The sequence below is a fragment of the Carcharodon carcharias genome, chromosome 18 (genome assembly GCF_017639515.1).
Source record: "Carcharodon carcharias isolate sCarCar2 chromosome 18, sCarCar2.pri, whole genome shotgun sequence".
Lineage (NCBI taxonomy): Eukaryota > Metazoa > Chordata > Chondrichthyes > Lamniformes > Lamnidae > Carcharodon > Carcharodon carcharias.
Window position 1 is genome coordinate 107,499,734 of NC_054484.1, and position 141,927 is coordinate 107,641,660.

A 141,927-nucleotide genomic window follows, 5' to 3' on the forward strand; every position below is an offset into this window, starting at 1 on the left:
CCGGAGACACAGGACAAAAGAGCACGAGGTGAGTGAAGGAGACACAGGATAAAAGAGGGCGAGGACAGCGGAGACACAGGGTAAAAAAGCTTCAGGAGAGCGGAGACACAGGATAAAAGAGGGTGAGGAGTCCGGAGACACAGGATATAAGAGCGCGAGAGAGTGGTGGAGAAACAGGATTAAAGAGCGAGAGGAATGCAGAGACACAGGATAAAAGAGCGCGATAGACTGGTGGAGAGACAGGAAGAAAGAGCGCGAGGAGAGCGGTGGAGACACAGGATAAAAGAGCGTGAGGAGAGAGGAGACACAGGATAAAAGAGCACCTGGAGAGCGGAGACACAGGATAAAGGAGCGTGAGGAGAGCGGAGACACAGGATAAAAGAGCGTGAGGAGAGCAGAGACACAGGATAAAAGAGCACATGGAGAGCGGAGACACAGGTTAAAGGAGCGTGAGGAGAGTGGAGACACAGGATAAATGAGCGCGAGGAGAGCAGAGACACAGGATAAAAGAGTGCGAGGTGAGCAGAGACACAGGATAAATGAGCATGAGGAGAGCGGAGACACAGGATAAAAGAGCGTGTGGAGAGTGGCGGAGACAAAGGATAAAAGAGCGCGAGGAGAGCGGAGACATAGGATGAAAGAGCGTGAGGAGAGCGGATACACAGGATAAAAGAGCGTGAGGAGAGCAGAGACACAGGATAAAAGAGCGCGATAAGAGCGGCAGAGACACAGGATAAAAGAGCACGAGGAGAGCGCAGACACAGAATTATTCAAGACCGTGAGGAGAGCAGAGACACAAGATAAAAGAGCGTGAGTAGAGCGGAGACACAGGATAAAAGAGCATGAGGAGAGCAGCGGAGACACAGGATAAAAGAGCACGAGGAGAGCGGAGACACAGGATAAAAGAGCGCCAGGAGAGCGACGGAGACACAGGATAAAAGAGCGCGAGGAGATTTCCAGGGAGCAGTGTCAGGGGGCAGAGCTCCCGGGTGCTGAGTATAAAAACCTGACCTCGGGGATTCGCTGTCCTCGGGTTTTAAAAAAAAGTTAAAAGTAGCGTCACGGTAAATCTGTGACCTGATTGGCTGGTAGAGAATCTACACTGAATTTGAAACTAAAGCATTGTTAAACTAATTATACCAAATAAATTAATCACTTAATTAATAAGTAGATAGTATCCAGACCAGAATCAGGGGATTACTGTTCTTAGAATTTAGCATTTATAGTAGAAATCCAGCCCTAGGGAACGTATAGTTAATAAGGAGTCAATCAGCAGTTATTAGATTTAAATTAATTTATTAAATAGTTCTAGAAATGGCAGTTGCTGGAGTGAAGTGCTTCACCTGTGGGATGTGGGAAATCTGTGATGCTTCAAGTGTCCTGGACAACTACATCTGCAGGAAGTGTACCCAATTGCAGCTCCCCACAGACCACATGGATCGGTTGGAGCAGCAATTGGTGCACTTAGGAGCATTCAGGTGGTGGAAAGCGTCATTAACAGGAGTTTTGGAGACGTGGTCACACCCAAGGTACAGACAGAAAGATGGGTGACCGCTAGAAGGGGCAGGCAGTCAGTGCAGAAATCCCCTGTGGCTGCCCCCATCTCTAACAGGTATACCGTTTTGGATACTGTTGGGGGGAATAGCCTATCAGGGGTAAACAACAGCAGTAGCCAGAGCAGTGGCACCACGGCTGGCTCTGTTTTTCAGCGGGGGGGGGTCAAAGCACAGAAGAGCAATTGTCAAAGGGGACTCTATAGTCAGGAGCTCAGATAGGCGCTTCTGTGGTCGTGAAAGAGACACCAGGATGGTATGTTGCCTCCCTGGTACCAGGGTCCAGGATGTCTCTGATCGGGTACGGGACATTCTGAAGGGGAAGGGAGAACAGCCAGAGGTCATGGTACACATTACTACTAACGACATAGGCAGGAAGAGTGATGAGGTCCTGCAGCGGGATTTCAGGGAGTTAGGCAGAAAGTTAAAAAACTGGACCTCTAGGGTTGTAATCTCAGGATTACTCCCTGTGCCACGTGCCAGTGAGGCTAGAAAAAGGAAGATAGTGCAGCTGAACACGTGGCTGAACTGACGGTGTAGGAGGGAGGGTTTCCAATATCTGGATCATTGGGATCTCTTCCGGGTCAGGTATGACCTGTACAAGAAGGACGGGTTGCACCTAAACTGGAGGGTCACCAATATCCTTGCTGCGAGGTTTACTAGTGTCACTCGGGAGGGTTTAAACTAGAATGGCAGGGGGATGGGAACCAGAGCAATAGGTCAGCAGGTGAAATAAATGACTGGGAACCAGTGAATATGGCCAGTAGGACTAAGAGGAAGGGCAGGCAGGGAGAAATTACTGAACACAGTGGGACTGGGGGGTCTGAAATGCATTTGTTTCAATGCGAGAAGTATAACAGGCAAGGCAGATGAGCTTAGAGCTTGGATTAGTACTTGGGACTATGATGTTATTGCTATTACAGAGACTTGGTTGAAGGATGAACAGGATTGGCAGATAAACATTCCAGGAATTAGATGTTTCAGGCAGGATAGAGAGGGATGTAGAAGAGGTGGGGGAGTCGCACTGCTGGTTAAGGGGAATATCACAGCTGTATGACAGGAGGACACCTCGGTGGGCTCATGCAGCGAGGGAATATGGGTGGGGCTCCGGAATAGGAAGGGTGCAGTCACAATGTTGGGGGTTTACTATAGACCTCCCAATTACCGGTGGGAGATTGAGGAACAGTTATGTAGGCAGATTTTGGAATGATGTAAAAGCAATAGGGTTGTTGTGGTGGGTGATTTTAACTTTCCCTATATTGACTGGGAATCACTTAGTGCTAGGAGTTTGGATGGTGCAGAATTTGTAAGGTGCATCCAGGAGGGCTTCCTGAGAAAATATGTAGATAGTCCAACTAGGGGAGGGGCAATACTGGACCTGGTATTAGGGAATGAACCTGGCCAAGTGGTAGAAGTTTCAGTAGGGGAGCATTTCGGGAAAAGTGACCATAATTCAGTAAGTTTCAAGGTACTGGTGGATAAGGATAACAGGAGTCCTCGGGTTAAGGTGCTTAATTGGGGGAAGGCTAATTATAACAATATTAGGCAGGAACTAAGGAATCTAGACTGGAGGCGCATGTTTGAGGGCAAATTAACAACTGACATGTGGGGGGCTTTCAAACGTCAGTTGAAAAGAATTCAGGATCGGCATGTTCCTGCTAGGATGAAGGATAAGCATGGCAAGTTTCAGGAACCTTGGATAACGAAGGATATTGTGAGATTAGTCAAAAAGAAAAGGGAAGCATTCATAAGGTCTAGAAGGCTGGGAACAGATGAATCCTGTGGAGAATATAAAGAAAGTAGGAAGAAACTTAAGCAAGGAGTCAGGAGGGCTAAAAGGGGTCATGAAAAGTCACTGGCAACCAGGGTTAAGGAAAATCCCAAGGCCTTTTATACATTTGTAAAAAGCAAGAGGGTAGCCAGGGAAAGGGTAGGCCCACTCAGGGACAGAGGTGGGAATCTGTGTGTGGAGCCAGAAGAAATGGGAGAGATACTAAATGAATACTTCTCATCAGTATTCACCAAAGAGAAGGACTTAGCGGTTGATTTGTCTAGGGAAGAGTGTGTAGATTGCCTGGATCATGTTGAGATTAAAAAAGAAGAGGTGTTAGGCGTCTTGAAGAATATTAAGGTGGATAAGTCCCCAGGGCCAGATGGGATCTACCCCAGAGTACTGAGGGAGGCAAGGGAGGAGATTGCTGGGGCCTTGACAGAAATCTTTGTATCCTCACTGGCTATGGGTGAGGTCCCAGGGGACTGGAGAATGGTCAATGTTGTTCCATCGTTTAAGAAGGGTAGCAGGGATAATCCAGGAAATTACAGGTCGGTGAGTCTTACGTCAGTGGTAGGGAAATTATTGGAGAAGATTCTTCGTGACAGGATTTACTACCATTTGGAAGTAAATGGATGTATTAGTGAGAGGCAGCATGGTTTTGTAAAGGGGAGGTCGTGTCTCACTAACTTGATCGAGTTTTTCGAGGAAGTGACAAAGATGATCGACGATGGAAGGGCAGTGGATGTTATCTACATGGATTTCAGTAAGGCCTTTGACAAGGCCCCTCATGGCAGACTGGTACAGAAGGTAAAGTCGCACGAGATCTGTGGTGAGCTGGCAAGATGAATATAGAATTGGCTTGGTCATAGAAGACAGAGGGTGGCAGTGGAAGGGTGCTTTTCTGAATGGAGAGCTGTGACTAGTGGAGTTCCACAGGGATCAGTGCTGGAACCTTTGCTTTTTGTAGTATACGTAAATGATTTGGAGGAAAATGTAACTGGGCTAATTAGTAAGTTTGCAGACGACAAGAAGATTGGAGGAGTTGCAGATAGTGAAGAGGATTGTCAAAGGATACAACAGGATAAAGATTGGTTGGAGACTTGGGCGGAGAAATGGCAGATGGAGTTTAATCTGGACAAATGCTAGGTAATGCATTTTGGAAGGTCTAATACAGGCAGGAATTATACAGTTAATGGCAGAACCCTTAAGTGCATTGATGGGCAGAGGGATCTGTGTGTACAGGTCCACAGGTCACTGAAAGTGGCAACGCAGGTGGATAAGGTAGTCAGGAAGGTATATGGCATGCTTGCCTTCATTGGCAGGGGTATTGAGTATAAAAGCTGGGAAGTCATGCTGCAGCTGTATAGAACCTTGGTTAGACCACACTTGGAATATTGCATGCAATTCTGGTCACCACATTACCAGAAGGATATGGAGGCATTGGTGAGGGTGCAGAGGAGGTTTACCAGGATGCTGCCTGGTCTGGAGGTTATTAGCTATGAGGAGAGGTTGGAGAAACTCGGTTTGTTCTCACTAGAGCGACAGAGATTGAGGGGCAACTTGATAGAAGTTTACAAAATTATGAGTGGCATGGACAGAGTAGATAGTCAGAAGCTTTTTCCCAGGGTGGAAGATTCAATTACTAGGGGACATAGATTTAAGGTGAGAGGAGAAAACTATAGAGGAGATGTGCAGGGCAAGTTTTTTACGCAGAGGGTAGTGAGTGTCTGGAATTCGCTGCCAGAGGAGGTGGTGGAAGCAGGTACGATAGTGGTATTTGAGAGGCAGCTTGACAAATACATAAAATGGGAATAGAGGGATACGGACCCCGGAAGTGCAAAATGTTTTAGTTGACGGGCAATATGATCGGCGCAGGCTTGGAGGGCCGAAGGGCCTGTTCTTGTGCTGTACTTTTCTTTGTTCTTTGTTCTTCGAGATAACTGCAAACTCTTTCTTTTTTTGCCAGAACTGTTTGCCTGAAATAGGATCCGTTGAGAAGGATTATCTGTTTGAGATCTGCTTTTCATTGACAATAGCATCAACTGAGAAAGAACCTTGGCATTTTTTTCAATGCAACAAAATATTTGTTACATCTGCACCATAGTTTACACCCTCCTCATTCATTCGACATTAATCAGACAAGCCATATAATAGGTTGCAATTCCATCTGTCTCAATGCCTTTCTGAGAATGGTTGAAGGTTCTTCCCAGGATCAAATGCAAGGATGAAAGCAGTTTTATATTTTGGTGATAAGCTAAAGGAGTACTCTCCTTAACTGACCTTCTGGCTCTGCTCCTCTTCAGGCTACCCAATGGCTTCTACCTGGAGCCTGTTGCATTCATTATAAACCAATTTCCCGTTTGGGACACAAACCAGGCATCAGATCTCTTATTAGCTTGTCCAAGGGATCTAGCAGCTGCTTTAGGTAGCTGCTAGGGACACCTGTACAGTGATCCTGGTGATCTTACTGAATGGCAGCTTTAGTCCAGACATAGACCTCCAGAATCACGCTGAGAAGGAGTAAGAAGTGCTTTGCTCACCTTTCTGCGACAGCTCTAGGTTGTGACAAAATGTTTTCCTTCATACTGCAAAATTCTTAGGCCTGCGAGTAAAGGGATTCATCTGCCCCCCCCCGCCCCACCCCCGAGTACAAACCAAGGCCCAAGTATGATTTGTGCCAGAATGGAAGTGATTTCAAGGACAAAGGATCCAGCCTATGCCAATGTGTCACATCGGGGAATTAGTCTCCCAATGGGCAAGCAGCTGCCAACGCAATTTCGATGAAGTTTTTGATAAAGTTGTGAATAATCCAGTTTGGTCAAAGCTATCAATGTGATGGGGGATACTCAATTGTCTTGGTGAAAGTTGTTACCTTGAGTCATTTCCAGGCAAATTAATGGCCAGGATTTTACCCATGACAGGCAGGTTGGGCGGGGGTGGGGGCGGGGGGCAGGTGCGGAGCCAATCACGGCCCGCGATCAGCTCCGCGCCGCCATTTTACACGGGTCAGGCCAATTAAGGCCCGCCTAATGTAAATCGCGGCTCCTAAGATCAGCGGGAAGGGGTGGGCGGTGGTGGGAGTCCAAGGACCACCGGGTCCAATGGTGACCCGGCAGCCTATTCAAACACGGTGCAGGCAGCCTCCCAAAGGCTGTCACCGAGGTCGCACAGGAGGATGTCCGACAGCGCCCTCGGAGAGCAGGCCAGGCGGGAGGGCAGGTCGGCAGGGCACTGTGCCCCGAATCTCCTCCTGGAGGAGGTGTCAGCACACCGTGACATCCTTGCACCAAGGGACAGGAGGAGGAGGCCCCCACCCCCAACATGATGAAACGTGCCTGGGAGGAGGTGGCAGAAGGGGTCAGCTCCTATGATGTGGTGAGACGCCCCTGGGTGCAGTGCCCAGTTTAATGACCTCTTGCGATCGGGAAGGGTGAGTACTGTGTTGTCATGGGTCACTTAGCACAACAGTTAGATTGGCCCCCCCCAAATTCCGAATTTTGTTTTTGTATTCATTCATTCATGGGATGCGGCCTTCGCTGGGTGGACCAGCATTTATTGACCATCCCTAGTTGCCCCTGAGAGGGTGGTGCTGAGCTGCCTTCTGTATCCACTGCACGAGGTGCAGGTACACCCACAGTGCTGTTTTGGGGCGAGCTGCAGGATCTGGACCTAGGCACAGTGGTAGTGCACCGAAACATGTCAAAGTCAGGATGCTGAGTGACTTGGAGGCGAACTTCCAGGTGGAGGTGTTCCCATCGATCTGCTGCCCTTGTCCTTCAAGGTGGTAGTGCTCGTGTGTTTGGAAGGTCTTAGAGTGTGAGTGGTAAATGTGACAGAGGCAGCATCTGGTCAAGGGGGTCGGTCCTGGCTGCTTGGAGTGAGTGTCTGGTGGCTCCAGGGTCATGAATCGGATGAGCTCTTTGAGGTATTCCTCAGGTGGGGTTGGTCAGGCTGCAATGGAAATGCAGGTACAGGGTGGACTAATCAATGCTCCTCTCTCCTGTCAGGAGAAGACAGCAGAGAGGCTGCAGACTGGGGGAGTGCAGGCCCATCTCCTCATACTGACCAGGTACGAGCAGGAGGCTCTCGAGCTGGAGAGGCACCATGTGCCCAGGTCAAGCGGCCGTGGTGAGGTTGGGGTGCCACAGGGAGGTAAGGGTGATGTGCACTGAGGTCTGTCAGTGCAAACATCCCACTGTTGACTGTATATTGATTTCAGCCTCCCACATGAGACTCCCATGGATAATGGAAGGAAGAGCACATCCTGATCTGGGTGCCAGGCTTGCACATTAACAGTGTAATGACTTCAACTAATCAAATGTCCCTGATCTTCCTTTCAGCCTCTCCGGAGCACGACCGGACTCAGGGGGCAGAGGGACCACCGCTGACCCCTGAGGGCCCAGAAGATATAAACACACCAGTCTCACACTATCTCAGCCAGGCAGGCACAGCGCAGGTACCAGCATCTCGGTGGGAATAAGATCATCGGTTAGTGTCTCGGTGCACAGCGGTGAGGGCACTTCACACTCGCTTGAGGTGCAGGCGGAGACTGAGAGAGCCCAGAGCGCTGGCAGTTGGAGGACTACAGGGGACCAGGAACATGCTCAGTCGGTGGCTGATGATGGGCCTCTGGAGTCGGCCCTGAGGCAGCAGATGCTGGAAGTCCAGCAGGGTGTGCGGGAGCATCTGGCAGAGATACATGAGGGAATGCCTGCCATGGTCTCCATTGTGGAGGAGTCTGTGTGGAGCACGAGCACTGCAATGACCCTCATGCCTGAGTGCACTGCCTCCTCCATTGAGAGGGTGGTGACTCTCGTGGAGAGGCTCCTCCAGGAGAACAATCGGGGCCTCCTGGGGTTGTGGTCAGCCCTGCAAGCCCTCAGAGCGGCATTGACCTCAGCTGGTCAGTGTCAGTATGGGAGATGGATTAGGCACCCAGTATCCCAGCTAGGTGCCCATCCATCAATGGTGAGCAGGGAAGTCCAAAGCAACCTCACATTGGCGCATGAGCTGCCTGTCGTCTCTGTGAGCCCCTCTCAGGACGCTCTGGATGAGGGCAGCAGCTCCTCCGCCCCTCTGCCAGTGGCTGTGGCATCTGATGAGGCTGCAGTGAATGGGGAGGTGCCAGCCATGCCATTGGCCACTCCCTCCCAGGTGGGGTCAGCACAGACTCCACAGGCCAGAGGACACCCACCAGGGTCATCAAGGCCAACAGGACAGCAGAGTGAGCAGCCTGTCTCCAATGCCGGTGCCAGCGAGGGGGGAGCACCTAGACATAGCACCCGAAAACGTAAATGTAAATCACTTTAGGCACAACACGGGCTTATCACTGGAGGTTTTCTATTGCCCCCATTTCAGTTGTTTCTCATTAGGTTTGCTGCTCAACACCTTTTAACATACTTTGATTTCTGTACGCAAGTATGCAATCATTAAATGTTTTGGTTCTCAGCAAGCCTCTGGGTGCTTCATTCATTCTACAGGTGCAGAGTAACCCACGATGTTATGAGTGACTTGTTTGTCATTGAGCTTTATGGAAAAGGCACATCGTGCAAGTTGTTCACCAGGCAAATGTTCCTGTCAGGTATCAAATATGGAGCCTGCAGCCCCATCATGTGTTGGTGGTCCATCTGTGGTGGGCTAGCTGAAGGATCATTAGGTCAAAGCCTCCCGAGTGTCCCTGTCTCCCTGGCGGTTGCCCAGGTCAGTGTCTATCCCTCAGCATTTTCCTGATGGTGCTCATCCTCGGACTCACTACTGGACTTATCGTATACAGCCAAAGCATCTGTGTCTACATCTTCTTCCTCCACTATGTCCCCCCTTTTCACCGCAAGATTGTGGAGTGTGCAGCATCTACCACTATCACTGAGACACGATCTGGGCGGTACTGGAGTACACCCCCTGAGCGGTCCAGGCATCGGAAGTGCATCTTGAGAAGACCGATGGCTCTCTCCACCACAGCCCTTGTGGAGCCATAATTCCTATTGTACCACTGCTCAGCTTCTGTTCTTGGCTGGGGGAGAGGGGTCATGAGCCACCTTCTGAGGGGATAGCCCTTGTCACCCAGCAGCCATCCATCCAGCCGGGCTGGAGCACTGAAGAGCCCCGGCACCTGGGAGTGTCTGAGGATGTAGGCGTCATGGGAGCTGCCTGGGTATCTTGCACAGACTTGTAGAATCAGCATCCTGTGGTCACACACTATCTGCACATTCATGGAGTGGAAGCCCTTCCTGTTGATGAAGGCACCGGGCTCACCTGCTGGAGCCTTGATGGCCACATGTGTACAGTCTATAGCACCCTGGACACGGGGGAAGCCAGCAATGGCCACGAAGCCTCTGGCTCGCTCTGTCTGACTGGCCTGGTCCCAGCGGAAGTGGATGAAGGTCAATGCCCATCTGAACAGAGCATCTGTCACCAGCTTGACACAAGTGTGGACAACTGACTGGGAGACTCCACAAAAAAACACCCACTGACCCCTAGAAAGAGCTGGAGGCGTCCACCCACACAGCTGGAGCTAATCTCAGGGCCGATTGTCTGACAGATGGAGGTCACTGTCTCCCCTGAGAGACGGAGCCTCCTTCAGCACTGAACCTCAGACATATTGAGGTAGCTGTTTCGCCGCCTGTAAACCCTGGCAGCAGGATAGTGGCATCTTCTGCGGCTCCTTCTGCCTCGGACTTCTTGTTGGCCCTGCGCCCCTTGTGCCTGCACCTGTCCTCCCACAGGTGGCTCCCCTGGAGGCTGAATATGGATTCCTGGCCTCCTCCCCTTTCTGGCCCTCTCTTCCTACTCAGAAGAAGTGCCTCCAGTGGAGAGCACAATCCCCATTCCCAGGGTAAGGGAAGGCTGTCTGATATCTGGAAGGCCCCAAGTGGTATGAATCCTCCAGAGTCCTGAACTGAAGCCTGTTCTTTCTGTCAAAGCAGCTCTGAAGAGAATTGACGTTGTCCTGTTCACATAAGCAAGTAGCAGCAAGTTTAAAAACTAAAGTTATAACTAATCGCTTAAGCGAGCCCACTCACTCTTCTTATCCTGCCTGTGGGTGAGGTTTTTAAAAATGTGGCCTACCCACCTGCCCGTTGTGCTCGTGCGATGTATTGAAGATCGCACGGGCTGCGAAAAATCGTTGTCAATTGCTGCCTCAAGGGCCTTAACTGGCCCGTTAATTAATGGTGGGTGCACCTCAGAACTCATAGCACCCGTCCTCCAAAATATCGCGATGGCGCGTGGTGACATCAGGACACACGCCTGATGTCATCACGTGTCATTTTACATGTAGGCGTGTCAGGCCCATCCCCCGCACAACGAGCTGAAAATTCTGGCCAATGTTACCAAAAGAGCATTATGTTAGACGTTACTTATTTTATGCCAAAATCAGAGCTTGGATCAGGTCATCAACTGAGGGTTTCTATGTGTAAGCACTGAAGTTTAAAATACCCCATTGATTCACTTGTTGTCAACACTGTAACAAAATGCGATAAAGTGGCGCAGATGTTACACACTTCCTTGAATGATGAGGAATTGGTAAAGGCCACCAAACTCTGGTTATAACCTTATCGTTCTGCTTTACAAATGCGTTTGAGAGATTTGAAAACTATGGGCTTGTCAAACCGAAACCTTTGCAAGAGCTTTGTAATCCTTTTTTTTGTGTAATCTTCAATTCCCATGCAAAAATTTAAATGCTGAAAAATAATCTTGCACAAATGTCAACATGATGAATGGCTTTTCATGTACATAATAGAGCAAATAAATAAAGAATACAGTAAGCAGTCCCTGGGGGAAAAATCAGTTCGATTACAAAATGCTCAGTACTTTACAGACAACCCTAAAATATAGGAAGTCTGACCATTGTATAAATCACAGAATATTAAATAACCTAAGGATAGAAACTTCAATGTCTAAAGATAGATTGTTCACTAAATACCTTATGACAAAATAAAGAGAATCTGCACCAGATGGTTACTGTCAGACAATTCCCATCTCTGATGCTCCTCTGGGTGTTTTAATTTCATTATATATTACATTTCCTCAGAAGGCACATTAGCAAATGAAGGCATTATTAATGCCTTGGCCTCTAGCAGTTTGATCAAGCCATTTTACCAATAGGAAACTGAGAAATCAATAGGAAGCAGAATCCTTGCCATATATTTGAAAGCACTGTCTGCAAAATTAAGCTATTAATGTTTAATACTCCAGATTAACATTGTCATAGAAGTTTTCAATTTTCACTGCTGTGATTCAGTTTGCTTGGATAACATTAGATTAAGTTTTGCATACATTCAACCCAGTACTATCCAAACAACATGAAGTTCTGGTGAATTATTTTAATTTCTTGAATTTGATACAGCAATTTAATACATTGGGTTGAATGTGTTTATGTTTTTTCCATGTCTGCCGAATTAAGGAAAGAGGGGAGATTTTGTATATTACATTCAGAGAGGTAAAACAAATGACGAGACATACTCTATATATCAGATTTCTTTTTGTAGAACTCTGAAGTGCATAAAGGCAACCAAGTGGTTATGAATAATTGGAAATGTTACTTAAGCATAGAGAACAAAGTATAATGGAAACTTGACAAAGCCATGACTAGAAATGTTAGACTTGAAACATAATGGAATTCCCATCTACTGTATTAAATGATTAAGTAGCAATATTTGTGCCCCAGACCTTGTAATAATTTATTCTCGATGAAGGATCATCATCAATCTGAAACACAATTCTGATTCTCTCCACAGATGCTGCCTGACCTGCTGAGTATTTCCAGGACTTTCTGTTTTCACTTGCTTAAGATTAAATTTGGATAGTTTCCTGTAAGGCAAAATAATAGCAGAAGTTTTCATACATGAGGAGGAGTTAAGTACTCAGCATGGAGAACAGAGCTTCATCCGAAGCATTGGTCTGTCATCAGCGGGTGCGCAGAACCCTGGACTGAATGTCAAATGGAACATTCACACATATACAGGATGCTATTAGTTATAGATTAGTCCTGTTATTCACTCAACCTCAGCACCACCAATGTTCACAAACTTGTTCACACTTTATTGATTTTGCCCTTTTGGTTTTGACTATTGCAATTCACAGGACTGGCTAGAAAAGCAGATATTTTTCTCTTTCTTTCGATCGCTTCTAATCTTGTGAACTGAATGGAGTTAAATGGTGGAGGAAAAGCAATCAAAATATTTTCCAAAAAAATCATGTTTTGATAATGTTAGAATTACTTTATTAGAATAATGTTGGAAATTGAATTTCTATTGCAGTTAGTTGTTTTGTGTTTTGATGCTCCATGTGAAAAGATATGTGTGTGGTCTCCTATCCAATGGAACCATCCACAAACAGGACCGAGGACCACCTCAGGGCAGCTCTCCCCCGACTGCTCTCATTTCCTTGTGGGGTAGACCTGCCCTCTCCATAATTCCTCTCCCATGACACAGCCACTATCTGGAACTTGAGCTCTGCAAAATCATTGGCAAGAATTGCATTCCACACTCGATTGCACTGTGTCAAACACCATTTCCGAACGGCATTTTTTTAAAATGGATGTTTAATCTCTTCACCACTCCTGACATGAGTCATAATCCAAACAAGAATGTATATTGTGTTAGTGTGTATGCAGCCTTATACGCTCAATGGTTGTGCTTAACACAGTTTCATAAAGTATTTTTGTTTATCTTATTTCTGCCATTGATTTAACTCTACCCTCTTCTCATCTTTTGTTCCACTTTGTTGGTGTGATTCCAACCTAATTACAGCTGAGTGAGTGTGTCAACTTGCTTTTGAAGCTATACTCTAATCTGTTTACTGTAGGACTACTTGAGTTCAGCACAGGAACCAGACATTTCCTTGCTGGTTTGAAGAGACATTCATACTTGCCCTCGTTTATTGAATTAAAATGTCTAGGTTCTCTTACAGTTTATTGTCCACACTGTAGACTTCTCCTGCTAATGTGTACCATTTAGCTTTGGAGGAAAGAAACATCCCTGTTAGACTTGTAGCAATCAACTGAAGGCCTTTGATTATGCCCATGGGTTTTCTCAACTCAATTTTCACAGCTTAAGGTCGTGGCATATGCTGTCCATCCCAGCTGTCAACAGTGTACAGCATCCCTTCGCTGGCCAATTCAGTGACCAACGCAGTGGAAGTCCTGCACCCTCTTCCTATCTAGCTCATTTCTCAGCATTGATCAGAACCCAAAGATGCCCATATGTGAAATGGAAATGTCACAATGGTGTATTACAGGTAGCTGTTTTTTTTTAAGATGTGACAAGCAGAATCAAGAGATCTAGTCTATAGTAGGCCTGAGGTGGGGTTGTCCAATGGTAGCACTGGATAACAAAAATGGAAAAGTCTTGCAATCTGTAGCACTGATGTTGCTCACCTCAGTTGGTAGAAAACATTACCCAAACATTAAAATATGACCACTTCCCTCATTTAAAGTAATCTTTTTCTCTCTGTCTCAATTTCTGGTGATAGACTGTCCACCAATATTCATGACAAGCCTACCGACTCCCATAGCTACCTCGACTACAGATCCTCACACCCCGCTTCCTGTAAGGACTCCATCCCATTCTCTCAGTTCCTTCACCTCTGTCGCATCTGTTCTGATGATGTCACTTTTCAAAACAGTGCTTTTGACATGTCTTCCTTCTTCCTTAACCGGGGTTTTCCACCCACGGTCGTTGACAGGGCCCTCAACCGTGTCCGGCCCATCTCCCGCGCATCCGCCCTCACGCCTTCTCCTCCCTCCCAGAACCATGATAGGATCCCCCTTGTCCTCACTTATCACCCCACCAGCCTCCACATTCAAAGGATCATCCTCCGCCATTTCCTCCAACTCCAGCATGATGCCACCACCAAACACATCTTCCCTTCACCCCCCCTGTCAGCATTCCATTGGGATCATTCCCTCCGGGACACCCTGGTCCACTCCTCCATCACCCCTACTCCTCAACCCCCTCCTACAGCACCTCCCCATGCAACTGCAGAATGTGCAACACCTGCCCCTTTACTTCCCCTCTCCTCACCATCCAAGGGCCCAAACACTCCTTTCAAGCGGAGCAGCATTTCACATGCACTTCCCTCAGTTTAGTCTACTGCATTCTCTGCTCCCAATGCGGTTTCCTCTACATTGGAGAGACCAAACGTAAACTGGGTGACCGCTTTGCAGAACACCTTCGGTCTGTCTGCAAGAATGACCCAGACCTCCCTGTCGCTTGTCATTTTAACACTCCACCCTGCTCTCTTGCCCACATGTCTGTCCTTGGCCTGCTGCATTGTTCCAGTGAAGCTCAACGCAAACTGGAGGAACAGCACCTCATCTTCCGACTAGGCACTTTACAGCCTTCCGGACTTAACATTGAGTTTAACAACTTCATATCATGAACTCTGTCCTCCATCCTCACCCCTTTTTGATCCTCTTTTTTCAAATATTTATATTTTAATTGTTATATGTATATTTTTTTCCCACCTATTTTTATTATTATTATGTTTCAAACTTATTTTGATTCGTTGTTTTATCCCCACCTTTTGGCCTATTTTGATCCTTCTCCCACACCGTCCCCTCCCCCACCCCACTCCCACTAGGCGCATCAGTCACTGGCTCATCCTGCTTTCTACTCTTAATGTCACCATTAGCACCTCCTTTAGCCAGGATCACCACCATTAACAGCCCTTTGACCTTTTGTTTAAAGACATCTTTTGTCAATCTCTCCTTTACCTCCACCTATCACTGGCCTTCTATCCAGCTTCATCTATCCCACCCTCCTTATACAGTATATATTTCACCACATTTTTACTTCTCTTTAGTTCTGAAGAAGAGTCATACGGACTCGAAACGTTAACTCTGTCTTTCTCTCCACAGATGCTGTCAGCCCTGCTGAGTTTTTCCAGCAATTTTCGTATTTGTTTCAGATTTCCAGCATCCGCAGTATTTTGCTTTTATCTTTTTCTCCGGTGGTTTAAAGCTACAATTAAAGGATAACATAGTACTTGTCCACTTATTGTAGCAGCACTTTCTTTCAGAGTGATCTCTCTTCAGAGAGTTTTCAAACATAAAGAGACATTGGTATCAAGTATTGTGGTAAGGAAGCCTGTTCTAGTTAAAAAAAGCTTCCAACCTTTATCTTTCAAAGCAAGAAAGTAATTCAAAACAGCTTTTCATCCCAGAATTAGAGAATTATTACCCTTTATACTTACAGTGTATTGTAGCTATTTATAGTGGATTGACAACAGTTTATGCATTAAGCACTGGTGACATGAAAAGTGGTGTAAAACATACTGGGCCGAATCTTTCCCTTGTTGGCAGGGACATGCCTGCTCCAAATGGGGGTAAAATAATGCGCGATGATGTCAGGTGAGCGTCCTGATGTCATTGTGCACTGTCGAGATATTACGATCGACAGGCGTGCGCAAGAGGTGACAGCGCGCCCGCTGACTATTAAGAGGCCTATTAAGGCCCTTAATCAATTAATTAAGTCAAATTATTCGCTGCCTGTTCAACACTCGGTTGGCAAATAGGCCAAGCAGCCTTTGCAATTTTTGCGAAACCCCATCCACAGACGGGATGAGATTTCAACCAAATGATTTAAAAAATAGAAACTTTGAAAATTCATTTTTAACTTGACCCCTGCTCATGTGACAGAGTCACGTGAGGGGGGGACCTGTTTTCCTTATTTTTCAACTCTTCATTTTGTGACGTTAAAATTCTTCAGCCCCCTGTGCCTTTAGGGAGCTTTCCCTGAGTGTACCCTGCCCACCGCGGCATGCACACACTTCAGCGCTGGCGCTCCGCCTGCCCCCACCCCGGCAGTGCTGAGGCTCTGAACATGCCAGTTCATGGCCAGTCAGCATGAGATCCAGGTCGGGGCCCGATCGCAGGCAGCGGTTGGTTTCACAGTCACTCCCGACGAGGTAAAACTCCTGCCCACTGTTCTGTTCAGCTTTCTGCATTGTGTGATAAGCAGAGATCAGGAATTTGAGAAACAGAAAGTGATTTAACGTGCCTACTTCAATGCTTGGTCAGGGTTTTACTTTGCTCTTTTTGTTACATTTTCAATCACTCCTTTCTCATCCAAATCCCAGTTAAGGTGAATGACAAAAGAGTTGATCTGGAAACTGTGCTACTCTTGAGTAGGAGCAATTAAGATGGAATTTTCCTCAATTTGGGTCCCGTAAGGAATGTCTAACCTCCACATAATAGTATGGCTGAGATCGGGTACTTGCACAATATAGGGAATTGTGAAATCACAAAAACATGCCTTCTTCACTGATGTACTTTTGAGACATAAAACAGGGTAAAGCATACCAATTTAGCATGTCCCAATCATTGTCCAACCTGCACAGGCCTTGGCCCCACTGCTAAACTCAGAGGCCCATTTTATAGAATTCTTGGATGTTAACATGTTAATTTTTTTTTATTCGTTCACAGGATGTGGGCTTCGCTGGCTGGGCCAGCATTTATTGCCCATCCCTAGTTGCCCTTGAGGTGGTGGTGGTGAGCTGCTTTCTTGAACTGCTGCAGTCCATGTGGTGTAGGTACACCCACAGTGCTGTTAGGGAGAGTTCCAGGATTTTGACCCAGAGACTGTGAAGGAACGGTGATATATTTCCAAGTCAGGATGGTGAGTGACTTGGAGGGGAACCTCCAGGTGGTGGTGTTCCCATCTACCTGCTGCCCTTGTCCTTCTAGATGGTAGTGGTCGTGGGTTTGTAAGGTGCTGCCTATGGAGGTGAATTCCTGCAGTGCATCTGTAGCATCTGATGGTACATGCTGCTACTACTGTGCACCGGTGGTGGGGGGGAGTGAATGTTTGTGGATGTGGTGCCAATCAAGTGAGCTGCTTTGTCCTGAATGATGTCCAGCTTCTTCAGTGTTGTAAGATAGTGGGGGATTCAATAATGGTAATGCCATTCAACATCAAGGGGTGATGGTTAGATTCTCTCTTGTTGGAGATGGTCGTTGCCTGACACTTGTGTGGGGAGAATGTTACTTGCCCCTTGTCAGCCCAAGCCTGGATATTGTCCAGGTCTTGCTGCATTTGGACATGGGCTGCTTCAGTATCTGAGGAGTCATGAATGATGCTGAATATTGTGCAATCATCAGCGAACATCCCCACTTCTGACTTTATGATGGAAGGAAGGTCATTGATGAAGCAGCTGAAGATGGTTGGGCCGAGGACACTAACCCTGAGGGACTCCTGCAATGATGTCCTGGAGCTGAGGTGACTGACCTCCGACAACCACAACCATCTTCCTTTGTGCTAGGTATGACTCCAAACAGCAGAGAGTTTTCCCCTGATTCCCATTGACTCCAGTTTTGCTCGGGCTCCTTGATGCCACACTCGGTCAAATACTGCCTTGATGTCAAGGGCAGTTACTCTCACCTCACCTTGGGAGTTCAGCTTTTTTGCCCATGTTTGAACTAAGGCTGTTATGAGGTCAGGAGCTGAGTGGCCCTGGCAGAACACAAACTGGGCGTCAGTGAGCAGGTTATTGTGAAGGAAGTACCACTTGATAGCACTGTTGATGACCCCTTTCATTATTTTACTGATGATCGAGAGGGCTTAATTGACCGAGTTAGATTTGTCCTGTTTTTTGTGTACAGGACATACCTGGGCAATTTTCCACATAGCTGGGTAGATGCCAGTGTTGTAGCTGTACTGGAACAGCTTGGCTAGGGGCATGGCAAGTTCTGGAGCACAAGTCTTCAGTGCTATTGCTGGAATATTGTCAGGGCCCATAGACTTTGCAGTATTCAGTACCTTCAGCCGTTTCTTGATGTCATGTGGAGTGAATTGAATTAGCTGAAGACTGGCATCTATGATGCTGGGGACTTCCGGAGAAGGCCGAGATGGATCATCCACTCGGCACTTCTGGCTGAAGATTGTTGTAAACGCTTCAGCCTTATCTTTTGCACTGATGTGCTGGGCTCCCCCATCATTGAGGATGGGGATATTTGTGGAGCCACCTCCTCCAGTGAGTTGTCTCATTGTCCACCACCATTCACGACTGCAAAGCTTGGATCTGATCCATTGGTTGTGGGATCACTTAGTTCTGACTATCACTTGCTGCTCCTGCTGTTTGGCACACAAGTAGTCCTGTGTTGTAGCTTCACCAGGTTGACACCTCATTTTTAGGTATGCCTGGTGCTGCTCCTGACATGCCCTCCTGCACTCTTCATTGAATCAGGGTTGATGGTAATGGTAGAGTGGGAGATATGCTGGGCCATGAGGTTACAAAATGTGTTCAAGTACAATTCTGCTGCTGCTGATGGCCCACAGCACCTCATGGGTGCCCAGTCTTGAGTTGCTAGATCTGTTTGAAATCTATCCCATTTAGTACAGTGGTAGTGCCACACTACACGATGGAGAGTATCCTCAATATGAAGGCTGGAATTCGTCTCCACAATGACTGTGCGGTGGTCACTCCTACCGATACTGTCATGGACAGATGCATCTGTGGCAGGCAGGTTGGTGAGGATGAGGTCGAGTATGTTTTTCCCTCACCATCTGCCGCAGACCCAGTCCAGCAGCTATGTCCTTTAGGACTCAGCCAGCTCGGTCAGTAGTGGTGCTACCGAGGCACTCTTGGTGATGGACATTGAAGTCCCCCATCCAGAGTACATTCTGTGCCCTTGCCACCCTCAGTGCTTCCTCCAAGTGGTGTTCAACATGGAGCAGCACTGATTCATCAGCTGATGGGGTGGAGAGGGTGGTACATGGTAATCAGCAGGATTCATTGCCCTTGTTTGTCCTGATGCTATTAGACTTCATGGGGTCCAGAGTCAATGTTGAGGATTCCCAGGGCAGCTCCCTCCTGACTTTATACCACAATGCTACCATATCTGCCCTGCTGGTGGGACAGGACATAACCAGGGATGGTGATGGTGGAGTCTGGGACATTAACCATATTGGCATGATTCCATGAGTGTGACTGTCAGGTTGTTGCTTGGTTAGCCTGTGAAACAGCTGTCCCAATCTTGGCACAAGCTCCCAGATGTTAGTAAGGAGGACTTTGTAGGGTCAACAGTTTGCTGTTATCATTCATTTATTTTTGTGTCATTTCAGAGGAGTCAACCACTGTGGGTCTGGAGTCACATGTAGTAGGCCAGGCAAGATTTCCCCCTAAAGGGGTATTAGTGAACGATTGTTTTTACAACAATCAACAATGGTTTCATGGTCATGATTGGACTTTTAATTGCCTTATCTTTTGCACTGATGCGCTGGGCTCCTCCATCATTAGCGATGGGATTATTTGTGGAGCCTCCTCCCCCTCCAGTGAGTTTTTATTGGATTCAAATTCCACCATCTGCCAAGCCCCAGAGCATTACCCCGAGTCTCTGGATTACTAGTCCAGTGACAATACCACTGTGCCATCACCTCCCCTTGTTAATGAGGGAACTAAAACCTGTTGAAGATTCCCACTACAAGTTTTGGCTGTCATCCGGCCTTCTCAGGATTCTTCAGTGTCCCCTGCTGCTGAAAATTAAAGATATTTTTAAAACCTTCCTGACGAGCCAAGAGAAGGTAAAAAGCCTCCACCTGACTCGACAGCCCTGACAACAGGCACCATCAGCCCAGCCCTCAGTGTTAAATGTGGCACAAGATCCAATCACTGTACAACCTCTGGCATCTCAGACAGAACACACACAGCCCAGTCCAAAAATGGGCCAGGAGTAATTTTTAATCCTTCATCTTGCCAAATGTCTGAAAAATGAAACTTGGGGCCCACTGTCCCCTTCAGGAAATGAGGTCTTAGCCAGGCCTGAGATCCACTGCTCCCCCACCCAAACCCCTTGACCCCCCCCACCCAACCCCCTTAACCTCCCCACCCAACCCCCTCGACCCCCCCCACCCAACCCCCTCGACCAACCCCCCTCCCAACGCCCTCGAACCCCCCACCCAAACCCCTCGATCCCCCCACCCCATTCAACCCCCTCGACCGCCCCCCCAACCCCCTCAACCCCCTGCCATCACCAAACTTTGATTAACTTAATGAATTTTTGATGCTTTTGCTCAATTCCTTCAACTCCCTGTCAACAAAACAACAGGAAGTCTGTTAGCACCAACAAAAATGTTTTCTGCAGGGTAATGCGAAGCAGATAGCATCTCAGAAGTTACAACAGGAGAAAACCAACTGGGTCCTTGGAAATGCATCAGTATTTTCAAACATGGTGGAGGAGAGCTTACATAAAACATTGAAAACTGCTATTCCAAGCTGAAATTGCCTGAGGGGATTATTGTATTGTTGGAAGTGCCATCCTTCAGGCAATAGCTTAATTTAAGGTTCTGTCTACTTATTCAGGTGGCCTCAAAGATCCCATGGGATGTCCCCAAAATATCTTGCCTACCATTCCTTGCTCAGCAAAATTAACTGATTGCTCATTTAGTTCTGGAGGCTTGTTAGGTGCAAAAATAACTTGTACATTTACTTACACAGGACTTTCACCATAATTCAGTGTGTGTGAAGCGCTCGGGGAGATGATACAGTTGTATATTAACGACAACCTTACTTTTAAACAGCTAATAACATACTCTAAAATTATCGTTACTGCCAGGAGAAATGTTGATACAGCACAACTGAAGAAGAGGCACAGTGATCCAAATGTGGAATCTCAGCTGTGGCTCAATTGGTAGCAGCTTCAACTTGGAACTGCAAGGTTCCAGGTTTAAGCCCCACCCTAAGGCTTGGGCACAACAATCAAAGCTGAGACAGAAACAAAGATAGCTGGAGAAAGAGTCTGTGGAATGCATGCCCACAGGTCCTTGAAGGTGGAAGGACAGGTGGTCAAGAAAGCATATGGAATGCTTTCCTTTATTGGGTGAGGCATTGAATATAAAAGCAGGGGTGTAATGCTGGGAATGTATAAAATGCTGGTTAGGTCACAGCTGGAATTTTGTGTCCAGTTCTGGTCACCACATTACAGGACAGACATATTTGCTCTGGAGAGAGTACAGAGGAGATTTACAAGAATGTTGCCAGGGCTTGAAAATTGCAGCTATGAGGAGAGATTGGATAGGCTAGGGTTGTTTTCCTTAGAACAGAGGAGGCTAAGGGGTGACCTAATTGAGGTGTACAAAATGATGAGGGGCCTAGATAGGATAGACAGGAAAAACTTGTTTCCCCTAGCTGAGGGGTCAATTACTGGGGGGCACAGATTTAAGGTGATTGGTAGAGGGATTAGAGGGGACATGAGGAAATTTTTTTTTCACCCAGAGGGTGGTGGGCATCTGGAATTCACTGTCTAAGTTGATGGTTGAGGCTGAAACGCTCAACTCATTTAAAAGTTACGTTGGTCTATAACTGAAGTGCTTTAACCCGCAGGACTACAGACCAGGTGCTGGAAAGTGGAGCTAAAATGAGCAGCTAGTTTCTTTTTTCTCTTTTTGGCCAGCGCAGACACGATGGGCTGAATGGCCTCTTTCTGCACCGTAACTTTTCTATGGTTTTATGTGAAAACCATTGGATATTTGACACGATTTTTATTATTCCAATGTGGGGAAAGCAATGTACATTAGCTGTAATAAAAGCAGAAATTGCTGGAAACGTTCATCAGGTGACAGCATCTGTGGAGGTAAAGACAAAGTTAACAGGCAGAATTTTCCACTTTTCAGACTAAACGCGGAGGCTGGTTAGATCGGTGGGGCCCACCCAGCTGCTCGGAATGATGGGAACTCGTGCCCGATTCCCCGCTTGGAAGCCGATTTATTGTGCACAGGTTAGCATCGGACCAAATCACCTGGCGGGTCGGGAGCTGATTCGTCTGCTTCACCATCAGCTGGAAGGGCTGAATGGTCCAGGCGCCATATTTAAACGCATGCATCTCACTCTCTCCTGCCCACCTGTCTCCAGGACACCCACAGAGATGCTGTCAAACCAGAAGAAGGCGGCTGCAAGCCTCAAGAAAAAGGCAGCATCCCGCTTCATCCACCAGGCCCATCAAGGCCTAGATCAGAGGAGCTCGGGCACACACAGGGATGTCCTGTATCACAGGGCTGGCTCCAGGAAGCACACCAGCCTCACCTGTCCGGCATGGGGGACCATCACAGGGTGGCTGGCTACCACGGCCGATTTGCCACCCAGTGCAGGAATAGGATGAATGATCTTATCCCCTCCGCCCTAGGGGAAGTCATCCTTCAGCTCTCTCCAATATCAAACTCTCTGTTATGATGCAGCAGATGATGTGTGCCAGGTAGGTCAAATCCACAAGGATCTAAACTTGATCATGTGGTCATAATGGTTTTGCGATTTGTGTATTTTATTTCGAAATGTGTGCCCTGAATTCAGAAGTAATAAGTGTACCATGATTTCAGAGATTTTTAGGAAACTAAATTAGACATTTATTAACAACAGAAAAGATTTCAAGCACATACTTAGGTTTGCAAATTACTACTGTAATAACTCCTAAAACCCCTAATTAATCAGTCTTCCAGTTACAACCCTGTTAAGGCAACGGTAAAAAGATAGATTTAAACAGATCCAGGCAAGTCAACACAATACCCTGGACAATAGAATTCAAAGTGGCTTTTCCCAGCTTCGGTTTCTGTAGACAGCAGCCTTAATGCGCAAACACTGGAGGCTTTTCACACTTTTGGCAGATCTTACAAAGCCTTCCCTGACACATAACCTCACTCCTCTTTACGTTTCTCCCTTTTAATGCAAATTCCATTGTTCCCTTATGTCTTTGGAACTTTACCTTTCTCATAATATAAATCTATTCATGGTGCTAATATTGTAAGTAACCTTTGGGAAAAGTAAACACACTGCTTGGCCTAGCTTCTCTGGCTAGGTGTAAACATCTGATCATCTCTTTGAAATTCAAACTGCCCTGATTTATCGAAAAATGCAAATTCTCCTCACCTCACATTCTAAAACTTCAGCCTGTTTATGTATTTAGCATTTCAAACCCAGCTTCCTTTAATGAGTCAAAGCCTCCAGACCAGCTGTCTCCAATTCAATTAAATCCCACACATAACTGCATGTGCGCACACACACACACACATACACGCACACACACAGACACTATCAAAACCCCACGATTAACCACAATTTACAATGAATCACAATCATATTATGAGAATGATTACATTTTTGTCACACCCCCCTCCTTACTAGAAAATGAACCGTCATGCTATATATATATGTGTTTATATACATAATATATATATATTATATATATACACACACAAATCCTCGGTAACAACAGAAGTCATTTCAGTCCAGTGTCCAGTTTTTAAATGTTCAATTTTCCCTTTGAGCTTTAAATTCTCGACAATGCATCTGCAGTTAGATTTTCTTATCCAGCCCCATGTATAATCTGTAGAGTAAATGGGAGCAGTAATAAACTCCACGGGCAGAATTTTCACATCTGCGTGCGGGTGCAGTGTGGGCCCCACACGCTGACGCGTTAAGTGACGTGCGGTGATGTCGGGCATGCGTCCCTTTGTCACCGCTCATCATTCCGATCTTCCGTTCGGCGGGTGCTTGCCTGAATCGGCTGTGCACCCGCTAAACTGTCAAAGGCCTGTTAAGGTCATTAATAAACCAATTGAACTAATCGACAGGGCTGCCCGTCCAATCTTAAGGTTGGCGGGGGGCAGGTGAAGAGCCCAAGCGGCCTTCACATTTTTCATGAAATCTCATTCACCGGCGAGGTGAGGGTTCATGAAGGTTTTATTAAATCAATAAATATTTTTTACGCATTTCATAAACATGTCCCAGCTCATGTGACACTGTCACATGAGGGGACATGGCAAAGTAATTTCAACCTTTCTTTATTTTAAAGTTTCAGATCGAACATAATGTCCCTGAGGCAGCTCCGTTCCTCAGGGAGGTTTCTCTACTCTATCGCGTGAAGGCGTGAAAGAGCACAGGCCCTGACTCTCCCTCCTCCCCACGCCCGCACAGGTAGCGTTGAGCGCTACCGGGCACACGTCACGCTGGGCAGGCCTTAATTGGCCCACCCACATAAAATGGCAGCACACAGACGATTGCACGTGGCAATCAGCTCCGTGACTGCCTGCGCCAGTTCCTGACCAGTCCACCCGACAGGCAGAAGATTCTGCCACATCTGACTAGCCTTGCACTTCGGTCTGGAAATTTGTCCAGAAACTTTAAAGGATTGCGGTCTCCTGGAGAATTGTTTGCAATGTAAACCTAGAAATGCTGCAACGCTAACACCAGACCCAGAGTCTCCTTTTCAATCACTGAATATCTTCTCTTTTGTACATTCAACTGCCATGAAAAATACCCTATCGGTTTCTCAATTCCAGTTTCATCTCCTTGTAATAGTGTGGCCCCAATGCCTATATCGTCAATGGCCAACTTAAATTGCTTGGCATAATTGGGCACTGACCAAAACTGGTGTCATAGTCAGTACAGTTTTTAAACTATCGAATGCCTCCTGACACTCCAGTGTCCATTGAAACTTTTTGTTCTTTTTAATAGTTCAGTCACTGGAGCAACCATGCGGCTAAAATTTGGTACATTTTGCGGTAAAACCCACTCATGCCCAGAAATCTCAAAACTTCTCATTTTGTTGTAGGCGCTGGGAAATCCACAATAGCTTTGACTTTCACATCCCTTGGAGTCACCTTACCATATCTAATGGCATGGCCTAGATAAGTAACTCGTCCTTTCGCAAATTCACTTTTAGCCAAGTTCATCACCAAATTAACTCCTTGTATTTGACTGAATAATTCTTTCAGATGCTGTAAGTGCTCCTCCCATGTTTGAGTGAAAACTATTAAGTCGTCCATATAAACAGCACAATTGCTCAGTTCTGTAATTACTTTGTTTGTCAGTCTTTGAAATGTTGCAGGTTCATTTTTCATACCAAATGGCATAACTTTAAACTAATATAGTCCATCTGGTGTCACAAAAGTCAATATCTCCTTTGCTCTCTCCAATAATGGTATTTGCCAATATCCTCTCAGCAAGTCAATCTTTGTGATAAAATCTGATTGTCCGACTTTCTCAATGCAATCTTCCAACCGTGGTATAGGATATGAATCTGTCTTTGTCACTGTGTTCATCTTTCGATAGTCCACACCCAGTCTTACTGTGTTCCATTCGGTTTCAGCACCAGCACAACAGGCGAACTCCAGGTTAATGCAACTAGACTCAATGATGTCATTTTGAATTCTGTACTTGTGATAACTTTGCTGGATTTAATCTATAAGGATGTTGCCTTATCAAAGATGAAACTACTACACTCACATCACGTGTAGGTAAATTTGCCCTCCCCAGTTCATTCCCACAAATAGCTTTGTGTGACTGCAATAGCTTCTCCAAATCACTTTGGCACTTGTCTGGAAGGTAACTCAATATTTCATTTAAATGTTCAAGTTACGCCTCATTATCCAATTTGATTAGAGGAAAATCAATTTCAGAATCCTTCATTTCTACCCCTTTCTCCTTATCTACCACCATTAATACCTCCTTTTGGTCCTCTTTACAGTCAAAGTACTTTTTAAGCACATTTACATGATACACCTTATGCTTCTTTCTTCTATCTAGAGTATTTATTAAATAATTCACTTCATTCCGTTTTTTTTTCGATCCTGTAAGGCCCACTAAATCTTGCCTTTAATGAGTCACCCAGTACTGGTAACAGAACTAACACTTTTTCCCCAGCACAAAACTACAAGCCAAGGCTCTCCTAACTGCCTTTCACTTTGCTGTGGTATCTTTAAGTGATTCCTACCTAACACACATGCTCTGTCCATTCTTTCTCTGAAGTTTGATAAATAATCCAGGAAAGTAGTTTCTGAATTTTGATCCATCAATTCCACATGAATCATAAGACCATAAAATGTAGGAGCAGAAGTAGGCCATTCAGCCCATCGAGTCTGCTCCACCATTCATGAGATCATGGCTGATCTGATAATCCTCAAGTCCACTTTCCTGCCTTTTCCCCATAGCCATTGATTCCTTTACTGATTAAAAATCTGTTTATCTCAGCCTTGAGTATGCTTAACGACCCAACCTCTACTGCCCTCTGCGATAAAGAATTCCACAGATACACTACCCTCTGAGAGAAGAAATTCCTCCTCATCTCTGTCTTAAATGGATGACCCATTACTCTGAGATTATGCCCTCTGGTCCTAGACTCCTTTCCCACAAGGGGAAACAACCTCTCAGCATCTTCCCTGCCCCTCCCACCCCCCCCCCCCCCATGAATATTATATGTTTCAATAAGGTCACTTCTCATTCTTCTAAACTCCAAGCTCTATCAGGCCTGACCTACTCAACCTCTCTCCATGAGAAAATCCCTCCATACTCAATATCAGCCTAGTGAACCTTCTCTGGACTGCCCCCAATGCCAGTAAATCTTTTCTTAGATAAGGGCATCAAAACTGTTCACAGTAATCTAGATGTGGCCATCTAGTGCCTTGTATAGTTTTAGCAAAACTTCCCTATTTTTATACTCCATTCCCTTTGAAATAAAAGCCAACATTCCATTTACCTGCCCTATTATCTGCTGAACTTGTATGTTAGCTTTTTGTGACTCATGCACAAGGATGCCCAAATCCCTGTGCTGAAGCTTTCTGCAGTCTTTCTCCACTTAAATAATATTCAGCTTCTCTATTTTTCCTGCCAAAGTGCATAACCTCACATTTTCCCACATTATATTTAATCTGCCAAATGTTTTCCCACTCTCTTAACCTGTCTCTATCCCTCTGTAGACTCTTTGTGTCATCCTCACCACTTGCCTTCCCACCTATTTTTGTGTCATCTGCAAACTTGGCGATTGTACATTCATTTCCCTCATCCAAGCCATTTATATATATTGTAAATAATTGTGGCCCCAGCACTGATCCCTGTGGCACTCCACTAGTTACAGGTTGGCATCCCTAAAATGCCACCCCCACCCTCCCCCCCCCCCCAGCCCGCCACCACCACTCCCCCGCTTATCCCAACTCTCTGTCTTCTATTAGTTAGCCAAGCCTCTATCCATGCTAATATACAACCTCCACGGCCATGGACTCTTATTAACTAGCCTTATGTGCAGTACCTTATCAAATGCCTTTTAGAAATCTAAATACATTGCTTCTACTGGCTCCCCTTTACCTATCCAACTTGTTACCTCCTACAAGAATTCTAACAAATCTGTCAAGCATGATTTCCCTTTCATGAAGCCATGTTGACTCTGCTTGATTATATTATGTATTTCTAAATGTTCTGAGATTACCTCCTTTATCATAGACACTAACATTTTCCTAATGACAGATGTTAAGCTAACTGGCCTATAGTTACCTGTTTTTTGTCTCCCTCCCTTTTTGAATAAGGGTGTTACATTGACAGTTTTCCAATCTTCCGAGACTTTTCCAGAATCTAACGATTCTTGGAAAATTACTACCAGTACATCCACTGTCTGTGTAGCTACTTCCTTTAATATCCCATCAGGTCCAGGGGGCTTATCGGCCTTTAGGCGCAATAGTTTCCCCAGTACTTTTTCTCTAGTGATAATTATTGTATTTATTTCCTCCCCCATCCCCCTTTTGCTCCTTGATTAGTTAGTATTTCTGGAATGTTGTTAGTGTCTTCTACCGTGAAGACTGATGCAAAGTATTTATTCAACACCTGTGCCATTTCCTGGTTCCCCATTATTATTTCCCCAGCTTCATTCTCTAAGGGGGCCTTTGTTCACTTCCTTTTTATACATTTAAAGAAGCTGTTACTGTCCTTTCTTATATTACTTGCTAGTTTACCCTCAAAGTTGATATTTTGCCTCTATTTTTTTTTGTTGGTTTAAAAACTTTCCCAATCCTTTGGCTTACTACTAATTTTTGCCACATTGTATGTTTTTTCTTTCAATTTGATACTATCCTTAACTTCCTTGATTAAACGTGATTGGTTTATCCCCCTCCTAGAATCCTTCTTCCCCACTGGGATATATCTTGTTGTGAGTCGTGAACTGTTCTGTTAAACGTCTGTCATTGTTCATCAACTATCTTCTCTGCTAAACTCCTTTCCCAGTCTACTCCAGCCAAATCTGTCCTCATTCCATTGTAATTACCCTTATTTAAGTTTACCACAGTTGTTTCTGACCCAAGTTTCTCACTCTCAAACTGAATTCTACCATGTTATGGTCACTGTTTCCTAGGGGATCTTTTACTCTGAGACCATTTACTAAACCTGCCTCATTACACATTACCAGATCCAAAATAGCCTGATCCCTGTTTGGATTCACAACATATTGTTCTAAGAAACTGTCCCAAATACACTCAATGGCCAGAATTTAACCTTTGGCGTGTGGGCACGTAACCAATATGCCAGAACGTAATATGACATGCAATGCGCGATATTTTATTCACCGTACGCGTGCCACAGTCGGCTGCACATCTACCGATTATTGAAAGGCCTATTTAAGCCATTAAGGACTTAATTTATGCTGCTGGTCCAACTAACGGTTGAAGGGCAGGTGAAAAGGCCAAGCAGCCTTTACATTTTTTAGAAACCTCATCCACGAGCAGGATGAGGTTTCCTAAAACTATTACGACTTAAAAAAACTTTTGAAATTAAAAACATGTCCCATCTCATGTGACACAGTCACATGACAGGGCATGTTTCGTTGAATTTTTATTATATTTATTAATTTTTTCAAAAAGATCTTCAATCTCCCTGAACCCAGCTCCGTGCCTCAGGGACATTGAAGTGCTCTTTTGTGCACATGCGCTAACTGCACACTGGTCCCGCTCTCCCTCCTCCTTCCTACCTGTACAGGTAGCACTCAATGCTACCGCTTGCAATCCATGCAGGGCAGGCCTTAATTGGCCGGCCTGTGTGAAATGGCGGTGTGGAGCCAGTCACAGGCAGAGGTCAGCTCCCTGACCACCCCAGCCCTCTCCTCCCAAGCCCACCCGAAGCAGCAAAAATTCAGGCTTATGAATTCTTGCTCATGGCTACCCCTGTCAGTTTGATTTTCCCAATCTACATAAAGATTAGTCACCCATAACTGATATACTGCCTTTTACACATGCCCTCATTGTCTTCTGATTTATTCTCTGTCCTACAGTATAGCTACTGTCAGGGGGCCTATAGACTGCACCCACCAGTGTCTTCTTCCCCTTGTTATTGCTTACCTCCACCCATATGGATTCTACATCTTCCAATCTATTATGACACAGCCAATGGTAAAGGCTAAGTTGTCCAAATCCCAGAGAGAAACTTAAAACAGCTGTCATAACCCATTTTTGCAATTTGTATGTTTCGAGATACAGGCTTTGAATTCAGTAATAATAACACCATTGAGTCTCAAGAGGTTTTTTTATAAAACTAAATTAAAACAATTATTAATACAAGAAAGATTGTAAGCACATACATATGTCTACAAAATTACTACTATAATAACTACAAAAATCCCCTAATTATCTGACTCTCAGTTACACCCCCGTTAAGACAACAGTAAATCTCATAGATTTAAAGAGACACCTAGCAGAGCACACCCTGGACAGTCACATTCAAAATGAGTCTCTTTCAGCTCTGGGTCACTGCAGACAGAGCTGAGGTTTACAGGCTGGAGGCTTCTCACACTTGTTGGATCTTAAAATGCCTCTGCCTTACACACAGACCCTTCCCTCCTTTACACATATCTTTCTCTTTGAATGTAAATTTTCCATTGTTTCACTAGGCTTTTAATTTTACCTCTTCTAACAATAACATCCTTTCATCCCACCAATTTTATTAGTAAGCTGAAAAATAATAAACACATTGTTTGGCTTCTTTTAGCCAGGTGCAAGACTTCGCCCATTCCTTTGAATGGTTTGTTTAAAAATGCAAATTGCACCCATTGACACCTCTGTTTGCAAACTTCCCCATGTTTATCTAATTACCATTTCAAACCTACTTCTTTCTGTACATCAAAGCCTCTAGACCGGCTGGCTTTAACCCAATTAAGACACACACATATAGATACAGGCACCACTAAACTCTATTTTAAAAAATAGTTGCCATTAACATGATAGACATTAATATCTCTTCATGACATAATCCAAAATCATTTCTTGCTATCACACTTATTCCATCTGGTACTAACAAAGCTACCCCACACCTTTTCCATCCTGCCTGCCCTTTCAATAAGTCAATACCCCGGAATATTTAGTTCCCAGCTTTGATCTCCTTGTAACCATGTCTCTGCAATGGCTGTAAGATCATTACCATTAACCTCTTTTTGTGCCATTAATTCATTTATCTTGTTCCGAATACTACATGCATTTAAGTAAAGAGCCATTAATTTTGCCTTTTTACTGTTTTTTCCTCTTTGACTCTATTTGCTGCTGGTTTTTTTATGTTTGTACACTCTGTCCCTTCCTGTCACACACTGGGTATCATTACCTAAATAGCTGCCCTGCAACTCTGCTGAATCCTTTTGTTTTGTAAGCCTACTTAAAAGTTGCCTAATCCCACTCCAGAACCCTCCCCCCTCGATTCAGTTTAAAGCCCTCCCTACAGCCCTATTTATTCAGGCCATTGGTCGCGGCCCACCTGAACAGCTCCCTTCTACCCCAGTACAATGGTGCCAGTGCCCCATGAACTGAAACCCATTCCTCCCACAACAATCTTTGAGCCATGCATTTAACTCCTTGACTTTATTTACCCTATGCCAGTTTGCCTATGGCTCAGGTAGTAATCCCAAGATTATTACCTTGGATTTTCTGTTTTTTTATTTAGCTCCTAACTGTTCAAATTCTTTCAGCAAAGCCTATTTCTAGTCCTATCAATGTCATTGGTACCAATATGGACAATGACAACTGGATCCCTCCCTTCCCACTGCAAGTTCCCCTCCAGCCCTGAGGAGCTGTCCTTAACCCTGGCACTGGGCAGGCAACACAGCCATCGAGACTCACGCTAATGGCTGTAGAGAATAATATCTATCCCCCTAATTACACTGTCCCCTACCACTACCACGTTCTTATTTCCTCCCCTTACTTGTTCCCCTGTACCACGGTGCAGTGGTCAGTTCATTCATCCTACCTGCAGTCCCCGCTCCCATCCATACAGTTTGCAAGAACCTCATAACTGTTGGACAATTGTAGGGGCCGAGGCTCCTCGAACGCTACCCCCGGTCCCCCACACCTGCCTCACCTACAGTCACACCCTCCTGTCCCTGATCACAGACCAAATTTGAATGACCTAATCTGAGGGGGTGTGACTGCCTCCTGGAGCCAAGTGTCCGGGTAACTTTCCCCATCCCTGATGTGGCGCAATGTCTGCAGCTCAGACTCCAGCTCCTCAACTCGGATCTGAAGTTCCTCGAGCTGCAAACACTTAGTACAGATGTGCTCGCTCTGGATCATCTTGGTGTCCAGCAGCTCCTACAAGCTGCAGCAACAACACATCAACCAGCCTGCCATCACTATCGTATTTTACTTTATTCATTAATTAATTACTCCAGTATCCCTGCTCATTACACTAAAAGGATCCCCTGCTCTGTACACTTTATTATGATTATTGTTTTTAGACCAGTATCGATTTTATACTCAACAAGCTATTTTTAAGAAAAAGGACGAGACACCTAAACACAAACCTCAGACCTTACTTTAACTTTAAAGAGAAGAAATACTCAGCAAGCCTACTCATCAATCAGCTATATTCCCTGCACACACTCCACTGCTGATCTCACAAGAATCCTCCTTGCTCTTCTTTTTTAAATGAAGTCTCCTCACACTCCCCCACCCGCCCAGCTTTTTAAAATTAAGTCTTTTCATTCTCCCTAAACGTTTTTAAATGAAGTCTCCTCGCTTTCCACGCTCTTTTTAAAATTAACTCTCCCTGCTATTTTAAAATGAAGTCTTTTTGCTCTCCCTGCTCTTTTTAACTGAAGTCTCCTCACTCTTTTTTAAGTGAATTCTCCTCCCTCTCCCTGCTCTTTTTAAATGAAGTCTCCTCACTCTCCTCACTCTTTTTTAAAGATGAATTCTCATCGCTCTCTATGTTCTGTTTAAATGAAGCTTCCCTGCTCTTCCCACTCTTTTAAATGAAGTCTCCTTGCTCTCCGCAATCTTTGTAAAATGAATTCTGCTCACTCATCCTGCTCTTTTCAACAAAAATCAATCTCAATGGTGCCCTTATCTCATGACCATAGACTAATTTGAAAGGACTAAATCCAGTCAATGCATTAGGAGCCTCGCTAATAGCAAATAACAAGAATGGAATTCCCCCATCCCAATCCTGTGGATAGTCCTGACAACATGCCCTCATCATAGTTTTATAAGGTTAATGCCATCTTTCGAAAGCCCCTTGTGATTCAGGATGGTAAGCTGTTGACTTAAGCTGTTTTATTCCCAAACTGTTCATTACTTCCTTAAACAGCTGTGACATGAAATTTGACCCCTGATCTGATTGTATTTCCTTTGGTAAACCAGACCTTGTAAAAGATTTAGTCAGCAGTTCCATAATTCTCTTTGGTGTTATGTATTTTAAAGGTATCACTTTAGGAAACCTTCTGGATGCATCCATTATTGTCAGTAAGTGCTGATTTCCACTTTTAGCTTGAGAGAGGGGTCCTATATAATCAATCATGACCCTAGTAAAAGGATCTTCAAATGCTTGAATTGGAATCAAAGGTGCCGGCTTAATCACTGTTTGTGGTTTCCCTATCACCTAACATGTGTGACATGTTTTACAGAATTTGACTACATCTCTATGCAATCCAGGCCAATAAAATGTTTTTGTATTTTCACCTGTGTCTTTCTAATTCCTAAATATTCCCCCAGTGGAATTTCATGAGCTATTTTCAGGATCTCATTTCTACATCGAAACAGTATAACAATCTCTCCTCCGGCTTTCATCTGCTGAAACTTGCTATGGCTGCCACTTTCTCATTAACACATTACCCTTAAGATAATAACATTCTGGAATACCTTCTGTCTCTTTTTCTGAGTAAGCTGTCTGATATAACTGTTTTATTTGTGTATCCTTTTTCTGTAACTCTACCAACTCCCTTGAGCTAAATACCTCAGCTGCATTCTCCTCCATTGCTAACGTTTTCCACTGGAGATCAATTTTCGAATTTCCACTTCTTTTTTAAATAATCTCTCTTTTTCTGCTGCCTCTAGATCCAGTTTTTTCATTTTCTTTGCTTGTTCAAGTTCAAGCTTCTTCATTTCTAACTGAAGTCTCACTACCTCCAGCTGTGACTCACTAGTGTCAGAGATCACTTCCAACTTTAAGTGCTGTGCTATCACTTAAACTATGTTTGCTTTCTTTGCCCCTGAAGATAACCTGAACTGCAACTTATCCATCAATACTATTAACTTACCCTTAGATACGTTTAGTAACCCAATCAGAGTTATATCTTCTACTTCCAAAATACTTTTAGCCACGGATACAGCCATGTTTGCAGTCTCACCACTTTAAAAATCCCTCACACCAACTCCTGAATTCAAAGTGTTTCTTTTACTCATAACCTTAAGATTCATCAACTCCAAACCAATCAAAGAATTTCAAATATATCCTGCAAAGAGCCCCCAGATTTTGTTCTGATGCGACAGATGATGTGTGCTGGGTGGATCAAATCCACGAGGGAAACTTGATCATACGGTCACAATGGTTTCGCAATTTGTATTTTATTTTGAGATGAATTCAGAAGTAATAAATCTACCACGACTTCAGAGATTTTTAGAAAACTAACTTAAACATTTATTAACAAAAGAAAGAATTTCAAGCACGTACATAGGTCTACCAATTACCACTATAATAACTCTTAAAACCCCTAATTAATCTGGATTCCAGTTACACCTCCATTAAGGCAATGGTAAAAAAATAGATTTAAGATCCAGGTAAGTCAACATAATACCCTGGACAGTACAATCCAAAATGGCTTTTCCTAACTTCAGTTTCTGTAGACAGCAGCTTAATGCACAAATACTGGAGGCTTTTCACACTTCTGGTAGATCTTACAATGCCTTTCCTGACAAACCTCATTCTCCTTCATACATGTTTCTCCCTTTTAATGTAAATTCCATTGTTCCCATATGTCTTTGGAACATTACCTTTCTCATAATATAAATCTTTTCATGGTGCTAATATTGTCAGTGACTGTTGGGAAAAATAAACACACTGCTTGGCCTAGCTTCTCTAACTAGGTGTAATCATCTTGTCATCTATTTGAAATTCAAACTGCCCCGATTTATCTAAAAATGCAAATTCTCCTCATCTTACATCTAAGACTTCAGCCAAGTTTACATATTTAGCATTTCAAACCTAGCTTCTTTTTATGAGTCAAAGCCGCCAGACCAGCTGTCTCCAATTCAATTAAACCACACACACACACACACACACACACACACTCAATCTATCCATTAACCTATTTTTACAATAAATCACAATAATAATAATAATATTAATAATAATAATAAATAAATAAATAATAATAAATAAATAATAATAAATAAGTAATAAATAAATAATAAATAAATAATAAATAATAAATAAATAAATAAATAAATAAATCACAATAATAATAATAATTATTAATAATAATAATAATAATATTCTAATAACTATTATACATTTGTGACACTCTCATTGTGGCATCATGTAATCAAAGGGCTACTCTCTTCAGGGATCTCACATAACCATTAGCGTGGGACACATATCACCACTGATTACCTCACAGAAACTTTCCCATCACCACTCTCCCATCTATCATGCTGTGCACTCTCCATCCTCAGGCCCTTCTGGGGAGGACTCACACCACACACAGGGAGAATGCATCTTTCCCAATCTATGCTCCATCCCTTCTCGTCATCTGCCTGTCTTTTGTCTTCATCCAGGGAAAGCTTGCTCACAACAGCTGGGAAAGGTTGCAGGCCAGGGGTGGGACAGACGACATCACTGCCCTCATGCAATTCGAGGAGGATGCCACTGAGATCGCTGGGGATGAAGCGGATTGCTCCTGTGGGGAGGGGGAGATCGGATTGTCCCAGCAACCTAGCACAGATCACAGCTCCATCAGTTCATCACATTCTGGCATTCACAGTGAGTGATACGCAGTCTTACCTTCCTCTTGCTCCTCACCTGAAACTCTACTCTCTATTTTATAGACACCGAGAGATCAAGGCCCACAAGGGTGCCCATCATAAATCCCAGCCCCAAGACCATGTCCAAAGCGGAAACTCAGGAAGAAGCATCACCATGCTCAGCTGCACCCTCCACCAGAGCAGAGACACACACCTTTGTGGGGCTTAGTTGTAGAATAGACTCGGGCTCACCTACTCGAGTACAGTTCACTGACACACCCCCGCATCAGTCGGAGGCAAGGACAGCTGGGGTCGCTGGCACTTGCAGGGCTGCTGAAGACCAGCCACCTGCTCAGTCTGAATCAGACAGTAAGTGTCTGCGAGCGGCTGCCAACTCAATGCTGGAGATACAACAACAGGCAGCGGAATATCAGACAGAGACTCGGCAGTCACTCAGCAGACTAGAGTGAAAGATGGGGGAGTCTGTCCGCATTCGATCTGACATCATGGCTGCGACATGCCAGTGCCTCGAGGTCGCCATGGGAAAGTTGGCGGCCATCGGGGACATCTTGGTCCAGCAGGTTTTGCTGGATTTGCGCTTAGCCCTGGACTCCATGGACACACAGCCTGGTGGGCACCATCAAGATGTAGGCCAAAGGGGGAGGAGGCACCTTGACCTCACTCCAGGTGTATTTTCTCATCGAGGAGTCAGGGTGGTCCCCTTGAGCACCCACAGGGAGGATGACTGTCAGCTGGACACCCCTGGGACCTCCACTCCAGACACTCCAAGGGTATCCAGCCACTCCCATTCCCCTCTACCTGTGACCCCATCCATTCTAGCTGCTCAGGCCGAAGAGGGTGCATCTGCTCCTGAGCACGAGACGCTTATCAGGCTGGGACCATCAAAGCCTCATAGCACCAGAGGCCAATGTCATCGCAGACATCAGGATATAGCATTCAGCAAGCTGCCTCCACCTCTGCTGCAGATGTTGGGGCTGCACCCACACCTGGTGGTAAAATTAGGAAAATTGAGAAATTTTGATTTTTTGGGTCATGGGTGTGCTACCACTGTAAACATATTGCACTTTTGTTAATACATTTGATGTTTCTGTGAATGGCCTGGCCAACTGAAGGCGTTGTGATTCTGTACATTTGGATCCTCTTATTTCGAGGTTTAGCCATCCTCCCACTCAGTGACAGTCTCTTTCTGTGAGATTCATATTCCTGTGATGCCAACCTCGCTGAAGATAGTCACCACATCCCTGTGTGATGTCAGGGAGATGTGTTAAAATCTTTATCGGAAGTGTGTGATGTGTGCGCTGTTTCTAACCCTTCCTCATGGAAGACAGTTGTGTGAGGGCAGCCCATCAGCCTTGAGTGATTAGCGCAGTCGTATCTCCTCAATGGTAGTGGCAAAAGACAAGGTATGGACGGTAGAAGGAGATCCCTACCATGTCCTCATCTCACTGGCTGCTGTAGTTGCTTAATTATGCAGCGGTCACTACTTCAAGTCAGTTTTTGCATCGCTCTTATTGCTAAGTGGACTCACTTCCCAGAGCGAGTATATACACAGGATGCTGTGGAACTTTACAAAGGTCATGGCTGGTGAATCATGAAACCAGAAGGTGCCAGTGTGAATGCTGGACTCATTGTGAATGGTTGGACATCCTTTGAGATGAAGGAGTATGGCATTGAGGGCTAGGTGAACTGTGGCCATCTCACCATGCCTTCACTTCACTCCTCCTGGAACCAGTCAGCAATCAAAGTGTCACAGGAACATCTCCCACGTCTCGCTTCCTCCATGGTGTTATTGCATTCATACTGACCTACATCACCCTCTTTACTTTCCTGAATCTCTGGATCTTCATCCTCTAATGAGCTCTCACCTTCCTCCATTTCACCCTCTGGCAAGGGATCACCTCTTTCCATCGCCAGATTGTGAAGGGTGTAACACCCAGTGATGATGAGTGAATCCCTATTGGGAGTGTATTGGAGTGAGCCACCTAAGCAGTCCAAACATCTGAAGCACATCTTCAGAAGCCCTGCAGTCTGCTCTATAAGGGGCATGTGGAGCTGTGAGCAGTGTTGTGCCTCTCGTCAGAATGACTCTGAGGGTGACACACCGGTGTCACCAGCCAGTGTTTCAGTGGGTAGCCCTTATCCCCAAGCAGCCATCCTGCAAATATTCAGGATCTTCGAAAATCTGCGGCCGCTGGCAATGACTCAAGATGCAGGAGTCATGGCAACTCCCAGGGTCCATGGCACAAACGTACATGATGTGCGTCCGATGATCACACAACAGTTGAACATCGACGGAATGGAAGCCTTTGCAGTTTATAAACATTAGGGGCCAATGCCATGGAGCCCTTAAAGCCACATGGGTACAGTCAATTGCACGCTGTACTCTTGGGAAGCCTGAGATGGTGGTGAAGCTGGTGAATCTCACAGCCTGGCGATCTTCATCCAGAGCAAACCTGACATAATGATGTCCCTTCATGTAAAGGGTATCTGTGACCTCCTTTATGCATCTATGTGTTGCAGGACTGAGAGCTGCAAAGGTCCCTGTTGGAAACACCCCACCAGCAAAGAAATTGAGCACAGTGGTCACCTCTAAAGCCACTGGCAGGGGATAGCCTCCAACTCCATCAGGCGTCAGGTCTTCATGAAGAATGTGGCTTTATGATCTTACAGAGCTTGGGACAGGTGCAGACATGCCCAGCATTGTCTCTCACTCATTTGTAAAGAGGCAATTCGCCTCTGTTGTCTGGGTCCCTCTTTTCTTAATTTATTCATTCACGGGACGTGGGCTTCACTGGCTGGGCCAGCATTTATTACCCATCCTTAGTTGCCCTTGAGAAGGTGGTGGTGAGCTGCCTTGTTGAACCGCTGCAGTCCCTGTGGTGTAGCTACACCCACAGTGCTGTTAGGAAGGGAGTTCCAGGATTTTGACCTAGTGACAGTGAAGGAACGGCGATATATTTCCAAGTCAGGATGGTGAGTGACTTGGAGGGGAACTTCCAGTTGTTGGTGTTCCCATCTATCTACTGCCCTTGTCCTTCTAGGTGGGAGTGGTCATGAGTTTGGAAGATGCTGTCCAAGGAGTCTTGGTGAATTCCTACAGTGCATCTTGTAGATGGCACACACACTGCTGTTACTGTGCTTCTGTGGTGGAGAGAGTGAATTTTTGTGGTTGTGGTGCCAATCAAGCAGGCTTCTTGGTCCTGGATGGTGTTGAGCTTCTTGAGTGTTGTGGGAGCTGCACTCATCCAGGCAAGTGGGGAGTATTCCATCACACTCCTGCCTTGTGCCTTGTAGATGGTGGACAGGCTTTGGGGAGTCAGGAGGTGAGTTACACGTCATAGATTCCTAGCCTCTGACCTGCTCTTGTAGCCATACATTTACATGGCTAGTCCAGTTAAGTTTCTGGTCAATGGTAACCTCCAGGATGTTAATAGTGGATGGACTGCATCGACCTAGGCACCGGAAATGACAACAGCAATCTCAGCCCTGTCGACCCTGCAAAGTCCTCCTTATTAACATCTGGGGGCTAGTGCCAAAATTTGGAGAGCTGTCTCACAGACTAGTCAAGCAACAGCCTGACATAGTCATCCTCACGGAATCATACCTTACAGATAATGTCCCAGGCACCAACATCACCCCATTCCTGGGTATGTCCTGCTCCATCAGGAGGACAGACCCAGCAGAGGTGGGGGCACAGTGGTATACAGTCGGGAGGGAGTTTCCCTGGGAGTCCGAAACATCAACTTTGGACCCCATGAAGTCTCATGGCATCAGGTCAAACATGGACAAGGAAACGTCCTGCTGATTACCACACACCGCCCTCCCTCAGCTGATGAATCAGTGCTCCTCCATGTTGAATGCCACTTGGAGGAAGCACTGAGGGTGGCAAGGGTGCAGAATGTACTCTGGGTGGGAAACTTCAATGTCCATCACCAAGAATGGCTCGGTAGCACCAATCCTGACCGAGCTGGCCGAGTCCTAAAGGACATATCTGCTAGACTGGGTCTGCAGCAGGTGGTGAGGGAACCAACAAGAGGGAAAAACATACTTGACCTCATCCTCACCCACCTGCTTACAGTAGATGCATCTGTCCATGACAGTATCGGTAGGAGTGACCACCGCACAGTCATTGTGGAGATGAAGTCCTGCCTTCACACTGAGGATAGCCTCCATCATGTTGTGTGGCACTACCACCGTGCTAAATGGGATAGATTTCAAACAGATCAAGCCACTCAAGACTGAGGTGCTGTGGGCCATCAGCAGCAGAATTGAACTTGAACACAATCTGTAACCTCATGGCCCGGCATATCCCCCACTCTACCATTACCATCAAGGAAGGGGATCAACTCTGGTTTGATGAAGAGTGCAGGAGGGCATGTCAGGAGCAGCACCAGGCATACCTAAAATATCTAAAAATGAGATGTCAACCTGGTGAAGCTACAACACAGGACTACTTGCACGCCAAACAGCATAAGCAGCAAGCGATAGACAGAGCTAAGCGATCCCACAACCAACGGATCAGATCTAAGCTCTGCAGTCCTGCCACATCCAGTCGGGAATGGTGGTGGACAATTAAACAACTCACTGGAGGAGGAGGCTACACAAATATCCCCATCCTCAATGATGGAGGAGCCCAGCGCATCTGTGCAAAAGATAAGGCTGAAGCATTTGCTACAATCTTCAGCCAAAAGTGCTGAGTGGATGATTCATCTCAGCCTCCTCCAGGAGTCCCCAGCATCACAGATGCCAGTCTTCAGTCAATTCAATTCACTCCATGTGATATCAAGAAACATCTGAAGGCACTGGATACTGCAAAGGCTATGGGCCCTGACAATATTCCGGCAATAGTACTGAAGACTTGTGCTCCTAGCCAAATTGTTCCAGTACAGCTACAACACTGGTATCTGCCTGGCTATGTGGAAAATTGCCCATGTATGTCCAGTACACAAAAAGCAGGACAAATCCACCCCAGCCAATTACTGCCCTATCAGTCTGCTCTCCATTATCAGTAAAATAATGGAAGGGGTCATCAACAGTGCTATCAAGCTGCACTTGCTTAACAATAACCTGCTCACTGACACCCCAGTTTGGGTTCCGCCAGGGCCACTCAGCTCCTGACCTCATTACAGCCTTGGTTCAAACATGGACAAAAGAACTGAACTCCCGAGGTGAGGTAAGAGTGACTTCCCTTGACATCAAGGCAGCATTTGACTGAGTGTGTAATCAAGGAGCCCTGGAAAAACTGGAGTCAATTGGAATCAGGGGAAAATTTCTCCGCTGGTTGGAGTTATACCCAGCACAACAGAAGATGGTTGTGGTTGTTGGAGGTCAGTCATGAATGGTGCTGAACATTGTGCAATCATCAGTGAATAACCCCACTTCTGACTTTATGATGGGAGGAAGGTCACTGGTGAAGCAGCTGAAGATGGTTGGGCCGAGGACACTACCCTGAGGAACTCCTGCAATGATGTCCTGGAGCTGAGATGATTGACCTCCAACAATCACAACCATCTTCCTTTGTGCTAGGTATGACTCCAACCACCCACATTGAGGTGACCAAGATGTCGGCCCAGAAGCGCGACATCTGAATCCCTGATTGGTGTGAGGAGGTTTGAATGACAAGTGTTCTCTATCCTGGCTCAATGCTCCAATCTCTGATCTGCCATTCTAATTAATAATACATTGCTCCTGATCAATGACTGGATGCCCTTTGGCCAGTTAATGATGCAAATTCTGGACAGCACGTGACAGGCCTCCATTAATGAAATGCCATAGATGCTGTGCCTGTGCCTCCTCCTGAGTGCCTGTGTTCCCAAAATATCCATGCGTGTTCATGCTGATAGGCTGAGAACGAGAGGTGAAGCCATTGACTTACCAGTATCGCTGTTAGAGTGCAGATAAATGCATTGGCTTTCAATAGCCTTCTTCACTAGGTCTTTCTCCTTTCTCTATTATAAGATCCAGGTCGCACTTGCAGCACCAACATGTTACAGGGTGTCACAAAATAGGGCCTGTGAGTGCTGCAGTGTGCTCCTCCCGCACAGTCTCAGACCTCTCCCATTCAGAATCGCTTCCACTTTCAAACTAAAACTGCCCTGTCACTCCAGTCGGGCAAGGTGATGGTTCACACTACTATTTCAAAATGAGCTTGACACTCCATCTCTGACAGTCCATGTCCCCAATATCTACCTGGAACATCATGATGTGAAGGTAGAGCTCCCTCCGCTTATTCCCTAGCCTCCTCCAATAATACTGGATCCCATATTATTTGTGCTGGACATTCTTACCCTCCCAGCTGAGCCCATGACTGCTGAAGAGCCCATGATACATTTGGATCTCTACTCTCCTTATCTGGAGGCTGTGTACAAAGGTGAATCCTCAGGAAAGGTTCACATAACCCCCCCCCGCCCTCTGTTTATTATGTGTTCCCCAAATACCGGTTGAAGCAGCCTCCCATTACATTCATCTTACTAGCTGCAGCCCAGTACTGAGAGAGACAAGGCCATGGATAGCAAATCTGAATCACCAAGAAGTGCATTATTCCTACTGAGCACACAGCACTTTCCCCTAACTAGAACTCTCAATGAATACTCCTGCAGCACACCCACTGCACCCCATGACTGTCTCCTCTATCTGATATTTGACTGTGAGGTTCACAAACGCCCAAGGATGTCTCTGTTCTCTGACTGCAGAATACAGAATCCCAGGAGTATCTCTGCTCTCTGACTGCAGTCCAAATTGCCCCAGAGATGTCTCTGCTCTCTGACTGCTGTCCACAGTATCACAGGGGTGTCTCTGCACTCTGACTGCTGTCCACAGAATCCCAGGGATGTCTCTGCTCTCTGACTGCTGTCCACAGAATCCCAGGGTTGTCTCTGCTCTCTGACTGCTGTACGCAGAATCCCAGGGGTGACTCTGCTCTCTGACTGCTGTACGCAGAATCCCAGGGGTGTCTCTGCTCTCTGACTGCTGTACGCAGAATCCCAGGGGTGTCTCTGCGATCTCACTGCTATCCACAATTTCCCATGGCTGTCTCTGCTCTCTGACTGCTGTCCACAGAATCCCAGCGGTGTCTTTGCTCTCTGAATACTCTCCACAGAATCCCAGGGGTGTCTCTGCTCTCTGAATAATCTCCACAGAATCCCAGGGGTGTCTCTGCTCTCTGAATAATCTCCACAGAATCCCAGGGGTGTCTCTGCTCTCTGAATACTCTCCACAGAATCCCAGGGGTGTCTCTGCTCTCTGACTTCTGTCCAAAGAATCCCCGGGTGTCTCTGCTATCAAAATGCTCTCCACAGAATCCCAGGGGTGTCTCTGCTCTCTGACCGCTGTCCACAGAGCCCCAGGCGTTTCTGTGCTCTTTGACTGCTAACCACAGATTCCCAGGTGTGTCTCTGCTCTCTGACTGCTGTCAGCAGAATCCCAGGGGTGTCTCTGCCCTCTGACTGCTGTCAGCAGAATCCCAGGGGTGTCTCTGCCCTCTGACTGCTGTCCACAGAATCCCAGTGGTGTCTCTGCTCTCTGAATACTCTCCACAGAATCCCAGGGGTGTCTCTGCTCTCTGACTGCTCTCCAAAGAATCCCTGGGGTGTCTCTGCTCTCTGACCGCTCTCCAAAGAATCCCTGGGGTATCTCTGCTCTCTGACTGCTCTCCAAAGAATCCGTGGGGTGTCTCTGCTCTCTGACTGCTGTCCAAAGAATCCCAGGGTGTCTCTACTCTCATACCGCTCTCCACAGAATCCCTGGGGTGTCTCTGCTCTCTGACAGCTGTCCGCAGAGCCCCAGGGGTGTCTCTGCTCTCTGATTGCTTTCCACAAAGCCCAAGTGGTGTCTCTGCAATCTCACTGCTATCCACAATTTCCCAGGGCTGTCTTTGCTCTCTGACTACTCTCCGCAGAATTCCAGGGGTGTTTCTGCTCTCTGACTGCTGTCCACAGAATCCCAGGGTTGTCTCTGCTCTCTGACTGCTGTACGCAGAATCCCAGGGGTGACTCTGCTCTCTGACTGCTGTACGCAGAATCCCAGGGGTGTCTCTGCTCTCTGACTGCTGTACGCAGAATCCCAGGGGTGTCTCTGCGATCTCACTGCTATCCACAATTTCCCATGGCTGTCTCTGCTCTCTGACTGCTGTCCACAGAATCCCAGCGGTGTCTTTGCTCTCTGAATACTCTCCACAGAATCCCAGGGGTGTCTCTGCTCTCTGAATACTCTCCACAGAATCCCAGGGGTGTCTCTGCTCTCTGAATAATCTCCACAGAATCCCAGGGGTGTCTCTGCTCTCTGAATACTCTCCACAGAATCCCAGGGGTGTCTCTGCTCTCTGAATTCTATCCACAGAATCCCAGGGGTGTCTCTGCTGTCTGACTTCTGTCCAAAGAATCCCCGGGTGTCTCTGCTATCAAAATGCTCTCCACAGAATCCCAGGGGTGTCTCTGCTCTCTGACCGCTGTCCACAGAGCCCCAGGCGTTTCTGTGCTCTTTGACTGCTAACCACAGATTCCCAGGTGTGTCTCTGCTCTCTGACTGCTGTCAGCAGAATCCCAGGGGTGTCTCTGCCCTCTGACTGCTGTCAGCAGAATCCCAGGGGTGTCTCTGCCCTCTGACTGCTGTCCACAGAATCCCAGTGGTGTCTCTGCTCTCTGAATACTCTCCACAGAATCCCAGGGGTGTCTCTGCTCTCTGACTGCTCTCCAAAGAATCCCTGGGGTATCTCTGCTCTCTGACTGCTCTCCAAAGAATCCCTGGGGTATCTCTGCTCTCTGACTGCTGTCCACAGAATCCCTGGAGTATCCCTGCTCTCTGACTGTTGTCTACAGAATCCCAGGGGTGTCTCCACACTCTGACTGCTGTCCGCAGAATCCCAGGGAGGGACTCTGCTCTCTGAGTCCTCTCCGCAGCATCCCAGGGGTGTATCTGCTGTCTGAATACTGTCCGCAGAATCCTAGGGGTGTCTCTGCTCTCTGACTGCTCTCCAAAGAATCCTTGTGGTATCTCTGCTCTCCAAAGAATCCGTGGGGTGTCTCTGCTCTCTGACTGCTGTCCAAAGAATCCCAGGGTGTCTCTACTCTCATACCGTCTCCACAGAATCCCTGGGGTGTCTCTGCTCTCTGACAGCTGTCCGCAGAGCCCCAGGGGTGTCTCTGCTCTCTGATTGCTTTCCACAAAGCTCAAGTGGTGTCTCTGCAATCTCACTGCTACCCACAATTTCCCAGGGCTGTCTTTGCTCTCTGACTACTCTCCGCAGAATTCCAGGGGTGTTTCTGCTCTCTGACAGCTGTCCGCAGAATCGCAGGGGTATCTCTGATCTCTGACTGCTCTCCACAGAATCCCAGGGGTGTTTCAGTTCTCTGACTGCTGTCCAAAGAGCCCCAGGGGTGTTTCTGCTATCAGACTGCTGTCCGCAGAATCCCAGTGGTGTCTGTGATCTCTGAATGCTATCCCCAGAATCCCAGGGGTGTCTCTGCTCTCTGACTGCTCTCAACTGAGCCCCAGGGTGGTGTCTGGGTTAAAGGGACAGGCACCCAGTCTGGGTTAAAGGAACAGGAACCAGATCCGTGTTAAAGGGACTGCTCTTCTTTCAGCCCCAGGGGTGTCTCTGCTCTCTGACTGCTGTCCACAGAGCCCCAGGGTTGTGTCTGGGTTAAAGGGACAGCCACCCTGTCCGCGTTAAAGGGACGGGCACCCGGTCCATGTTAAAGGGACGGGCACCCGGTCCATGTTAAAGGGACAGGCACCCAGTCCGGTTTAAAGGAATGGGCACCAGATCCATGTTAAAGGGACTGCTCTTCATTCAGCTCCAGGGGCATCTCCTCTCTCTGTCTGCCCTCCACAGAATCCCAGGGGTGTCTCTTCTCTCTGATTGCTCTCCACAGAGCCCCAGGGGTGTCTCTGCTTTCTGACTGCTGTCCGCACAAATCCAGGGTTGTTTCTGCTCTCTCACCGCTGTCCACAAAGCCTCAGGGGTGTCTCTGCACTCTCACTGCTATCCACATTATCCCAGGGGTGTCTCTGCTCTCTGACTGCTGTCCACAGAATCCCAGGGGTGTCTCTGCTCTCTGAATACTCTCCACAGAATCCCAGGGGTGTCTCTGCTCTCTGAATACTCTCCACAGAATCCCAGGGGTGTCTCTGCTCTCTGAATTCTATCCACAGAATCCCAGGGGTGTCTCTGCTCTCTGACTTCTGTCCAAAGAATCCCCGGGTGTCTCTGCTCTCAAAATGCTCTCCACAGAATCCCAGGGGTGTCTCTGCTCTCTGACCGCTGTCCACAGAGCCCCAGGGGTTTCTGTGCTCTTTGACTGCTAACCACAGATTCCCAGGTGTGTCTCTGCCCTCTGACTGCTGTCAGCAGAATCCCAGGGGTGTCTCTGCCCTCTGACTGCTGTCCACAGAATCCCAGTGGTGTATCTGCTCTCTGACTGCTGTCCACAGAATCCCAGTGGTGTCTCTGCTCTCTGAATACTCTCCACAGAATCCCAGGGGTGTCTCTGCTCTCTGACTGCTCTCCAAAGAATCCCTGGGGTGTCTCTGCTCTCTGACTGCTGTCCAAAGAATCCCAGGGTGCCTCTACTCTCATACCGCTCTCCACAGAATCCCTGGGGTGTCTCTGCTCTCTGACAGCTGTCCGCAGATCCCCAGGGGTGTCTCTGCTCTCTGATTGCTTTCCACAAAGCTCAAGTGGTGTCTCTGCAATCTCACTGCTATCCACAATTTCCCAGGGCTGTCTTTGCTCTCTGACTACTCTCCACAGAATTCCAGGGGTGTTTCTGCTCTCTGACGGCTGTCCGCAAAATCGCAGGGGTATCTCTGATCTCTGACTGCTCTCAACAGAATCCCAGGGGTGTTTCAGTTCTCTGACTGCTGTCCAAAGAGCCCCAGGGGTGTTTCTGCTATCAGACTGCTGTCCGCAGAATCCCAGTGGTGTCTGTGCTCTCTGACTGCTATCCCCAGAATCCCAGGGGTGTCTCTGCTCTCTGACTGCTCTCAACTGAGCCCCAGGGTGGTGTCTGGGTTAAAGGGACAGGCACCCAGTTTGGGTTAAAGGAACAGGAACCAGATCCGTGTTAAAGGGACTGCTCTTCTTTCAGCCCCAGGGGTGTCTCTGCTCTCTGACTGCTGTCCACAGAGCCCCAGGGTTGTGTCTGGGTTAAAGGGACAGCCACCCTGTCCGCGTTAAAGGGACTGGCACCCGGTCCATGTTAAAGGGACAGGCACCCAGTCCGGTTTAAAGGAATGGGCACCAGATCCATGTTAAAGGGACTGCTCTTCATTCAGCTCCAGGGGCGTCTCCTCTCTCTGACTGCCCTCCACAGAATCCCAGGGGTGTCTCTTCTCTCTGATTGCTCTCCACAGAGCCCCAGGGGTGTCTCTGCTTTCTGACTGCTGTCCGCACAAATCCAGGGTTGTTTCTGCTCTCTCACCGATGTCCACAAAGCCTCAGGGGTGTCTCTGCACTCTCACTGCTATCCACATTATCCCAGGGGTGTCTCTGCTCTCTGACTGCTGTCCACAGAATCCCAGGGGTGTCTCTGCTCTCTGACTGCTGTCCGAAAAATCCCAGGGGTGTCTCTGCTCTCTGAATGCTCTCCGCAGAATCCCAGGGTGTCTTTGCTCTCTGACTGCTGTCCGCAGAATCCCAGGGGTGTCTCTGCTCTCTGAGTGCTGTCCGTTGAGCCCCAGGCGTGTCCCCTCTCTGTGGCTGCCCTCCACAAAATTCCAGGGCTGTCTCTGCTTTCTGACTGCTGTCCACAGAATCCCAGGGGTGTCTACACACACTCTGACTGCTCTCCGCAGCATCCCAGGGGTGTATCTGCTGTCTGAATACTGTCCGCAGAATCCTAGGGGTGTCTCTGCTCTCTGACTGCTCTCCGCAGCATCCCAGGGGTGTATCTGCTGTCTGAATACTGTCCGCAGAATCCAGGAGTATGTCCGCTCTCTGACTGCTCTCCACCGATCCCCAGAGGTGTCTCTGCTCTCTCACTGCTGCCCACAGAGCCCCAGGGGTTTCTGTGCTCTTTGACTGCTAACCACAGAATCCCAGGTGTGTATCTGCTCTCTGACTGCTCTCCGCAGTATCCCAGGTGTGTATCTGCTGTCTGAATACTATCCACAGAATCCCAGGTGTGTATCTGCTCTCTGAATACTCTCCACAGAATCCCAGGGGTGTCTCTGCTCTCTGAATACTCTCCACAGAATCCCAGGTGTGTATCTGCTCTCTGAATACTCTCCACAGAATCCCAGGGGTGTCTCTGCTCTCTGACTGCTCTCCGCAGTATCCCAGGTGTGTATCTGCTCTCTGAATACTCTCCACAGAATCCCAGGTGTGTCTCTGCTCTCTGACTGCTGTCCACAGAGCCCCAGGGTTGTCTCTGCTCTCTGACTGCTGTCCATAGAGCCCCAGGGTTGTCTCTGCTCTCTGACTGCTGTCCACAGAGCCCCAGGGTTGTGTCTGGGTTAAAGGGACAGGCACCCAGTCTGGGTTAAAGGAACAGGCGCCAGATCTGTGTTAAAGGGACAGGCACCCGGTCCGTGTTAAAGGGACAGGCACCCGGTCCATGTTAAAGGGACAGGCACCCAGTCGGTTTAAAGGAACAGGCACCAGATCCGTGTTAAAGGGACTGCTCTCCGCTCAGCCCCAGGGGTGTCTCTGCTCTCTGACTGCTGTCCACAGAATCCCAGGGTTGTCTCTGCGCTCTGACTGCTGTCCACAGAATCCCAGGGTTGTGTCTGGGTTAAAGGGACAGCCACCTGGTCCGTGTTAAAGGGACAGGCACCTGGTCCGGTTTAAAGGGACAGGCACCAGATCCGTGTTAAAGGGACAGGCGCCCCGGTCCGGGTTAAAGGGACAGCCACAGTTCCGGTTTAAAGGGACAGGCACCAGATCCATGTGAAAGGGACAGGCACCCAATCCGGTTCAAAGGGACAGGCACCCGGTCCGTGTTAAAGAGACAGGCACCCAGTCCAGTTTAAAGGAACAGGCACCAGATCCGTGTTAAAGGGACAGCTCTTCGTTCAGCCCCAGGGGTGTCTCTGCTCTCTGACTGCTATCCACAGAGCCCCAGGGGTGTCACTGCTCCCTGACTGCTGTTGCCAGAATCCCAGGTGTGTATCTGCTGTCTGAATATTGTGCGCAGAATCCAGGGATGTCTCTGCTCTCTGACTGCTGTCCACATTATCCCAGGGCTGTCTCTTCTCTCTGACTGCTGTCTACAGAGCCCCAGGGTTGTCTCCTCTGACTGACTGCTCTCCACAGAATTCCAGGGGTTTGACTGCTCTCTGACAGCAGTCCGTGGAATCCCAGGGCGTCTCTGCTCTCTGAATACTCTCCACAGAATCCCAGGGCTGTCTCTGCTCTCTGACTGCTCCCCACAGAATCCCAGTGGTTTCTCTGCTCTCTGAATAGTCTCCACAGAATCCCAGGGTTGTCTCTGCTCTCTGAATACTCTCCACAGAATCCCAGGGTTGTCTCTGCTCTCTGAATACTCTCCACAGAATCCCAGGGTTGTCTCTGCTCTCTGAATACTCTCCACAGAATCCCAGGGCTGTCTCTGCTCTCTGACTGCTCCCCACAGAATCCCAGTGGTTTCTCTGCTCTCTGAATACTCTCCACAGAATCCCAGGGTGGTCTCTGCTCTCTGAATACTCTCCACAGAATCCCAGGGCTGTCTCTGCTCTCTGACTGCTCCCCACAGAATCCCAGTGGTTTCTCTGCTCTCTGAATACTCTCCACAGAATCCCAGGGTTGTCCCTGCTCTCTGACTGCTGTCCACAGAATCCCAGGCTTGTCTCTGCTCTCTGACTGCTCCCCACAGAATCCCAGTGGTTTCTCTGCTCTCTGAATACTCTCCACAGAATCCCAGGGTTGTCTCTGCTCTCTGAATACTCTCCACAGAATCCCAGGGTTGTCTCTGCTCTCTGAATACTCTCCACAGAATCCCAGGGTTGTCTCTGCTCTCTGACTGCTGTCCATAGAGCCCCAGGGGTGTCTCTGCTCTCTGACTGCTGTCCATAGAGCCCCAGGGTTGTCTCTGCTCTCTGACTGCTGTCCATAGAGCCCCAGGGTTGTCTCTGCTCTCTGACTGCTGTCCATAGAGCCCCAGGGTTGTCTCTGCTCTCTGACTGCTGTCCATAGAGCCCCAGGGTTGTCTCTGCTCTCTGACTGCTGTCCATAGAGCCCCAGGGGTGTCTCTGCTCTCTGACTGCTGTCCATAGAGCCCCAGGGTTGTGTCTGGGTTAAAGGGACAGGCACCCAGTCTGGGTTAAAGGAACAGGCGCCAGATCTGTGTTAAAGGGACAGGCACCCGGTCCGTGTTAAAGGGACAGGCACCCGGTCCGTGTTAAAGGGACAGGTACCCAGTCGGTTTAAAGGAACAGGCACCAGATACGTGTTAAAGGGACTGCTCTCCGCTCAGCCCCAGGGGTGTCTCTGCTCTCTGACTGCTGTCCACAGAATCCCAGGGTTGTGTCTGGGTTAAAGGGACAGCCACCCAGACCGTGTTAAAGGGACAGCCACCTGGTCCGGTTTAAAGGGACAGGCACCAGATCCATGTTAAAAGGACAGGCACCCAAAACGGTTTAAAGGGACAGGCACCCGGTCCTTGTTAAAGGGACAGGCACCCAGTCCGGTTTAAAGGAACAGGCACCAGATCCGTGTTAAAGGGACAGCTCTTCGTTCAGCCCCAGGGGTGTCTCTGCTCTCTGACTGCTGTCCACAGAGCCCCAGGGGTGTCACTGCTCCCTGACTGCTGTTGCCAGAATCCCAGGTGTGTATCTGCTGTCTGGATATTGTGCGCAGAATCCAGGGATGTCTCTGCCCTCTGACTGCTGTCCACATTATCCCAGGGCTGTCTCTTCTCTCTGACTGCTGTCCACAGAGCCCCAGGGTTGTCTCCTCTGACTGACTGCTCTCCACAGAATTCCAGGGGTTTGACTGCTCTCTGACAGCTGTCCGTAGAATCCCAGGGGCGTCTCTGCTCTCTGAGCGCTATCTGGCGAATCCCAGTGGTTTCTCTGCTCTCTGACTGCTCTCCACAGAATCCCCGGGGTGTCTCTGCTCTCTGACTGCTGTTCACAGAATTCCAGGGGTTACTCTGCTCTCTGTCTGCTGTCCACAGAATCCCAGGGCTGTCTCTGCTCTCTGACTGCTCTCCACAGAGCACCAGGGTTGTGTCTGCTTTCTGACTGCAGTCCACAGAATCCCAGGGGTGTCTCTGCTCTCTGACTGCTGTTCACAGAATTCCAGGGGTTACTCTGCTCTCTGTCTGCTGTCCACAGAATCCCAGGGCTGTCTCTGCTCTCTGACTGCTCTCCACAGAGCACCAGGGTTGTGTCTGCTTTCTGACTGCAGTCCACAGAATCCCAGGTGTGTCTCTGCTCTCTGACTGCAGTCCACAGAATCCCAGGGTTGTCTCTGCTCTCTGACTGCTGTCCACAGAATCCCAGGGGTATCACTGCTACTCTTAGTGCTGTCCACAAAGCCTCAGTGGTGTCTCTGCACTCTCACTGCTATCCAAATCATTCCAGTGCTGTCTCTGCTCTCTGACTGCAGTCCACAGAATCAAAGGGGTGTCTCTGCTCTCTAACTGCTGTCCGCAAAATCCCAGGAATGTCTCTGCTCTCTGAATGCTCTCTGCAGAATCCAGGGGTGTCTCTGCTCTCTGACTGCTCTGCACCGATCCTCAGGGTTGTCTCTGCTCTCTTACTGCTGTCCACAGAATCCCAGGGGTGTCTGCTCTCTGACTGCTTTCCGCAGAATCCAGGGGTGTTCCGGTGCCCTGCCTGCTCTCCACCGGTCCCCAGGGGTGTCTCTGCTCTCTGACTGCTGTAGCAGAATTCCAGGGAGGGTCTCTGCTCTCTGAGTGCTGTCCACAGAATCCCAGGGCTTTCTGTGCTCTTTGACTGCTAACCACAGAATCCCAGTGTGTATCTACTCTCTGACTGCTCTCTGCAGTATCCCAGCGGTGTCTCTACTCTCTGACTGCTCTCCGCAGTACCCCAGTGGTGTCTCTGCTCTCTGACTGCTCTCCGCAGTACCCCAGTGGTGTCTCTGCTCTCTGACTGCTGTAGCAGAATTCCAGGGGAGTCTCTGCTCTCAGACTGCTGTCCATAGAGCCCCAGGGTTGTGTCTGGGTTAAAGGAACAGGCACCAGATCCGTGTTAAAGGGACAGGCACCCAGTCCGGTTTAAAGGAACAGGTACCAGATCCGTGTTAAAGGGACTGCTCTCCGTTCAGCCCCAGGGGTGTCTCCTCTCTCTGACTGCCCTCCACAGAGCCCAGGGCATATCTCTGCTCTCTGACTGCTGTCCACAGAATCCCAGGGGTGTCCCTCCTCTGTGACTGCTGTACACAGAGCCCATGGGATGTCACTGCTCTCTGACTGCTGTCCGCAGGATCCCAAGGGTTTCTCTGCTCTCTGACCTCTGTCCACAGACTTCCAGGGGTGTCTCTGCTCCCTGTCTGCTGTCCACAGAATCCCAGTGGTTTCTCTGCTCTCTGACTGCTGTCTACAGAGCCCCAGCGGTGTCCCTGCTCTCAAAGTGCTGTCCACAGAGCACCAGGGGTGTCTCTGCTCTCTGATTTCTGTCCACAGAATCCCAGGGGTGTCTCTGCTCTCTGACTGCTGTCCACTGAATCCCAGGGGTGTCTCTGCCCTCTGACTGCTGTCCACAGAATCCCAGAGGAGTCTCTGCTCTCTGACTGCAGTCCACTCAATCCCAGGGGTGGCTCACCACTCTAACTGCTGTCCACAGAATGCCAGGGGTGTCTCTGCTCCTTGACTGTTGTCCGCAGAGGCCCAGGGTTGTCTCTGCACTCTGACTGCTGTCCGCAGAATTCCAGGGGGGTCCCAGCTCTCTGACCGCTGTCTGGCGAATCCCAGGGGTGTCTCGGCTCTCTGACCACTGTCCACAGAATTCCAGGGGTGTCTCTTCTCTCGGACTGCTCTCCACAGAATCCCAGAGGTGTCCCTGCTCGTTGACTGCTGTCTGCAGAATCCAAGGGTGTCTCTGCGCCCTAACTGCTCTCCACCGATCCCCAGGGTTCTCTCTGAACTCTGACTGCGGTCTACAGAGCGCCAGTGGTGTCTCTGCTCTCTGACTGCTGTCCACAGAATCCCAGGGGTGTCTCTGCTCTCTGACTGCTGTCCACAGAATCCCAGGGGTGTCTCTGCTCTCTGACTGCTGTGCGCAGAATCCAGGAGTGTCTCTGCGCTCTGACTGATCTCCAACGATCCCCAGGTGTGTCTCTGCTCTCTGACTGCTGTCCACGGAATCCCAGGGGTGTCTCTGCTCTCTGACTGCTGTCCACCGAATCCCAGGGTTGTCTCTGCGCTCTGACTGCTGTACACAGAGCCCTGGGATGTCACTGCTCTCTGACAGCTGTCCGCAGAATCCCTTGGGTGTCTCTGCTCTCTGAGCGCTGTCTGGCGAATCCCAGGGATGTCCCTGCTCTCTGACCTCTGTCCACAGACTACCAGGGGTGTCTCTGCTCTCTGACTGCTGTGCGCAGAATCCAGGAGTGTCTGTGCGCTCTGACTTACCTCCAACGATCCCCAGGGGTGTCTCTGCTCTCTGAATGCTGTCCACAGAATTCCAGGGGTGTCTCTGCTCTCTGACTGCTGTCCACAGAATCCCAGTGTTGTCTCTGCTCTCTGACTGTTGTCCACAGAATCCCAGGGGTGTCTCTGCACTCTGACTGCTGTCCAGAGAGCCCCTGGGGTGTCTCTGCTCTCTGTCTGCTGTACGCAGGATCCCAGGGGTGTCGCTACTCTCTGTCTGATGTCCACAGAATCCCAGGGTTCTCTCTGCGCTCTGACTGCTCTCCACGGAATCCCAGGGGTGTCTCTGCTCTCTGACCTCTGTCCACAGACTACCAGGGGTGTCTCTGCTCTCTGACTGCTGTGCGCAGAATCCAGGAGTGTCTGTGCGCTCTGACTTACCTCCAACGATCCCCAGGGGTGTCTCTGCTCTCTGAATGCTGTCCACAGAATTCCAGGGGTGTCTCTGCTCTCTGACTGCTGTCCACAGAATCCCAGTGTTGTCTCTGCTCTCTGACTGTTGTCCACAGAATCCCAGGGGTGTCTCTGCACTCTGACTGCTGTCCAGAGAGCCCCTGGGGTGTCTCTGCTCTCTGTCTGCTGTACGCAGGATCCCAGGGGTGTCGCTACTCTCTGTCTGATGTCCACAGAATCCCAGGGTTCTCTCTGCGCTCTGACTGCTCTCCACGGAATCCCAGGGGTGTCTCTGCTCTCTGACTGTCCACAGAATCCCAGGGTTGTCGCTACTCTCTTAGCGCTATCTGGCGAATCCCAGGGGTGACTTGTCTCGGCTCACTGACTGCTTTCCACAGAGCCCCTGGGAGTCTCTGCTCTCTGTCCTGATTGTCCCACAGAATTCCCAGGTTCTCTCTGGCGGCTCTGACTGCTCTCACGGAATCCCAGGTGTCTCTGCTCTCTGACTGCAGTCCACAGAATCCCCAGGGTTTCTCTCTCTGCCTCTCTTGACTGCTGTCCCTAAAGAATCCCAGCGGTGTCTCTGCTCTCTTGAATGCTGTCCACAGATTCCTCAGTTGTGTCTCTGTCTCTCGACTGCTGTCCACAGAATCCCCAGGGTGTCTCCTGCGCTCTGACTGCTGTCACAGTATATCCCAGGGTTGTCTCTGCGCTCTGACCTGCTCTCCAGAGAATCCCAGGGGTGTCCTCTGCTCTCTGACTGCCTGGTCGCACAGAATCCCAGGGTTGTCTCTGACTGCTGTCCACAGAATCCCAGGGGTGTCTCTGCTCTCTGACTGCTGTCCACAGAATCCCAGGGTTGTCTCTGCGCTCTGACTGCTCTCCACAGAATCCCAGTGATGTCTCTGCTCTCTGACTGCTCTCCGCAGAATCCCAGTAGTGTCTCTGCTCTCTCACTGCTGTCCATAGAATGCCCGGGTTGTCTCCGCTCTCTGACTGCTGTCTACAGAATCCCAGGGGTGTCTCTGCTCTCTGACTGCTGTCCACAGAATCCCAGGGGTGTCTCTGCTCTCTGACTGCTGTTGCCAGAATCCCAAGGGTGTCTCTGCTCTCTGACCGCTGTCCACAGAGCTCCAGGGGTGTCTCTGCTCTCTGACTGGCGTCCACCGAATCCCAGGGGTGTCACTGCTCTCTGACTGCTGTCCGCAGAATCCCAGGGGTGTCCCTGATCTCTGACTGCTCTCCATCAATCCCCAGGATTGTCTCTGCACTCTGACTGCTCTCCACAGAATCCCAGTGGTGTCTCTGCTCTCTGACTGCTGTCCACAGAATCCCAGGGGTGTCTCTGCTCTCTGACTGCTGTCCGCAGAATCCCAGGGTTGTCTCTGCGCTCTGACTGCTCTCCACAGAATCCCAGTGGTGTCTCTGCTCTCTGACTGCCGTCCACAGAATCCCAGTGGTGTCTCTGCTCTCGGACTGCTTTCCACAGAATCCCAGTGGTGTCTCTGCTCTCTGACTGCTGTCCAGAGAATCTCTGGGGGGGCTCTGCTCTCTGACTGCTGTCCACAGAATCCCAGGGATGTCTCTGCTCTCTGACTGCTGCCCACAGAATCCCAGGGGTGTCTCTGCTCTCTGACTGCTGTCCACAGAATCCCAGGGGTGTCTCTGCTCTCTGACTGCTGTGCGCAGAATCCAGGAGTGTCTCTGCGCTCTGACTGATCTCCAACGATCCCCAGGTGTGTCTCTGCTCTCTGACTGCTGTCCACGGAATCCCAGGGGTGTCTCTGCTCTCTGACTGCTGTCCACCGAATCCCAGGGTTGTCTCTGCGCTCTGACTGCTGTACACAGAGCCCTGGGATGTCACTGCTCTCTGACAGCTGTCCGCAGAATCCCTTGGGTGTCTCTGCTCTCTGAGCGCTGTCTGGCGAATCCCAGGGATGTCCCTGCTCTCTGACCTCTGTCCACAGACTACCAGGGGTGTCTCTGCTCTCTGACTGCTGTGCGCAGAATCCAGGAGTGTCTGTGCGCTCTGACTTACCTCCAACGATCCCCAGGGGTGTCTCTGCTCTCTGAATGCTGTCCACAGAATTCCAGGGGTGTCTCTGCTCTCTGACTGCTGTCCACAGAATCCCAGTGTTGTCTCTGCTCTCTGACTGTTGTCCACAGAATCCCAGGGGTGTCTCTGCACTCTGACTGCTGTCCAGAGAGCCCCTGGGGTGTCTCTGCTCTCTGTCTGCTGTACGCAGGATCCCAGGGGTGTCGCTACTCTCTGTCTGATGTCCACAGAATCCCAGGGTTCTCTCTGCGCTCTGACTGCTCTCCACGGAATCCCAGGGGTGTCTCTGCTCTCTGACCTCTGTCCACAGACTACCAGGGGTGTCTCTGCTCTCTGACTGCTGTGCGCAGAATCCAGGAGTGTCTGTGCGCTCTGACTTACCTCCAACGATCCCCAGGGGTGTCTCTGCTCTCTGAATGCTGTCCACAGAATTCCAGGGGTGTCTCTGCTCTCTGACTGCTGTCCACAGAATCCCAGTGTTGTCTCTGCTCTCTGACTGTTGTCCACAGAATCCCAGGGGTGTCTCTGCACTCTGACTGCTGTCCAGAGAGCCCCTGGGGTGTCTCTGCTCTCTGTCTGCTGTACGCAGGATCCCAGGGGTGTCGCTACTCTCTGTCTGATGTCCACAGAATCCCAGGGTTCTCTCTGCGCTCTGACTGCTCTCCACGGAATCCCAGGGGTGTCTCTGCTCTCTGACTGTCCACAGAATCCCAGGGTTGTCGCTACTCTCTTAGCGCTATCTGGCGAATCCCAGGGGTGTCTCGGCTCTCTGACTGCTTTCCACAGAGCCCCTGGGGTGTCTCTGCTCTCTGTCTGATGTCCACAGAATCCCAGGGTTCTCTCTGCGCTCTGACTGCTCTCCACGGAATCCCAGGGGTGTCTCTGCTCTCTGACTGCAGTCCACAGAATCCCAGGGTTGTCTCTGCTCTCTGACTGCTGTGCACAGAATCCCAGGGGTATCACTGCTCTCTTAGTGCTGTCCATAAAGCCTCAGTGGTGTCTCTGCACTCTCACCGCTATCCACATCATTCCAGTGCTGTCTCTGCTCTCTGACTGCAGTCCACAGAATCAAAGGGGTGTCTCTGCTCTCTAACTGCTGTCCGCAAAATCCCAGTAATGTCTCTGCTCTCTGAATGCTCTCTGCAGAGTCCAGAGGTGTCTCTGCTCTCTGACTGCTCTGCACCGATCCTCAGGGTTGTCTCTGCTCTCTTACTGCTGTCCACAGAATCCCAGGGGTGTCTGCTCTCTGACTGCTTTCCGCAGAATCCAGGGGTGTTCCGGTGCCCTGCCTGCTCTGCACCGGTCCCCAGGGGTGTCTCTGCTCTCTGACTGCTGTAGCAGAATTCCAGGGAGGGTCTCTGCTCTCTGAGTGCTGTCCACAGAATCCCAGGGCTTTCTGTGCTCTTTGACTGCTAACCACAGAATCCCAGTGTGTATCTACTCTCTGACTGCTCTCCGCAGTACCCCAGCGGTGTCTCTACTCTCTGACTGCTGACTGCAGAATCCCAGTGGTGTCTCCGCACTCTGACTGCTGTAGCAGAATTCCAGGGGAGTCTCTGCTCTCAGACTGCTATCCATAGAGCCCCAGGGTTGTGTCTGGGTTAACGGAACAGGCACCAGATCCGTGTTCAAGGGACTGCTCTCCGTTCAGCCCCAGGGGTGTCTCCTCTCTCTGACTGCCCTCCACAGAGCCCAGGGCATATCTCTGCTCTCTGACTGCTGTCCACAGAATCCCTGGGGTGTCCCTCCTCTGTGACTGCTGTACACAGAGCCCATGGGATGTCACTGCTCTCTGACTGCTGTCCGCAGAATCCCAGGGGTGTCTCTGCTCTCTGACCTCTGTCCACAGACTTCCAGGGGTGTCTCTGCTCCTTGTCTGCTGTCCATAGAATCCCAGTGGTTTCTCTGCTCTCTGACTGCTGTCTACAGAGCACCAGCGGTGTCCCTGCTCTCAAAGTGCTATCCACAGAGCACCAGGGGTGTCTCTGCCCTCTGACTGCTGTCCACAGAATCCCAGGGGTGTCTCTGCTGTCAGACTGCAGTCCACTCAATCCCAGGGGTGGCTCACCACTCTAACTGCTGTCAACAGAATTCCAGGGGTGTCTCTGCTCCTTGACTGTTGTCCGCAGAGGCCCAGGGTTGTCTCTGCACTCTGCTGTCCGCAGAATCCCAGGGGTGTCCCAGCTCTCTGACTGCTGTCTGGCGAATCCCAGGGGTGTCTCGGCTCTCTGAGCACTGTCCACAGACTTCCAGGGGTGTCTCTTCTCTCGGACTGCTCTCCACAGAATCCCAGAGGTGTCCCTGCTCGTTGACTGCTGTCTGCAGAATCCAAGGGTGTCTCTGAGCCCTAACTGCTCTCCAACGATCCCCAGGGTTCTCTCTGAACTCTGACTGCGGTCTACAGAGCCCCAGTGGTGTCTCTGCTCTCTGACTGCTGTCCACAGAATCCCAGGGGTGTCTCTGCTATCTGAATGCTGTCCACAGAATTCCAGGGGTGTCTCTGCTCTCTGACTGCTGTCCACAGAATCCCAGGGGTGTCTCTGCTCTCTGACTGCTGTCCAAAGAATCCCAGGGGTGTCTCTGCTCTCTGACTGCTGTCCACAGAATCCCAGGGGTGTCTCTGCTTTCTGACTGCTGTCCACAGAATCCCAGCGGTGTCTCTGCTCTCGGACTGCTGTCCACAGAATCCCAGTTGTGTCTCTGCTCTCTGACTGCTGTCCACAGAATCCCAGGGGTGTCTCTGATCTCTGACGGCTGTCCACAGAATCCCAGGGTTGTCTCTGCGCTCTGATTGCTCTCCAGAGAATCCCAGTGGTGTCTCTGCTCTCTGACTGCTGTCCACAGAATCCCAGGGTTGTCTCTGCGATCTGACTGCTCTCCACAGAATCCCAGTGGTGTCTCTGCTCTCTGACTGCTCTCCACAGAATCCCAGTGGTGTCTCTGCTCTCTGACTGCTGTCCATAGAATGCCCGGGGTGTCTCTGCTCTCTGACTGCTGTTTACAGAATCCCAGGGGTGTCTCTGCTCTCTGACTGCTCTCCACAGAATCCCAGGGGTGTCTCTGCTCTCTGACTGCTGTTGCCAGAATCCCAAGGGTGTCTCTGCTCTCTGACCGCTGTCCACAGAGCTCCAGGGGTGTCTCTGCTCTCTGACTGGCGTCCACCGAATCCCAGGGGTGTCACTGCTCTCTGACTGCTGTCCGCAGAATCCCAGGGGAGTCCCTGATCTCTGACTGCTCTCCATCAATCCCCAGGATTGTCTCTGCACTCTGATTGCTCTCCACAGAATCCCAGTGGTGTCTCTGCTCTCTGACTGCCGTCCACAGAATCCCAGTGGTGTCTCTGCTCTCGGACTGCTTTCCACAGAATCCCAGGGGTGTCTCTGCTTTCTGACTGCTGTCCACAGAATCCCAGCGGTGTCTCTGCTCTCGGACTGCTGTCCACAGAATCCCAGTTGTGTCTCTGCACTCTGACTGCTGTCCACAGAATCCCAGGGGGGTCTCTGATCTCTGACGGCTGTCCACAGAATCCCAGGGTTGTCTCTGCGCTCTGACTGCTCTCCAGAGAATCCCAGTGGTGTCTCTGCTCTCTGACTGCTGTCCACAGAATCCCAGGGTTGTCTCTGCGATCTGACTGCTCTCCACAGAATCCCAGTGGTGTCTCTGCTCTCTGACTGCTCTCCACAGAATCCCAGTGGTGTCTCTGCTCTCTGACTGCTGTCCATAGAATGCCCGGGGTGTCTCTGCTCTCTGACTGCTGTTTACAGAATCCCAGGGGTGTCTCTGCTCTCTGACTGCTGTCCACAGAATCCCAGGGGTGTCTCTGCTCTCTGACTGCTGTTGCCAGAATCCCAAGGGTGTCTCTGCTCTCTGACCGCTGTCCACCGAGCTCCAGGGGTGTCTCTGCTCTCTGACTGGCGTCCACCGAATCCCAGGGGTGTCACTGCTCTCTGACTGCTGTCCGCAGAATCCCAGGGGAGTCCCTGATCTCTGACTGCTCTCCATCAATCCCCAGGATTGTCTCTGCACTCTGACTGCTCTCCACAGAATCCCAGTGGTGTCTCTGCTCTCTGACTGCTCTCCACAGAATCCCAGTGGTGTCTCTGCTCTCTGACTGCTGTCCATAGAATGCCCGGGGTGTCTCTGCTCTCTGACTGCTGTTTACAGAATCCCAGCGGTGTCTCTGCTCTCTGACTGCTGTCCACAGAATCCCAGGGGTGTCTCTGCTCTCTGACTGCTGTTGCCAGAATCTCAAGGGTGTCTCTGCTCTCTGACCGCTGTCCACAGAGCTCCAGGGGTGTCTCTGCTCTCTGACTGGCGTCCACCGAATCCCAGGGGTGTCACTGCTCTCTGACTGCTGTCCGCAGAATCCCAGGGGAGTCCCTGATCTCTGACTGCTCTCCATCAATCCCCAGGATTGTCTCTGCACTCTGACTGCTCTCCACAGAATCCCAGGGGTGTCTCTGCTCTCTGACTGCCGTCCACAGAATCCCAGTGGTGTCTCTGCTCTCGGACTGCTTTCCACAGAATCCCAGGGGTGTCTCTGCTTTCTGACTGCTGTCCACAGAATCCCAGCGGTGTCTCTGCTCTCTGACTGCTCTCCACAGAATCCCAGTGGTGTCTCTGCTCTCTGACTGCTGTCCATAGAATGCCCGGGGTGTCTCTGCTCTCTGACTGCTGTTTACAGAATCCCAGGGGTGTCTCTGCTCTCTGACTGCTGTCCACAGAATCCCAGGGGTGTCTCTGCTCTCTGACTGCTGTTGCCAGAATCCCAAGGGTGTCTCTGCTCTCTGACCGCTGTCCACCGAGCTCCAGGGGTGTCTCTGCTCTCTGACTGGCGTCCACCGAATCCCAGGGGTGTCACTGCTCTCTGACTGCTGTCCGCAGAATCCCAGGGGAGTCCCTGATCTCTGACTGCTCTCCATCAATCCCCAGGATTGTCTCTGCACTCTGACTGCTCTCAACAGAATCCCAGTGGTGTCTCTGCTCTCTGACTGCTCTCCACAGAATCCCAGTGGTGTCTCTGCTCTCTGACAGCTGTCCATAGAATGCCCGGGGTGTCTCTGCTCTCTGACTGCTGTTTACAGAATCCCAGCGGTGTCTCTGCTCTCTGACTGCTGTCCACAGAATCCCAGGGGTGTCTCTGCTCTCTGACTGCTGTTGCCAGAATCTCAAGGGTGTCTCTGCTCTCTGACCGCTGTCCACAGAGCTCCAGGTGTGTCTCTGCTCTCTGACTGGCGTCCACCGAATCCCAGGGGTGTCACTGCTCTCTGACTGCTGTCCGCAGAATCCCAGGGGAGTCCCTGATCTCTGACTGCTCTCCACGGAATCCCCAGGATTGTCTCTGCACTCTGACTGCTCTCCACAGAATCCCAGGGGTGTCTCTGCTCTCTGACTGCCGTCCACAGAATCCCAGTGGTGTCTCTGCTCTCGGACTGCTTTCCACAGAATCCCAGGGGTGTCTCTGCTCTCTGACTGCTGTCCACAGAATCCCAGGGGTGTCTCTGCTTTCTGACTGCTGTCCACAGAATCCCAGCGGTGTCTCTGCTCTCGGACTGCTGTCCACAGAATCCCAGTTGTGTCTCTGCTCTCTGACTGCTGTCCACAGAATCCCAGGGGTGTCTCTGATCTCTGACGGCTGTCCACAGAATCCCAGGGTTGTCTCTGCGCTCTGACTGCTCTCCAGAGAATCCCAGTGGTGTCTCTGCTCTCTGACTGCTGTCCACAGAATCCCAGGGTTGTCTCTGCGATCTGACTGCTCTCCACAGAATCCCAGTGGTGTCTCTGCTCTCTGACTGCTCTCCACAGAATCCCAGTGGTGTCTCTGCTCTCTGACTGCTGTCCATAGAATGCCCGGGGTGTCTCTGCTCTCCGACTGCTGTTTACAGAATCCCAGGGGTGTCTCTGCTCTCTGACTGCTGACCACAGAATCCCAGGGGTGTCTCTGCTCTCTGACTGCTGTTGCCAGAATCCCAAGGGTGTCTCTGCTCTCTGACCGCTGTCCACAGAGCTCCAGGGGTGTCTCTGCTCTCTGACTGGCGTCCACCGAATCCCAGGGGTGTCACTGCTCTCTGACTGCTGTCCGCAGAATCCCAGGGGAGTCCCTGATCTCTGACTGCTCTCCATCAATCCCCAGGATTGTCTCTGCACTCTGACTGCTCTCCACAGAATCCCAGTGGTGTCTCTGCTCTCTGACTGCCGTCCACAGAATCCCAGTGGTGTCTCTGCTCTCGGACTGCTTTCCACAGAATCCCAGGGGTGTCTCTGCTCTCTGACTGGCGTCCACCGAATCCCAGGGGTGTCACTGCTCTCTGACTGCTGTCCGCAGAATCCCAGGGGTGTCCCTGATCTCTGATTGCTCTCCATCAATCCCCAGGATTGTCTCTGCACTCTGACTGCTCTCCACAGAATCCCAGTGGTGTCTCTGCTCTCTGACTGCTGTCTACAGAATCCCAGGGGTGTCTCTGCTCTCTGACTGCTGTCCGCAGAATCCCAGGGTTGTCTCTGCACTCTGACTGCTCTCCACAGAATCCCAGTGGTGTCTCTGCTCTCTGACTGCCGTCCACAGAATCCCAGTGGTGTCTCTGCTCTCGGACTGCTTTCCACAGAATCCCAGTGGTGTCTCTGCTCTCTGACTGCTGTCCAGAGAATCCCTGGGGGGGCTCTGCTCTCTGACTGCTGTCCACAGAATCCCAGGGATGTCTCTGCTCTCTGACTGCTGCCCACAGAATCCCAGGGGTGTCTCTGCTCTCTGACTGCTGTCCACAGAATCCCAGGTTTGTCTCTGCGCTCTGACTGCTGTCCACCGAATCCCAGGGTTGTCTCTGCGCTCTGACTGCTGTACACAGAGCCCCTGGGATGTCACTGCTCTCTGACAGCTGTCCGCAGAATCCCTTGGATGTCTCTGCTCTCTGAGCGCTATCTGGCGAATCCCAGGGATGTCCCTGCTCTCTGACCTCTGTCCACAGACTACCAGGGGTGTCTCTGCTCTCTGACTGCTGTGCGCAGAATCCAGGAGTGTCTGTGCGCTCTGACTTATCTCCAACAATCCCCAGGGGTGTCTCTGCTCTCTGAATGCTGTCCACAGAATTCCAGGGGTGTCCCTGCTCTCTGACTGCTGTCCACAGAATCCCAGTGTTGTCTCTGCTCTCTGACTGTTGTCCACAGAATGCCAGGGGTGTCTCTGCACTCTGACTGCTGTCCAGAGAGCCCCTGGGGTGTCTCTGCTCTCTGTCTGCTGTACGCAGGATCCCAGGGGTGTCGCTACTCTCTGTCTGATGTCCACAGAATCCCAGGGTTCTCTCTGCGCTCTGACTGCTCTCCACGGAATCCCAGGGGTGTCTCTGCTCTCTGACTGTCCACAGAATCCCAGGGTTGTCGCTACACTCTTAGCGCTATCTGGCGAATCCCAGGGGTGTCTCGGCTCTCTGACTGCTTTCCACAGAGCCCCTGGGGTGTCTCTGCTCTCTGTCTGATGTCCACAGAATCCCAGGGTTCTCTCTGCGCTCTGACTGCTCTCCACGGAATCCCAGGGGTGTCTCTGCGCTCTGACTGCTGTACACAGAGCCCCTGGGATATCACTGCTCTCTGACAGCTGACCGCAGAATCCCTAGGGTGTCTCTGCTCTCTGACTGCTGTCCACAGAATCCCAGGGTTGTCTCTGCTCTCTGACTGATGTCCACAGAATCCCAGGGGTGTCTCTGCTCTCTGACTGCTGTCCACAGAATCCCAGGGATGTCTCGGCTCTCTGACTGCTTTCCACAGAGCCCCTGGGGTGTCTCTGCTCTCTGTCTGATGTCCACAGAATCCCAGGGTTCTCTCTGCGCTCTGACTGCTCTCCACGGAATCCCAGGGGTGTCTCTGCTCTCTGACTGTCCACAGAATCCAAGGGTTGTCGCTACTCTCTTAGCGCTATCTGGCGAATCCCAGGGGTTTCTCTGCTCTCTGACTGCCGTCCACAGAATCCCAGGGGTGGCACTGCTCTCTGACTGCTGTCCACAGAATCCCAGGGGCTCTCTGCTCTCTGACTGCTGTCCACAGAGCCCCTCCGGTGTCTCTGCTCTCTGACTGCTCTCCACAGAATCCCAGGGGTGTCACTGCTCTCTGATTGCTCTCCACAAAATCCCAGGGTTTGTCTCTGCTCTCTGACTGCTGTCCGCAGAATCTCAAGGGAGTCTCTGCTCTTTGAATGCTGTCCGCAGAATCCAGGAGTGTCTCTGCGCTCTGAATGTTCTCCACCGATCCCCAGGGATGTCTCTGCTCTCTGAAGGCTGTCCACAGAATCCCAGGGGTGTCTCTGCTCTCTGATTGCTCTCCACAGAATCCCAGGGGTGTCCCTGCTCTCTGACTGTCCACAGAATCCCAGGTGTGTCTCTGCTCTCTGACTGCTGTCCACAGAATCCCAGGGGTGTCTCTGCTCTCTGACAGCTGTCCACAGAATCCCAGGGTTGTCCCTGCTCTCTGACTGCTGTCCGCAGAATCCCAGGGTTGTTTCTGCGCTCTGACTGCTGTCCACCGAACCCCAGGGTTGTCTCTGCTCTCTGACGGCTGTCCACAGAATCCCAGGGTTGTCTCTGCGCTCTGACTGCTGTCCACAGAATCCCACGGTTGTCTCAGCGCTCTGACTGCTGTCCACCGAACCCCAGGGTTGTCTCTGCTCTCTGACGGCTGTCCACAGAATCCCAGGGGTGTCTCTGCTCTCTGACTGCTGCCCACAGAATCCCAGGGTTGTCTCTGCTCTCTGACTGCTGTCCACAGAATCCCAGGGTTGTCTCTGCGCTCTATGTGCTCTCCACAGAATCCCAGGGGTGTCTCTGCTCTCTGATCGCTCTCCACAGAATCCCAGGGTTGTCTCTGCTCTCTGATCGCTCTCCACAGAATGCCAGGGTTGTCTCTGCGCTTTGACTGCTCTCCACAGAATCCCAGTGGTGTCTCTGCTCTCTCACTGCTTTCAACAGAATCCCAGAGGTGTCTCTGCTCTCAGACTGCTGTCCACAGAATCCCAGTGGTGTCTCTGCTCTCTGACTGCTGTCCACAGAATCGCCGGGGTGTCTCTGCTCTCTGACTGCTGTCTACAGAATTCCAGGGGTGCCTCTGCTCCCTGACTGCTGTCCACAGAATCCCAGGGGTGTCTCTGCTCTCTGACTGCTGTTGCCAGAATTCCAAGGGTGTCTCTGCTCTCTGACCGCTGTCCACAGAGCTCCAGGGGTGTCTCTGCTCTCTTACTGGGGTCCACCGAATCCCAGGGGTGTCACTGCTCTCTGACTGCTGTCCGCAGAATCCCAGGGGTGTCCCTGCTCGCTGACTGCTCTCCATCAATCCCCAGGATTGTCTCTGCTCTCTGACTGCTGTCCACAGAATCCCAGGGGTGTCTCTGCTCTCTGACCACTGTCCACCGAGCTCCAGGGGTTTCTCTGCTCTCTGACTGCTGTACACAGAATCCCAGGGGTGTCTCTGCTCTCTGACTGCTGTCCACAGAATCTCAGGGGTGTCTCTGCCCTCTGCCTGCTGTCCACAGAATCCCAGGGGTGTCTCTGAACTATGACTGCTGTTGCCAGAATCCCAGGATTTTCACTGCTCCTTGACTGTTGTCCGCAGAGGCCCATTGTTGTCTCAGTGCTCTGACTGCTGTCCACAGAATCCCAGGGTTATCTCTGCCCTCTGACTGCTGTACGCAGAATCCCAGGGGTGCCTCTGCTCTCTGTCTGCTGTCCGCAGAATCCCAGGGGTGTCGCAGCTCTCTTAGCCCTGTCTGGCGAATTCCAAGGGTGTCTCTGCTGTCTGACCTCTGTCCAGAGACTTCCAGTGGTGTCTCTGCTCCCTGTCTGCTGTCCACAGAATCCCAGGGGTGTCTCTGCACTCTGACTGCTGTCCACTGAATCCCAGGGTTGTCTCTCCACTCTAACTGCTGTCCACAGAATGCCAGGGGTGTCTCTGAACAATGAATGCTGTTGCCAGAATCCCAGGGTTTTCTCTGCTCCTTGACTGTTGTCCCCAGAGGCCCAGTGTTGTCTCAGCGCTCTGACTGCTGTCCACAGAATCCCAGGGTTGTCCCTGCCCTCTGACTGCAATCCACAGAATCCCAGGGGTTCCTCTGCTCTCTGACTGCTGTCCACAGAATCCCAGGGGTGTCTCTGCTCTCTGACTGCTGTCCACAGAATCCCAGGGGTGTCTCTGCTCTCTGACAGCTTTCCACAGAATTCCAGGGGTGTTTCTGCTCTCTGACTGCTGTCCGCAGAATCCCAGGGGTTTCTCTGCTCTCTGACTGCTGTCCACAGAATCCCAGTGTTGTCTCTGCTCTCTGATTGCTGTCCACAGAATCCCAGGGGTGTCTCTGCTCTCTGATTGCTGTCCACAGAATCCCAGTGTTGTCTCTGCTCTCTGACTGTTGTCCACAGAATCCCAGGGGTGTCTCTGCACTCTGACTGCTGTCCAGAGAGCCCCTGGGGTGTCTCTGCTCTCTGTCTGCTGTATGCAGGATCCCAGGGGTGTCGCTAATCTCTGTCTGCTGTCCACAGAATCCCAGGGGTGCGTCTGCTCTCTTAGCGCTGTCTGGCGAATCCCAGGGGTGTCTCTGCTCTCTGACCTCTGTCCACAGACTTCCAGTGGTGTCTCTGCTCTCCGACTGCTGTCCACAGAATCCCAGGGTTTGTCTCTGCTCTCTGACTGCTGTCCACAGAATCCCAGGGTTTGTCTCTGCTCTCTGACTGCTGTCCGCAGAATCTCAAGGGTCTCTCTGCTCTCTGAGTGCTGTCCACCGAACCCCAGGGTTGTCTCTGCTCTCGTACCGCTGTCCACAGAATCGCAGGATTGTCTCAGCGCTCTGACTGCTGCCCACAGAATCCCAGGGTTGTCTCTGGTCTCTGACTGCTGTCCGCAGAATCCCAGGGTTGTCTCTGCGCACTGTCTGCTCTCCACAGAATCCCAGTGGTGTCTCTGCTCTCTGACTGCTGTCCATAGAATCCCAGTGGTGTCTCTGCTCTCTGACTGCTGTCCATAGAATCCCAGGGGTGTCTCTGCTCTCTAACTGCTGCCCACAGAATCCCAGGGTTGTCTCTGCGCTTTGACTGCTCTCCACAGAATCCCAGTGGTGTCTCTGCTCTCTGACTGCTGTCCACAGAATCCCAGAGGTGTCGCAGCTCTCTTAGCCCTGTCTGGCGAATTCCAGGGGTGTCTCTGCTCTCTGACTGCTGTCTACAGATTCCCAGGGGTATCTCTGCTCCCTGACTGCTGTCCACAGAATCCCAGAGTTGTCTCTGCTCTCGGACCGCTGTCCACAGAATCCCAGTGGTGTCTCTGCTCTCTGACTGCTGTCTACAGATTCCCAGGGGTATCTCTGCTCCCTGACTGCTGTCCACAGAATCCCAGGGGTGTCTCTGCTCTCTGACTGCTGTCCACAGAATCCCAGGGGTGTCGCAGCTCTCTTAGCCCTGTCTGGCGAATTTCAAGGGTGTCTCTGCTCTCTGACCTCTGTCCAGAGACTTCCAGTGGTGTCTCTGCTCCCTGTCTGCTGTCCACAGAATCCCAGGGGTGTCACTGCTCTCTGACTGCTGTCCACAGAATTCCAGGGTTTATCTCTGCTCTCTGACTGCTGTCCACAGAATCCCTGGGTTTGTCTCTGCTCTCTGACTGCTGTCCGCAGAATCTCAAGGGTGTCTCTGCTCTCTGAATGCTGTCCGCAGAATCCAGGAGTGTCTCTCCGCTCTGACTGTTCTCGTCCGATCCCCAGGGAGGTCTCTGCTCTCTGAAGTCTGTCCACAGAATCCCAGGGGTTTCTATGCTCTCTGAATGCTCTCCACAGAATGCCAGGGGTGTCTCTGAACTCTGAATGCTGTTGCCAGAATCCCAGGGTTTTCTCTGCTCCTTGACTGTTGTCCCCAGAGGCCCAGTGTTGTCTCAGCGCTCTGACTGCTGTCCACAGAATCCCAGGGTTGTCTCTGCCCTCTGACTGCAATCCAAAGAATCCCAGGGGTGTCTCTGCTCTCTGACTGCTGCCCACCGAATCCCAGGGGTGTCTCTGCTCTCTGACTGCTGTCCACAGAATCCCAGGGGTGTCTCTGCTCTCTGACTGCTGTCCACAGAATTCCAGGGGTGTCTCTGCTCTCTGCCTGCTGTCCACAGAATCCCAGGGGTGTCTCTGAACTATGACTGCTGTTGCCAGAATCCCAGGATTTTCACTGCTCCTTGACTGTTGTCCGCAGAGGCCCATTGTTGTCTCAGTGCTCTGACTGCTGTCCACAGAATCCCAGGGTTATCTCTGCCCTCTGACTGCTATCCACAGAATCCCAGGGGTGTCTCAGCTCTCTGACTGCTGTCCACAGAAACCCAGGGGAGTCTCTGCTCTCTGAATACTCTCCACAGAATCCTAGGGGTGTCTATGCTCTCTGTCTGCTGTACGCAGAATCCCAGGGGTGTCTCTGCTCTCTGTCTGCTGTCCGCAGAATCCCAGGGGTGTCGCAGCTCTCTTAGCCCTGTCTGGCGAATTCCAAGGGTGTCTCTGCTGTCTGACCTCTGTCCAGAGACTTCCAGTGGTGTCTCTGCTCCCTGTCTGCTGTCCACAGAATCCCAGGGGTGTCTCTGCACTCTGACTGCTGTCCACTGAATCCCAGGGTTGTCTCTCCACTCTAACTGCTGTCCACAGAATGCCAGGGGTGTCTCTGAACAATGAATGCTGTTGCCAGAATCCCAGGGTTTTCTCTGCTCCTTGACTGTTGTCCCCAGAGGCCCAGTGTTGTCTCAGCGCTCTGACTGCTGTCCACAGAATCCCAGGGTTGTCCCTGCCCTCTGACTGCAATCCACAGAATCCCAGGGGTTCCTCTGCTCTCTGACTGCTGTCCACAGAATCCCAGGGGTGTCTCTGCTCTCTGACTGCTGTCCACAGAATCCCAGGGGTGTCTCTGCTCTCTGACAGCTTTCCACAGAATTCCAGGGGTGTTTCTGCTCTCTGACTGCTGTCCGCAGAATCCCAGGGGTTTCTCTGCTCTCTGACTGCTGTCCACAGAATCCCAGTGTTGTCTCTGCTCTCTGATTGCTGTCCACAGAATCCCAGGGGTGTCTCTGCTCTCTGAGTGCTGTCCACAGAATCCCAGTGTTGTCTCTGCTCTCTGACTGCTGTCCACAGAATCCCAGGGGTGTCTCTGCACTCTGACTGCTGTCCAGAGAGCCCCTGGGGTGTCTCTGCTCTCTGTCTGCTGTATGCAGGATCCCAGGGGTGTCGCTAATCTCTGTCTGCTGTCCACAGAATCCCAGGGGTGCGTCTGCTCTCTTAGCGCTGTCTGGCGAATCCCAGGGGTGTCTCTGCTCTCTGACCTCTGTCCACAGACTTCCAGTGGTGTCTCTGCTCTCCGACTGCTGTCCACAGAATCCCAGGGTTTGTCTCTGCTCTCTGACTGCTGTCCACAGAATCCCAGGGTTTGTCTCTGCTCTCTGACTGCTGTCCGCAGAATCTCAAGGGTCTCTCTGCTCTCTGAGTGCTGTCCACCGAACCCCAGGGTTGACTCTGCTCTCGTACCGCTGTCCACAGAATCGCAGGATTGTCTCAGCGCTCTGACTGCTGCCCACAGAATCCCAGGGTTGTCTCTGGTCTCTGACTGCTGTCCGCAGAATCCCAGGGTTGTCTCTGCGCACTGTCTGCTCTCCACAGAATCCCAGTGGTGTCTCTGCTCTCTGACTGCTGTCCATAGAATCCCAGTGGTGTCTCTGCTCTCTGACTGCTGTCCATAGAATCCCAGGGGTGTCTCTGCTCTCTAACTGCTGCCCACAGAATCCCAGGGTTGTCTCTGCGCTTTGACTGCTCTCCACAGAATCCCAGTGGTGTCTCTGCTCTCTGACTGCTGTCCACAGAATCCCAGAGGTGTCGCAGCTCTCTTAGCCCTGTCTGGCGAATTCCAGGGGTGTCTCTGCTCTCTGACTGCTGTCTACAGATTCCCAGGGGTATCTCTGCTCCCTGACTGCTGTCCACAGAATCCCAGAGTTGTCTCTGCTCTCGGACCGCTGTCCACAGAATCCCAGTGGTGTCTCTGCTCTCTGACTGCTGTCTACAGATTCCCAGGGGTATCTCTGCTCCCTGACTGCTGTCCACAGAATCCCAGGGGTGTCTCTGCTCTCTGACTGCTGTCCACAGAATCCCAGGGGTGTCGCAGCTCTCTTAGCCCTGTCTGGCGAATTTCAAGGGTGTCTCTGCTCTCTGACCTCTGTCCAGAGACTTCCAGTGGTGTCTCTGCTCCCTGTCTGCTGTCCACAGAATCCCAGGGGTGTCACTGCTCTCTGACTGCTGTCCACAGAATTCCAGGGTTTATCTCTGCTCTCTGACTGCTGTCCACAGAATCCCTGGGTTTGTCTCTGCTCTCTGACTGCTGTCCGCAGAATCTCAAGGGTGTCTCTGCTCTCTGAATGCTGTCCGCAGAATCCAGGAGTGTCTCTCCGCTCTGACTGTTCTCGTCCGATCCCCAGGGAGGTCTCTGCTCTCTGAAGTCTGTCCACAGAATCCCAGGGGTTTCTATGCTCTCTGAATGCTCTCCACAGAATGCCAGGGGTGTCTCTGAACTCTGAATGCTGTTGCCAGAATCCCAGGGTTTTCTCTGCTCCTTGACTGTTGTCCCCAGAGGCCCAGTGTTGTCTCAGCGCTCTGACTGCTGTCCACAGAATCCCAGGGTTGTCTCTGCCCTCTGACTGCAATCCAAAGAATCCCAGGGGTGTCTCTGCTCTCTGACTGCTGCCCACCGAATCCCAGGGGTGTCTCTGCTCTCTGACTGCTGTCCACAGAATCCCAGGGGTGTCTCTGCTCTCTGACTGCTGTCCACAGAATTCCAGGGGTGTCTCTGCTCTCTGACTGCTGTCCGCAGAATCCCAGGGGTGTCTCTGCTCTCTGACTGCTGTCCACAGAGTCCCAGTGTTGTCTCTGCTCTCTGAATGCTGTCCACAGAATCCCAGGGGTGTCTCTGCTCTCTGACTGCTGTCCACGGAATCCCAGTGTTGTCTCTGCTCTCTGACTGTTGTCCACAGAATCCCAGGGGTGTCTCTGCACTCTGACTGCTGTCCAGAGAGCCCCTGGGGTGTCTCTGCTCTCTGTCTGCTGTACACAGGATCCCAGTGGTGTCTCTGCTCTCTGTCTGCTGTACGCAGGATCCCAGGGATGTCTCTGCTCTCAGACTGCTGTCCACAGAATCCCAGGGGTGTCTCTGCTCTCTTAGCGCTGTCTGGCGAATCCCAGGGGTGTCTCTGCTCTCTGACCTCTGTCCACAGACTTCCAGTGGTGTCTCTGCTCTCTGACTGCTGTCCACAGAATCCCAGGGTTTGTCTCTGCTCTCTGACTGCTGTCCACAGAATCCCAGGGTTTGTCTCTGCTCTCTGACTGCTGTCCGCAGAATCTCAAGGGTGTCTCTGCTCTCTGAGTGCTGTCCACCGAACCCCAGGGTTGTCTCTGCTCTCAGACCGCTGTCCACAGAATCGCAGGGTTGTCTCAGCGCTCTGACTGCTGCCCACAGAATTCCAGGGTTGTCTCTGGTCTCTGACTGCTGTGCGCAGAATCCCAGGGTTGTCTCTGCGCTCTGTCTGCTCTCCACAGAATCCCAGTGGTGTCTCTGCTCTCTGACTGCTGTCCACAGAATCCCAGGGTTGTCTCTGCTCTCTAACTGCTGTCCACAGAATCCCAGGGTTGTCTCTGCGCTTTGACTGCTCTCCACAGAAACCCAGAGGTGTCTCTGCTCTCGGACTGCTGTCTACAGAATCCCAGGTGTGTCTCTGGTCTCGGACTGCTGTCCACAGAATCCCAGGTGTGTCTCTGCTCTCGGACTGCTGTCCACAGAATCCCAGGTGTGTCTCTGGTCTCGGACTGCTGTCCACAGAATCCCAGGTGTGTCTCTGCTCTCGGACTGCTGTCCACAGAATCCCAGAGGTGTCTCTGCTCTCGGACTGCTGTCCACAGAATCCCAGGTGTGTCTCTGCTCTCGGACTGCTGTCCACAGAATCCCAGGTGTGTCTCTGCTCTCGGACTGCTGTCCACAGGATCCCAGCGGTGTCTCTGCTCTCTGTCTGCTGTACGCAGGATCCCAGGGTTGTCGCTACTCTCTGCTGTCCGCAGAATCCCAGGGGTGACCCAGCTCAATTAGCGCTGTCTGGCGAATTCCAGGGGTGTCTCTGCTCTCTGACCTCTGTCCAGAGACTTCCAGTGTTGTCTCTGCTCCCTGTCTGCTGTCCATAGAATCCGAGGGTTTGTCTCTGCTCCCTGTCTGCTGTCCACAGAATCCCAGGGTTTGTCTCTGCTCCCTGACTGCTGTCCACAGAATCCCAGGGTTTGTCTCTGCTCTCTGACTGCTGTCCGCTGAATCTCAAGGGTGTCTCTGCTCTCTGAATGCTGTCCGCAGAATCCAGGAGTGTCTCTCCGCTCTGACTGTTCTCGTCCGATCCCCAGGGATGTCTCTGCTCTCTGAAGTCTGTCCACAGAATCCCAGGGGTGTCTATGCTCTCTGAATGCTCTCCACAGAATGCCAGGGGTGTCTCTGAACTATGAATGCTGTTGCCAGAATCCCAGGGTTTCCTCTGCTCCTTGACTGTTGTCCCCAGAGGCCCAGTGTTGTCTCAGCGCTCTGACTGCTGTCCACAGAATCCCAGGGTTGTCTCTGCCCTCTGACTGCAATCCACAGAATCCCAGGGGTGTCTCTGCTCTCTGATTGCTGTCCACAGAATCCCAATGTTGTCTCTGCTCTCTGACTGTTGTCCACAGAATCCCAGGAGTGTGTCTGCACTCTGACTGCTGTCCAGAGAGCCCCTGGGGTGTCTCTGCTCTCTATCTGCTGTACGCAGGATCCCAGGGTTGTCGCTACTCTCTGTCTGCTGTCCACAGAATCCCAGGGGTGTCTCTGCGCTCTGTCTGCTGTTCACAGAATCCCAGGGGTGTCTCTGCTCTCGGACTGCTGTCCAAAGAATCCCAGTGGTGTCTCTGCACTCTGACAGCTGTCCACAGAATCCCTGGGGTGTCTCTGCTCTCTGACTGCTGTCCACACATTCCCAGGGGTATCTCTGCTCCCTGCCTGCTGTCCACAGAATCCCAGGGGTGTCTCTGCTCTCTGACGGCTGTCCACAGAATCCCAGGGGTGTCTCTGCTCTCTGACGGCTGTCCACAGAATCCCAGGGTTGTCTCTGCGCTCTGACTGCTGTCCAGAGAATCCCACGGTTGTCTCAGCGCTCTGACTGCTGCCCACAGGATCCCAGGGTTGTCTCTGCTCTCTGACTGCTGTCCACAGAATCCCAGGGTTGTCTCTGCGCTCTATGTGCTCTCTACAGAATCCCAGGGGTGTCTCTGCTCTCTGACTGCTGTCCACAGAATCCCAGGGGATTCTCTGCTCTCTGAATGCTCTCCAAAGAATCCCAGGGATGTCTCTGCTCTCTGACTGCTGTCCACAGAATCCTAGGGGTGTCTCTGCTCTCTGACTGCTGTCCAAAGAATCCCAGGGGTGTCGCAGCTCTCCTAGCCCTGTCTGGCGAATTCCAGGGGTGTCTCTGCTCTCTGACCTCTGTCCAGAGACTTCCAGTGGTGTCTCTGCTCCCTGTCTGCTGTCCACAGAATCCCAGGGGTGTCTCTGCACTCTGACTGCTGTCCACAGAATCCCAGGGGTGTCACTGCTCTCTGACTGCTGTCCGCAGAATCTCAAGGGTGTCTCTGCTCTCTGAATGCTGTCCGCAGAATCCAGGAGTGTCTCTCCGCTCTGACTGTTCTCGTCCAATCCCCAGGGATGTCTCTGCTCTCTGAAGTCTGTCCACAGAATCCCAGGGGTGTCTATGCTCTCTGAATGCTCTCCACAGAATGCCAGGGGTGTCTCTGAACTATGAATGCTGTTGCCAGAATCCCAGGGTTTTCTCTGCTCCTTGACTGTTGTCCCCAGAGGCCCTGTGTTGTCTCAGCACTCTGACTGCTGTCCACAGAATCCCAGGGTTGTCTCTGCCCTCTGACTGCAATCCACAGAATCCCAGGGGTGTCTCTGCTCTCTGACTGCTGTCCGCAGAGTCCCAGGGGTGTCTCTGCTCTCTGACTGCTGTCCACAGAATCCCAGTGTTGTCTCTGCTCTCTGATTGCTGTCCACAGAATTCCAGGGGTGTCTCTGCTCTCTGACTGCTGTCCACAGAATCCCAGTGTTGTCTCTGCTCTCTGACTGTTGTCCACAGAATCCCAGGGGTGTCTCTGCACTCTGACTGCTGTCCAGAAAGCCCCTGGGGTGTCTCTGCTCTCTGTCTGCTGTACGCAGGATCCTAGGGGTGTCGCTACTCTCTGTCTGCTGTCCACAGAATCCCAGGGGTGTCTGTGCTCTCTTATCGCTGTCTGGCGAATCCCAGGGGTGTCTCTGCTCTCTGACCTCTGTCCACAGACTTCCAGTGGTGTCTCTGCTCTCTGACTGCTGTCGACAGAAACCCAGGGTTTGTCTCTGCTCTCTGACTGCTGTCCACAGAATCCCAGGGTTTGTCTCTGCTCTCTGACTGCTGTCCGCAGAATCCCAGTGTTGTCTCTGCTCTCTGACTGTTGTCCACAGAATCCCAGGGGTGTCTCTGCACTCTGACTGCTGTCCAGAGAGCCCCTGGGGTGTCTCTGCTCTCTGCTGTACGCAGGATCCTAGGGGTGTCGCTACTCTCTGTCTGCTGTCCACAGAATCCCAGGGGTGTCTGTGCTCTCTTAGCGCTGTCTGGCGAATCCCAGGGGTGTCTCTGCTCTCTGACCTCTGTCCACAGACTTCCAGTGGTGTCTCTGCTCTCTGACTGCTGTCGACAGAAACCCAGGGTTTGTCTCTGCTCTCTGACTGCTGTCCACAGAATCCCAGGGTTTGTCTCTGCTCTCTGACTGCTGTCCGCAGAATCTCAAGGGTGTCTCTGCTCTCTGAGTGATGTCCACCGAACCCCAGGGTTGTCTCTGCTCTCTGACCGCTGTCCACAGAATCGCAGGGGTGTCTCTGCTCTCTGACCGCTGTCCACAGAATCCCAGGGGTGTCTCTGCACTCTGACTGCTGTCCACTGAATCCCAGGGGTGTCTCTCCACTCTAACTGCTGTCCACAGAATGCCAGGGGTGTCTCTGAACTATGACTGCTGTTGCCAGATTCCCAGGGTTTTCTCTGCTCCTTGACTGTTGTCCGCAGAGGCCCATTGTTGTCTCAGTGCTCTGACTGCTGTCCACAGAATCCCAGGGTTGTCTCTGCCCTCTGACTGCTATCCACAGAATCCCAGGGGTGTCTCTGCTCTCTGACTGCTGTCCACAGAATCCCAGGGGAGTCTCTGCTCTCTGAATACACTCCACAGAATCCCAGGGATGTCTCTGCTCTCTGACTGCTGTCCACAGAGTCCTAGGGGTGTCTATGCTCTCTGACTGCTATCCACAGTATCCCGGGGTGTCTCTGCTCTCTGACTGCTGTCCAAAGAATCCCAGGGGTGTCGCAGCTCTCTTAGCCCTGTCTGGCGAATTCCAGGGGTGTCTCTGCTCTCTGACCTCTGTCCAGAGACTTCCAGTGGTGTCTCTGCTCCCTGTCTGCTGTCCACAGAATCCCAGGGGTGTCTCTGCACTCTGACTGCTGTCCACAGAATCCCAGGGGTGTCACTGCTCTCTGACTGCTGTCCGCAGAATCTCAAGGGTGTCTCTGATCTCTGAATGCTGTCCGCAGAATCCAGGAGTGTCTCTCCGCTCTGACTGTTCTCGTCCGATCCCCAGGGATGTCTCTGCTCTCTGAAGTCTGTCCACAGAATCCCAGGGGTGTCTATGCTCTCTGAATGCTCTCCACAGAATGCCAGGGGTGTCTCTGAACTATGAATGCTGTTGCCAGAATCCCAGGGTTTTCTCTGCTCCTTGACTGTTGTCCCCAGAGGCCCAGTGTTGTCTCAGCGCTCTGACTGCTGTCCACAGAATCCCAGGGTTGTCTCTGCCCTCTGACAGCAATCCACAGAATCCCAGGGGTGTCTCTGCTCTCTGACTGCTGTCCGCAGAATCCCAGGGGTGTCTCTGCTCTCTGACTGCTGTCCACAGAATCCCAGTGTTGTCTCTGCTCTCTGATTGCTGTCCACAGAATCCCAGGGGTGTCTATGCTCTCTGACTGCTGTCCACAGACTCCCAGTGTTGTCTCTGCTCTCTGACTGTTGTCCACAGAATCCCAGGGGTGTCTCTGCACTCTGACTGCTGTCCAGAGAGCCCCTGGGGTGTCTCTGCTCTCTGTCTGCTGTACGCAGGATCCGAGGGGTGTCGCTACTCTCTGTCTGCTGTCCACAGAATCCCAGGGGTGTCTGTGCTCTCTTAGCGCTGTCTGGCGAATCCCAGGGGTGTCTCTGCCCTCTGACCTCTGTCCACAGACTTCCAGTGGTGTCTCTGCTCTCTGACTGCTGTCGACAGAAACCCAGGGTTTGTCTCTGCTCTCTGACTGCTGTCCACAGAATCCCAGGGTTTGTCTCTGCTCTCTGACTGCTGTCCGCAGAATCTCAAGGGTGTCTCTGCTCTCTGAGTGCTGTCCACCGAACCCCAGGGTTGTCTCTGCTCTCTGACCGCTGTCCACAGAATCGCAGGGGTGTCTCTGCTCTCTGACTGCTGTCCACAGAATCCCAGGGGTGTCTCTGCACTCTGACTGCTGTCCACTGAATCCCAGGGGTGTCTCTCCACTCTAACTGCTGTCCACAGAATGCCAGGGGTGTCTCTGAACTATGACTGCTGTTGCCAGATTCCCAGGGTTTTCTCTGCTCCTTGACTGTTGTCCGCAGAGGCCCATTGTTGTCTCAGTGCTCTGACTGCTGTCCACAGAATCCCAGGGTTGTCTCTGCCCTCTGACTGCTATCCACAGAATCCCAGGGGTGTCTCTGCTCTCTGACTGCTGTCCACAGAATCCCAGGGGAGTCTCTGCTCTCTGAATACACTCCACAGAATCCCAGGGATGTCTCTGCTCTCTGACTGCTGTCCACAGAGTCCTAGGGGTGTCTATGCTCTCTGACTGCTGTCCACAGAATCCCGGGGTGTCTCTGCTCTCTGACTGCTGTCCAAAGAATCCCAGGGGTGTCGCAGCTCTCTTAGCCCTGTCTGGCGAATTCCAGGGGTGTCTCTGCTCTCTGACCTCTGTCCAGAGACTTCCAGTGGTGTCTCTGCTCCCTGTCTGCTGTCCACAGAATCCCAGGGGTGTCTCTGCACTCTGACTGCTGTCCACAGAATCCCAGGGGTGTCACTGCTCTCTGACTGCTGTCCGCAGAATCTCAAGGGTGTCTCTGATCTCTGAATGCTGTCCGCAGAATCCAGGAGTGTCTCTCCGCTCTGACTGTTCTCGTCCGATCCCCAGGGATGTCTCTGCTCTCTGAAGTCTGTCCACAGAATCCCAGGGGTGTCTATGCTCTCTGAATGCTCTCCACAGAATGCCAGGGGTGTCTCTGAACTATGAATGCTGTTGCCAGAATCCCAGGGTTTTCTCTGCTCCTTGACTGTTGTCCCCAGAGGCCCAGTGTTGTCTCAGCGCTCTGACTGCTGTCCACAGAATCCCAGGGTTGTCTCTGCCCTCTGACAACAATCCACAGAATCCCAGGGGTGTCTCTGCTCTCTGACTGCTGTCCAGAGAGCCCCTGGGGTGTCTCTGCTCTCTGTCTGCTGTACGCAGGATCCGAGGGGTGTCGCTACTCTCTGTCTGCTGTCCACAGAATCCCAGGGGTGTCTGTGCTCTCTTAGCGCTGTCTGGCGAATCCCAGGGGTGTCTCTGCTCTCTGACCTCTGTCCACAGACTTCCAGTGGTGTCTCTGCTCTCTGACTGCTGTCGACAGAAACCCAGGGTTTGTCTCTGCTCTCTGACTGCTGTCCACAGAATCCCAGGGTTTGTCTCTGCTCTCTGACTGCTGTCCGCAGAATCTCAAGGGTGTCTCTGCTCTCTGAGTGCTGTCCACCGAACCCCAGGGTTGTCTCTGCTCTCTGACCGCTGTCCACAGAATCGCAGGGGTGTCTCTGCTCTCTGACTGCTGTCCACAGAATCCCAGGGGTGTCTCTGCACTCTGACTGCTGTCCACTGAATCCCAGGGGTGTCTCTCCACTCTAACTGCTGTCCACAGAATGCCAGGGGTGTCTCTGAACTATGACTGCTGTTGCCAGATTCCCAGGGTTTTCTCTGCTCCTTGACTGTTGTCCGCAGAGGCCCATTGTTGTCTCAGTGCTCTGACTGCTGTCCACAGAATCCCAGGGTTGTCTCTGCCCTCTGACTGCTATCCACAGAATCCCAGGGGTGTCTCTGCTCTCTGACTGCTGTCCACAGAATCCCAGGGGAGTCTCTGCTCTCTGAATACACTCCACAGAATCCCAGGGATGTCTCTGCTCTCTGACTGCTGTCCACAGAGTCCTAGGGGTGTCTATGCTCTCTGACTGCTGTCCACAGAATCCCGGGGTGTCTCTGCTCTCTGACTGCTGTCCAAAGAATCCCAGGGGTGTCGCAGCTCTCTTAGCCCTGTCTGGCGAATTCCAGGGGTGTCTCTGCTCTCTGACCTCTGTCCAGAGACTTCCAGTGGTGTCTCTGCTCCCTGTCTGCTGTCCACAGAATCCCAGGGGTGTCTCTGCACTCTGACTGCTGTCCACAGAATCCCAGGGGTGTCACTGCTCCCTGACTGCTGTCCGCAGAATCTCAAGGGTGTCTCTGATCTCTGAATGCTGTCCGCAGAATCCAGGAGTGTCTCTCCGCTCTGACTGTTCTCGTCCGATCCCCAGGGATGGCTCTGCTCTATGAAGTCTGTCCACAGAATCCCAGGGGTGTCTATGCTCTCTGAATGCTCTCCACAGAATGCCAGGGGTGTCTCTGAACTATGAATGCTGTTGCCAGAATTCCAGGGTTTTCTCTGCTCCTTGACTGTTGTCCCCAGAGGCCCAGTGTTGTCTCAGCTCTCTGACTGCTGTCCACAGAATCCCAGGGTTGTCTCTGCCCTCTGACTGCAATCCACAGAATCCCAGTGGTGTCTCTGCTCTCTGACTGCTGTCCACAGAATCCCAGGGGTGTCTCTGCTCTCTGACTGCTGTCCACAGAATTCCAGAGGTGTCTCTGCTCTCTGATTGCTGTCCACAGAATCCCAGGGGTGTCTCTGCTCTCTGACTGCTGTCCACAGAATCCCAGTGTTGTCTCTGCTCTCTGACTGTTGTCCACAGAATCCCAGGGGTGTGTCTGCTCTCTGACTGCTTTCCACAGAGCCCCTGGGGTGTCTCTGCTCTCTGTCTGCTGTACGCAGGATCCCAGGGGTGTCTCTGCTCTCTTGGCCCTGTCTGGCGAATCCCAGGGGTGTCTCTGCTCTCTGACCTCTGTCCACAGACTTCCAGTGGTGTCTCTGCTCTCTGACTGCTGTCCACAGAATCCCAGGGTTTGTCTCTGCTCTCTGACCGCTGTCCACAGAATCCCAGGGTTTTTCTCTGCTCTCTGACTGCTGTCCGCAGAATCCCAGGGTTGTCTCTGCGCTCTGTCTGCTCTCCACAGAATCCCATTGGAGTCTCTGCTCTCTAACTGCTGTCCACAGAATCCCAGAGGTGTCTCTGCTCTCTGACTGCTGTCCACAGAATCCCAGGGTTGTCTCTGCTCTCTAACTGCTGTCCACAGAATCCCAGGGTTGTCTCTGCGCTTTGACTGCTGTCCACAGAATCCTAGTGCTGTCTCTGCTCTCGGACTGCTGTCCACAGAATCCCAGTGGTGTCTCTGCTCTCTGACAGCTGTCCACAGAATCCCTGGGGTGTCTCTGCTCTCTGACTGCTGTCTACAGATTCCCAGGGATGTCTCTGCTCTCTGACTGCTGTCCACAGAATCCCAGAGGTGTCTCTGCTCTCGGACTGCTGTCCACAGAATCCCAGTGGTGTCTCTGCTCTCTGACAGCTGTCCACAGAATCCCTGGGGTGTCTCTGCTCTCTGACTGCTGTCTACAGATTCCCAGGGGTATCTCTGCTCCCTGACTGCTGTCCACAGAATCCCAGGGGTGTGTCTGCACTCTGACGGCTGCCCACAGAATCCCAGGGTTGTCTCTGCGCTCTGACTGCTGTCCACAGAATCCCACGGTTGTCTCAGCGCTCTGACTGCTGCCCACAGAATCCCAGGGTTGTCTCTGCTCTCTGACTGCTGTCCACAGAATCCCAGGGTTGTCTCTGCACTCTATGAGCTCTCCACAGAATCCCAAGGGTGTCTCTGCTCTCTGACTGCTGTCCACAGAATCCCAGGGTTGTCTCTGCTCTCTGATCGCTCTCCACAGAATCCCAGGGTTGTCTCTGCTCGCTGATCGCTCTCCACAGAATGCCAGGGTTGTCTCTGCGCTTTGACTGCTCTCCACCGAATCCCAGTGGTGTCTCTGCTCTCTCACTGCTTTCCACAGAATCCCAGAGGTGTCTCTGCTCTCGGATTGCTGTCCACAGAATCCCAGTGGTGTCTCTGGTCTCTGACTGCTGTCCACAGAATCCCCGGGGTGTCTCTGCTCTCTGACTGCTGTCTACAGAATCCCAGGGGTGCCTCTGCTCCCTGACTGCTGTCCACAGAATCCCAGGGGTTTCTCTGCTCTCTGACTGCTGTTGCCAGAATCCCAAGGGTGTCTCTGCTCTCTGACCGCTGTCCACAGAGCTCCAGGGGTGTCTCTGCTCTCTGACTGGGGTCCACCGAATCCCAGGGGTGTCACTGCTCTCTGACTGCTGTCCACAGAATCCCAGGGGTGTCCCGGCTCGCTGACTGCTCTCCATCAATCCCCAGGATTGTCTCTGCTCTCTGACTGCTATCCACTGAATCCCAGGGGTGTCTCTGCACTCTAACTGCTGTCCACAGAATGGCAGGGGTGTCTATGATCTATGAATGCTGTTGCCAGAATCCCAGGGTTTTCTCTGCTCCTTGACTGTTGTCCGCAGAGGCCCAGTGTTGTCTCAGCGCTCTGACTGCTGTCCACAGAATCCCAGGGTTGTCTCTGCCCTCTGACTGCAATCCACAGAATCCCAGGGGTGTCTCTGCTCTCTGACTGCTGTCCACAGAATCCCAGGGGTGTCTCTGCTCTCTGACTGCTGTCCACAGAATCCCAGGGGTGTCACTGCTCTCTGACTGCTGTCCGCAGAATCCCAGGAGTGTCCCTGCTCGCTGACTGCTCTCCATCAATCCGCAGGATTGTCTCTGCTCTCTGACTGCTGTCCACAGAATCCCAGGGTTGTCTCTGCTCTCTGACCACTGTCCATCGAGCTCCAGGGGTTTCTCTGCTCTCTGACTGCTGTACACAGAATCCCAGGGGTGTTTCTGCTCTCTGACTGCTGTCCACAGAATCCCAGTGGTGTCTCTGCCCTCTGCCTGCTGTCCACTGAATCCCAGGGGTGTCTCTCCACTCTAACTGCTGTCCACACAATGCCAGGGGTGTCTCTGAACTATGACTGCTGTTGCCAGATTCCCAGGGTTTTCTCTGCTCCTTGACTGTTGTCCGCAGAGGCCCAGTGTTGTCTCAGTGCTCTGACTGCTGTCCACAGAATCCCAGGGGTGTCTCTGCTGTCTGAATACACTCCACAGAATCCCAGGGATGTCTCTGCTCTCTGACTGCTGTCCACAGAGTCCTAGGGGTGTCTATGCTCTCTGACTGCTGTCCACAGAATCCCGGGGTGTCTCTGCTCTCTGACTGCTGTCCAAAGAATCCCAGGGGTGTCGCAGCTCTCTTAGCCCTGTCTGGCGAATTCCAGGGGTGTCTCTGCTCTCTGACCTCTGTCCAGAGACTTCCAGTGGTGTCTCTGCTCCCTGTCTGCTGTCCACAGAATCCCAGGGGTGTCTCTGCACTCTGACTGCTGTCCACAGAATCCCAGGGGTGTCACTGCTCCCTGACTGCTGTCCGCAGAATCTCAAGGGTGTCTCTGATCTCTGAATGCTGTCCGCAGAATCCAGGAGTGTCTCTCCGCTCTGACTGTTCTCGTCCGATCCCCAGGGATGGCTCTGCTCTATGAAGTCTGTCCACAGAATCCCAGGGGTGTCTATGCTCTCTGAATGCTCTCCACAGAATGCCAGGGGTGTCTCTGAACTATGAATGCTGTTGCCAGAATTCCAGGGTTTTCTCTGCTCCTTGACTGTTGTCCCCAGAGGCCCAGTGTTGTCTCAGCTCTCTGACTGCTGTCCACAGAATCCCAGGGTTGTCTCTGCCCTCTGACTGCAATCCACAGAATCCCAGTGGTGTCTCTGCTCTCTGACTGCTGTCCACAGAATCCCAGGGGTGTCTCTGCTCTCTGACTGCTGTCCACAGAATTCCAGAGGTGTCTCTGCTCTCTGATTGCTGTCCACAGAATCCCAGGGGTGTCTCTGCTCTCTGACTGCTGTCCACAGAATCCCAGTGTTGTCTCTGCTCTCTGACTGTTGTCCACAGAATCCCAGGGGTGTGTCTGCTCTCTGACTGCTTTCCACAGAGCCCCTGGGGTGTCTCTGCTCTCTGTCTGCTGTACGCAGGATCCCAGGGGTGTCTCTGCTCTCTTGGCCCTGTCTGGCGAATCCCAGGGGTGTCTCTGCTCTCTGACCTCTGTCCACAGACTTCCAGTGGTGTCTCTGCTCTCTGACTGCTGTCCACAGAATCCCAGGGTTTGTCTCTGCTCTCTGACCGCTGTCCACAGAATCCCAGGGTTTTTCTCTGCTCTCTGACTGCTGTCCGCAGAATCCCAGGGTTGTCTCTGCGCTCTGTCTGCTCTCCACAGAATCCCATTGGAGTCTCTGCTCTCTAACTGCTGTCCACAGAATCCCAGAGGTGTCTCTGCTCTCTGACTGCTGTCCACAGAATCCCAGGGTTGTCTCTGCTCTCTAACTGCTGTCCACAGAATCCCAGGGTTGTCTCTGCGCTTTGACTGCTGTCCACAGAATCCTAGTGCTGTCTCTGCTCTCGGACTGCTGTCCACAGAATCACAGTGGTGTCTCTGCTCTCTGACAGCTGTCCACAGAATCCCTGGGGTGTCTCTGCTCTCTGACTGCTGTCTACAGATTCCCAGGGATGTCTCTGCTCTCTGACTGCTGTCCACAGAATCCCAGAGGTGTCTCTGCTCTCGGACTGCTGTCCACAGAATCCCAGTGGTGTCTCTGCTCTCTGACAGCTGTCCACAGAATCCCTGGGGTGTCTCTGCTCTCTGACTGCTGTCTACAGATTCCCAGGGGTATCTCTGCTCCCTGACTGCTGTCCACAGAATCCCAGGGGTGTGTCTGCACTCTGACGGCTGCCCACAGAATCCCAGGGTTGTCTCTGCGCTCTGACTGCTGTCCACAGAATCCCACGGTTGTCTCAGCGCTCTGACTGCTGCCCACAGAATCCCAGGGTTGTCTCTGCTCTCTGACTGCTGTCCACAGAATCCCAGGGTTGTCTCTGCACTCTATGAGCTCTCCACAGAATCCCAAGGGTGTCTCTGCTCTCTGACTGCTGTCCACAGAATCCCAGGGTTGTCTCTGCTCTCTGATCGCTCTCCACAGAATCCCAGGGTTGTCTCTGCTCGCTGATCGCTCTCCACAGAATGCCAGGGTTGTCTCTGCGCTTTGACTGCTCTCCACCGAATCCCAGTGGTGTCTCTGCTCTCTCACTGCTTTCCACAGAATCCCAGAGGTGTCTCTGCTCTCGGATTGCTGTCCACAGAATCCCAGTGGTGTCTCTGGTCTCTGACTGCTGTCCACAGAATCCCCGGGGTGTCTCTGCTCTCTGACTGCTGTCTACAGAATCCCAGGGGTGCCTCTGCTCCCTGACTGCTGTCCACAGAATCCCAGGGGTTTCTCTGCTCTCTGACTGCTGTTGCCAGAATCCCAAGGGTGTCTCTGCTCTCTGACCGCTGTCCACAGAGCTCCAGGGGTGTCTCTGCTCTCTGACTGGGGTCCACCGAATCCCAGGGGTGTCACTGCTCTCTGACTGCTGTCCACAGAATCCCAGGGGTGTCCCGGCTCGCTGACTGCTCTCCATCAATCCCCAGGATTGTCTCTGCTCTCTGACTGCTATCCACTGAATCCCAGGGGTGTCTCTGCACTCTAACTGCTGTCCACAGAATGGCAGGGGTGTCTATGATCTATGAATGCTGTTGCCAGAATCCCAGGGTTTTCTCTGCTCCTTGACTGTTGTCCGCAGAGGCCCAGTGTTGTCTCAGCGCTCTGACTGCTGTCCACAGAATCCCAGGGTTGTCTCTGCCCTCTGACTGCAATCCACAGAATCCCAGGGGTGTCTCTGCTCTCTGACTGCTGTCCACAGAATCCCAGGGGTGTCTCTGCTCTCTGACTGCTGTCCACAGAATCCCAGGGGTGTCACTGCTCTCTGACTGCTGTCCGCAGAATCCCAGGAGTGTCCCTGCTCGCTGACTGCTCTCCATCAATCCGCAGGATTGTCTCTGCTCTCTGACTGCTGTCCACAGAATCCCAGGGTTGTCTCTGCTCTCTGACCACTGTCCATCGAGCTCCAGGGGTTTCTCTGCTCTCTGACTGCTGTACACAGAATCCCAGGGGTGTTTCTGCTCTCTGACTGCTGTCCACAGAATCCCAGTGGTGTCTCTGCCCTCTGCCTGCTGTCCACTGAATCCCAGGGGTGTCTCTCCACTCTAACTGCTGTCCACACAATGCCAGGGGTGTCTCTGAACTATGACTGCTGTTGCCAGATTCCCAGGGTTTTCTCTGCTCCTTGACTGTTGTCCGCAGAGGCCCAGTGTTGTCTCAGTGCTCTGACTGCTGTCCACAGAATCCCAGGGGTGTCTCTGCTGTCTGACTGCTGTCCACAGAATCCCAGGGGTGTCTCTGCTCTCTGACTGCTGTCCACCGAATCCCAGGGTTGTCCCTGCTCGCTAACTGCAGTCCACAGATTCCCAGGGTTGTCTCTGCGCTCTGACTGCTGTCCACCGAACCCCAGGGTTGTCTCTGCTCTCTGACGGCTGTCCACAGAATCCCAGGGTTGTCTGAGCGCTCTGACTGCTGCCCACAGAATCCCAGGGTTGTCTCTGCTCTCTGACTGATGTCCACAGAATCCCAGGGTTGTCTCTGCTCTCTGACTGCTGTCCAGAGAATCCCAGGGTTGTCTCTGCTCTCTGACTGCTCTCCACAGAATCCCAGTGGTGTCTCTGCCGTCTGACTTCTGTCCGCCGAATCCCAGGGTTGACCCTGCTCTCTGACTGCTGTCCACAGAATGCCAGTGTTGTCTCTGCGCTCTGACTGCTGTCCACCGAACCCCAGGGTTGTCTCTGCTCTCTGACGGCTGTCCACAAAATCCCAGGTTTGTCTCTGCGCTCTGACTGCTGTCCACAGAATCCCAGGGTTGTCTCAGCGCTCTGACTGCTGCCCACAGAATCCCAGGGTTGTCTCTGCTCTCTGACTGCTGTCCACAGAATCCCAGTGGTGTCTCTGCCCTCTTAGCCCTGTCTGGCGAATTCCAGGGGTGTCTCTGCTCTCTGACCTCTGTCCAGAGACTTCCAGTGGTGTCTCTGCTCCCTGTCTGCTGTCCACAGAATCCCAGGGGTGTCTCTGCTCTCTGACTGCTGTCCACAGTATCCCAGGGTTTGTCTCTGCTCTCTGACTGCTGTCCACGGAATCCCAGGGTTTGTCTCTGCTCTCTGACTGCTGTCCGCAGAATCTCAAGGGTGTCTCTGCTCTCTGAATGCTGACGCTGAATCCAGGAGTGTCTCTGCGCTCTGACTGTTCTCCACCGATCCCCAGGGATGTCTCTGCTCTCTGATGTCTGTCCACAGAATCCCAGAGGTGTCTATGCTCTCTGACTGCTCTCCACATAATCCCAGGGGTGTCTCTGCTCTCTGACTGTCCACAGAATCCCAGGTGTGTCTCTGCTCTCTGACTGCTGTCCACAGAATCCCAGTGGTGTCTCTGGTCTCTGACTGCTGTCCACAGAATCCCCGGGGTTTCTCTGCTCTCTGACTGCTGTCTACAGAATCCCAGGGGTGCCTCTGCTCCCTGACTGCTGTCCACAGAATCCCAGGGGTGTCTCTGCTCTCTGACTGCTGTTGCCAGAATCCCAAGGGTGTCTCTGCTCTCTGACCGCTGTCCACAGAGCTCCAGAGGTGTCTCTGCTCTCTTACTGGGGTCCACCGAATCCCAGGGGTGTCACTGCTCTCTGACTGCTGTCCGCAGAATCCCAGGGGTGTCCCTGCTCGCTGACTGCTCTCCATCAATCCCCAGGATTGTCTCTGCTCTCTGACTGCTGTCCACAGAATCTCAGGGGTGTCTCTGCCCTCTGCCTGCTGTCCACTGAATCCCAGGGGTGTCTCTTCACTCTAACTGCTGTCCACAGAATGCCAGGGGTGTCTCTGAACTATGACAGCTGTTGCCAGATTCCCAGGGTTTTCTCTGCTCCTTGACTGTTGTCCGCAGAGGCCCAGTGGTGTCTCAGTGCTCTGACTGCTGTCCACAGAATCCCAGGGTTGTCTCTGCCCTCTGACTGCTATCCACAGAATCCCAGGGGTGCCTCTGCTCTCTGACTGCTGTCCAGAGAATCCCAGGGTAGTCTCTGCTCTCTTAATACTCTCCACAGAATCCCAGGGATTTCTCTGCTCTCTGACTGCTGTCCACAGAATCCTACGGGTGTCTATGCTCTCTGACTGCTGTCCACAGAATCACGGGGTGTCTCTGCTCTCTGACTGCTGTCCAAAGAATCCCAGGGGTGTCGCAGCTCTCTTAGCCCCTTCTGGCGAATTCCAGGGGTGTCTCTGCTCTCTGTCTGCTGTCCACAGAATCCCAGTGTTGTCGCTACTCTCTGTCTGCTGTCCGCAGAATCCCAGGGTGTCGCAGCTCTCTTAGCCCTGTCTGGCGAATTCCAGGGGTGTCTCTGCTCTCTGACCTCTGTCCAGAGACTTCCAGTAGTGTCTCTGCTACCTGTCTGCTGTCCACAGAATCCCAGGGGTGTCTCTGCACTCTGACTGCTGTCCACTGAATCCCAGGGATGTCTCTCCACTCTAACTGCTGTCCACAGAATGCCAGGGGTGTCTCTGAACTATGAATGCTGTTGCCAGAATCCCAGGGTTTTCTCTGCTCCTTGACTGTTGACCCAGAGGCCCAGTGTTGTCTCAGCGCTCTGACTGCTGTCCAAAGAATCCCAGGGTTGTCTCTGCCCTCTGACTGCAATCCACAGAATCGCAGGGGTGTCTCTGCTCCCTGACCTCTGTCCAGAGACTTCCAGTGGTGTCTCTGCTCCCTGTCTGCTGTCCACAGAATCCCAGGGGTGTCTCTGCACTCTGACTGCTGTCCACTGAATCCCAGGGGTGTCTCTCCACTCTAACTGCTGTCCACAGAATGCCAGGGGTGTCTCTGAACTATGAATGCTGTTGCCAGAATCCCAGGGTTTTCTCTGCTCCTTGACTGTTGACCCAGAGGCCCAGTGTTGTCTCAGCGCTCTGACTGCTGTCCACAGAATTCCAGGGGTGTCTCTGCTCTCTGACTGCTGTCCGCAGAATCCCAGTGTTGTCTCTGCTCTCTGATTGCTGTCCACAGAATCCCAGGGGTGTCTCTGCTCTCTGACTGCTGTCCACAGAATCCCAGTGTTGTCTCTGCTCTCTGACTGTTGGCCACAGAATCCCAGGGGTGTCTCTGCACTCTGACTGCTGTCCAGAGAGCCCCTGGGGTGTCTCTGCTCTCTGTCTGCTGTACGCAGGATCCCAGGGGTGTCTCTGCTCTCTGTCTGCTGTACGCAGGATCCCAGTGGTGTCTCTGCTCTCTTAGCGCTGTCTGGCGAATCCCAGGGGTGTCTCTGCTCTCTGACCTCTGTCCACAGACTTCCAGTGGTGTCTCTGCTCTCTGACTGCTGTCCACAGAATCCCAGGGGTGTCTCTGCTCTCTGACTGCTGTCCACAGAATCCCAGGGTTTGTCTCTGCTCTCTGACTGCTGTCCACAGAATCCCAGGGTTTGTCTCTGCTCTCTGACTGCTGTCTGCAGAAACTCAAGGGTGTCTCTGCTCTCTGAGTGCTTTCCACCGAACCCCAGGGTTGTCTCTGCTCTCTGACCGCTGTCCACAGAATCGCTGGGTTGTCTCAGCGCTCTGACTGCTGCCCACAGAATCCCAGGTTTGTCTCTGGTCTCTGACTGCTGTCCGCAGAATCCCAGAGTTTTCTCTGCGCTCTGTCTGCTCTCCACAGAATCCCAGTGGTGTCTCTGCTCTCTGAATGCTGTCGACAGAATCCCAGGGGTGTCTCTGCTCTCTGACTGCTGTCCACAGAATCCCAGGGTTGTCTCTGCTCTCTAACTGCTGTCCACAGAATCCCAGGGTTGTCTCTGCGCTTTGACTGCTCTCCAAATCATCCCAGTGGTGTCTCTGCTCTCTGATTGCTGTCCACAGAATCGCAGAAGTGTCTCTGCTCTCGGACTGCTGTCCACAGAATCCCAGGGGTGTCTCTGCTCTCTGACTGCTATCTACAGATTCCCATGGGTATCTCTGCTCCCTGACTGCTCTCCACAGAATCCCTGGGGTGTCTCTGCTCTCTGACTGCTTTCCACAGAGCCCCAGGGGTGTCTCTGCTCTCTGTCTGCTGTACACTGAATCCCAGGGTAGTCGCTACTCTCTGTCTGCTGTCCGCAGAATCCCAGGGGTGTCTCTGCTCCCTGACTGCTGTTCCCAGAATCCCAGGGGTGTCGCTGCTCTCTTAGCGCTGTCTGGCGAATTCCAGGGGTGTCTCTGCTCTCTGACCTCTGTCCAGAGACTTCCAGTGGTGTCTCTGCTCCCTGTCTGCTGTCCACAGAATCCCAGGAGTGTCACTGCTCTCTGACTGCTGTCCACAGAATCCCAGGGTTTGTCTCTGCTCTCTGACTGCTGTCCACGGAATCCCAGGGTTTGTCTCTGCTCTCTGACTGCTGTCCGCAGAATCTCAAGGGTGTCTCTGCTCTCTGAACGGTGTCCGCAGAATCCAGGAGTGTCTCTCCGCTCTGACTGTTCTCGTCCGATCTCCAGGGATGTCTCTGCTCTCTGAAGTCTGTCCACAGAATCCCAGGGGTGTCTCTGCTCTCTGAATGCACTCCACAGAATCCCAGGGGTGTCTCTGCTCTCTGACTGTCCACAGAATCACAGCTGTGTCTCTGCTCTCTGACTGCTGTCCACAGAATCCCAGAGGTGTCTCTGCTCTCTGACTGCTGTCCACGGAATCCCAGGGTTGTCTCTGCGCTTTGACTGCTCTCCACAGAATCCCAGTGGTGTCTCTGCTCTCTGACTGCTGTCCACAGAATCCCAGGGGTGTCTATGCTCTCTGAATGCTCTCCACAGAATCCCAGGGGTGTCCCTGCTCTCTGACTGTCCACAGAATCCCAGGTGTGTCTCTGCTCTCTGACTGCTGTCCACAGAATCCCAGGGTTGTCTCTGCTCTCTGACTGCTGTCCAAAGAATCCCAGGGTTGTCACTGCGCTTTGACTCCTCTCCACAGAATCCCAGTGGTGTCTCTGCTCTCTGACTGCTGTCCACAGAATCCCAGAGGTGTCTCTGCTCTCGGACTGCTGTCCACAGAATCCCAGGGGTGTCTCTGCTCTCTGACTGCTGTCTACAGATTCCCATGGGTATCTCTGCTCCCTGACTGCTGTCCACAGCGTCCCGGGGTGTCTCTGCTCTCTGACTGCTTTCCACAGAGCCCCTGGGGTGTCTCTGCTCTCTGTCTGCTGTACACAGAATCCCAGGGTTGTCGCTACTCTCTGTTTGCTGTCCGCAGAATCCCAGGGGTGTCTCTGCTCCCTGACTGCTGTCCGCAGAATCCCAGCGGTGTCGCAGCTCTCTTAGCGCTGTCTGGCGAATTCCAGGGGTGTCTCTGCTCTCTGACCTCTGTGCAGAGACTTCCAGTGGTGTCTCTGCTCCCTGTCTGCTGTCCACAGAATCCCAGGGGTGTCTCTGCTCTCTGACTGCTGTCCACAGAATCCCAGGGTTTGTCTCTGCTCTCTGACTGCTGTCCACGGAATCCCAGGGTTTGTCTCTGCTCTCTGACTGCTGTCCGCAGAATCTCAAGGGTGTCTCTGCTCTCTGAACGCTGTCCGCAGAATCCAGGAGTGTCTCTCCGCTCTGACTGTTCTCGTCTGATCCCCAGGGATGACTCTGCTCTCTGAAGTCTGTCCACAGAATCCCAGGGGTGTCTATGCTCTCTGAATGCTCTCCACAGAATCCCAGGGGTGTCCCTGCTCTCTGACTGTCCACAGAATCCCAGGTGTTTCTCTGCTCTCTGACTGCTGTCCACAGAATCCCAGGGTTGTCTCTGCTCTCTGATTGCTCTCCACAGAATCCCAGTGGTGTCGCTGCTCTCTGACTGCTGTCCACAGAATCCCAGGGTTGTCTCTGCGCTTTGTCTGCTCTCCACAGTATCCCAGTGGTTTCTCTGCTCTCTCACTGCTGTCCACAGAATGCCAGTGGTGTCTCTGCTCTCTGACTGCTGTCCACAGAATCCCAGGGGTGTCTCTGCTCTCTGACTGCTGTTGCCAGAATCCCAAGGGTGTCTCTGCTCTCTGACCGCTGTCCACAGAGCTCCAGCGGTGTCTCTGCTCTCTGACTGGGGTCCACCGAATCCCAGGGGTGTCACTGCTCTCTGACTGCTGTCCGCAGAATCCCAGGTGTGTCTCTGCTCTCTGACCACTCTCCACCGAGCTCCAGGGGTTTCTCTGGTCTCTGACTGCTCTACACAGAATCCCAGGGGTGTCTCTGCTCGCTGACTGCTGTCCACAGAATCCCAGTGGTGTCTCTGCCCTCTGCCTGCTGTCCACTGAATCCCAAAGGTTTCTCTCCACTCTAACTGCCGTCCACAGAATGCCAGGGGTGTGTCTGAACTATGACTGCTGTTGCCAGAATCCCAGGGTTTTCTCTGCTCCTTGACTGTTGTCCGCAGAGTCCCAGTGTTGTCTCAGCTCTCTGACAGCTGTCCACAGAATCCCAGGGATGTCTCTGCTCTCTGACTGCTGTCCACAGAATCCCGGGGCGTCTCTGCTCTCTGACTGCTGTCCACAGAGCCCCTGGGCTGTCTCTGCTCTCTGTCTGCTGTACGCAGGATCCCAGGGGTGTCTCTGCTCTCTGACTGCTGTCCACAGAATCCCAGGGGTGTCTCTGCTCTCTGACTGTTCTCCACAGAATCCCAGGGGTGTCCCTGCTCTCTGACTGTCCACAGAATCCCAGGTGTATCTCTGCTCTCTGACTGCTGTCCACCGAATCCCAGGGTTGTCCCTGCTCTCTGACTGCAGTCCACAGATTCCCAGGGTTGTCTCTGCGCTCTGACTGCTGTCCACCGAACCCCAGGGTTGTCTCTGCTCTCTGACGCCTGTCCACAGAATCCCAGGGTTGTCTCAGCGCTCTGACTGCTGCCCACAGAATCCCAGGGTTGTCTCTGCTCTCTGACTGCTGTCCACAGAATCCCAGGGTTGTCTCGGCACTCTGTCTGCTCTCCACAGAATCCCAGTGGTGTCTCTGCTCTCTGACTGCTCTCCACAGAATCCCAGTGGTGTCTCTGCTCTCTGACTTCTGTCCGCCGAATCCCAGGGTTGACCCTGCTCTCTGACTGCTGTCCACAGAATGCCATTGTTGTCTCTGCGCTCTGACTGCTGTCCACCGAACCCCAGGGTTATCTCTGCTCTCTGACGGCTGTCCACAAAATCCCCAGGTTGTCTCTGCGCTCTGACTGCTGTCCACAGAATCCCAGGGTTGTCTCAGCGCTCTGACTGCTGCCCACAGAATCCCAGGGTTGTCTCTGCTCTCTGACTGCTGTCCACCGAATCCCAGTGGTGTCTCTGCTCTCTTAGCCCTGTCTGGCGAATTCCAGGGGTGTCTCTGCTCTCTGACCTCTGTCCAGAGACTTCCTGTGGTGTCTCTGCTCCCTGTCTGCTGTCCACAGAATCCCAAGGGTGTCTCTGCTCTCTGACTGCTGTCCACAGTATCCCAGGGTTTGTCTCTGCTCTCTGACTGCTGTCCACGGAATCTCAAGGGTGTCTCTGCTCTCTGAATGCTGACGCTGAAACCAGGAGTGTCTCTGCGCTCTGACTGTTCTCCACCGATCCCCAGGGATGTCTCTGCTCTCTGAAGTCTGTCCACAGAATCCAAGGGGTGTCTATTCTCTCTGACTGCTCTCCACAGAATCCCAGGAGTGTCCCTGCTCTCTGACTGTCCACAGAATCCCAGGTGTGTCTCTGCTCTCTGACTGCTGTCCACAGAATCCCAGGGGTGTCTCTGCTCTCTGACTGCTGTCCACCGAATCCCAGGGATGTCCCTGCTATCTGACTGCAGTCCACAGATTCCCAGGGTTGTCTCTGCGCTCTGACTGCTGTCCACCGAACCCCAGGGTTGTCTCTGCTCTCTGACGCCTGTCCACAGAATCCCAGGGTTGTCTCAGCGCTCTGAGTGCTGCCCACTGAATCCCAGGGTTGTCTCTGCTCTCTGACTGCTGTCCACAGAATCCCAGGGTTGTCTCTGCGCTCTGTCTGCTCTCCACAGAATCACAGTGGTGTCTCTGCTCTCTGACTGCTCTCCACAGAATCCCAGGGGTGTCTCTGCACTCTGACTGCTGTCCACAGAATCCCAGGGTTGTCTCTGCTCTCTGACTGCTGTCCACAGAATCCCAGTGGTGTCTCTGCTCTCTGACTTCTGTCCGCCGAATCCCAGGGTTGTCCCTGCTCTCTGACTGCTGTCCACAGAATGCCAGTGTTGTCTCTGCGCTCTGACTGCTGTCCACCGAACCCCAGGGTTGTCTCTGCTCTCTGACGGCCGTCCACAGAATCCCAGGGTTGTCTCTGCGCTCTGACTGCTGTCCACAGAATCCCAGGGTTCTCTCAGCGCTCTGACTGCTGCCCACAGAATCCCAGGGTTGTCTCTGCTCTCTGACTGCTGTCCACAGAATCCTAGCGTTGTCTCTGTGCTCTGTCTTCTCTCTACAGAATCCCAGGGGTGTCTCTGCTCTCTGACTGCTGTCCACAGAATCCCAGTGGTGTTTCTGCTCTTTGACTGCTGTCCACAGAATACCCGGGTGTCTCTGCTCTCTGACTGCTCTCTGCAGAATCCCAGGGGTGTCTCTGCTCCCTGACTGCTGTCCACAGAATCCCAGGGTTGTCTCTGCTGTCTGACTGCTGTTTCCAGAATCCCAAGGGTGTCTCTGCCCTCTGACCGCTGTCCACAGAGCTCCAGGAGTGTCTCTGCTCTCTGAATGGGGTCCACGGAATCCCAGGGGTGTCACTGCTCTCTGACTGCTGTCCGCAGAATCCCAGGGGTGTCCCTGCTCTCTGACGTCTCTCCATCAATCCCCAGGAATGTCTCTGCTCTCTGAAAGCTGTCCACAGAATCCCAGGGGTGTCTCTGCTCTCTGGCCACTGTCCACCGAGCTCCAGGGGTGTCTCTGCTCTCTGACTGCTGTCCACTGAATCCCACGGGTGTCTCTCCACTCTAACTGCTGTCCACAGAATGCCAGGGGTGCCTCTGAACTATGACTGCTGTTTCCAGAATCCCAGGGGTTTCTCTGCTCCTTGACTGTTGTCTGCAGAGGCCCAATGTTGTCTCAGCGCTGTGACTGCTGTCCTCAGAATCCCAGGGTTGTCTATGCCCTCTGACTGCTGTCCACAGAATCCCAGGGTTGTCTCTGCCCTCTGACTGCTGTCCACAGAATCCCAGGGGTGTCTCTGCTCTCTGACTGCTGTCCACTGAATCCCAGGGGTGTCTCTCCACTCTAACTGCTGTCCACAGAATGCCAGGGGTGCCTCTGAACTATGACAGCTGTTTCCAGAATCCCAGGGGTTTCTCTGCTCCTTGACTGTTGTCCGCAGAGGCCCAATGTTGTCTCAGCGCTCTGACTGCTGTCCACAGAATCCCAGGGTTGTCTCTGCCCTCTGACTGCTGTCCACAGAATCCCAGGGGTGTCTCTGCTCTCTGACTGCTGTCCACAGAGCCCCTGGGGTGTCTCTGCTCTCTGACTGCTGTCCACAGAATCGCAGGGTTGTCTCTGCGCTTTGACTGTTCTCCACAGAATCCCAGGGTTGTCTCTGCCCTCTGACTGCTGTCCACAGAATCCCAGGGGTGTCTCTGCTCTCTGACTGCTGTCCACAGAATCCCAGGGGTGTCTCTGCTCTCTGACTGCTGTCCACAGAATCCCAGGGGTGTCTCTGCTCTCTGACTGCTGTCCACAGAGCTCCTAGGATGTCTCTGCCCCCTGTCTGCAGTCCATAGAGCCCCTGGGGTGTCTCTGCTCTCTGACTGCTGTCCACTGAACCCCAGGGTTGTCTCTGCTCTCTGACGGCTGTCCACAGAATCCCAGGGTTGTCTCTGCGCTCTGACTGCTGTCCACAGAATCCCAGGGTTTGTCTCTGCTCTCTGAATGCTGTCCACCGAATCCCAGAGTTTGTCTCTGCTCTCTCAGTGCTGTCCACAGAATCTCAAGGGTGTCTCTGCTCTCTGAATGCTGTCCGCAGAATCCAGAGGGTCTCTGCGCTCTGACTGTTCTCCACCAATCCCCAGGGATGTCTCTGCTCTCTGAATGCTGTGCACCGAATCCCAGGGTTGTCCCTGCTCTCTGACTGCTGTCCACAGAATCCCAGGGTTGTCTCTGCGCTCTGACTGCTGTCCACTGAACCCCAGGTTTAACTCTGCTCTCTGACGGCTGTCCACAGAATCCCAGGGTTGTCTCTGCGCTCTGACCGCTGTCCACAGAATCGCAGGGTTGTCTCAGCGCTCTGACTGCTGCCCACAGAATCCCAGGGTTGTCTCTGGTCTCTGACTGCTGTCCGCAGAATCCCAGGGTTGTCTCTGCGCTCTGTCTGCTCTACACAGAATCCCAGTGGTGTCTCTGCTCTCTGACTGCTGTCCACAGAATCCCAGGGGTGTCTCTACTCTCTGACTGCTGTCCACAGAATCCCAGGGTTGTCTCTGCTCTCTGACTGCTCTCCACAGAATCCCAGTGGTGTCTCTGCTCTCTGACTGCTGTCCACAGAATCCCTGGGTTGTCTCTGCGCTTTGACTGCTCTCCACAGAATCCCAGTGGTGTCTCTGCTCTCGGACTGCTGTCCACAGAATCCCAGTGGTGTCTCTGGTCTCTGACTGCTGTCCACAGAATCCCCGGCGTGTCTCTGCTCTCTGACTGCTGTCTACAGATTCCCAGGCGTGTCTCTGCTCCCTGACTGCTGTCCACAGAATCCCAGGGGTGTGTCTGCTCTCTGACTGCTGTCCACAGAGCCCCTGGGGTGTCTCTGCTCTCTGTCTGCTGTACGCAGGATCCCAGGGGTGTCTCTGCTCTCAGACTGCTGTACACAGAATCCCAGGGGTGTCTCTGCTCTCTGTCTGCTGTCCGCAGTATCCCAGGTAAGTCTCTGCTCTCTTAGCGCTATTTGGCAAATCCCAGGTGTGTCTCTGTTCTCTGTCCTCTGTCCACAGAACGCCAGGGGTGTCTCTGCTCCCAGTCTGCTGTCCACAGAATCCCAGGGGTGTCTCTGCTCTCTGACTGCTGTCCACAGAATCCCTGGGTTTGTCTCTGCTCTCTGACTGCTGTCCGCAGAATCTCAAGGGTGTCTCTGCTCTCTGAATGCTGTCCACAGAATCCAGGAGTGTCTCTGCGCTCTGAATGTTCTCCACCGATCCCCAGCGATGTCTCTGCTTTCTGAAGGCTGTAAACAGAATCCCAGGGTTGTCTCTGCTCTCTGACTGCTGTCCACAGAGTCCCAGGGGTGTCTCTGCTCTCTGACTGCTGTCCACAGAATCCCAGGGGTGTCCCTGCTCTCTGACTGTCCACAGAATCCCAGGTGTGTCTCTGCTCTCTGACTGCTGTCCATAGAATCCCAGGGGTGTCTCTGCTCTCTGACTGCTGTCCACAGAATCCCAGGGTTGTCACTGCTCTCTGACTGCTGTCCACAGAATCCCAGGCTTGTCTCTGCGCTGTGACTCCTGTCCACAGAATCCCAGGGTTCTCTCAGCGCTCTGACTGCTGCCCACAGAATCCCAGGGTTGTCTCTGCTCTCTGACTGCTGTCCACTGAATCCCAGGGTTGTCTCTGCTCTGTGACTGCTGTCCACAGAGTCCCAGGGTTGTCTCTGCGCTCTGTCTGCTCTCCACAGAATCCCAGTGGTGTCTCTGCTCTCTGACTGCTGTCCACAGAATCCCAAGGGTGTCTCTGCTCTCTGACTGCTCTCCACAGAATCTCAGGGTTGTCTCTGCTCTCTGACTGTTCTCCACAGAATCCCAGTGGTGTCGCTGCTCTCTGACTGCTGTCCACAGATTCCCAGGGTTGTCTCTGCGCTTTGACTGCTCTCCACAGAATCCCAGTGGTGTCTCTGCTCTCTCACTGCTCTTCACAGAATCCCAGTGGTGTCTCTGCTCTCGGACTGCTGTCCACAGAATCCCAGTTGTGTCTCTGCTCTCTGACTGCTGTCCACAGAATCCCCGGTGTGTCTCTGCTCTCTGACTGCTGTCTACAGAATCCCAGGGGTGTCTCTGCTCCCTGACTGCTGTCCACAGAATCCCAGGGGTGTCTCTGCTCTCTGACTGCTGTTGCCTGAATCCCAAGGGTGTCTCTGCTCTGTGACCGCTGTCCACAGAGCACCAGAGGTGTCTCTGCTCTCTGATTGTGGTCCACCAAATCCCAGGGGTGTCTCTGCTCTCTGACTGCTGTCCGCAGAATCCCAGGGGTGTCCCTGCTCTCTGACTGCTCTCCATCAATCCCCAGGATTGTCTCTGCTCTCTGACTGCTGTCCGCGGAATCCCAGGGGTGTCTCTGCTCTCTGACTGCTGTCCACAGAATCCAAGGGGTGTATCTGCTCTCTGACTGCTGTCCACAGAATCCAAGGAGTGTCTCTGCACTCTGACCGCTGTCCACTGAATCCCAGGGGTGTCTCTCCACTCTAACTGCTGTCCACAGAATGCCAGGGGTGTCTCTGAACTATGAATGCTGTTGCCAGAATCCCAGGGTTTTCTCTGCTCCTTGACTGTTGTCCCCAGAGGCCCAGTGTTGTCTCAGCGCTCTGACTGCTGTCCACAGAATCCCAGGGGTGTCTCTGCTCTCTGACTGCTGTCCACAGAATCCCAGGGGTGTCTCTGCTCTCTGACCTCTGTCCACAGACTTCCAGCGGTTTCTCCGCTCTCTGACCGCTGTCCACAGAATCGCAGGGTTGTCTCAGCGCTCTGACTGCTGCCCACAGAATCCCAGGGTTGTCTCTGGTCTCTGACTGCTGTCCGCAGAATCCCAGGGTTGTCTCTGCGCTTTGACTGCTCTCCACAGAATCCCAGTGGTGTCTCTGCTCTCTGACTGCTGTCCACAGAATCCCAGAGGTGTCTCTGCTCTCGGACTGCTCTCCACAGAATCCCAGTGGTGTCTCTGCTCTCTGACTGCTGTCCACAGTGCCCCTGGGGTGTCCCTGCTCTCTGTCTGCTGTACGCAGGATCCCAGGGTTGTCGCTACTCTCTGTCTGCTGTACGCAGAATCCCAGGGGTGTCGCAGCTCTCTTAGCGCTGTCTGGCGAATTCCAGGGGTGCCTCTGCTCTCTAACCTCTGTCCAGAGACTTCCAGTGGTGTCTCTGCTCCCTGTCTGCTGTCCACGGAATCCCAGGGTTTGTCTCTGCTCTCTGACTGATGTCCACAGAATCCCAGGGTTTGTCTCTGCTCTCTGACTGCTGTCCGCAGAATCCAGGAGTGTCTCTGCGCTCTGACTGTTCTCGTCCGATCCCCAGGGATGTCTCTGCTTGCTGAAGTCTGTCCACAAAATCCCAGGGGTGTCTATGCTCTCTGAATGCTCTCCACAGAATCCCAGGGGTGTCCCTGCTCTCTGACTGTCAACAGAATCCCAGGTGTGTCTCTGCTCTCTGACTGCTGTCCACAGAATCCCAGGGTTGTCTCTGCTCTCTGATTGCTCTCCACAGAATCCCAGTGGTGCCGCTGCCCTCTGACTGCAGTCTACAGAATCCCAGGGTTGTCTCTGCGCTTTGACTGCTCTCCACAGAATCCCAGTGGTGTCTCTGCTCTCTCACTGCCGTCCACAGAATCCCAGAGGTGTCTCTGCTCTCTGACTGCTGTCCACAGAATCCCAGTGTTGTCTCGGCTCTCTGACTGTTGTCCACAGAATCCTAGGGGTGTCTCTGCACTCTGACTGCTGTCCAGAGAGCCCCTGGGGTGTCTCTGCTCTCTGTCTGCTGTACGCAGGATCCCAGGGGTGTCTCTGCTCTCAGACTGCTGTCCACAGAATTCCAGGGTTGTCGCTACTCTCTGTCTGCTGTCCGCAGAATCCCAGGGGTGTCTCTGCTCTCTTAGCGCTGTCTGGCGAATCCCAGGGGTGTCTCTGCTCTCTGACCTCAGTCCACAGACTTCCAGTGGTGTCTCTGCTCTCTGACTGCTGTCCAAAGAATCCCAGGGTTTGTCTCTGCTCTCTGACTGCTGTCCGCAGAATCTCAAGGGTGTCTCTGCTCTCTGAGTGCTGTCCACCGAACCCCAGGGTTGTCTCTGCTCTCTGACGGCTGTCCACAAAATCCCCAGGTTGTCTCTGCGCTCTGACTGCTGTCCACAGAATCCCAGGGTTGTCTCAGCGCTCTGACTGCTGCCCACAGAATCCCAGGGTTGTCTCTGCTCTCTGACTGCTGTCCACCGAATCCCAGTGGTGTCTCTGCTCTCTTAGCCCTGTCTGGCGAATTCCAGGGGTGTCTCTGCTCTCTGACCTCTGTCCAGAGACTTCCTGTGGTGTCTCTGCTCCCTGTCTGCTGTCCACAGAATCTCAAGGGTGTCTCTGCTCTCTGACTGCTGTCCACAGTATCCCAGGGTTTGTCTCTGCTCTCTGACTGCTGTCCACGGAATCCAAGGGTTTGTCTCTGCTCTCTGACTGCTGTCCGCAGAATCTCAAGGGTGTCTCTGCTCTCTGAATGCTGACGCTGAAACCAGGAGTGTCTCTGCGCTCTGACTGTTCTCCACCGATCCCCAGGGATGTCTCTGCTCTCTGAAGTCTGTCCACAGAATCCCAGGGATGTCTATGCTCTCTGACTGCTCTCCACATAATCCCAGGGGTGTCTCTGCTCTCTGACTGTCCACAGAATCCCAGGTGTGTCTCTGCTCTCTGACTGCTGTCCACAGAATCCCAGGGGTGTCTCTGCTCTCTGACTGCTGTCCACCGAATCCCAGGGTTGTCCCTGCTCTCTGACTGCAGTCCACAGATTCCCACGGTTGTCTCTGCGCTCTGACTGCTGTCCACCGAACCCCAGGGTTGTCTCTGCTCTCTGACGGCTGTCCACAGAATCCCAGGGTTGTCTCAGCGCTCTGACTGCTGCCCACAGAATCACAGGGTTGTCTCTGCTCTCTGACTGCTGTCCACAGAATCCCAGGGTTGTCTCTGCGCTCTGTCTGCTCTCCACAGAATCCCAGGGTTGTCTCTGCTCTCTGACCGCTCTCCACAGAATCCCAGTGGTGTCTCTGCTCTCTGACTTCTGTCCGCCGAATCCCAGGGTTGTCCCTGCTCTCTGACTGCTGTCCACAGAATGCCATTGTTGTCTCTGCGCTCTGACTGCTGTCCACCGAACCCCAGGGTTGTCTCTGCTCTCTGACGGCTGTCCACAGAATCCCAGGGTTGTCTCTGCGCTCTGACTGCTGTCCACAGAATCCCAGGGTTGTCTCAGCGCTCTGACTGCTGCCCACAGAATCCCAGGGTTGTCTCTGCTCTCTGACTGCTGTCCACAGAATCCTTTGGGTGTCTCTGCTCTCTTAGCCCTGTCTGGCGAATTCCAGGGGTGTCTCTGCTCTCTGACTTCTGTCCAGAGACTTCCAGTGGTGTGTCTGCTCCCTGTCTGCTGTCCACAGATTCCCAGGGGTGTCTCTGCTCTCTGACTGCTGTCCACCGTATCCCAGGGTTTGTCTCTGCTCTCTGACTGCTGTCCACGGAATCCCAGGGTTTGTCTCTGCTCTCTGACTGCTGTCCGCAGAATCTCAAGGGTGTCTCTGCTCTCTGAATGCTGACGCAGAATCCAGGAGTGTCTCTGTGCTCTGACTGTTCTCCACCGATCCCCAGGGATGTCTCTGCTCTCTGAAGTCTGTCCACAGAATCCAAGGGGTGTCTATTCTCTCTGACTGCTCTCCACAGAATCCCAGGAGTGTCCCTGCTCTCTGACTGTCCACAGAATCCCAGGTGTGTCTCTGCTCTCTGACTGCTGTCCACAGAATCCCAGGGGTGTCTCTGCTCTCTGACTGCTGTCCACCGAATCCCAGGGATGTCCCTGCTATCTGACTGCAGTCCACAGATTCCCAGGGTTGTCTCTGCGCTCTGACTGCTGTCCACCGAACCCCAGGGTTGTCTCTGCTCTCTGACGCCTGTCCACAAAATCCCAGGGTTGTCTCAGCGCTCTGAGTGCTGCCCACTGAATCCCAGGGTTGTCTCTGCTCTCTGACTGCTGTCCACAGAATCCCAGGGTTGTCTCTGCGCTCTGTCTGCTCTCCACAGAATCACAGTGGTGTCTCTGCTCTCTGACTGCTCTCCACAGAATCCCAGGGGTGTCTCTGCACTCTGACTGCTGTCCACAGAATCCCAGGGTTGTCTCTGCTCTCTGACTGCTGTCCACAGAATCCCAGTGGTGTCTCTGCTCTCTGACTTCTGTCCGCCGAATCCCAGGGTTGTCCCTGCTCTCTGACTGCTGTCCACAGAATGCCAGTGTTGTCTCTGCGCTCTGACTGCTGTCCACCGAACCCCAGGGTTGTCTCTGCTCTCTGACGGCCGTCCACAGAATCCCAGGGTTGTCTCTGCGCTCTGACTGCTGTCCACAGAATCCCAGGGTTCTCTCAGCGCTCTGACTGCTGCCCACAGAATCCCAGGGTTGTCTCTGCTCTCTGACTGCTGTCCACAGAATCCCAGCGTTGTCTCTGCGCTCTGTCTTCTCTCTACAGAATCCCAGGGGTGTCTCTGCTCTCTGACTGCTGTCCACAGAATCCCAGTGGTGTTTCTGCTCTTTGACTGCTGTCCACAGAATACCCGGGTGTCTCTGCTCTCGAACTGCTCTCTGCAGAATCCCAGGGGTGTCTCTGCTCCCTGACTGCTGTCCACAGAATCCCAGGGTTGTCTCTGCTGTCTGACTGCTGTTTCCAGAATCCCAAGGGTGTCTCTGCCCTCTGACCGCTGTCCACAGAGCTCCAGGAGTGTCTCTGCTCTCTGAATGGGGTCCACGGAATCCCAGGGGTGTCACTGCTCTCTGACTGCTGTCCGCAGAATCCCAGGGGTGTCCCTGCTCTCTGACGTCTCTCCATCAATCCCCAGGAATGTCTCTGCTCTCTGAAAGCTGTCCACAGAATCCCAGGGGTGTCTCTGCTCTCTGGCCACTGTCCACCGAGCTCCAGGGGTGTCTCTGCTCTCTGACTGCTGTCCACTGAATCCCACGGGTGTCTCTCCACTCTAACTGCTGTCCACAGAATGCCAGGGGTGCCTCTGAACTATGACTGCTGTTTCCAGAATCCCAGGGGTTTCTCTGCTCCTTGACTGTTGTCTGCAGAGGCCCAATGTTGTCTCAGCGCTGTGACTGCTGTCCTCAGAATCCCAGGGTTGTCTATGCCCTCTGACTGCTGTCCACAGAATCCCAGGGTTGTCTCTGCCCTCTGACTGCTGTCCACAGAATCCCAGGGGTGTCTCTGCTCTCTGACTGCAGTCCACTGAATCCCAGGGGTGTCTCTCCACTCTAACTGCTGTCCACAGAATGCCAGGGGTGCCTCTGAACTATGACAGCTGTTTCCAGAATCCCAGGGGTTTCTCTGCTCCTTGACTGTTGTCCGCAGAGGCCCAATGTTGTCTCAGCGCTCTGACTGCTGTCCACAGAATCCCAGGGTTGTCTCTGCCCTCTGACTGCTGTCCACAGAATCCCAGGGGTGTCTCTGCTCTCTGACTGCTGTCCACAGAATCCCAGGGGTGTCTCTGCTCTCTGACTGCTGTACACAGAATCCCAGGGGTGTCTCTGCTCTCTGACTGCTGTCCACAGAGCCCCTGGGGTGTCTCTGCTCTCTGACTGCTGTCCACAGAATCCCAGGGGTGTCTCTGCTCTCTGACTGCTGTCCACAGAGCCCCTGGGGTGTCTCTGCTCTCTGACTGCTGTCCACAGAATCGCAGGGTTGTCTCTGCGCTTTGACTGTTCTCCACAGAATCCCAGGGTTGTCTCTGCCCTCTGACTGCTGTCCACAGAATCCCAGGGGTGTCTCTGCTCTCTGACTGCTGTCCACAGAATCCCAGGGGTGTCTCTGCTCTCTGACTGCTGTCCACAGAATCCCAGGGGTGTCTCTGCTCTCTGACTGCTGTCCACAGAGCCCCTAGGATGTCTCTGCTCCCTGTCTGCAGTCCATAGAGCCCCTGGGGTGTCTCTGCTCTCTGACTGCTGTCCACTGAACCCCAGGGTTGTCTCTGCTCTCTGACGGCTGTCCACAGAATCCCAGGGTTGTCTCTGCGCTCTGACTGCTGTCCACAGAATCCCAGGGTTTGTCTCTGCTCTCTGAATGCTGTCCACCGAATCCCAGGGTTTGTCTCTGCTCTCTCAGTGCTGTCCACAGAATCTCAAGGGTGTCTCTGCTCTCTGAATGCTGTCCGCAGAATCCAGAGGGTCTCTGCGCTCTGACTGTTCTCCACCAATCCCCAGGGATGTCTCTGCTCTCTGAATGCTGTCCACCGAATCCCAGGGTTGTCCCTGCTCTCTGACTGCTGTCCACAGAATCCCAGGGTTGTCTCTGCGCTCTGACTGCTGTCCACTGAACCCCAGGTTTAACTCTGCTCTCTGACGGCTGTCCACAGAATCCCAGGGTTGTCTCTGCGCTCTGACCGCTGTCCACAGAATCGCAGGGTTGTCTCAGCGCTCTGACTGCTGCCCACAGAATCCCAGGGTTGTCTCTGGTCTCTGACTGCTGTCCGCAGAATCCCAGGGTTGTCTCTGCGCTCTGTCTGCTCTACACAGAATCCCAGTGGTGTCTCTGCTCTCTGACTGCTGTCCACAGAATCCCAGGGGTGTCTCTACTCTCTGACTGCTGTCCACAGAATCCCAGGGTTGTCTCTGCTCTCTGACTGCTCTCCACAGAATCCCAGTGGTGTCTCTGCTCTCTGACTGCTGTCCACAGAATCCCTGGGTTGTCTCTGCGCTTTGACCGCTCTCCACAGAATCCCAGTGGTGTCTCTGCTCTCTGACTTCTGTCCGCCGAATCCCAGGGTTGTCCCTGCTCTCTGACTGCTGTCCACAGAATGCCATTGTTGTCTCTGCGCTCTGACTGCTGTCCACCGAACCCCAGGGTTGTCTCTGCTCTCTGACGGCTGTCCACAGAATCCCAGGGTTGTCTCTGCTCTCTGACTGCTGTCCACAGAATCCCAGGGTTGTCTCAGCGCTCTGACTGCTGCCCACAGAATCCCAGGGTTGTCTCTGCTCTCTGACTGCTGTCCACAGAATCCTTTGGGTGTCTCTGCTCTCTTAGCCCTGTCTGGCGAATTCCAGGGGTGTCTCTGCTCTCTGACTTCTGTCCAGAGACTTCCAGTGGTGTGTCTGCTCCCTGTCTGCTGTCCACAGATTCCCAGGGGTGTCTCTGCTCTCTGACTGCTGTCCACCGTATCCCAGGGTTTGTCTCTGCTCTCTGACTGCTGTCCACGGAATCCCAGGGTTTGTCTCTGCTCTCTGACTGCTGTCCGCAGAATCTCAAGGGTGTCTCTGCTCTCTGAATGCTGACGCAGAATCCAGGAGTGTCTCTGTGCTCTGACTGTTCTCCACCGATCCCCAGGGATGTCTCTGCTCTCTGAAGTCTGTCCACAGAATCCAAGGGGTGTCTATTCTCTCTGACTGCTCTCCACAGAATCCCAGGAGTGTCCCTGCTCTCTGACTGTCCACAGAATCCCAGGTGTGTCTCTGCTCTCTGACTGCTGTCCACAGAATCCCAGGGGTGTCTCTGCTCTCTGACTGCTGTCCACCGAATCCCAGGGATGTCCCTGCTATCTGACTGCAGTCCACAGATTCCCAGGGTTGTCTCTGCGCTCTGACTGCTGTCCACCGAACCCCAGGGTTGTCTCTGCTCTCTGACGCCTGTCCACAAAATCCCAGGGTTGTCTCAGCGCTCTGAGTGCTGCCCACTGAATCCCAGGGTTGTCTCTGCTCTCTGACTGCTGTCCACAGAATCCCAGGGTTGTCTCTGCGCTCTGTCTGCTCTCCACAGAATCACAGTGGTGTCTCTGCTCTCTGACTGCTCTCCACAGAATCCCAGGGGTGTCTCTGCACTCTGACTGCTGTCCACAGAATCCCAGGGTTGTCTCTGCTCTCTGACTGCTGTCCACAGAATCCCAGTGGTGTCTCTGCTCTCTGACTTCTGTCCGCCGAATCCCAGGGTTGTCCCTGCTCTCTGACTGCTGTCCACAGAATGCCAGTGTTGTCTCTGCGCTCTGACTGCTGTCCACCGAACCCCAGGGTTGTCTCTGCTCTCTGACGGCCGTCCACAGAATCCCAGGGTTGTCTCTGCGCTCTGACTGCTGTCCACAGAATCCCAGGGTTCTCTCAGCGCTCTGACTGCTGCCCACAGAATCCCAGGGTTGTCTCTGCTCTCTGACTGCTGTCCACAGAATCCCAGCGTTGTCTCTGCGCTCTGTCTTCTCTCTACAGAATCCCAGGGGTGTCTCTGCTCTCTGACTGCTGTCCACAGAATCCCAGTGGTGTTTCTGCTCTTTGACTGCTGTCCACAGAATACCCGGGTGTCTCTGCTCTCGAACTGCTCTCTGCAGAATCCCAGGGGTGTCTCTGCTCCCTGACTGCTGTCCACAGAATCCCAGGGTTGTCTCTGCTGTCTGACTGCTGTTTCCAGAATCCCAAGGGTGTCTCTGCCCTCTGACCGCTGTCCACAGAGCTCCAGGAGTGTCTCTGCTCTCTGAATGGGGTCCACGGAATCCCAGGGGTGTCACTGCTCTCTGACTGCTGTCCGCAGAATCCCAGGGGTGTCCCTGCTCTCTGACGTCTCTCCATCAATCCCCAGGAATGTCTCTGCTCTCTGAAAGCTGTCCACAGAATCCCAGGGGTGTCTCTGCTCTCTGGCCACTGTCCACCGAGCTCCAGGGGTGTCTCTGCTCTCTGACTGCTGTCCACTGAATCCCACGGGTGTCTCTCCACTCTAACTGCTGTCCACAGAATGCCAGGGGTGCCTCTGAACTATGACTGCTGTTTCCAGAATCCCAGGGGTTTCTCTGCTCCTTGACTGTTGTCTGCAGAGGCCCAATGTTGTCTCAGCGCTGTGACTGCTGTCCTCAGAATCCCAGGGTTGTCTATGCCCTCTGACTGCTGTCCACAGAATCCCAGGGTTGTCTCTGCCCTCTGACTGCTGTCCACAGAATCCCAGGGGTGTCTCTGCTCTCTGACTGCAGTCCACTGAATCCCAGGGGTGTCTCTCCACTCTAACTGCTGTCCACAGAATGCCAGGGGTGCCTCTGAACTATGACAGCTGTTTCCAGAATCCCAGGGGTTTCTCTGCTCCTTGACTGTTGTCCGCAGAGGCCCAATGTTGTCTCAGCGCTCTGACTGCTGTCCACAGAATCCCAGGGTTGTCTCTGCCCTCTGACTGCTGTCCACAGAATCCCAGGGGTGTCTCTGCTCTCTGACTGCTGTCCACAGAATCCCAGGGGTGTCTCTGCTCTCTGACTGCTGTACACAGAATCCCAGGGGTGTCTCTGCTCTCTGACTGCTGTCCACAGAGCCCCTGGGGTGTCTCTGCTCTCTGACTGCTGTCCACAGAATCCCAGGGGTGTCTCTGCTCTCTGACTGCTGTCCACAGAGCCCCTGGGGTGTCTCTGCTCTCTGACTGCTGTCCACAGAATCGCAGGGTTGTCTCTGCGCTTTGACTGTTCTCCACAGAATCCCAGGGTTGTCTCTGCCCTCTGACTGCTGTCCACAGAATCCCAGGGGTGTCTCTGCTCTCTGACTGCTGTCCACAGAATCCCAGGGGTGTCTCTGCTCTCTGACTGCTGTCCACAGAATCCCAGGGGTGTCTCTGCTCTCTGACTGCTGTCCACAGAGCCCCTAGGATGTCTCTGCTCCCTGTCTGCAGTCCATAGAGCCCCTGGGGTGTCTCTGCTCTCTGACTGCTGTCCACTGAACCCCAGGGTTGTCTCTGCTCTCTGACGGCTGTCCACAGAATCCCAGGGTTGTCTCTGCGCTCTGACTGCTGTCCACAGAATCCCAGGGTTTGTCTCTGCTCTCTGAATGCTGTCCACCGAATCCCAGGGTTTGTCTCTGCTCTCTCAGTGCTGTCCACAGAATCTCAAGGGTGTCTCTGCTCTCTGAATGCTGTCCGCAGAATCCAGAGGGTCTCTGCGCTCTGACTGTTCTCCACCAATCCCCAGGGATGTCTCTGCTCTCTGAATGCTGTCCACCGAATCCCAGGGTTGTCCCTGCTCTCTGACTGCTGTCCACAGAATCCCAGGGTTGTCTCTGCGCTCTGACTGCTGTCCACTGAACCCCAGGTTTAACTCTGCTCTCTGACGGCTGTCCACAGAATCCCAGGGTTGTCTCTGCGCTCTGACCGCTGTCCACAGAATCGCAGGGTTGTCTCAGCGCTCTGACTGCTGCCCACAGAATCCCAGGGTTGTCTCTGGTCTCTGACTGCTGTCCGCAGAATCCCAGGGTTGTCTCTGCGCTCTGTCTGCTCTACACAGAATCCCAGTGGTGTCTCTGCTCTCTGACTGCTGTCCACAGAATCCCAGGGGTGTCTCTACTCTCTGACTGCTGTCCACAGAATCCCAGGGTTGTGTCTGCTCTCTGACTGCTCTCCACAGAATCCCAGTGGTGTCTCTGCTCTCTGACTGCTGTCCACAGAATCCCTGGGTTGTCTCTGCGCTTTGACTGCTCTCCACAGAATCCCAGTGGTGTCTCTGCTCTCGGACTGCTGTCCACAGAATCCCAGTGGTGTCTCTGGTCTCTGACTGCTGTCCACAGAATCCCCGGCGTGTCTCTGCTCTCTGACTGCTGTCTACAGATTCCCAGGCGTGTCTCTGCTCCCTGACTGCTGTCCACAGAATCCCAGGGGTGTGTCTGCTCTCTGACTGCTGTCCACAGAGCCCCTGGGGTGTCTCTGCTCTCTGTCTGCTGTACGCAGGATCCCAGGGGTGTCTCTGCTCTCTGTCTGCTGTCCGCAGTATCCCAGGTAAGTCTCTGCTCTCTTAGCGCTATTTGGCAAATCCCAGGTGTGTCTCTGCTCTCTGTCCTCTGTCCACAGAACGCCAGGGGTGTCTCTGCTCCCAGTCTGCTGTCCACAGAATCCCAGGGGTGTCTCTGCTCTCTGACTGCTGTCCACAGAATCCCTGGGTTTGTCTCTGCTCTCTGACTGCTGTCCGCAGAATCTCAAGGGTGTCTCTGCTCTCTGAATGCTGTCCACAGAATCCAGGAGTGTCTCTGCGCTCTGAATGTTCTCCACCGATCCCCAGCGATGTCTCTGCTTTCTGAAGGCTGTAAACAGAATCCCAGGGTTGTCTCTGCTCTCTGACTGCTGTCCACAGAGTCCCAGGGGTGTCTCTGCTCTCTGACTGCTGTCCACAGAATCCCAGGGGTGTCCCTGCTCTCTGACTGTCCACAGAATCCCAGGTGTGTCTCTGCTCTCTGACTGCTGTCCATAGAATCCCAGGGGTGTCTCTGCTCTCTGACTGCTGTCCACAGAATCCCAGGCTTGTCTCTGCTCTGTGACTCCTGTCCACAGAATGCCAGGGTTCTCTCAGCGCTCTGACTGCTGCCCACAGAATCCCAGGGTTGTTTCTGCTCTCTGACTGCTGTCCACAGAGTCCCAGGGATGTCTCTGCGCTCTGTCTGCTCTCCACAGAATCCCAGTGGTGTCTCTGCTCTCTGACTGCTGTCCACAGAATCCCAAGGGTGTCTCTGCTCTCTGACTGCTCTCCACAGAATCTCAGGGTTGTCTCTGCTCTCTGACTGTTCTCCACAGAATCCCAGTGGTGTCGCTGCTCTCTGACTGCTGTCCACAGATTCCCAGGGTTGTCTCTGCGCTTTGACTGCTCTCCACAGAATCCCAGTGGTGTCTCTGCTCTCTCACTGCTCTCCACAGAATCCCAGTGGTGTCTCTGCTCTCGGACTGCTGTCCACAGAATCCCAGTTGTGTCTCTGCTCTCTGACTGCTGTCCACAGAATCCCCGGTGTGTCTCTGCTCTCTGACTGCTGTCTACAGAATCCCAGGGGTGTCTCTGCTCCCTGACTGCTGTCCACAGAATCCCAGGGGTGTCTCTGCTCTCTGACTGCTGTTGCCTGAATCCCAAGGGTGTCTCTGCTCTGTGACCGCTGTCCACAGAGCACCAGAGGTGTCTCTGCTCTCTGACTGTGGTCCACCGAATCCCAGGGGTGTCTCTGCTCTCTGACTGCTGTCCGCAGAATCCCAGGGGTGTCCCTGCTCTCTGACTGCTCTCCATCAATCCCCAGGATTGTCTCTGCTCTCTGACTGCTGTCCGCGGAATCCCAGGGGTGTCTCTGCTCTCTGACTGCTGTCCACAGAATCCAAGGGGTGTATCTGCTCTCTGACTGCTGTCCACAGAATCCAAGGAGTGTCTCTGCACTCTGACTGCTGTCCACTGAATCCCAGGGGTGTCTCTCCACTCTAACTGCTGTCCACAGAATGCCAGGGGTGTCTCTGAACTATGAATGCTGTTGCCAGAATCCCAGGGTTTTCTCTGCTCCTTGACTGTTGTCCCCAGAGGCCCAGTGTTGTCTCAGCGCTCTGACTGCTGTCCACAGAATCCCAGGGGTGTCTCTGCTCTCTGACTGCTGTCCACAGAATCCCAGGGGTGTCTCTGCTCTCTGACCTCTGTCCACAGACTTCCAGCGGTTTCTCTGCTCTCTGACCGCTGTCCACAGAATCGCAGGGTTGTCTCAGCGCTCTGACTGCTGCCCACAGAATCCCAGGGTTGTCTCTGGTCTCTGACTGCTGTCCGCAGAATCCCAGGGTTGTCTCTGCGCTTTGACTGCTCTCCACAGAATCCCAGTGGTGTCTCTGCTCTCTGACTGCTGTCCACAGAATCCCAGAGGTGTCTCTGCTCTCGGACTGCTCTCCACAGAATCCCAGTGGTGTCTCTGCTCTCTGACTGCTGTCCACAGAGCCCCTGGGGTGTCCCTGCTCTCTGTCTGCTGTACGCAGGATCCCAGGGTTGTCGCTACTCTCTGTCTGCTGTACGCAGAATCCCAGGGGTGTCGCAGCTCTCTTAGCGCTGTCTGGCGAATTCCAGGGGTGCCTCTGCTCTCTAACCTCTGTCCAGAGACTTCCAGTGGTGTCTCTGCTCCCTGTCTGCTGTCCACGGAATCCCAGGGTTTGTCTCTGCTCTCTGACTGATGTCCACAGAATCCCAGGGTTTGTCTCTGCTCTCTGACTGCTGTCCGCAGAATCCAGGAGTGTCTCTGCGCTCTGACTGTTCTCGTCCGATCCCCAGGGATGTCTCTGCTCGCTGAAATCTGTCCACAAAATCCCAGGGGTGTCTATGCTCTCTGAATGCTCTCCACAGAATCCCAGGGGTGTCCCTGCTCTCTGACTGTCAACAGAATCCCAGGTGTGTCTCTGCTCTCTGACTGCTGTCCACAGAATCCCAGGGTTGTCTCTGCTCTCTGATTGCTCTCCACAGAATCCCAGTGGTGCCGCTGCCCTCTGACTGCAGTCTACAGAATCCCAGGGTTGTCTCTGCGCTTTGACTGCTCTCCACAGAATCCCAGTGGTGTCTCTGCTCTCTCACTGCCGTCCACAGAATCCCAGAGGTGTCTCTGCTCTCTGACTGCTGTCCACAGAATCCCAGTGTTGTCTCGGCTCTCTGACTGTTGTCCACAGAATCCCAGGGGTGTCTCTGCACTCTGACTGCTGTCCAGAGAGCCCCTGGGGTGTCTCTGCTCTCAGACTGCTGTCCACAGAATTCCAGGGTTGTCGCTACTCTCTGTCTGCTGTCCGCAGAATCCCAGGGGTGTCTCTGCTCTCTTAGCGCTGTCTGGCGAATCCCAGGGGTGTCTCTGCTCTCTGACCTCAGTCCACAGACTTCCAGTGGTGTCTCTGCTCTCTGACTGCTGTCCAAAGAATCCCAGGGTTTGTCTCTGCTCTCTGACTGCTGTCCGCAGAATCTCAAGGGTGTCTCTGCTCTCTGAGTGCTGTCCACCGAACCCCAGGGTTGTCTCTGCTCTCTTACCGCTGTCCACAGAATCACAGGGTTGTCTCAGCGCTCTGACTGCTGCCCACAGAATCCCAGGGTTGTATCTGCTCTCTGACTGCTGTCCGCAGAATCCCAGGGTTGTCTCTGCGCTCCGTCTGCTCTCCACAGAATCCCAGTGGTGTCTCTGCTCTCTGACTGCTGTCCACAGAATCCCAGGGGTGTCTCTGCTCTCTGACTGCTGTCCACAGAATCCCAGGATTGTCTCTGCTCTCTAACTGCTGTCCACAGAATCCCAGGGTTGTCTCTGCGCTTTGACTGCTCTCCAGAGAATCCCAGTGGTGTCTCTGCTCTCTGACTGCTGTCCACAGAATCCCAGAGGTGTCTCTGCTCTCGGACTGCTGTCCACAGAATCTCAGTGGTGTCTCTGCTCTCTGACAGCTGTCCACAGAATCCCTGGGGTGTCTCTGCTCTCTGTCTGCTGTACGCAGGATCCCAGGGGTGTCTCTGCTCTCTGACTGCTGTCCACAGAATCCCAGGGTTGTCGCTACTCTCTGTCTGCTGTCCGAAAAATCCCAGGGGTGTCGCAGCTCTCTTAGCCCTGTCTGGCGAATTCCAGGGGTGTCTCTGCTCTCTGACCTCTGTCCAGAGACTTCCAGTGGTGTCTCTGCTCCCTGTCTGCTGTCCACAGAATCCCAGGGGTGTCTCTGCTCTCTGACTGCTGTCCACAGAATCCCTGGGTTTGTCTCTGCTCTCTGACTGCTGTCCGCAGAATCTCAAGGGTGTCTCTGCTCTCTGAATGCTGTCCACAGAATCCAGGAGTGTCTCTGCGCTCTGAATGTTCTCCACCGATCCCCAGCGATGTCTCTGCTTTCTGAAGGCTGTAAACAGAATCCCAGGGTTGTCTCTGCTCTCTGACTGCTGTCCACAGAGTCCCAGGGGTGTCTCTGCTCTCTGACTGCTGTCCACAGAATCCCAGGGGTGTCCCTGCTCTCTGACTGTCCACAGAATCCCAGGTGTGTCTCTGCTCTCTGACTGCTGTCCATAGAATCCCAGGGGTGTCTCTGCTCTCTGACTGCTGTCCACAGAATCCCAGGCTTGTCTCTGCTCTGTGACTCCTGTCCACAGAATGCCAGGGTTCTCTCAGCGCTCTGACTGCTGCCCACAGAATCCCAGGGTTGTTTCTGCTCTCTGACTGCTGTCCACAGAGTCCCAGGGATGTCTCTGCGCTCTGTCTGCTCTCCACAGAATCCCAGTGGTGTCTCTGCTCTCTGACTGCTGTCCACAGAATCCCAAGGGTGTCTCTGCTCTCTGACTGCTCTCCACAGAATCTCAGGGTTGTCTCTGCTCTCTGACTGTTCTCCACAGAATCCCAGTGGTGTCGCTGCTCTCTGACTGCTGTCCACAGATTCCCAGGGTTGTCTCTGCGCTTTGACTGCTCTCCACAGAATCCCAGTGGTGTCTCTGCTCTCTCACTGCTCTCCACAGAATCCCAGTGGTGTCTCTGCTCTCGGACTGCTGTCCACAGAATCCCAGTTGTGTCTCTGCTCTCTGACTGCTGTCCACAGAATCCCCGGTGTGTCTCTGCTCTCTGACTGCTGTCTACAGAATCCCAGGGGTGTCTCTGCTCCCTGACTGCTGTCCACAGAATCCCAGGGGTGTCTCTGCTCTCTGACTGCTGTTGCCTGAATCCCAAGGGTGTCTCTGCTCTGTGACCGCTGTCCACAGAGCACCAGAGGTGTCTCTGCTCTCTGACTGTGGTCCACCGAATCCCAGGGGTGTCTCTGCTCTCTGACTGCTGTCCGCAGAATCCCAGGGGTGTCCCTGCTCTCTGACTGCTCTCCATCAATCCCCAGGATTGTCTCTGCTCTCTGACTGCTGTCCGCGGAATCCCAGGGGTGTCTCTGCTCTCTGACTGCTGTCCACAGAATCCAAGGGGTGTATCTGCTCTCTGACTGCTGTCCACAGAATCCAAGGAGTGTCTCTGCACTCTGACTGCTGTCCACTGAATCCCAGGGGTGTCTCTCCACTCTAACTGCTGTCCACAGAATGCCAGGGGTGTCTCTGAACTATGAATGCTGTTGCCAGAATCCCAGGGTTTTCTCTGCTCCTTGACTGTTGTCCCCAGAGGCCCAGTGTTGTCTCAGCGCTCTGACTGCTGTCCACAGAATCCCAGGGGTGTCTCTGCTCTCTGACTGCTGTCCACAGAATCCCAGGGGTGTCTCTGCTCTCTGACCTCTGTCCACAGACTTCCAGCGGTTTCTCTGCTCTCTGACCGCTGTCCACAGAATCGCAGGGTTGTCTCAGCGCTCTGACTGCTGCCCACAGAATCCCAGGGTTGTCTCTGGTCTCTGACTGCTGTCCGCAGAATCCCAGGGTTGTCTCTGCGCTTTGACTGCTCTCCACAGAATCCCAGTGGTGTCTCTGCTCTCTGACTGCTGTCCACAGAATCCCAGAGGTGTCTCTGCTCTCGGACTGCTCTCCACAGAATCCCAGTGGTGTCTCTGCTCTCTGACTGCTGTCCACAGAGCCCCTGGGGTGTCCCTGCTCTCTGTCTGCTGTACGCAGGATCCCAGGGTTGTCGCTACTCTCTGTCTGCTGTACGCAGAATCCCAGGGGTGTCGCAGCTCTCTTAGCGCTGTCTGGCGAATTCCAGGGGTGCCTCTGCTCTCTAACCTCTGTCCAGAGACTTCCAGTGGTGTCTCTGCTCCCTGTCTGCTGTCCACGGAATCCCAGGGTTTGTCTCTGCTCTCTGACTGATGTCCACAGAATCCCAGGGTTTGTCTCTGCTCTCTGACTGCTGTCCGCAGAATCCAGGAGTGTCTCTGCGCTCTGACTGTTCTCGTCCGATCCCCAGGGATGTCTCTGCTCGCTGAAATCTGTCCACAAAATCCCAGGGGTGTCTATGCTCTCTGAATGCTCTCCACAGAATCCCAGGGGTGTCCCTGCTCTCTGACTGTCAACAGAATCCCAGGTGTGTCTCTGCTCTCTGACTGCTGTCCACAGAATCCCAGGGTTGTCTCTGCTCTCTGATTGCTCTCCACAGAATCCCAGTGGTGCCGCTGCCCTCTGACTGCAGTCTACAGAATCCCAGGGTTGTCTCTGCGCTTTGACTGCTCTCCACAGAATCCCAGTGGTGTCTCTGCTCTCTCACTGCCGTCCACAGAATCCCAGAGGTGTCTCTGCTCTCTGACTGCTGTCCACAGAATCCCAGTGTTGTCTCGGCTCTCTGACTGTTGTCCACAGAATCCCAGGGGTGTCTCTGCACTCTGACTGCTGTCCAGAGAGCCCCTGGGGTGTCTCTGCTCTCAGACTGCTGTCCACAGAATTCCAGGGTTGTCGCTACTCTCTGTCTGCTGTCCGCAGAATCCCAGGGGTGTCTCTGCTCTCTTAGCGCTGTCTGGCGAATCCCAGGGGTGTCTCTGCTCTCTGACCTCAGTCCACAGACTTCCAGTGGTGTCTCTGCTCTCTGACTGCTGTCCAAAGAATCCCAGGGTTTGTCTCTGCTCTCTGACTGCTGTCCGCAGAATCTCAAGGGTGTCTCTGCTCTCTGAGTGCTGTCCACCGAACCCCAGGGTTGTCTCTGCTCTCTTACCGCTGTCCACAGAATCACAGGGTTGTCTCAGCGCTCTGACTGCTGCCCACAGAATCCCAGGGTTGTATCTGCTCTCTGACTGCTGTCCGCAGAATCCCAGGGTTGTCTCTGCGCTCCGTCTGCTCTCCACAGAATCCCAGTGGTGTCTCTGCTCTCTGACTGCTGTCCACAGAATCCCAGGGGTGTCTCTGCTCTCTGACTGCTGTCCACAGAATCCCAGGATTGTCTCTGCTCTCTAACTGCTGTCCACAGAATCCCAGGGTTGTCTCTGCGCTTTGACTGCTCTCCAGAGAATCCCAGTGGTGTCTCTGCTCTCTGACTGCTGTCCACAGAATCCCAGAGGTGTCTCTGCTCTCGGACTGCTGTCCACAGAATCTCAGTGGTGTCTCTGCTCTCTGACAGCTGTCCACAGAATCCCTGGGGTGTCTCTGCTCTCTGTCTGCTGTACGCAGGATCCCAGGGGTGTCTCTGCTCTCTGACTGCTGTCCACAGAATCCCAGGGTTGTCGCTACTCTCTGTCTGCTGTCCGAAAAATCCCAGGGGTGTCGCAGCTCTCTTAGCCCTGTCTGGCGAATTCCAGGGGTGTCTCTGCTCTCTGACCTCTGTCCAGAGACTTCCAGTGGTGTCTCTGCTCCCTGTCTGCTGTCCACAGAATCCCAGGGGTGTCACTGCTCTCTGACTGCTGTCCACAGAATCCCAGGGTTTGTCTCTGCTCTCTGACTGCTGTCCACGGATTCCCTGGGTTTGTCTCTGCTCTCTGACTGCTGTCCGCAGAATCTCAAGGGTGTCACTGCTCTCTGAATGCTGTCCGCAGAATCCAGGAGTGTCTCTGCGCTCTGACTGTTCTCGTCCAATCCCCAGGGATGTCTCTGCTCTCTGAAGTCTGTCCACAGAATCCCAGGGGTGTCTATGCTCTCTGAATGCTCTCCACAGAATCCCAGGGGTGTCCCTGCTCTCTGACTATCCACAGAATCCCAGGTGTGTCTCTGCTATCTGACTGCTGTCCACAGAATCCCAGGGTTGTCTCTGCTCTCTGATTGCTCTCCACAGAATCCCAGTGGTGTCGCTGCTCTCTGACTGCAGTCCACAGAATCCCAGGGTTGTCTCTGCGCTTTGACTGCTCTCCACAGAATCCCAGTGGTGTCTCTGCTCTCTCACTGCCGTCCACAGAATCCCAGAGGTGTCTCTGTTCTCGGACTGCTGTCCACAGTATCCCAGTGGTGTCTCTGCTCTCTGACTGCTGTCCACAGAATCCCAGGGTTGTCTCTGCGCTTTGACTGCTCTCCACAGAATCCCAGTGGTGTCTCTGCTCTCTCACTGCTGTCCACCGAATGCCAGTGGTGTCTCTGCTCTCTGACTGCTGTCCACAGAATCCCCGGGGTGTCTCTGCTCCCTGACTGCTGTCCACAGAATCCCAGGGGTGTCTCTGCTCTCTGACTGCTGTTGCCAGAATCCCAAGGGTGTCTCTGCTCTCTGACCGCTGTCCACAGAGCTCCAGGGGTGTCTCTGCTCTCTTACTGGGGTCCACCGAATCCCAGGGGTGTCACTGCTCTCTGACTGCTGTCCGCAGAATCCCAGGGGTGTCCCTGCTCTCTGACTGCTCTCCATAAATCCCCAGGATTGTCTCTGCTCTCTGACTGCTGTCCACAGAATCCCAGGGGTGTCTCTGCCCTCTGCCTGCTGTCCACTGAATCCCACAGCTGTCTCCCCACTCTAACTGCTGTCCACAGAATGCCAGGGGTGTCTCTGAACTATGACTGCTGTTGCCAGAATCCCCGGGTTTTCTCTGCTCCTTGACTGTTGTCCGCAGAGGCCCAGTGTTGTCTCAGCGCTCTGACTGCTGTCCACAGAATGCCAGGGTTGTCTCTGCCCTCTGACTGCTATCCACAGAATCCCAGGGGTGTCTCTGCTCTCTGACTGCTGTCCACAGAATCCCGGGGCGTCTCTGCTCTCTGACTGCTGTCCACAGAGCCCCTGGGGTGTCTCTGCTCTCTGACTGATGTCCACAGAGCCCCTCGGGTGTCTCTGCTCTCTGTCTGCTGTACGCAGGATCCCAGGGGTGTCTCTGCTCTCTTAGCCCTGTCTGGCGAATTCCAGGGTTGTCTCTGCTCCCTGTCTGCTGTCCACAGAATCCCAGGGGTGTTTCTGCTCTCTGACTGCTGTCCACGGAATCCCAGGGTTTGTCTCTGCTCTCTGTCTGCTGTCCGCAGAATCTCAAGGGTGTCTCTGCTCTCTGAATGCTGACGCAGAATCCAGGAGTGTCTCTGCGCTCTGACTGTTCTCCACCGATCCCCAGGGATGTCTCTGCTCTCTGAAGTCTGTCCACAGAATCCCAGCGGTGTCTATGCTCTCTGACTGCTCTCCACAGAATCCCAGGGGTGTCCCAGCTCTCTGACTGTCCACAGAATCCCAGGTGTGTCTCTGCTCTCTGACTGCTGTCCACAGAATCCCAGGGGTGTCTCTGCTCTCTGACTGCTGTCCACCGAATCCCAGGGTTGTCCCTGCTCTCTGACTGCAGTCCACAGATTCCCAGGGTTGTCTCTGCGCTCTGACTGCTGTCCACCGAACCTCAGGGTTGTCTCTGCTCTCTGACGGCTGTCCACAGAATCCCAGGGTTGTCTCAGCGCTCTGACTGCTGTCCACAGAATCCCAGGGTTGTCTCTGCGCTCTGTCTGCTCTCCACAGAATCCCAGTGGTGTCTCTGCTCTCTGACTGCTGTCCACAGATCCCAGGGGTGTCTCTGCTCTCTGACTGCTGTCCACAGAATCCCAGGGTTGTCTCTGCTCTCTGACTGCTCTCCACAGAATCCCAGTGGTGTCTCTGCTCTCTGACTTCTGTCCGCCGAATCCCAGGGTTGTCCCTGCTCTCTGACTGCTGTCCACAGAATGCCAGTGTTGTCTCTGCTCTCTGACTGCTGTCCACCGAACCCCAGGGTTGTCTCTGCTCTCTGAAGGCTGTCCACAGAATCCCAGGGTTGTCTCTGCTCTCTGACAGCTGTCCACAGAATCCCTGGGGTGTCTCTGCTCTCTGTCTGCTGTACGCAGGATCCCAGGGGTGTCTCTGCTCTCTGACTGCTGTCCACGGATTCCCTGGGTTTGTCTCTGCTCTCTGACTGCTGTCCGCAGAATCTCAAGGGTGTCACTGCTCTCTGAATGCTGTCCGCAGAATCCAGGAGTGTCTCTGCGCTCTGACTGTTCTCGTCCAATCCCCAGGGATGTCTCTGCTCTCTGAAGTCTGTCCACAGAATCCCAGGGGTGTCTATGCTCTCTGAATGCTCTCCACAGAATCCCAGGGGTGTCCCTGCTCTCTGACTATCCACAGAATCCCAGGTGTGTCTCTGCTATCTGACTGCTGTCCACAGAATCCCAGGGTTGTCTCTGCTCTCTGATTGCTCTCCACAGAATCCCAGTGGTGTCGCTGCTCTCTGACTGCAGTCCACAGAATCCCAGGGTTGTCTCTGCGCTTTGACTGCTCTCCACAGAATCCCAGTGGTGTCTCTGCTCTCTCACTGCCGTCCACAGAATCCCAGAGGTGTCTCTGTTCTCGGACTGCTGTCCACAGTATCCCAGTGGTGTCTCTGCTCTCTGACTGCTGTCCACAGAATCCCAGGGTTGTCTCTGCGCTTTGACTGCTCTCCACAGAATCCCAGTGGTGTCTCTGCTCTCTCACTGCTGTCCACCGAATGCCAGTGGTGTCTCTGCTCTCTGACTGCTGTCCACAGAATCCCCGGGGTGTCTCTGCTCCCTGACTGCTGTCCACAGAATCCCAGGGGTGTCTCTGCTCTCTGACTGCTGTTGCCAGAATCCCAAGGGTGTCTCTGCTCTCTGACCGCTGTCCACAGAGCTCCAGGGGTGTCTCTGCTCTCTTACTGGGGTCCACCGAATCCCAGGGGTGTCACTGCTCTCTGACTGCTGTCCGCAGAATCCCAGGGGTGTCCCTGCTCTCTGACTGCTCTCCATAAATCCCCAGGATTGTCTCTGCTCTCTGACTGCTGTCCACAGAATCCCAGGGGTGTCTCTGCCCTCTGCCTGCTGTCCACTGAATCCCACAGCTGTCTCCCCACTCTAACTGCTGTCCACAGAATGCCAGGGGTGTCTCTGAACTATGACTGCTGTTGCCAGAATCCCCGGGTTTTCTCTGCTCCTTGACTGTTGTCCGCAGAGGCCCAGTGTTGTCTCAGCGCTCTGACTGCTGTCCACAGAATGCCAGGGTTGTCTCTGCCCTCTGACTGCTATCCACAGAATCCCAGGGGTGTCTCTGCTCTCTGACTGCTGTCCACAGAATCCCGGGGCGTCTCTGCTCTCTGACTGCTGTCCACAGAGCCCCTGGGGTGTCTCTGCTCTCTGACTGATGTCCACAGAGCCCCTCGGGTGTCTCTGCTCTCTGTCTGCTGTACGCAGGATCCCAGGGGTGTCTCTGCTCTCTTAGCCCTGTCTGGCGAATTCCAGGGTTGTCTCTGCTCCCTGTCTGCTGTCCACAGAATCCCAGGGGTGTTTCTGCTCTCTGACTGCTGTCCACGGAATCCCAGGGTTTGTCTCTGCTCTCTGTCTGCTGTCCGCAGAATCTCAAGGGTGTCTCTGCTCTCTGAATGCTGACGCAGAATCCAGGAGTGTCTCTGCGCTCTGACTGTTCTCCACCGATCCCCAGGGATGTCTCTGCTCTCTGAAGTCTGTCCACAGAATCCCAGCGGTGTCTATGCTCTCTGACTGCTCTCCACAGAATCCCAGGGGTGTCCCAGCTCTCTGACTGTCCACAGAATCCCAGGTGTGTCTCTGCTCTCTGACTGCTGTCCACAGAATCCCAGGGGTGTCTCTGCTCTCTGACTGCTGTCCACCGAATCCCAGGGTTGTCCCTGCTCTCTGACTGCAGTCCACAGATTCCCAGGGTTGTCTCTGCGCTCTGACTGCTGTCCACCGAACCTCAGGGTTGTCTCTGCTCTCTGACGGCTGTCCACAGAATCCCAGGGTTGTCTCAGCGCTCTGACTGCTGTCCACAGAATCCCAGGGTTGTCTCTGCGCTCTGTCTGCTCTCCACAGAATCCCAGTGGTGTCTCTGCTCTCTGACTGCTGTCCACAGATCCCAGGGGTGTCTCTGCTCTCTGACTGCTGTCCACAGAATCCCAGGGTTGTCTCTGCTCTCTGACTGCTCTCCACAGAATCCCAGTGGTGTCTCTGCTCTCTGACTTCTGTCCGCCGAATCCCAGGGTTGTCCCTGCTCTCTGACTGCTGTCCACAGAATGCCAGTGTTGTCTCTGCTCTCTGACTGCTGTCCACCGAACCCCAGGGTTGTCTCTGCTCTCTGAAGGCTGTCCACAGAATCCCAGGGTTGTCTCTGCGCTCTGACAGCTGTCCACAGAATCACAGGGTTGTCTCAGCGCTCTGACTGCTGCCCACAGAATCCCAGGGGTGTCTCTGCTCTCTGACTGCTGTCCACAGAATCCCAATGGTGTCTCTGCTCTTTGACTGCTGTCCACAGAATCCCCGGGGTGTCTCTGCTCTCTGACTGCTGTCTACAGAATCCCAGGGGTGTCTCTGCTCTCTGACTGCTGTCCACAGAATCCCAGGGGTGTCTCTGCTCTCTGACCACTGTCCACCGAGCTCCAGGGGTTTCTCTGCTCTCTGACTGCTGTACACAGAATGCCAGGGGTGTCTCTGCTCTCTGACGGCTGTCCACAGAATCCCTGGGTTGTCTCTGCTCTCTGACTGCTGTCCACAGAATCCCAGGGTTGTCTCTGCACTCTTTCTTCTCTCTACAGAATCCCAGGGGTGTCTCTGCTCTCTGACTGCTGTCCACAGAATCCCAGAGGTGTCTCTGCTCTCGGACTGCTGTCCACAGAATCCCAGTGGTGTCTCTGCTCTTTGACTGCTGTCCACAGATCCCCAGGGGTGTCACGGCTCTCTAACTGCTGTCCACAGAATCCCAGGGCAGTCTCTGCTCTCTGACTGCTGTACACAGAATCCCAGAGGTGTCTCTGCTCTCTGACTGCTCTCCACAGAATCCCAGGGGTGTCTCTGCTCTCTGACTGCTGTACACAGAGCCCCTGGGATGTCACTGCTCTCTGACAGTTGTCCGCAGAATCCCTTGGGTGTCTCTGCTCTCTGAGCGCTGTCTTGCGAATCCCAGGGGTGTCTCTGCTCTCTGACTGCTCTCCACAGAATCCCAGGGTTGCCTCTGCTCTCTGAATGCTTTCCACAGAGCCCCAGGTGTATATCTGCTCTCTGAATGCTATTCACAGAATCTCAGGGTTGTCTCTGCTCTCTGAATGCTGTCTGCGGAACCCAGGGGTGTCTCTGCTCTCTGACTGCTGTCCACAGAATCCCAGGGTTGTCTCTGCTCTCTGACTGCTCTCCACAGAATCCCAGTGGTGTCTCTGCTCTCTGACTTCTGTCCGCCGAATCCCAGGGTTGTCCCTGCTCTCTGACTGCTGTCCACAGAATGCCAGTGTTGTCTCTGCTCTCTGACTGCTGTCCACCGAACCCCAGGGTTGTCTCTGCTCTCTTAAGGCTGTCCACAGAATCCCAGGGTTGTCTCAGCGCTCTGACTGCTGCCCACAGAATCCCAGGGTTGTCTCTGCTCTCTGACTGCTGTCCACAGAATCCCAGGGTTGTCTCTGCACTCTTTCTTCTCTCTACAGAATCCCAGGGGTGTCTCTGCTCTCTGACTGCTGTCCACAGAATCATGAGGTGTCTCTGCTCTCGGACTGCTGTCCACAGAATCCCAGTGGTGTCTCTGCTCTTTGACTGCTGTCCACAGAATCCCCGGGGTGTCTCTGCTCTCTGACTGCTGTCTACAGAATCCCAGGGGTGTCTCTGCTCTCTGACTGCTGTCCGCAGAATCCCAGGGTTGTCTCTGCTCTCTGACCGCTGTCCGCAGAATCTCAAGGGTGTCTCTGCTCTCTGAATGCTGTCCGCAGAATCAAGGAGTGTCTCTGCTCTCGGACTGTTCCCCACCGATCCCCAGGGGTGTCTCTGCTCTCTGACTGCTGTCCACAGAATCCCAGGGGTGTCTCTGCTCTCTGACTGCTGTCCACAGAATCCCAGGGGTGTCTCTGCTCTCTGACCACTGTCCACCGAGCTCCAGGGGTTTCTCTGCTCTCTGACTGCTGTACACAGAATGCCAGGGGTGTCTCTGCTCTCTGACGGCTGTCCACAGAATCCCTGGGTTGTCTCTGCTCTCTGACTGCTGTCCACAGAATCCCAGGGTTGTCTCTGCACTCTTTCTTCTCTCTACAGAATCCCAGGGGTGTCTCTGCTCTCTGACTGCTGTCCACAGAATCCCAGAGGTGTCTCTGCTCTCGGACTGCTGTCCACAGAATCCCAGTGGTGTCTCTGCTCTTTGACTGCTGTCCACAGATCCCCAGGGGTGTCACGGCTCTCTAACTGCTGTCCACAGAATCCCAGGGCAGTCTCTGCTCTCTGACTGCTGTACACAGAATCCCAGAGGTGTCTCTGCTCTCTGACTGCTGTCCACAGAATCCCATGGATGTTTCTGCTCTCTGACTGCTGTCCACAGAATCCCAGGGTTGTCTCTGCTCTCTGCCTGCTGTCCACAGAATCCCAGGGTTGTCTCTGCGCTCTGACTGCTGTCCATAGAATCCCAGGGTTGTCTCTGCGCTCTGACTGCTGTCCACAGAATCCCAAGGGTGTCTCTGCTCTCTGACTGCTGTCCACGTAATGCCAGGGGTGTCTCTGCTCTCTGACTGCTTTCCACAGAATGCCAGGGGTGTCTCTGCTCTCTGACTGCTGTCCACCGAAACCCAGGGTTGTCTCTGCTCTATGACTGCTGTCCACAGAATCCCAGGGGTGTCTCTGCTCTCTGACAACTGTCCACATAATGCCAGGGGTGTCTATGCTCTCTGACTGCTGTCCACAGAATCCCAGGGTTGTCTCAGCTCTCTGATTGCTGTCCACAAATCCCAGGGGCGTCCCAGCTCTCTGAGTGCTGTCCACAGAATCACAGGGGCGTCTCTGCTCTATGACTGCTGTCCACCGAACCCCAGGGTTGTATCTGCGCTCTGACTGCAGTCCGCAGAATCCCAGGGTTGTCTCTGCGCTCTAACTGCTGTCGACAGATCCCCAGGGCTGTCACGGCTCTCTGACCTCTGTCCACAGACTTCCAGGGGTGTCTCTGCTCTCTGACTGATCTCCACAGAATCCCAGGATTTGTCCCTGCTCTCTGACTGCTGTCCACAGAATCTCAAGGGTGTGTCTGCTCTCTGAATGCTGTCCGCAGAATCTAGGAGTGTCTCTGCTCTCTGACAGCTCTACACCGATCCCCAGGGATGTCTCTGCTCTCTGACTGCTGTCCACAGATTCCCATGGACGTCTCTGCTCTCTGACTGCTCTCCACAGTGCCCCAGGGGTATCCCTGCTCTCTGACAGTGCACAGAATCCCAGGGTTGTCTCTGCTCTCTGACTGCTGTCCACAGTATCCCAGGGTTTTCACTGCTCTCTGACTGCTGTCCACAGAATCCCAGGGTTGTCTCTGCGCCCTGACTACTGTCCACCGAATGCCAGGGTTGTCTCTGCTCTCTGACTGCTGTCCACAGAATCCCAGTCTTGTCTCTGCTCTCTGACTGCTATCCACAGAATCCCAGGGGTGTCTCTGCTCTCTGACTGCTCTCCGCAGAATCCCAGTGGTGTCTATGCTCTCTGACTGCTGTCCACAGAATCCCAAGGGTGTCTCTGCTCTCTGACCGCTGTCCACAGAATCCCAGGGGTGTCACTGCTCTCTGACCTCTGTCCACAGACTTCCAGTGTTGCCTCTGCTCTCCGCAGAATCCCAGGGTTGCCTCTGCTCTCTGACTGCTTTCCATAGAGCCCCAGGTGTATGTCTGCTCTCTGAATGTTCTCCACAGAATGCCAAGGGTATCTCTGCTCTCAGACTGCTCTCCACAGAATCCCAAGTGTGTCTCTGCTCTCTGACTGCTGTCCACAGAATCCCAGGGGTGTCACTGCTCTCTGACAGCTGTCTGGCGAATCCCAGGGGTGTCTCTGCTCTCTGACCTCTGTCCACAGACTTCCAGGGGTGTCTCTGCTCTCTGACTGATCTCCACAGAATCCCAGGGTTTGTCTCTGCTCTCTGACAGCTGTCCGCAGAATCTCAAGTGTGTCTCTGCGCTCTGTCTGCTCTCCACCGATCCCCAGGGATGTCTCTGCTCTTGAAGACTGTCCACAGAATCCCATGGATGTCTCTGCTCTCTGACTGCTCTCCACAGAGCCCCAGGGGTTTCCCTGCTCTGTGACTGTCCAGAGAATCCCAGGGGTGTCTCTGCTCTCTGACTGCTGTCCGCAGAATCCCAGGGGTGTACATGCTCTCTGACTGCTGTCCACAGAATCCCAGGGGTGTCTCTGCTCTCTGACTGCTGTCCACAGAATGCCAGGTGTGTCTATGCTCTCTGACTGCTGTCCACAGAATCCCAGGGGTGTCTCTGCTCTCTGACTGCTGTCCACAGAATCCCAGGGTTGTCTCTGCTCTCTGACTGCTGTCCGCAGAGTCTCAAGGGTGTCTCTGCTCTCTCAATGCTGTCCGCAGAATCCAGGAGTGTCTCTGCGCTCTGACTGCTGTCCACCGAATCCCAGGGTTTTCACTGCTCTCTGACTGCTGTCCACAGAATCCCAGGGTTGTCTCTGCGCCCTGACTACTGTCCACCGAATGCCAGGGTTGTCTCTGCTCTCTGACTGCTGTCCACAGAATCCCAGTCTTGTCTCTGCTCTCTGACTGCTATCCACAGAATCCCAGGGGTGTCTCTGCTCTCTGACTGCTCTCCGCAGAATCCCAGTGGTGTCTATGCTCTCTGACTGCTGTCCACAGAATCCCAAGGGTGTCTCTGCTCTCTGACCGCTGTCCACAGAATCCCAGGGGTGTCACTGCTCTCTGACCTCTGTCCACAGACTTCCAGTGTTGCCTCTGCTCTCCGCAGAATCCCAGGGTTGCCTCTGCTCTCTGACTGCTTTCCATAGAGCCCCAGGTGTATGTCTGCTCTCTGAATGTTCTCCACAGAATGCCAAGGGTATCTCTGCTCTCAGACTGCTCTCCACAGAATCCCAAGTGTGTCTCTGCTCTCTGACTGCTGTCCACAGAATCCCAGGGGTGTCACTGCTCTCTGACAGCTGTCTGGCGAATCCCAGGGGTGTCTCTGCTCTCTGACCTCTGTCCACAGACTTCCAGGGGTGTCTCTGCTCTCTGACTGATCTCCACAGAATCCCAGGGTTTGTCTCTGCTCTCTGACAGCTGTCCGCAGAATCTCAAGTGTGTCTCTGCGCTCTGTCTGCTCTCCACCGATCCCCAGGGATGTCTCTGCTCTTGAAGACTGTCCACAGAATCCCATGGATGTCTCTGCTCTCTGACTGCTCTCCACAGAGCCCCAGGGGTTTCCCTGCTCTGTGACTGTCCACAGAATCCCAGGGTTGTCTCTGCTCTCTGACTGCTGTCCGCAGAGTCTCAAGGGTGTCTCTGCTCTCTCAATGCTGTCCGCAGAATCCAGGAGTGTCTCTGCGCTCTGACTGCTGTCCACCGAATCCCAGGGTTTTCACTGCTCTCTGACTGCTGTCCACAGAATCCCAGGGTTGTCTCTGCGCCCTGACTACTGTCCACCGAATGCCAGGGTTGTCTCTGCTCTCTGACTGCTGTCCACAGAATCCCAGTCTTGTCTCTGCCCTCTGACTGCTATCCACAGAATCCCAGGGGTGTCTCTGCTCTCTGACTGCTGTCTACAGAATCCCAGTGGTGTCTATGCTCTCTGACTGCTGTCCACAGAATCCCAAGGGTGTCTCTGCTGTCTGACCGCTGTGCACAGAGCTCCAGGGGTGTCTTTGCTCTCTGAATGCTGTCCGCAGAATCCCAGGGGTGTCCCTGCTCTCTGACTGCTCTACACAGAGCCCCAGGGGTGTCTCTGCTCTCTGACTGCTGTCCACAGAATCCCACGGTTTGTCTCTGCTCTCTGACTGCTGTCCGCAGAATCTCAAGTGTGTCTCTGCTCTCTGACTGCTGTTCGCAGAATCTCAAGGGTGTCTCTGCTCTCTGAATGCTGTCCGCAGATCCCCAGGGATGACTCTGCTCTCTGACTACCGTCCACGGAATCCCACGGTTGTCTCTGCGCTCTGAATGCTGTCCGCAGAATCCCAGGAGTGTCTCTGCTCTCTGACTGCTGTCCACCGAATCCCTGGGTTGTCTCTGCTCTCTGACTGCTGTCTGCAGAATCTCAAGGGTGTCTCTGCTCTCTGAATGCTGTCCGCAGAACCCAGGAGTGTCTCTGCTCTCTGAATGTTCTCCACCGATCCCCAGGGATGACTCCCAAGAATGCCAAGGGTATCTCTGCTCTCAGACTACTTTCCACAGAATCCCAAGGGTGTCTCTGCTCTCTGACTGCTGTCCACAGAATCCCAGGGGTGTCACTGCTCTCTGAAAGCTGTCTGGCGAATCCCAGGGGTGTCTCTGCTCTCTGACCTCTGTCCACAGACTTCCAGGAGCGTCTCTGCTCTCTGACTGATCTCCACAGAATCCCAGGGTTTGTCTCTGCTCTCTGACAGCTGTCCGCAGAATCTCAAGGGTGTCACTGCGCTCTGTCTGCTGTCCACCGATCCCCAGGAATATCTCTGCTCTCTGACTGCTGTCCACAGAATCCCATGGATGTTTCTGCTCTCTGACTGCTGTCCACAGAATCCCAGGGTTGTCTCTGCTCTCTGCCTGCTGTCCACAGAATCCCAGGGTTGTCTCTGCGCTCTGACTGCTGTCCACAGAATCCCAAGGGTGTCTCTGCTCTCTGACTGCTGTCCACGTAATGCCAGGGGTGTCTCTGCTCTCTGACTGCTTTCCACAGAATGCCAGGGGTGTCTCTGCTCTCTGACTGCTGTCCACCGAAACCCAGGGTTGTCTCTGCTCTCTGACTGCTGTCCACAGAATCCCAGGGGTGTCTCTGCTCTCTGACTGCTGTCCACATAATGCCAGGGGTTTCTACGCACTCTGACTGCTGTCCACAGAATCCCAGGAGTGTCTCTGCTCTATGACTGCTGTCCACAGAATCCCAGGGGTGTCTCTGCTCTCTGACATCTGTCCACATAATGCCAGGGGTGTCTATGCTCTCTGACTGCTGTCCACAGAATCCCAGGGTTGTCTCGGCTCTCTGATTGCTGTCCACAGAATCCCAGGGGCGTCCCAGCTCTCTGAGTGCTGTCCACAGAATCACAGGGGCGTCTCTGCTCTATGACTGCTGTCCACCGAACCCCAGGGTTGTATCTGCGCTCTGACTGCAGTCCGCAGAATCCCAGGGTTGTCTCTGCGCTCTAACTGCTGTCGACAGATCCCCAGGGCTGTCACGGCTCTCTGACCTCTGTCCACAGACTTCCAGGGGTGTCTCTGCTCTCTGACTGATCTCCACAGAATCCCAGGATTTGTCCCTGCTCTCTGACTGCTGTCCACAGAATCTCAAGGGTGTCTCTGCTCTCTGAATGCTGTCCGCAGAATCTAGGAGTGTCTCTGCTCTCTGACAGCTCTACACCGATCCCCAGGGATGTCTCTGCTCTCTGACTGCTGTCCACAGATTCCCATGGACGTCTCTGCTCTCTGACTGCTCTCCACAGTGCCCCAGGGGTATCCCTGCTCTCTGACAGTGCACAGAATCCCAGGGTTGTCTCTGCTCTCTGACTGCTGTCCACAGTATCCCAGGGTTTTCACTGCTCTCTGACTGCTGTCCACAGAATCCCAGGGTTGTCTCTGCGCCCTGACTACTGTCCACCGAATGCCAGGGTTGTCTCTGCTCTCTGACTGCTGTCCACAGAATCCCAGTCTTGTCTCTGCTCTCTGACTGCTATCCACAGAATCCCAGGGGTGTCTCTGCTCTCTGACTGCTCTCCGCAGAATCCCAGTGGTGTCTATGCTCTCTGACTGCTGTCCACAGAATCCCAAGGGTGTCTCTGCTCTCTGACCGCTGTCCACAGAATCCCAGGGGTGTCACTGCTCTCTGACCTCTGTCCACAGACTTCCAGTGTTGCCTCTGCTCTCCGCAGAATCCCAGGGTTGCCTCTGCTCTCTGACTGCTTTCCATAGAGCCCCAGGTGTATGTCTGCTCTCTGAATGTTCTCCACAGAATGCCAAGGGTATCTCTGCTCTCAGACTGCTCTCCACAGAATCCCAAGTGTGTCTCTGCTCTCTGACTGCTGTCCACAGAATCCCAGGGGTGTCACTGCTCTCTGACAGCTGTCTGGCGAATCCCAGGGGTGTCTCTGCTCTCTGACCTCTGTCCACAGACTTCCAGGGGTGTCTCTGCTCTCTGACTGATCTCCACAGAATCCCAGGGTTTGTCTCTGCTCTCTGACAGCTGTCCGCAGAATCTCAAGTGTGTCTCTGCGCTCTGTCTGCTCTCCACCGATCCCCAGGGATGTCTCTGCTCTTGAAGACTGTCCACAGAATCCCATGGATGTCTCTGCTCTCTGACTGCTCTCCACAGAGCCCCAGGGGTTTCCCTGCTCTGTGACTGTCCACAGAATCCCAGGGTTGTCTCTGCTCTCTGACTGCTGTCCGCAGAGTCTCAAGGGTGTCTCTGCTCTCTCAATGCTGTCCGCAGAATCCAGGAGTGTCTCTGCGCTCTGACTGCTGTCCACCGAATCCCAGGGTTTTCACTGCTCTCTGACTGCTGTCCACAGAATCCCAGGGTTGTCTCTGCGCCCTGACTACTGTCCACCGAATGCCAGGGTTGTCTCTGCTCTCTGACTGCTGTCCACAGAATCCCAGTCTTGTCTCTGCCCTCTGACTGCTATCCACAGAATCCCAGGGGTGTCTCTGCTCTCTGACTGCTGTCTACAGAATCCCAGTGGTGTCTATGCTCTCTGACTGCTGTCCACAGAATCCCAAGGGTGTCTCTGCTGTCTGACCGCTGTGCACAGAGCTCCAGGGGTGTCTTTGCTCTCTGAATGCTGTCCGCAGAATCCCAGGGGTGTCCCTGCTCTCTGACTGCTCTCCAGCGATCCCCAGAGTTGTCTCTGCTCTCTGACTGCTGTCCATTGAGCTCCAGGCGTACCTCTGCTTTCTGAGTGCTCTGCACTGAATCCCAGGGGTGTCTCTGCGCTCTGACCTCTGTCCGCAGACTTCCTGCGTTGTCTCTGCTCTCTGACTGCTCTCCGCAGAATCCCAGGGTTGCCTCTGCTGTCTGACTGCTCTCCACAGAGCCCCAGGTGTATGACTGCTCTCTGAATGTTCTCCATAGAATCCCAAGGGTGTCTCTGCTCTCTGACCGCAGTCCTCAGAGCTCCAGGGGTGTCTCTGCTCTCTGACCACTCTCCACAGAGCCCCAGGGGTGTCTCTGCTCTCTGACTGCTGTCAACAGAATCCCAGGGGTGTCTCTGCTCTCTGACTGTTCTCCACCGATCCCCAGGGTTGTCTCTGCGCTCTGACTGCTGTCCACGGAATCCCACGGTTGTCTCTGCTCTCTGACTGCTGTCCACGGAATCCCACGGTTGTCTCTGCTCTCTGACTGCTGTCCGCAGAATCCCAGGAGTGTCTCTGCTCTCTGACTGCTGTCCACGGAATCCCACGGTTGTCTCTGCGCTCTGACTGCTGTCCGCAGAATCCCAGGAGTGTCTCTGCTCTCTGACTGCTGTCCACGGAATCCCACGGTTGTCTCTGCTCTCTGACTGCTGTCCGCAGAATCCCAGGAGTGTCTCTGCTCTCTGACTGCTGTCCACGGAATCCCACGGTTGTCTCTGCGCTCTGACTGCTGTCCGCAGAATCCCAGGAGTGTCTCTGCTCTCTGACTGCTGTCCACCGAATCCCTGGGTTGTCTCTGCTCTCTGACTATCCACAGAATCCCAGGGTTCATCTCTTTTCTCTGACTGCTGTCCACAGGATCCCAGGGTTGTCTCTGCGCTCTGACCGCTGTCCGCAGAATCCCAGGGATGTCTCTGCACTCGGACTGCTGTCCACAGGATCCCAGGGTTGTCTCTGCGCTCTGACTGCTGTCCGCAGAATCCCAGGAGTGTCTCTGCACTCTGACTGCTGTCCACCGAATCCCAGGGTTCTCTCTGCTCTCTGACTGCTGTCCACAGAGTCCCTGGGATGTCACTGCTCTCTGACTGCTGTCCGCAGAATCCCTTAGGTTTCTCTGCTCTCTGAGCGCTGTCGGTCGAATCCCAGGGGTGTCTCTGCTCTCTGACCTCAGTCCACAGACTTCCAGTGTTGCCCCTGCTCTCTGACTGCTCTCCGCAGAATCCCAGGGTTGCCTCTGCTCTCTGACTGCTTTCCATAGAGCCCCAGGTGTATGTCTGCTCTCTGAATGTTCTCCACAGAATGCCAAGGGTATCTCTGCTCTCAGACTGCTCTCCACAGAATCCCAAGTGTGTCTCTGCTCTCTGACTGCTGTCCACAGAATCCCAGGGGTGTCACTGCTCTCTGACAGCTGTCTGGCGAATCCCAGGGGTGTCTCTGCTCTCTGACCTCTGTCCACAGACTTCCAGGGGTGTCTCTGCTCTCTGACTGATCTCCACAGAATCCCAGGGTTGTCTCTGCTCTCTGACAGCTGTCCGCAGAATCTCAAGTGTGTCTCTGCGCTCTGTCTGCTCTCCACCGATCCCCAGGGATGTCTCTGCTCTTGAAGGCTGTCCACAGAATCCCATGGATGTCTCTGCTCTCTGACTGCTGTCCACAGAATGCCAGGGGTGTCTATGCTCTCTGACTGCTCTCCACTGAATCCCAGGGGTGTCTCTGCTCTCTGACTGCTGTCCACAGAATCCCAGGGTTGTCTCTGCTCTCTGACTGCTGTCCGCAGATTCTCAAGGGTGTCTCTGCTCTCTCAATGCTGTCCGCAGAATCCAGGAGTGTCTCTGCGCTCTGACTGCTGTCCACCGAATCCCAGGGTTGTCTCTGCTCTCTGACTGCTGTCCACAGAATCCCAGGGTTGTCTCTGCGCCCTGACTACTGTCCACCGAATGCCAGGGTTGTCTCTGCTCTCTGACTGCTGTCCACAGAATCCCAGTCTTGTCTCTGCTCTCTGACTGCTGTCCACAGAATCCCAGGGGTGTCTCTGCTCTCTGACTGCTGTCTACAGAATCCCAGTGGTGTCTATGCTCTCTGACTGCTGTCCACAGAATCCCAAGGGTGTCTCTGCTCTCTGACCGCTGTGCACAGAGCTCCAGGGGTGTCTTTGCTCTCTGAATGCTGTCCGCAGAATCCCAGGGGTGTCCCTGCTCTCTGACTGCTCTCCAGCGATCCCCAGAGTTGTCTCTGCTCTCTGACTGCTGTCCATTGAGCTCCAGGCGTATCTCTGCTTTCTGAGTGCTCTGCACAGAATCCCAGGGGTGTCTCTGCGCTCTGACCTCTGTCCGCAGACTTCCTGCGTTGTCTCTGCTCTCTGACTGCTCTCCGCAGAATCCCAGGGTTGCCTCTGCTCTCTGACTGCTCTCCACAGAGCCCCAGGTGTATGACTGCTCTCTGAATGTTCTCCACAGAATCCCAGGGTTGTCTCTGCTCTCTGCCTGCTGTCCACAGAATCCCAGGGTTGTCTCTGCGCTCTGACTGCTGTCCACAGAATCCCAGGGTTGTCTCGGCTCTCTGATTGCTGTCCACAGAATCCCAGGGGCGTCCCAGCTCTCTGAGTGCTGTCCACAGAATCACAGGGGCGTCTCTGCTCTATGACTGCTGTCCACCGAACCCCAGGGTTGTATCTGCGCTCTGACTGCAGTCCGCAGAATCCCAGGGTTGTCTCTGCGCTCTAACTGCTGTCGACAGATCCCCAGGGCTGTCACGGCTCTCTGACCTCTGTCCACAGACTTCCAGGGGTGTCTCTGCTCTCTGACTGATCTCCACAGAATCCCAGGATTTGTCCCTGCTCTCTGACTGCTGTCCACAGAATCTCAAGGGTGTCTCTGCTCTCTGAATGCTGTCCGCAGAATCTAGGAGTGTCTCTGCTCTCTGACAGCTCTACACCGATCCCCAGGGATGTCTCTGCTCTCTGACTGCTGTCCACAGATTCCCATGGACGTCTCTGCTCTCTGACTGCTCTCCACAGTGCCCCAGGGGTATCCCTGCTCTCTGACAGTGCACAGAATCCCAGGGTTGTCTCTGCTCTCTGACTGCTGTCCACAGTATCCCAGGGTTTTCACTGCTCTCTGACTGCTGTCCACAGAATCCCAGGGTTGTCTCTGCGCCCTGACTACTGTCCACCGAATGCCAGGGTTGTCTCTGCTCTCTGACTGCTGTCCACAGAATCCCAGTCTTGTCTCTGCTCTCTGACTGCTATCCACAGAATCCCAGGGGTGTCTCTGCTCTCTGACTGCTCTCCGCAGAATCCCAGTGGTGTCTATGCTCTCTGACTGCTGTCCACAGAATCCCAAGGGTGTCTCTGCTCTCTGACCGCTGTCCACAGAATCCCAGGGGTGTCACTGCTCTCTGACCTCTGTCCACAGACTTCCAGTGTTGCCTCTGCTCTCCGCAGAATCCCAGGGTTGCCTCTGCTCTCTGACTGCTTTCCATAGAGCCCCAGGTGTATGTCTGCTCTCTGAATGTTCTCCACAGAATGCCAAGGGTATCTCTGCTCTCAGACTGCTCTCCACAGAATCCCAAGTGTGTCTCTGCTCTCTGACTGCTGTCCACAGAATCCCAGGGGTGTCACTGCTCTCTGACAGCTGTCTGGCGAATCCCAGGGGTGTCTCTGCTCTCTGACCTCTGTCCACAGACTTCCAGGGGTGTCTCTGCTCTCTGACTGATCTCCACAGAATCCCAGGGTTTGTCTCTGCTCTCTGACAGCTGTCCGCAGAATCTCAAGTGTGTCTCTGCGCTCTGTCTGCTCTCCACCGATCCCCAGGGATGTCTCTGCTCTTGAAGACTGTCCACAGAATCCCATGGATGTCTCTGCTCTCTGACTGCTCTCCACAGAGCCCCAGGGGTTTCCCTGCTCTGTGACTGTCCACAGAATCCCAGGGTTGTCTCTGCTCTCTGACTGCTGTCCGCAGAGTCTCAAGGGTGTCTCTGCTCTCTCAATGCTGTCCGCAGAATCCAGGAGTGTCTCTGCGCTCTGACTGCTGTCCACCGAATCCCAGGGTTTTCACTGCTCTCTGACTGCTGTCCACAGAATCCCAGGGTTGTCTCTGCGCCCTGACTACTGTCCACCGAATGCCAGGGTTGTCTCTGCTCTCTGACTGCTGTCCACAGAATCCCAGTCTTGTCTCTGCCCTCTGACTGCTATCCACAGAATCCCAGGGGTGTCTCTGCTCTCTGACTGCTGTCTACAGAATCCCAGTGGTGTCTATGCTCTCTGACTGCTGTCCACAGAATCCCAAGGGTGTCTCTGCTGTCTGACCGCTGTGCACAGAGCTCCAGGGGTGTCTTTGCTCTCTGAATGCTGTCCGCAGAATCCCAGGGGTGTCCCTGCTCTCTGACTGCTCTCCAGCGATCCCCAGAGTTGTCTCTGCTCTCTGACTGCTGTCCATTGAGCTCCAGGCGTACCTCTGCTTTCTGAGTGCTCTGCACTGAATCCCAGGGGTGTCTCTGCGCTCTGACCTCTGTCCGCAGACTTCCTGCGTTGTCTCTGCTCTCTGACTGCTCTCCGCAGAATCCCAGGGTTGCCTCTGCTGTCTGACTGCTCTCCACAGAGCCCCAGGTGTATGACTGCTCTCTGAATGTTCTCCATAGAATCCCAAGGGTGTCTCTGCTCTCTGACCGCAGTCCTCAGAGCTCCAGGGGTGTCTCTGCTCTCTGACCACTCTCCACAGAGCCCCAGGGGTGTCTCTGCTCTCTGACTGCTGTCCACAGAATCCCAGGGGTGTCTCTGCTCTCTGACTGTTCTCCACCGATCCCCAGGGATGACTCTGCTCTCTGACTGCTGTCCACGGAATCCCACGGTTGTCTCTGCGCTCTGACTGCTGTCCGCAGAATCCCAGGAGTGTCTCTGCTCTCTGACTGCTGTCCACCGAATCCCTGGGTTGTCTCTGCTCTCTGACTATCCACAGAATCCCAGGGTTCATCTCTTTTCTCTGACTGCTGTCCACAGGATCCCAGGGTTGTCTCTGCGCTCTGACCGCTGTCCGCAGAATCCCAGGGATGTCTCTGCACTCTGACTGCTGTCCACAGGATCCCAGGGTTGTCTCTGCGCTCTGACTGCTGTCCGCAGAATCCCAGGAGTGTCTCTGCACTCTGACTGCTGTCCACCGAATCCCAGGGTTCTCTCTGCTCTCTGACTGCTGTCCACAGAGTCCCTGGGATGTCACTGCTCTCTGACTGCTGTCCGCAGAATCCCTTAGGTTTCTCTGCTCTCTGAGCGCTGTCGGTCGAATCCCAGGGGTGTCTCTGCTCTCTGACCTCAGTCCACAGACTTCCAGTGTTGCCCCTGCTCTCTGACTGCTCTCCGCAGAATCCCAGGGTTGCCTCTGCTCTCTGACTGCTTTCCATAGAGCCCCAGGAGTATGTCTGCTCTCTGAATGTTCTCCACAGAATCCCAAGGGTATCTCTGCTCTAGACTGCTCTCCACAGAATCCCAAGGGTGTCTCTGCTCTCTGACCGCTGTCCACAGAATCCCAGGGGTGTCACTGCTCTCTGACCTCTGTCCACAGACTTCCAGTATTGCCTCTGCTCTCCGCAGAATCCCAGGGTTGCCTCTGCTCTCTGACTGCTTTCCATAGAGCCCCAGGTGTATGTCTGCTCTCTGAATGTTCTCCACAGAATGCCAAGGGTATCTCTGCTCTCAGACTGCTCTCCACAGAATCCCAAGTGTGTCTCTGCTCTCTGACTGCTGTCCACAGAATCCCAGGGGTGTCACTGCTCTCTGACAGCTGTCTGGCGAATCCCAGGGGTGTCTCTGCTCTCTGACCTCTGTCCACAGACTTCCAGGGGTGTCTCTGCTCTCTGACTGATCTCCACAGAATCCCAGGGTTGTCTCTGCTCTCTGACAGCTGTCCGCAGAATCTCAAGTGTGTCTCTGCGCTCTGTCTGCTCTCCACCGATCCCCAGGGATGTCTCTGCTCTTGAAGGCTGTCCACAGAATCCCATGGATGTCTCTGCTCTCTGACTGCTGTCCACAGAATGCCAGGGGTGTCTATGCTCTCTGACTGCTCTCCACTGAATCCCAGGGGTGTCTCTGCTCTCTGACTGCTGTCCACAGAATCCCAGGGTTGTCTCTGCTCTCTGACTGCTGTCCGCAGATTCTCAAGGGTGTCTCTGCTCTCTCAATGCTGTCCGCAGAATCCAGGAGTGTCTCTGCGCTCTGACTGCTGTCCACCGAATCCCAGGGTTGTCTCTGCTCTCTGACTGCTGTCCACAGAATCCCAGGGTTGTCTCTGCGCCCTGACTACTGTCCACCGAATGCCAGGGTTGTCTCTGCTCTCTGACTGCTGTCCACAGAATCCCAGTCTTGTCTCTGCTCTCTGACTGCTGTCCACAGAATCCCAGGGGTGTCTCTGCTCTCTGACTGCTGTCTACAGAATCCCAGTGGTGTCTATGCTCTCTGACTGCTGTCCACAGAATCCCAAGGGTGTCTCTGCTCTCTGACCGCTGTGCACAGAGCTCCAGGGGTGTCTTTGCTCTCTGAATGCTGTCCGCAGAATCCCAGGGGTGTCCCTGCTCTCTGACTGCTCTCCAGCGATCCCCAGAGTTGTCTCTGCTCTCTGACTGCTGTCCATTGAGCTCCAGGCGTATCTCTGCTTTCTGAGTGCTCTGCACAGAATCCCAGGGGTGTCTCTGCGCTCTGACCTCTGTCCGCAGACTTCCTGCGTTGTCTCTGCTCTCTGACTGCTCTCCGCAGAATCCCAGGGTTGCCTCTGCTCTCTGACTGCTCTCCACAGAGCCCCAGGTGTATGACTGCTCTCTGAATGTTCTCCACAGAATCCCAGGGTTGTCTCTGCTCTCTGCCTGCTGTCCACAGAATCCCAGGGTTGTCTCTGCTCTCTGACTGCTGTCCACAGAATCCCAGGGTTGTCTCTGCACTCTGACTGCTGTCCACAGAATCCCAAGGGTGTCTCTGCTCTCTGACTGCTGTCCACGTAATGCCAGGGGTGTCTCTGCTCTCTGACTGCTTTCCACAGAATGCCAGGGGTGTCTCTGCTCTCTGACTGCTGTCCACCGAAACCCAGGGTTGTCTCTGCTCTCTGACTGCTGTCCACAGAATCCCAGGGGTGTCTCTGCTCTCTGACTGCTGTCCACATAATGCCAGGGGTTTCTACGCACTCTGACTGCTGTCCACAGAATCCCAGGAGTGTCTCTGCTCTATGACTGCTGTCCACAGAATCCCAGGGGTGTCTCTGCTCTCTGACAACTGTCCACATAATGCCAGGGGTGTCTATGCTCTCTGACTGCTGTCCACAGAATCCCAGGGTTGTCTCGGCTCTCTGATTGCTGTCCACAGAATCCCAGGGGCGTCCCAGCTCTCTGAGTGCTGTCCACAGAATCACAGGGGCGTCTCTGCTCTATGACTGCTGTCCACCGAACCCCAGGGTTGTATCTGCGCTCTGACTGCAGTCCGCAGAATCCCAGGGTTGTCTCTGCGCTCTAACTGCTGTCGACAGATCCCCAGGGCTGTCACGGCTCTCTGACCTCTGTCCACAGACTTCCAGGGGTGTCTCTGCTCTCTGACTGATCTCCACAGAATCCCAGGATTTGTCCCTGCTCTCTGACTGCTGTCCACAGAATCTCAAGGGTGTCTCTGCTCTCTGAATGCTGTCCGCAGAATCGAGGAGTGTCTCTGCTCTCTGACAGCTCTACACCGATCCCCAGGGATGTCTCTGCTCTCTGACTGCTGTCCACAGATTCCCATGGACGTCTCTGCTCTCTGACTGCTCTCCACAGTGCCCCAGGGGTATCCCTGCTCTCTGACAGTGCACAGAATCCCAGGGTTGTCTCTGCTCTCTGACTGCTGTCCACAGTATCCCAGGGTTTTCACTGCTCTCTGACTGCTGTCCACAGAATCCCAGGGTTGTCTCTGCGCCCTGACTACTGTCCACCGAATGCCAGGGTTGTCTCTGCTCTCTGACTGCTGTCCACAGAATCCCAGTCTTGTCTCTGCTCTCTGACTGCTATCCACAGAATCCCAGGGGTGTCTCTGCTCTCTGACTGCTCTCCGCAGAATCCCAGTGGTGTCTATGCTCTCTGACTGCTGTCCACAGAATCCCAAGGGTGTCTCTGCTCTCTGACCGCTGTGCACAGAATCCCAGGGGTGTCACTGCTCTCTGACCTCTGTCCACAGACTTCCAGTGTTGCCTCTGCTCTCCGCAGAATCCCAGGGTTGCCTCTGCTCTCTGACTGCTTTCCATAGAGCCCCAGGTGTATGTCTGCTCTCTGAATGTTCTCCACAGAATGCCAAGGGTATCTCTGCTCTCAGACTGCTCTCCACAGAATCCCAAGTGTGTCTCTGCTCTCTGACTGCTGTCCACAGAATCCCAGGGGTGTCACTGCTCTCTGACAGCTGTCTGGCGAATCCCAGGGGTGTCTCTGCTCTCTGACCTCTGTCCACAGACTTCCAGGGGTGTCTCTGCTCTCTGACTGATCTCCACAGAATCCCAGGGTTTGTCTCTGCTCTCTGACAGCTGTCCGCAGAATCTCAAGTGTGTCTCTGCGCTCTGTCTGCTCTCCACCGATCCCCAGGGATGTCTCTGCTCTTGAAGACTGTCCACAGAATCCCATGGATGTCTCTGCTCTCTGACTGCTCTCCACAGAGCCCCAGGGGTTTCCCTGCTCTGTGACTGTCCAGAGAATCCCAGGGGTGTCTCTGCTCTCTGACTGCTGTCCGCAGAATCCCAGGGGTGTACATGCTCTCTGACTGCTGTCCACAGAATCCCAGGGGTGTCTCTGCTCTCTGACTGCTGTCCACAGAATGCCAGGTGTGTCTATGCTCTCTGACTGCTGTCCACAGAATCCCAGGGGTGTCTCTGCTCTCTGACTGCTGTCCACAGAATCCCAGGGTTGTCTCTGCTCTCTGACTGCTGTCCGCAGAGTCTCAAGGGTGTCTCTGCTCTCTCAATGCTGTCCGCAGAATCCAGGAGTGTCTCTGCGCTCTGACTGCTGTCCACCGAATCCCAGGGTTTTCACTGCTCTCTGACTGCTGTCCACAGAATCCCAGGGTTGTCTCTGCGCCCTGACTACTGTCCACCGAATGCCAGGGTTGTCTCTGCTCTCTGACTGCTGTCCACAGAATCCCAGTCTTGTCTCTGCCCTCTGACTGCTATCCACAGAATCCCAGGGGTGTCTCTGCTCTCTGACTGCTGTCTACAGAATCCCAGTGGTGTCTATTCTCTCTGACTGCTGTCCACAGAATCCCAAGGGTGTCTCTGCTGTCTGACCGCTGTGCACAGAGCTCCAGGGGTGTCTTTGCTCTCTGAATGCTGTCCGCAGAATCCCAGGGGTGTCCCTGCTCTCTGACTGCTCTCCAGCGATCCCCAGAGTTGTCTCTGCTCTCTGACTGCTGTCCATTGAGCTCCAGGCGTACCTCTGCTTTCTGAGTGCTCTGCACTGAATCCCAGGGGTGTCTCTGCGCTCTGACCTCTGTCCGCAGACTTCCTGCGTTGTCTCTGCTCTCTGACTGCTCTCCGCAGAATCCCAGGGTTGCCTCTGCTGTCTGACTGCTCTCCACAGAGCCCCAGGTGTATGACTGCTCTCTGAATGTTCTCCATAGAATCCCAAGGGTGTCTCTGCTCTCTGACCGCAGTCCTCAGAGCTCCAGGGGTGTCTCTGCTCTCTGACCACTCTCCACAGAGCCCCAGGGGTGTCTCTGCTCTCTGACTGCTGTCCACAGAATCCCAGGGGTGTCTCTGCTCTCTGACTGTTCTCCACCGATCCCCAGGGATGACTCTGCTCTCTGACTGCTGTCCACGGAATCCCACGGTTGTCTCTGCGCTCTGACTGCTGTCCGCAGAATCCCAGGAGTGTCTCTGCTCTCTGACTGCTGTCCACCGAATCCCTGGGTTGTCTCTGCTCTCTGACTATCCACAGAATCCCAGGGTTCATCTCTTTTCTCTGACTGCTGTCCACAGGATCCCAGGGTTGTCTCTGCGCTCTGACCGCTGTCCGCAGAATCCCAGGGATGTCTCTGCACTCTGACTGCTGTCCACAGGATCCCAGGGTTGTCTCTGCGCTCTGACTGCTGTCCGCAGAATCCCAGGAGTGTCTCTGCACTCTGACTGCTGTCCACCGAATCCCAGGGTTCTCTCTGCTCTCTGACTGCTGTCCACAGAGTCCCTGGGATGTCACTGCTCTCTGACTGCTGTCCGCAGAATCCCTTAGGTTTCTCTGCTCTCTGAGCGCTGTCGGTCGAATCCCAGGGGTGTCTCTGCTCTCTGACCTCAGTCCACAGACTTCCAGTGTTGCCCCTGCTCTCTGACTGCTCTCCGCAGAATCCCAGGGTTGCCTCTGCTCTCTGACTGCTTTCCATAGAGCCCCAGGAGTATGTCTGCTCTCTGAATGTTCTCCACAGAATCCCAAGGGTATCTCTGCTCTAGACTGCTCTCCACAGAATCCCAAGGGTGTCTCTGCTCTCTGACCGCTGTCCACAGAATCCCAGGGGTGTCACTGCTCTCTGACCTCTGTCCACAGACTTCCAGTATTGCCTCTGCTCTCCGCAGAATCCCAGGGTTGCCTCTGCTCTCTGACTGCTTTCCATAGAGCCCCAGGTGTATGTCTGCTCTCTGAATGTTCTCCACAGAATGCCAAGGGTATCTCTGCTCTCAGACTGCTCTCCACAGAATCCCAAGTGTGTCTCTGCTCTCTGACTGCTGTCCACAGAATCCCAGGGGTGTCACTGCTCTCTGACAGCTGTCTGGCGAATCCCAGGGGTGTCTCTGCTCTCTGACCTCTGTCCACAGACTTCCAGGGGTGTCTCTGCTCTCTGACTGATCTCCACAGAATCCCAGGGTTGTCTCTGCTCTCTGACAGCTGTCCGCAGAATCTCAAGTGTGTCTCTGCGCTCTGTCTGCTCTCCACCGATCCCCAGGGATGTCTCTGCTCTTGAAGGCTGTCCACAGAATCCCATGGATGTCTCTGCTCTCTGACTGCTGTCCACAGAATGCCAGGGGTGTCTATGCTCTCTGACTGCTCTCCACTGAATCCCAGGGGTGTCTCTGCTCTCTGACTGCTGTCCACAGAATCCCAGGGTTGTCTCTGCTCTCTGACTGCTGTCCGCAGATTCTCAAGGGTGTCTCTGCTCTCTCAATGCTGTCCGCAGAATCCAGGAGTGTCTCTGCGCTCTGACTGCTGTCCACCGAATCCCAGGGTTGTCTCTGCTCTCTGACTGCTGTCCACAGAATCCCAGGGTTGTCTCTGCGCCCTGACTACTGTCCACCGAATGCCAGGGTTGTCTCTGCTCTCTGACTGCTGTCCACAGAATCCCAGTCTTGTCTCTGCTCTCTGACTGCTGTCCACAGAATCCCAGGGGTGTCTCTGCTCTCTGACTGCTGTCTACAGAATCCCAGTGGTGTCTATGCTCTCTGACTGCTGTCCACAGAATCCCAAGGGTGTCTCTGCTCTCTGACCGCTGTGCACAGAGCTCCAGGGGTGTCTTTGCTCTCTGAATGCTGTCCGCAGAATCCCAGGGGTGTCCCTGCTCTCTGACTGCTCTCCAGCGATCCCCAGAGTTGTCTCTGCTCTCTGACTGCTGTCCATTGAGCTCCAGGCGTATCTCTGCTTTCTGAGTGCTCTGCACAGAATCCCAGGGGTGTCTCTGCGCTCTGACCTCTGTCCGCAGACTTCCTGCGTTGTCTCTGCTCTCTGACTGCTCTCCGCAGAATCCCAGGGTTGCCTCTGCTCTCTGACTGCTCTCCACAGAGCCCCAGGTGTATGACTGCTCTCTGAATGTTCTCCACAGAATCCCAGGGTTGTCTCTGCTCTCTGCCTGCTGTCCACAGAATCCCAGGGTTGTCTCTGCGCTCTGACTGCTGTCCACAGAATCCCAGGGTTGTCTCTGCACTCTGACTGCTGTCCACAGAATCCCAAGGGTGTCTCTGCTCTCTGACTGCTGTCCACGTAATGCCAGGGGTGTCTCTGCTCTCTGACTGCTTTCCACAGAATGCCAGGGGTGTCTCTGCTCTCTGACTGCTGTCCACCGAAACCCAGGGTTGTCTCTGCTCTCTGACTGCTGTCCACAGAATCCCAGGGGTGTCTCTGCTCTCTGACTGCTGTCCATATAATGCCAGGGGTTTCTACGCACTCTGACTGCTGTCCACAGAATCCCAGGAGTGTCTCTGCTCTATGACTGCTGTCCACAGAATCCCAGGGGTGTCTCTGCTCTCTGACAACTGTCCACATAATGCCAGGGGTGTCTATGCTCTCTGACTGCTGTCCACAGAATCCCAGGGTTGTCTCGGCTCTCTGATTGCTGTCCACAGAATCCCAGGGGCGTCCCAGCTCTCTGAGTGCTGTCCACAGAATCACAGGGGCGTCTCTGCTCTATGACTGCTGTCCACCGAACCCCAGGGTTGTATCTGCGCTCTGACTGCAGTCCGCAGAATCCCAGGGTTGTCTCTGCGCTCTAACTGCTGTCGACAGATCCCCAGGGCTGTCACGGCTCTCTGACCTCTGTCCACAGACTTCCAGGGGTGTCACTGCTCTCTGACAGCTGTCTGGCGAATCCCAGGGGTGTCTCTGCTCTCTGACCTCTGTCCACAGACTTCCAGGGGTGTCTCTGCTCTCTGACTGATCTCCACAGAATCCCAGGGTTGTCTCTGCTCTCTGACAGCTGTCCGCAGAATCTCAAGTGTGTCTCTGCGCTCTGTCTGCTCTCCACCGATCCCCAGGGATGTCTCTGCTCTTGAAGGCTGTCCACAGAATCCCATGGATGTCTCTGCTCTCTGACTGCTGTCCACAGATTCCCATGGACGTCTCTGCTCTCTGACTGCTCTCCACAGTGCCCCAGGGGTATCCCTGCTCTCTGACAGTGCACAGAATCCCAGGGTTGTCTCTGCTCTCTGACTGCTGTCCACAGTATCCCAGGGTTTTCACTGCTCTCTGACTGCTGTCCACAGAATCCCAGGGTTGTCTCTGCGCCCTGACTACTGTCCACCGAATGCCAGGGTTGTCTCTGCTCTCTGACTGCTGTCCACAGAATCCCAGTCTTGTCTCTGCTCTCTGACTGCTATCCACAGAATCCCAGGGGTGTCTCTGCTCTCTGACTGCTCTCCGCAGAATCCCAGTGGTGTCTATGCTCTCTGACTGCTGTCCACAGAATCCCAAGGGTGTCTCTGCTCTCTGACCGCTGTCCACAGAATCCCAGGGGTGTCACTGCTCTCTGACCTCTGTCCACAGACTTCCAGTGTTGCCTCTGCTCTCCGCAGAATCCCAGGGTTGCCTCTGCTCTCTGACTGCTTTCCATAGAGCCCCAGGTGTATGTCTGCTCTCTGAATGTTCTCCACAGAATGCCAAGGGTATCTCTGCTCTCAGACTGCTCTCCACAGAATCCCAAGTGTGTCTCTGCTCTCTGACTGCTGTCCACAGAATCCCAGGGGTGTCACTGCTCTCTGACAGCTGTCTGGCGAATCCCAGGGGTGTCTCTGCTCTCTGACCTCTGTCCACAGACTTCCAGGGGTGTCTCTGCTCTCTGACTGATCTCCACAGAATCCCAGGGTTTGTCTCTGCTCTCTGACAGCTGTCCGCAGAATCTCAAGTGTGTCTCTGCGCTCTGTCTGCTCTCCACCGATCCCCAGGGATGTCTCTGCTCTTGAAGACTGTCCACAGAATCCCATGGATGTCTCTGCTCTCTGACTGCTCTCCACAGAGCCCCAGGGGTTTCCCTGCTCTGTGACTGTCCAGAGAATCCCAGGGGTGTCTCTGCTCTCTGACTGCTGTCCGCAGAATCCCAGGGGTGTACATGCTCTCTGACTGCTGTCCACAGAATCCCAGGGGTGTCTCTGCTCTCTGACTGCTGTCCACAGAATGCCAGGTGTGTCTATGCTCTCTGACTGCTGTCCACAGAATCCCAGGGGTGTCTCTGCTCTCTGACTGCTGTCCACAGAATCCCAGGGTTGTCTCTGCTCTCTGACTGCTGTCCGCAGAGTCTCAAGGGTGTCTCTGCTCTCTCAATGCTGTCCGCAGAATCCAGGAGTGTCTCTGCGCTCTGACTGCTGTCCACCGAATCCCAGGGTTTTCACTGCTCTCTGACTGCTGTCCACAGAATCCCAGGGTTGTCTCTGCGCCCTGACTACTGTCCACCGAATGCCAGGGTTGTCTCTGCTCTCTGACTGCTGTCCACAGAATCCCAGTCTTGTCTCTGCTCTCTGACTGCTATCCACAGAATCCCAGGGGTGTCTCTGCTCTCTGACTGCTCTCCGCAGAATCCCAGTGGTGTCTATGCTCTCTGACTGCTGTCCACAGAATCCCAAGGGTGTCTCTGCTCTCTGACCGCTGTCCACAGAATCCCAGGGGTGTCACTGCTCTCTGACCTCTGTCCACAGACTTCCAGTGTTGCCTCTGCTCTCCGCAGAATCCCAGGGTTGCCTCTGCTCTCTGACTGCTTTCCATAGAGCCCCAGGTGTATGTCTGCTCTCTGAATGTTCTCCACAGAATGCCAAGGGTATCTCTGCTCTCAGACTGCTCTCCACAGAATCCCAAGTGTGTCTCTGCTCTCTGACTGCTGTCCACAGAATCCCAGGGGTGTCACTGCTCTCTGACAGCTGTCTGGCGAATCCCAGGGGTGTCTCTGCTCTCTGACCTCTGTCCACAGACTTCCAGGGGTGTCTCTGCTCTCTGACTGATCTCCACAGAATCCCAGGGTTTGTCTCTGCTCTCTGACAGCTGTCCGCAGAATCTCAAGTGTGTCTCTGCGCTCTGTCTGCTCTCCACCGATCCCCAGGGATGTCTCTGCTCTTGAAGACTGTCCACAGAATCCCATGGATGTCTCTGCTCTCTGACTGCTCTCCACAGAGCCCCAGGGGTTTCCCTGCTCTGTGACTGTCCACAGAATCCCAGGGTTGTCTCTGCTCTCTGACTGCTGTCCGCAGAGTCTCAAGGGTGTCTCTGCTCTCTCAATGCTGTCCACAGAATCCAGGAGTGTCTCTGCGCTCTGACTGCTGTCCACCGAATCCCAGGGTTTTCACTGCTCTCTGACTGCTGTCCACAGAATCCCAGGGTTGTCTCTGCGCCCTGACTACTGTCCACCGAATGCCAGGGTTGTC